The sequence below is a fragment of the Notolepis coatsorum genome (genome assembly GCF_963971535.1).
Source record: "Notolepis coatsorum genome assembly, chromosome: 9".
NCBI classification, from domain to species: domain Eukaryota; kingdom Metazoa; phylum Chordata; class Actinopteri; order Aulopiformes; family Paralepididae; genus Notolepis; species Notolepis coatsorum.
In genome coordinates this window covers 57,635,730-57,779,908 of record NC_140173.1, presented here as the reverse complement: position 1 = coordinate 57,779,908, position 144,179 = coordinate 57,635,730, and the positions used below count along the sequence as shown (strand labels likewise).

Here is a 144,179-nt window from a genome sequence, read left to right as displayed (position 1 = left end):
GCTGAATGAATGAACGTTGTGTCTGAATGTTTGCCGCTAGCTTGTGGCTAGGCTAACGCACCTCGCCGAAGGTGCAAAGCTGAGCTAGTGTCTTGGTGGCTTTCCCGGTTTGTCACGGTGAGATTCATGTGGGGAACTTTGGTGTGTGTGTGTGTGTTTTGATGAATGAGAACTGCTATCTTGTCCGTTGTGTGTGTGGGTTGCGCTGTGTCTGAGGAGCTCAGTGGCTCACGTTATGGAGGAGGAAGTAAACATTGCCATGCATTCTGGGAAATGCAGTCATTCTAGTTCTCCCTCCTTTCACCCACAATTAAAGGGGACATGACATGCTGGTTTGATAAAGTGTATAATGTAATGTATAATTATAAATAATATAAATATAATTATATATATAATATAATATATAAAATGAATAGTGTATGTATATTTGATAGTGGTATTGATATATTAATATGTATATTGATATTAATATTAATTAATTGATTGGTATTGATATTAATATATATTGTATATTAATATTATGATTAATGTGTATGCACTGCATTTGTTCTGTTTCACAGGTTTTTGACCTATGGTAAGCCTATGGTCAACTGTGGGAATTATAAAGGTTGTATTGTGGAGAAAACATCTCAACTAGTTTGTTTAAATAAACAAACTCTAATGACTAACCATTGAGTCATCCATTGTGTGGTGCCTGTCAGCCCTTTCGGAGGGATTCAAATAGAACATTCTTGAAAGATCCGAACAATCATCACGTCAGTCCCCACTCCCTAACACACTGACTCTGCTTGGGGTGATAAATGAATCAGCTGGGCCTCACAGCGCAAACGCCAGTGGCGTCGCGTGGGTAAAATAACAGGGGAAGCAAAAAAAAAATTATTAAAAAAAATATTATTAAATATTTGTATTAATATATATATATATATATATATATATATATATATATATATATATATATATATATATATATATATATATATATATATTTTTTTTTTTAAGTCAAGCAGTCACCATGTACACTACAGTATGGCTCGGCGGCCAGTCAAACTTTCTTTTTATTTATTTAACAGATTGCAGAATTGGTACAATACAGTACGGCTCAATACACACAATTGTATAAGGGGATGCAGACCAGAGAAAGACGTTTGTCTTGTTTACATCAGGGTCATTAATACTGCTGGAGCATTGGTTCATTTTTGGTCCGATTTTTCCTTGCACGATTTTGCGCGCCGCGTGGGAGCAAATTCGAGACACATATTCGGTTGCAAAAAGGTGTCCCACGGTCTCCTCTATGGCCGTGAATATTTTCACGCGGATCGGAATCACGGCGCGCCCGTGGGACACTTTCCGTTTTGGCGAGTTTATTCCACGCTTTCGGCTTTCCTTTTCTAAGCATTTTCGGGGCTACATGTGAATGAGTAAAAGTTGCGGGACGCCCAGATGTTTCCACGATAGAAAGCTCGCGTGGATCCCATAATAGGCTCACTTAATACAGCGTTTTTAAAATCACGCGACATTTTCAGGGTCGCGAGCCGACCTTTTCCCCTCGTTTTCGATGATGGAAGTGATTTAGGAAAAGCTTCGGCACGCCGAGAGATACCCGTGGATTTAATCTTGCGAGGATCGGGGCAATATTCGGCCCGTGGGAGCAGTCACGGGTTAATACAATTTTCAGAGTGCAGAGGGGATGCCAGACTAATTATTCTGCTCACAGCCCCGTTTTAAACTTTTAAGGTGTGGCAGTCAGCTCGAATCTGATTGGCTAGTATCGGTTTTGGACTCTACATACATGAATCACATGGTTGAGGCTGGAGAAAGACACCTACCCCCTGCCTCTCCTCTAGCTGCAGTGAGCATAGTGAGTCTGACAGTGTGTTAGAGAGAGTGAGAAGGAGAAGAGGGAGACATTTAAAAAAAAAAAAAATTATAACACAGATGCACAGATGAAAAAGAATGTAAACTATATTAAAAAAAAATTATATATATTTTTTTTTTTTCATATTTCATATTTGATATTAATTCATATTTTGATAGGGAGGCCTGGCTTCCGTTGGCTTCCATAAGGATTCGCCACTGGCAAACGCACCAGTCGCGCTCGAAGGCGGGCGCACGACTCGCGGGCTGGAATCGATCGTTTTCGCTTTGGTTGGATTCAGAGACGTGCGCCATGCGCATTTTCACAGAAATACACTCAATATCTGCATTATTACCACATATAGATGTTGTTCAACCAGCTAATGTGTCTGTATCTTTCCCAATACAAATAAACCATATTACTATACTTTTTCAGGAGTACAGTCACACTGATCATCATTCTAAAATGAATTCTAACATTCTAATTAATTATAAAATAACTGTACATGCAAAATGGACAATAGAACACTGGAACTGGAAATCTTAAAAAAAAAAAAATCTTCAAACGGGGACTGACTTCGCAATAGACTAGGCATTTAGCTCTGTTCCAATGTAAATGTGCCTTCCTCCGTGCACTTTCGCCCGCTCTGAAGTCGGCCTCGGTGTGCCAGGCCATGCACGCTGTTCTCGCACGGAACCCGCGGGTGCATGTGTGTGCGACTGGTGTGTTTGTTCTGTCAGTGGGCGACGTTTCTATCGCCCCAGAAGAGAGGGGGGAATGAACAGGAAGCACAATGATTTATATTTTATATATTACACGTTATTGTGCATTTTAAAACACAAACATACTTAAAATTAGGAATTATTTATTAAAATCTTTTTTTTAATATTTTTAGCAGTCGAAATCTACTATTAACACTTTGGATGCCACGCCTCCCCGTCTCAAAACATGGTTGAATGCCGCCACCCACTTCAATGATAGCGCTCTCATATTTGTGAACGCATAAACGATCTTAAATTATGTGTCTAATCTGGCCGTCGCTTATCAATGACTTGTTTGCAGTCAACATTGTCGAAACGGATTGTTTTTTTTTTTAATCGGTTCATTTCCATTTTATACCATTTTGAAAAACCCTCGTTTTCTTGAAAGTTTCAGGAAAATATAAAGATTCTGTGATAAACGCCCTTTACTGAAATATTCTAGAATACACAAAAAAACTTTCAAATTTTTCGGCCTATTTATGAATAGTTTTCAAATAAACGCTAGATTATCGATAGTATATGTGTACTTATGCACGCTAGAGAAGCGGGCTGAAAAATCGATTCTCTCATTTCCTGATCAGCACACACACACACGCTGATATCTCTGTGAAAAAAGGTCTGATTATCCTAAGACTGATCAAATAAATTCCTTACCTCAGATCAGATGTTCTCCAAAAATATTATTCCAATTCCTGATCGCCATTCCAAATATCGATCGCGTTTATCGATCCAGCGCTGGGTACTGGAAATATGTATTCCACGCTGTTTTGCGGCTCGGCAATGACTTGGATCCTCTCGGATGGCTTGCCGGAGAAGTAAAATGAGGAAACTGGATTCCCCCGCCCCCCCCCCCCCATGTGTTTCATTCAGTCTAATCCAATGAGGTGCAGTACAACAGGGAGAGACGATAGGGGCGGTATTTTCCCAATGGAGCTCAGAGAGTTTGCAGCACTAACGTGAGACTAGATTGATGAAATATGAATTCAAATCGCTAATAAAAAGAAAAACGCTATTTGTTGTCGCTGGCACTCAATGGTCGGCATGAACTAACGACATAAAGCGTCGTTGGCACTCAAAGTGTTAAAATCCAAAACCACTTTCCACCAGGGGGACCCTAGCGCCCTCTAGTGACCAGCCGCCACTACATGAATCGATTCATACCCACTAAAAGGTCCTGGTTAGAAGTTAGATTGTAGTAAAATGGGTATTTTGAGTGTGCAAAATTACAACATATTTAAATTTGAATGTATTCACACACACACACGATCATCAAAATTGTGTGCGTGTGCCAGGTCTCCCAAGAAGCTATTTAAAGCTTTTGGAGGGAGCCTGATCACAAATAACATATTAATGGCCTCCAAATATGGACAACATATAACATGCATAAGCTTACATAAATAAATAAATAAATAAATAAATAAATAAATAAATAAATAAATACAGACAATATTCCCAAGTTTTGTTACTATTTAGATATGATTTGAGCAATTTCTCTGTGATTTGTTGAAGGTTGAGGTGGATTTTGACTGTTTCAGACTCTCGTCGAGCTCGTTCCAGATCTGCGGGCCCCTGCACGCTATACTCAGGCTGGCACATTTGAGCTTTCTCCTCTTACCAAAGATAAGATGCTTATTCCTAGTGTTATGAATGTGCAGGGGACGGCAGACTGGGACAAGCTCAGGCAGTCTGTGATTCATGTTATACACAACTTGATACATCATTGAAGCATTTGTGGACATTAAAATCAGCAAGCCTCAGGAGACCAAAGCGATGGATAGAGGATTGATTGAAAACTTTAATTAACAGATTGCAGAATGGGTACAGTACAGCCCAATACACACAATTGTTAAGGGGATGCAGACCAGAGAAAGACGTTTCATCTTGTTTAGATCAGGGTCCCCCATTTTCAATTCATAATGAGTGTGACGTGTGGGCGTATTAAACCCGGACCATGACACAACTTGTAAGATTTTCTTTTGCAAACATTAGTTTCTTGAGATGGCTGGGGTAAGTGTTGCACCATATATGACATTACAGTAAATAATGTGGGGTTCAAACAAAGTTGTATAGAGAGCAGTGGCGAATCCTTATGGAAGCCAACGGAAGCCAGGCCTCCCTATTAAAATATGAATTAATATCAAATATGAAAAAAAATATATATATATATATTTTTTAATATAGTTTACATTCTTTTTCATCTGTGCATCTGTGTTGTAATTTTTTTTTTTTTTTTTTTTTAAACGTCTCCCTCTTCTCCTTCTCACTCCCTCTAACACACTGTGCTCACTGCAGCTATATTGATTGATTGATTGAATAGTTTATTGGTTTAGAATGGAAAATCCTGGATCACAATATGAAAACAGGTATACATTTTCTCCATTTACCAATAGGATTTCATAAAACACAATAAAGCCATAGGCTTGTTTCCATTGTGGTCCTTCATCATTGGTGTCAGTGGATTTATGTACTGGTGTGTGGACATGGGTGTTTGTAGTGTCTGTATGTCAGGATGTGTGGTATAAAAACAAAAAAATACATACAATAATATTCCATTTTATAGACAATAACAGAATAAAAAAGGAACACCACATATTAAAACCCTTTGTTCACTACTCCCAGCTTCTGCTACTTATGATCCACCTCTTTATAGCTAATTTAAAAGTGGAGAAGGGGCTTATGGTCTTCAACTCCATTGGTAGGCTATTCCATTGTACTGCTGCTGAATATAGGAATGCGTTTTGGCCTATTTTCCTATTGCATCTCACTGGGACGATGTCTGTAGGGCTCCCCCTGGTGGCGTGTCCGTGTACATCCCTTACCATGTTAAAATATCCACTGAGGTACTGAGGGACAGTATTCCTGAGTATCCTATGTGTTATGTTGAGTTTTATTTGAGACACCCTCTCCTCAACCCTGAGCCATTTGAGGCTGTTAAAATGTGTCTGTGTAAGGTGAGTCCTGAGATGGAGTTTTAAAATCATTCTAACTAATTTGTTCTGAGCTGTCTGTAGCCTACCTTTCAGTGCTACTGTGATGCCAGTGTACCAGGAGGAGCATGCATAGTCATAATGACATTGGATCAGTGCCCCTGCCAGGACTTCCATTGCTGACCTGTTAATATAGGTGGACACTCTACCGAGAGATTTTGTTCTCTGATTGATCTTTGTGACCACCTTTTGTGCCATGCTCACCCCTGATAAGGTGTTGTCCAAAATACATCCTAAGTATGTGACTTCCTCCTTTGCTGTTAACTCGATATCTCCTACCACTACCTTGAACCCAGGAGACCTCTTAAGTCGTATATGGCCGAGCCAAAAAGGATAGCTTCGGTTTTACCCAGGTGTAGGGATAACCTGTTTTCGACCAGCCAATGACTGATCTTGAGAAGCTCTAGACTGAGTGACCTCTCTACTTCTCTTTTGTCCTGATGGGAGACCATGAGTGCAGCATCGTCCGCAAATAAAAACAGTTTACAATCACATGCAGTTTTCATGTCATTGATATATAAAAGAAATAAAAGTGGTCCTAAAATACTTCCTTGCGGCACCCCGCACGTCTGTTGGAGTGAGGAGGATATGGTCCCATTCATTTCCACTACTTGTTTCCTGCCTCTCAGATAAGACTCCATCCACCTTAAGGATATACTGTTAAAACCCATAGCCTTCAGTTTATATAAAAGTATGTCGTGGTTAACAGTGTCGAAGGCTTTTTGTAAGTCTATTAAAACCATCCCACAGAATTGACCTTTGTCCACCTCTGTTCTAATTTGGTCTGTCAGATATAATAAACATGTGTATAGAGGAGAGGAGGCAGGGGGTAGGTCTCTTTCTCCAGCCTCAACCATGTGATTCATGTATCTAGAGTCCAAAACCGATCCTAGCCAATCAGATTCGAGCTGACTGCCACACCCTAAAAGTTTAAAACGGGGCTGTGAGAAGAATCCAGAGTGTGGCCTCCCCTCTGCACACCTCCCCTCTGCACTCTGAACATTGTATTAACCCGTGACTGCTCCCCCGGGCCGAATATTGCCCCGATCCTCGCGAGATTAAATCCACGGGTACCTCTCGGCGTGCAGAAGCTTTTCCTAAATCACTTCCATCATCGAAAACGAGGGGAAAAGGTCAGCTCGCGACCCTGAAAATGTTGCGTGATTTTAAAAACGCTGTATTAAGTGAGCCTATTATGGGATCCACGCGAGCTTTCTATCGTGGAAACATCTGGGCGTCCCGCAACTTTTACTCATTCACATGTAGCCCCGAAAATTCCTTAGAAAAGGAAAGCCGCAAGTGTGGAATAAACTCGCAGAAACGGAAAAGTGTCCCACGGGCGCGCCGTGATTCCGATCCGCGTGAAAATATTCACGGCCATAGAGGAGACCGTGGGACACCTTTTTGCAACCGAATATGTCTCGAATTTGCTCCCATTGGTAAATGACCAAGTATGGCTTTGTCAGTATTCCAATGTACAGTGTCCCCTACCCCCCCCACCTCCAATGTACAGCCCCCCCCCCCAATGTACAGTTTCCACGTCAAATGTATATACACTTTTTCTGGACACTTTTTGTATCACAAACAGTACTGTATTTGCAAATCTGGTATGTCATAAATGTATATATGTAGCAGTAGCTACTGTCTATCTGTATGTCGTGTGCGTCATATATGTTATGATGAATTGAAAATGGGGGACCCTGATGTAAACAAGACGAAAGTCTTTCTCTGGTCTGCATCCCCTTAACAATTGTATGTATTGAGCTGTACTGCACTGTACCCATTCTGCAATCTGTTAATAAACTTTTCAATCAATCAATCAATCAAGCTACTTGTTTCACCTGCTATCTGGTTGGTTGGGTCTAAATTCAACCAAAAAGATTCAATAGATATGATTGTGTCAATAAACAATCACACGGATAATGACTCAATTCTCCAAGATGGTTCCAATCCTTAGGCCAGCTCTGAAAATCTGGGTGGTGGAACAGAGCAAAAAAACGAAATCTCTTACCTTAACAAGTAGGCCTACTGACTAAATGCTATAGAGCAAGGCATCAAACCCCTTAACTGCTACAAGAGTGCAACACTGGTAAAAAAAAAAAAAAAAAAGTAAAACACTGGGCAGCTCCCACACATAATTAATGTTATTAACTTTCACAATAGAAGTGGAAAGTAACCATTTACCTTAATCATGTGCTGTACTTTAATGACTGCTGTAATTTCTAGCACAGTATTTGTACTTTACTCGAGTATTTCCATTTTGGGTGACATTTCAAAAGGAACTCTTTACTCACATTACACCTTTAATATCAAGAAATACCTTAATACTTTTACTTGTGTAGAATTGGGAGTTAAGGACTTTTTACTATTACAATAGTGCTATTCTAACATGTAACATGTCTCTACTACTATGCACTCAACACTGTAGCACTCAAGTTTCAACACTTTGATGAACATTGTTACTCAGCTGAAAGAGTTGTGCCCTTCCTGCCGACTTGTCATCCAGAACTTTTAAGTGGCTTTGGATAAAAGCGTCCAGCTAAATAACTAAATGTAATGTATTCAATCGGGGTATTTCTACTTTGACTCAAGTAAAGGTTTTGGGTGCTTCTTCCAGTTGGTTGCCGATAAGTAGTGACTTAAGTACCGATGGACGTTTTCTAGGAAACATGTTAAAGACGACACAAGACACCAAACATAAAATTCAAACATATTTATATCAACTCCAGCAAAAATACAAGTTCTTAACATAAAAGATGCATCATTCCTGGGATTAACACAAATAAAAGCATTGTTATTCTTTCCGATATACAAAATCAAAATCTATAAATAGCAACTGTAATGAATAAAACATGTTTCAAGTCAGATATTTGGTGGGTTGTTTAATTTAGGTCTATTGAATGCAATTGCCTACACGATGGGGTTCTTAAATAACAATAAAAAGTTTAAACATGATTTGCATTTACAAGTGATTACTTTTCTAAAGAGAAATAACCATAATAAAAATAACACTGTGCTAAAAAAACTAATATTTCCTTTGATCATACACTAACGGAGGGTACTATTGCAGAAGTACAGCAACTTCACACCATGAAAACATCTGCCAGACGGTAAGTAAAGAAGAAGAAAAAAGTTAATCTAACAAAAATAAACATTCATACATATTGGGATGTACTACCTCACTGAGAAGTTGACTCGCAAAGAAAAAAAAGAACAAGAGAACAACATTATTTCCTCAAATGAAGACTATATGTTATGTCTATATACTGAGACGAGATTAAGTGGGAGACAATGTGATTTCTGCACAGAACCAAATCGGGAAGAAATGCATCATCCAGTAATGCATCATTAATGCTGAAAGAGATACAGCGTATTCAACTAACTAATACTCGATCCTCGCCAAGGTGATCACCAAGCCACCCTTACAAAGTCAACCCGACACCTTTTCAGTATAGCTTAACGATAAGCACTGTAATGTGCATGCATAGTCTTGAACGGGTTTGAATCAACCGATCTGGAGTATTCTGAAAGCACAGACACATACTGTATATATATCACTGGAATTTAGCTGTAAGTAGTGAGTTGCAAAAGTGGATTTGCAATAGTTTTCACATTAACAAGACTATAAAAGCATGCAATCGCAGGGAAAATAGTCACAAGGAGAAGTCACAAATATAAGCGGATGACAATAGAGATGATGTCCAGGAGTTAACGGTAACATAAATCATTCTTAAAGCTGCCCAGATAAACATCTAAACAAAGTTAAACCTTGTGTTTTGTCATGATACAGAAAGGGGTAGTTGTCTTGGACCATCTACCACAGACCCAGGACTGCTTCAACATCTACCACAGACTCAGGACTGCTTCAACATCTACCACAGACCCAGGACTGCTTCAACATCTACCACAGACCCAGGACTGCTTCAACATCGACCACAGACCCAGGACTGCTTCAACATCTACCACAGACCCAGGACTGCTTCAACATCCACCACAGACCCAGGACTGCTTCAACGTCCACCACAGACTCAGGACTGCTTCAACATCTACCACAGACTCAGGACTGCTTCAACATCCACCACAGACTCAGGACTGCTTCAACATCCACCACAGACTCAGGACTGCTTCAACATCCACCACAGACTCAGGACTGCTTCAACATCCACCACAGACTCAGGACTGCTTCAACATCCACCACAGACCCAGCCAGGACTGCTTCAACATCTAACAAAGCTAGAAGAACAAGTAACTCAGCCGAATAGAGAAATGATCAGAAATCATAATGCATCAGTCTTTTGACATAGTATTCAAAATAAAAGGAACTACACTGTAAGCAAAGAAGCACATAATGAGTAAGCATGATGGGACATAACGCATGTTGACTGCCTCTCATCAACAAGGAAAATAAAAGAAATAAAACTGTGCAAAAGCAAGAGAACTGAGGCTTCACATTTAGCAACACATTTCTATTACTTTACACTTCATAAATAAGGCACCTGGTCACGACGGTCGACACGCTCACAATGCTCTGATTGCAAGACAGGCTGGAGACACAGATGACCTAATTATCAGTCAAAACATGCTTCTGGTTTCATGCACAGAGAGACGCAATATCTTCAGCACCGTGCACCACGTATGGGACGTGCAATTTGTCCAGAACATATTTACAAAACGAGAAGGGAAAATGTGGATGAAATGAAAGTCACTGTCATCTTAATAGCAAATACCATGGCCATCAAAGCTTCATGTATACCATGGCCATCAAAGCTTCATGTATACCAATTTGTGAAAAGGATTTTCAATGTGGCATCTATGTTATCTCCAGCCGTGCCATTGAGTGCTGAAACACAAAATCAAGAGGCAAACTGATCCACACCATGTGGGACCTTGTATGGAGTCCCTCAACGCATACAGCAAGCACTCCCGTCACTATTTGCATTTCAAATCTGAAGCTTGACAAAAGCACCCATCAATCTCAAATATCAACCTCTAAAACTCCCCCTTTTCCCCACCAGAACAATAGTATATTTTTCTAGTTTTGACAAGAATGCACAAAAATAGTAAAAAAGAAAAAGAAAAACAATAATAATAAAATAAACATTCTCTTAACTGTGGTCTCTGTCTACAAGTAAGCTTTATTTCGCATGAGACATCCTGGTGCGTTTAGCTGGGGTCGGTACAGGCTCCTGAGCTTTCTTTGACGCAGATTTTGGTGTCCCAGTCCGTGAAGGTGTTGGCACCTGAGCCTTTCTGGTGGCAGATTTTGGAGTCCCACTTCTTGTCGGCGTGGCCTCCCGAGCTCTCTTGGCAGTAGATTTAAGAGTCCCACTTTGCGTCACTGTAGGCTTTGAGGCCCTCTTTGGGGCAGAGTCCGGGCTCCCAGGCAGTGGCAACGTTGCCTCAATCTTCCTCTGGGACCTTGTCAGTACCTGATCAGCAGCAGGAGTCGTCGGGGTAATGTCCATGTTTTGCTGCAAAGTTTTGATGGCATTCTCTGCACCTTTATTTTCAGTAGCTCTACTCGGAGTGACTCTACTTTGCGACAGTTCCTTTGTTTGGGCTTTTGCACTCGCTCTCGGCAGTGTTGCTCTCGGCGGTGTTGCTCTCGGCGGTGTTGCTCTCGGTGGTGTTGCTCTCGGCGGAGTTGCTCTCGGCGGTGTTGCTCTCGGCGGTGTTGCTCTCGGCGGTGTTGCTCTCGGCGGTGTTGCTCTCGGCGGTGTTGCTCTCGGTGGTGTTGCTCTCGGGGGGATGGGCTTTTCCACCACAGTTTTCTCTGCTTCCAGCTGCTTTTTATTTGACGTCTGGACCAGGGTGTCTTTCGCCGTTTTGGGGGTCCCTGGTCTTTGAGAACTTCTCTGTAGTGATTCAGCATCTTTCTTGACCAGATCCCTTGCCGCTCTACTACTGGCCGCAGTATTTACAGTCTTCTCCTGAACGACAGGCTTTACTGGGATCTTTCTGCCAGGCGATGTTTTCCTTCTCTCGATTTTGGCAACAGACTCCTTCAATCTTTTACCAACAGGTAGAGGGGATTTCTGCCCCTTAACTGCTGATTTAAGGTTTGATTTTGAGGCAGACTTGGAGGCAGTCGCATTGGTGACTTTCAGGCTTTTCCTCGAGGCTTCTTTCAATCGGACTGAGGTTTGCTGAACCTGCATTTTCTCTCGGATGTTGGAGTACTTCCTCAGTATCCTGGCACTGGCTGGATTCTTGGATTTAGCTGACGCCTTCTGAGGTTCTGCCACTGGTGTCAGAACTTCGACAGAGGAACCGTGGGGCTTCGTGAAGATACGAGTAGCAGTAGGAAGTTCCTTACTCTCTTTCCCTTTGATGACACCGGCCTCTTGCTCCAGAACTTTAGCAATGAGCTTCTGACTCCGGGGGTTGCTCTTTACGGGCGAGGCGATGGCAAACTTCTTCAAGTGTTTCTTCAGGCGCTCTGCCTGTAGGCTGGGAAATACCCCCTGGGAGGTCCCTGGGACACCGGAGGAGCTGTGGAAGCACAGCTGTGTTTCTGATGGATGACGCGTGTTCACATTCTTGGTAATGACGAGGGATTTTGTTTCTGTTGACTCAAAGAACCAGCGACAAATACTGGAGAGGGCAAAGTTTTTCATGAAAAGCATCTGTGCTGGTGAGTATCTCTGGTGCTCCAGGGACTTTGGTTTTCGTGTTCTGCGTTTGCTCTTCCATATAGCTGCCTGTCTGTCTGTCTTGTTTTTGTATTTTGTTGCTGGCTGGCCCTCTTTATCCAACTGAACCCAACCTTTCTGCATCTTATCAAACTTTATGTTCAGGTTTGTGATTAGCTGTTGGTTCTCTTCTCCATTAAGAGCTTCTAAGAACTTGCTAGCAGTTTGCTTTCGGGGCTCATGTTTGGAAGAGGTGCTAGGAGTTGAACCGGGTGGCGACACAACGCTGGCAGACAAGGAAGACCTCGTTGGAGTCTTGATGATCTTTTCCGACCTCATTCTGACGGGTGATATCAGTTCCCTCGGTTTCTCAGCCATGTTAGGTGCACTGGTGGAAGGCGAAGCCAGACTCTGTGACCTCAAAGATAATATCTTGTTATCCGCTGGGCTTGTCTGACTATTAGACTGAGTAGGTAAGTCAGCCTTACTGCTCTCACTTCTCAATGGCATCCTGGCAGGTTTGTCTGAAGCAGAGGAGCTACTCGATTCTCCACCTGAGGCCTTGTCATCCAAGAGGGACCCCTCTGGCTTCTTCTGCAAAGTAAATTTATTGGCTTCTTCCTCCTTTTGGAGAAGCCGTTTACTTCTGAATGGAGGACTCTGTGGTTGCATGTCATCCTTTATAACACCTTGACTTTGTAATGGACTGGATACCTCGTTGCTAACTTGCTGTGTGTCATTCTTATCGACTTCCGTTGGAACCTTCGCAGACCTACCTCTCTTTTTGGCCTGCAATTTACTTTCCACCTCAGTTTTTTGTATGTCCCTGGGGGCCGTGTCTGCTAGCGGAGCTTTTACAGTGTTCGACTCCTCCGTACTCTGTGGGACCACACTCTGTTGGCATTGCTCAGGGGCTGTGGAAGGAAGTGAACTAATATTGGGAGAAGAAACGGGGAGGGGAGAAACGGAGTCAAGAGGGGGAGGACAAGAAATAGGGAGAGAAGGCAGACCCTCTACTGATGGACGAGAACGGGAGGTGGTAGGACGTTGCAAGACAGGGGAAGCAGCAGTGTCAGCAGGGGGAGGCGATACAGCGGTTCCCTCTTGCTTTAGTCTGGCTGATCCGAGGGGATATTTGGACGAATGGCTCTGGGGAGAATCAACTGTCTTTTCTAGAGGGGCAGGTAAAGTGTCTTGCATACCCTGAGCTGTTGTTTGTGGTTCAGTTTGTTTGGCTCTTGGTCCCGACTTTCTCTTACTTGGTCCTGACTTTCCCTTACTTGGTCCCGACTTTTTCTTACTTGGTTTTGCAAGTGACATTGAGGAAGGTTTAGATGCTGAGCTCGGTGTGCTCTCGGGATGAGGATCTTCCACTTGTGCAATCACAGGTGTATCCTCGATAGGTTTTACAGAGGATTCCTCCTCCGTTAAATGATTTGGCGAAGGACTATTTTCAACAGGTACATCAACATCTGTCTTTTTAGGCGTCTTCAGACTAGATTTCAAAGGTCTTTTCTTTAGTGGTGGGGGACTAGCAAATGATCTTCTACGTAAACTTCTGTCGGACTGCGATATTGGTCTGCCGTTAACATATCCCACGATCACGCTTTTTGTGTCTCTTAACCTCTTGGGCAGAGAAATGACCACACCCCGTTTTCTACGCCATGGGGGCAATTCCATCAAAAGTGCCTCAAGACTCTTTGTAGACACGTCGTATTCTTCTTCTTCGTCATCATTGTTATTCGTTCCCTCCGCAGGCTCCACTGACACCAGGTCACGCTTAACGGTCTCCACTGACACCAGGTCACTCTCAACAGTCTCCACCGTCACCAGGTCACGCTTAACGGTCTCCACCGACACCAGGTCACTCTTAACGGTCTCCACCGACACCAGGTCACTCTCAACAGTCTCCACCGACACCAGGTCACTCTTAACGGTCTCCACCGACACCAGGTCACTCTTAACGGTCTCCACCGACACCAGGTCACTCTCAACAGTCTCCACCATCACCAGGTCACGCTTAACGGTCTCCACCGACACCAGGTCACTCTTAACGGTCTCCACCGACACCAGGTCACTCTCAACAGTCTCCACCATGACCAGGTCACTCTTAACCATCTCCACCGACACCACGTCACTCTTAACAGGTTCAACTGTGTCGACTTCCTGTGCTGTCACAATGTCCTCTGCTGGAGCCTCGTCTGTGTTATTATTCTCCACTATTCCAGAGTCGTCAGGGAGTTTCTGTGTCTCTGGTTGAGGCTCCCCTGGTTGCCAATCTTCTATGCTCTCTGCTTCTTCCACATCGGCCTCCTTCTCTTCTGTGTTTACCTCAGCTGGAGCCAGAGTGTCAGCCTCCTGCGGTTGTTTAGACTGACTGCTCTTGACCTCCTCCTCTGACACATGCTGGGGATTGGTTTCCTCTGCTTTCTCATTATCCAACAGTTCCAGTCCCATCTCTGTCACCATTACTTGCTCATTGACTTTATTTAAAACCTCATCCATCTCGTGTCTCTCTTCCTCTGTTTCAAGTGGACCCTGGCTAACACTCTCCTCTGATAAACCCTTTTCTACTGTCCGACCATAATCAGTGGCTCCGTCTTCCACTACAGCCTCCTGTGACGAATCCCTTTCTATCGTCTGATCAGAATCAGTGGGCGATTCTTCCATTACATTGTCCTCTGACAAATCCCCTTCTCTTTTCTGCCCTGAATCAGTGGCCGATTCTTCCACTACACCCTCCTCTGATAAATCCCCTTCTTTTATCTGCCCTGAATCAGTCACCGATTCTTCCATTACATTCTCCTCTGACAAACCCCCTTCTTTTTTCTGCCCTGAATCAGTGGCCGATTCTTCCACTACACCCTCCTCTGATAAATCCCCTTCTTTTATCTGCCCTGAATCAGTGGCTGATTCTTCCACTACACCCTCCTCTGATAAATCCCCTTCTTTTATCTGCCCTGAATCAGTGGCTGATTCTTCCACTACACCCTCCTCTGATAAATCCCCTTCTTTTATCTGCCCTGAATCAGTCACCGATTCTTCCACTACACCCGCCTCTGATAAATCCCCTTCTTTTATCTGCCCTGAATCAGTCACCGATTCTTCCACTACACCCTCCTCTGATAAATCCCCTTCTTTTATCTGCCCTGAATCAGTCGCCGATTCTTCCACTACACCCTCCTCTGATAAATCCCCTTCTTTTATCCGCCCTGAATCAGTGGCTGATTCTTCCACTACACCCTCCTCTGATGAATCCCCTTCTTTTATCTGCCCTGAATCAGTGGCTGATTCTTCCACTACACCCTCCTCTGATGAATCCCTTTCTATCGTCTTACCAGAATCACCAGCGGTTTCTTCCACTACACCCTCCACTGATAAATCCCTTTCTACTGTCTCCCCAGAATCACTGGCTGTGTCTTGCCCTACATCAGTACTTGCACCTGTTTCTGTGTTCTCTGTAGGGGAGGTCAGGGGAGATGAAGGCGTGGACTGCTCCTTGCTCTGACTCTGATCTGTCTGACTGGTCTCAACTATAATGTCATGTTCACTGCCTGCTGCCTCCAACACATCCCCAGTTCCTGGCATCTCCCAGTCAGCCTGCTCTGAGGGAGTCTCCACACAGCCTGCAGCAAAGGGCATATCCACAAGTGGTACACCATCGTGCTTGGCAAGCATCTGCTTTGGGGTAACCAAGGTGATGAGCTCTGGCAATGGGTTAGGATGATAGTTTCCTCTCTCGTTGCGATCAGCTAAGGTGCGGACCGTTTTTAGCTCCCACATCTCCTCTACATACATATGCCCTCTGGTGCTTTTCCTGGCATTGCGCCGTGGGTGCATGTGACGCCGTTGTTCCCTCAGACACTCTGTAATTGGTTTGTCAATATAAACAATGTCACAATGGCCTAGATCGGGGTCTGTTACCACCCTACAAGCAGAATCCCTGGTTCGATGGTCAGAGGACCCCCTGATGGTCTTCCTGGCGGTCCGAGGTGAGTCTGGCGGAAAACCGCTGAAAGTCTTGTAAGCTGAAAACTGTTTTATTGTTGAGTCTTTGGTATGCCCGAGAATATCTCTCTGCCTGGCCTGATGTGCATGACTGTGTCTTTTTGCTGGGGAGCTGAGTCTAGCACTCTGAGACTCTGCTCTGTTAGATGAATCAGAAATACCATGCTTCTCCTCCAGAGAGCCAGGCTGAGGTATAAGAGCAGTGGTGAGCACGCATGACAGCTTCTTACCGTCTGCAAGGTTGCTGGTCTTCATTATTTTCATCTTAAGAGGGGCATGATCACTATGACGGTTCTTCTCTGCATCCACTGTGGGGGAGACCAAAGCCTTGGCGGCCCCTGAACCAGACGCACGGAGATCCAAAGGAGGGCCAGTGTTGGTGGATGTTTTCACTGTAACGGGCGTCTCGGGGGGGTTCTCCAGCTTCGCAAAGCTACCGGGGACGACGTGAGACATTTCATGTACCTCCAAATAGCCTTTGGGAGTGGATGAAATGGGAAACCATGCAGGGGTGTCCATGCTGGACGCTGCGCTGGAAGTCGTGGCTCCCTGGTTTACGAAGACAGGGTTTGAGACTTGTGATGTGCTGGAAGATATTGCCTTGACCTCGGTCTGGAGGAAGCCCAGTGCATCTACAATCTGCCTCTGGTGATGGGAACACAGTTTGGCCATGAACTGCTCCAGGGTGGAGGTGGACTGCAGGTCCTTTGCTTTTGCAGTACGCAGGTCCAGAGACTCACTGAGGAAAACAACAACATAGGATAGGTTTAATCACAATGTGCAGCAGCTCCAACAGTATCAAAACAGTTCAAAGTTGTTCTCAACATAGACCCCATTTACCTATTACCTTGCATCATACAGATCTATTCAGACCAAAATCTCACCCGTTGGGACTGTGGGTGAGCGAGTTTGCTTTTTCTGGGCATTCATATGTTGGCTGCAGTCCCAACTGCAATTCATCCAGGCTACAATCAAAACAATGTCCTCAAAAGCAGCCAAAAAGTCTTCAACTCTGAAAGGACTTGTTGTGCTTACACACGGCAACATTGCAGCCGGGAGAGACGCAGCCAACTCGAGCACTCGTAAAAACACCACTTGCTCCATCCTGGTTTGATAATACAAAATAACCAGAATGATCATTTAACCCTCCAGTCACCCTTGTCGCAATTCTCGTCAAATAGCCTTTTTTCACGTGTTTGTGGATAGCGTTGGCTATATTTTATGTATACCGTATGCCAGGAAAGTAAGTAGCTCAGTATCACATATTTGAGTCACATTACAATAATCCATGTTTTTTTCTTTAAAAAAATCACTATTACCGTAAGCACGTGGAATAAAAGTGTCACACCTTGCAACCTAATCGCAGAAATGAACAAGTTGACTCCCATGTTAAAACACACATTTTTAATACACAGCCTGTAGTTTAAAATGAGAAGGATGATAAAAGGATGGATGAGGCCTCCAAGAGGTAGTTTGTGCATTTCTTTTATATGGTTAGGGTTAGGGTAACCCTAACCCCCTAATTTTTTTTGTTAAAATCCCGAAAATGAATAAATATTCGATATGTATGGTGAGGACTGAAGTTAATGATATTCATGAAAAAAAATTGGAGCAATACATGAAACGGATATGTTTTACTGAGATCGCAGTTTTTGGCAAAGGGCTAAAGGTGTGATTATTTTAAAGGTTAACTCAAGGGTTAAACAAGAGCAGGTATGGACAGTGGTGCGTTATTGAAATCATCTGAGGTTGCACGCACCTAATGTCGCCGCGCGCGCTCCCGCGAATGCGCATTTAATGTCCCCTCGCTTGAGCAGACTAAAGACAGTGCCTAATTGCCTCTACGAATGGAATGTAACACATGTCATTCACAACAAGTTAGGTGTGAATGTATCTGAGAACGTATTTAAACACACCTGACGACCGGCGCTATTGATATGCAAATAGCGAGTACTTATCTGGGGTTGCACAGAGTGCAACCCCGTCCCATGAAGAACGCATGCCTGGGTATGGAGTCATTGAATAGAACAGGGGTGCAGTCGTGCACACACGCGGTTACACGGCATGTTATTAGTAGTCACTCAGGGCAGAAGTGCGCGCAATGATAAGTACCCGGCCGTTGTAGAAAGCTACCCGGCCGGCGGCCGGCACTTCTCACCTAGACTTTGCATAATAATAGGAACCTAAGAGAAGGTGGGGGGCTGCTTGATCTCCATTGTTATGCATAATAATCATCTGTTCTGTGCGCAACTGAGGGAACATGTATGCGCGCACGTGGCGTGTAACCAGTTCCCATATTACGACTGCACCACTGGAATAAAACCATATTCACACTGAATGACGACATCCTACAAGACTACATTGGCCTTGTTCCTAAATCCACGTGAAGTTTATCCAAAAGGACGAGACCGTTGATACAATTGAAACAGTCAAAATGAAAAAGACAAATCACAAATGACATTTTCACAGTATATTTATTAAAAGAATAAGTGATTTTGAAGTGATTCTTTCATCCAGTGAATTTGACCAATTACATTAGTTGATATATTCTTCTTCCCCAAAATGGTGCTTTTCCTTAGAGTACATCAAGTAAATTCTACACATGCACAAAGACAACTAAGCAATGGTGCCCCACGTTCAATGCAACAGTAACTCAAGATCATGTTAATCACTTTAAATCTGATAGTGAACACATTAGGGGGCAAACGTATATATTTTTTTCATTTTCATCAAGTCCTCAAATTCAAACTGTATTAAACAACTAGTGCAATACAAAAACAATTAGTGATCATTAAGTGCTCTACAACAAATAATTTTTTAGACAAAACAAGTTTAAAAAAAACAAAAACAAAAAAAAAGTAGCGTGGAACAACATACAAGTTACAAAATGTTTGCCAAAATGTCAATTTTACTAATTGTGAGGTTGTCTGTGTCCCTGCTGTCTTGAGGAAAATAAAAACTAAAATGATCTGTTGGGGTTATGTTTCTTTTGTATTTTTGGCTTAGGTTATGACAGTGAGGTAGGCCTATTTCTGGTATGAAATCAAATTACTTTGGGTATTCATGTTATGCCAAAAATACATGTGTTTGTATGTAATTCCAGAGGTATTTTTTCTTTTATTATGCAATGTTATCGTCACAAGGATGCGTAGCTTTTACTTTAACACACACATATATATATACACAAACATATATATATATATATATAAAATCAAATAATGACAGAACTGCTCCATTATATTAATATACAACTACAAAGCAAATAGTACATTACCAAATATCATGGTATTCATATCATATGTATCAGTATCATTAATAATTAAATATATGAGATTATTTCCAAACCTTAAGATGTGATGTGTGTATGTAGTAAAGCAGGTCAGTGACAACATTTATACCCGTTTGCTGATGTAGGCTAAGAGAATAAGTTTGAATGTGGTACAATTAGCAGTATTTAAATCAGTAGTAACATGGTATATTTATTTTTGTTTGAGGCACTGTGAACTGGAGAGAAAATTGCAGATTAAAAACCCCATCGGCTAACATCTTAGTTTTAACATCGACATTCATTGTGTATCAAAAGACAAAAATGAAAGTGGACACTGAAATGCTGTAATAAGATATTTTTGGGCTTCCAACACAATCAAAGAGGACTTGTGCAATAAAGCCTAAATATCTTCGATATAAATGTTTGTAATAGAAAAAGAAAAAAAGAAATAGATTAAAGATAATATTTGCTGCAACTATATAACCTGACCGATGTTTGCTATGTCCTGTAACTGAACGTCCCTGCCAGCTAGAGGTGTGTACGGAGGGATAGTACCTGTAACTGAACGTCCCTGCCAGCTAGAGGTGTGTACGGAGGGATAGTACCTGTAACTGAACGTCCCTGCCAGCTAGAGGTGTGTAGGGAGGGATAGTACCTGAATAATGACTGGCGTGTATTTAGTCCCTGAGGGTTTTGCTCTCCGTTTCACTTCAGTATTGTGTTCAAAATATGACAAAAGATAACAACTTTTTTTCTCAGCAGGTAGGAGATAATTGGTCTAACAAGCCGAAGCGTATGAAGAATTACAACAACTCCACGAGGGAGAAAGATTTTCACAGACACACAAACAAGGATGTGTCAATGCATCCACAGTCTTCACCTTACTGTACATAAGGAATAAAAATAATCTAGCAGATATCGGGAAAACCAAGGTGTGAATTATTTACATACATGTTCACACGTTCAGTGAGCCATTTGGATTCAAATGAGATTTAGGGTCTCACAGTTTGTCACATATTCTACTTGACATTACAGTACATACATTGCATACACTCCAGTGTTTTCAATAAAGTGTTCCATTAAACATGTTTCACCCTACAAATCAAGTTGTATTCACCCAATGACATATTTCTTCAGTCCATAATCTGGCAATCATGCAAAATACACCCATCTCATTCCTTTGTACATTTGTAAATATTAAAGTAAATTTCTTTTTTTATTCAATTCGGTTATTATTTATTTGTTTTAACCAACAAGCATACTCTTCAAATAGCCCTCTCAAGAGTGACACTATTTGCAAATGTGCAACTCCTCATATAATCAGGCTCTTTGCTCTGGTACATTATATAGGCTAGCCATAATAGACTTCATAAAGAAATCACCCTAACTATTATTCATTCACTTCAACCATGTAGTTAACTTATATACCGTATAAGCTATTTATATATATATATATATATGTGTGTGTGTGTGTCCTTTGAATCCCTACATATTTCAATGTGAATAACCTTTTTGTATGTTAGAGCTATTTACATTCATGGTTACTTTAGTCACACACAAAAAGAAAAGTTTGATTAATACAGCATGAGTCAAATAACTCATGTAAATGTAAAGCCAGATCAACTTCTTAACTTGGGAAATTAGCAAGCTATTGAAAATCTTGTATAAAATCTATTTAATTGATACAGAGTATGAAGGACTGAATTATCTCTCACGATCTCATTTGTGAGAATGGAAATAATTAACATCAAACTAAGAAATCATCAAATGTGGTTTTATCACATACACCGACTGTACCAACAACACTATAAAAAATGTACACCGCACCTTTAAAATATTCAAAAGTCAAGCAGGGTGCATGAAACTTTTAGGATATTTAAAATATTTACATATGGTAGAACCCACTGCTTGAATTTTGAGTAATTTCACGTCACTTTCACGGTCCTGTGTCAGCTTTATGAAAAGTCTGTATACATCACATATACTGCAGTAGCTGTGAGAACATAGGAATCATCGACTCCCCCCTAAGATAATGCAAGGACCGTCAATCTTCACTCCATGAAAGCTTTATCTCTTATCCAACAGACGCTATGTGTTTGTGCATGAGGAATTGCTACACACGATAGCTATGAAAAAAAACTACAGTAGCCACGGATATCGGTTCTTATCTAGATGAGGTAGTGAACCGGTCGATTTGCCACAATAAAAAAAGTTGAGAAGTTGTATCCGTTTAAAATGAAACTGCAGAAATGTTAAAACACGGTATGCCTGAACACGTGGACTATGCATACAGTATATTCTGCCTCATATTTATCATTTATCAATGAAAACATGGACCTTGCTTGAACTCAGCTCTAACTGAGAATGCAGACCATGACGTATGAGCAACACTGAATGATTGTCATGGCAACAAGAAGAAATGTACTTTTTTCTTTTTACTTGAACTAATTGCAGTTTTGTTTTTACAAACTAAACATACATATATTCAAAAATGTTGATCATTAGTTGACACACAGTTAATAATATGAGGTTTGGCATGTATTTTAAGTAATCTTTTTCCCTGTTGTTATTTTAATAAAGTCACACATTACATGAGCTAGCCTTGTCTGACAAATATTAGCTACTTTCAAATAATATCCTTGGTTAAAATGTAGGTTTGTTTCTTAATTTAGCTATATTAAGATTGAACAAAATTTGGATTGTATATACACTACACCTGTAGTGTAATGGATAACGGATGTCTTACAAAATAGAGAATTGATAAGTTTATCGTCAGAAAATAAATCTGTCCTATTTGTACAAATTCCAATAACATACATATGCATGTCCCTGATGTATGCATGTAAGTGTAGAACAAACTCAATTCAAGTGTTTACAATCCAGGGCCATTGTTTTTTTTTTCAACATCTCTTGAAATATCTGATGTAGTGGTGTATGGCTCAAGTATTGCCTCAATCTGTTTTAAGAACATCCAGTTCAATCCAATACCAAGGTATGACAAAGTTCAACATTGTAATCATCTAAAAGCAAGCAAGAGCTGAAAAATACAAAAAACCAGAGAAAAATGTACTATTTGCTAGAGCTGTAAAATAAGCTGAAACAAGGATCACAGGTGAATGATCCCACATTCTGGAATGTCCTGAGGTATAACTGTTGACAATGTAAGTGGCATACATAAAGTCAGTCATACTTTTAAGAGCCAGATGCATTACGCACGTGATTAACCCATTCCCATACTGCAGTACCTGGATTAATTTACTCCTTTGAGGCACAGTCGCTGTATTTGTATATACCGGTATATATTTTTAAGAGCCGTTTTCACAAATATCACAAAATACCTTGTAGTGTATAGGATTAAGAATAATACCCGACTTGTAAGTGTAAGGTTTGCTGGTGTACAATTAGGTTAACTGAGAACAGACTCTTCTGGGTCAACACAGCAGAGCAGATGCTGCAGTCTGACAGAAAAGGTTATCGTGACATTGGTTGGACGTACTGTGGTGCAATGACCCAACTGAACTCTTACGTTATGACTCATGTTATGACACCACTATTGAACTGCAGAGAATTATTCTTTCTTATATGCCATTTGGCAAACAAGATCCGAAACACGTTTACTGCTCTGTTAAGACTACTGCAATCCTAACCTAATGTGTTGGGAAATAAATAAAATAAAATAAAATCAATATCTTAAAAAAAATCACGAATTCCAGTGCTCGGGTGAAAATCAAAAAAAGTATTTTCAGAATGAGCATTTCCCCTTGTCCTTGGTGAAAGATTTTGATTTGATTTCTTGGGCATTCGTACGAAATAAATTACACATCAAACATTGAAAATACATGATAAAAAGCACAGAGAGCACAAGAGATGAATGCCTGGAAAACCCATTAAGCTGGTAAAGGCCTGCTTATTTCCAATGGGCTCCACAGAAAAGTTTACAATCAGAAACAGAGACTAGACTAGAACAGAAACAGCATCAAGACAGACAACTTTACATCAGCAGTTAAAACAATTTAGATAGAAATTTGTAAAAACATACTAAATATAGAGGTACTTAATTTGATGAAGGGATGGGTTTAGGTTATTGGAGATTGTAGTGGATTACCGTAATTGATTTAAATATATTGCATTCGGTCTTTGCACAATGTGGGTGAGTGATTAAAATCGTTTTAATTGTTAAAAACTTTAGAGGCTTAATATTTAATGCAAGTACTATTTTCTCTTTTGAGAGCAAGAGTAGAGGATATTTTTCAGATCAGTTTTAAAGCGATTTTGGTCTCTTTGATCCCAGATATGTTATTGTTAATAACTGTATTCCCTTCTCTGTTGATGAAGTTCACAGAGCAATTTTTTTAGCTGGACACCAAAAAACCTGCAGGTCCAGATAATCTGGAACCTGCTGCTGATTCTATTGTTAAACCCTTATCAAGCATTTTTAACCTAACTCTCACTAAAAAATATGTTCTCCCTCTTTTAAAGGGGGGGGGGGGGGGGGGGGGACCCTATATCACTAAAACAAGTACAGGCCTTTTCCCAACTTGACAGTCTTGTCAAAGGGCCTTGAAAGATTGGTAAATGATCAACTGAAGAAATTGCTGAGCACTAATAATATCCTTTCACTACACCAGATGGCTTCAGGAAGCAACACATTACCATCACAACATCCTTAAAAGGTTATTAACAAAAACAAAACTGTGCCGTTCTTTTCCTTTATCTTTCAAAAGGCCTTTGATACAGCCGGCCTCATTATCCTGAACCGACGGCTGGTTGGCTCAATATTGGTTTGTCTGAGCAGGCTGTTGGCTGGTTTGAAAATTACCTCTCTGAAAGGACACAATGTGTTAAGTTTGATGGTGTACATGTTGTGTTAGGGCAGGGTCCCCCAAGGTTCTATTTGGGGTCCACGTTTGATTACCATCTATGCAAACAACCTGGGCCAAAACGTTCCTAATGCGGTTACATTTGTATGCTAACGATCTGTCATTTACTGCTGTGGTGCCACTCTTGCTCAATTCCGTGAGTATTTGCAGTCTGCTTTTAGTATTGTAGTCAGGGTTGTTTGATCTTAAACGTGTGTTGAATGCTACAAAAACTAAATTGATGTTTTCTGATGCCAGGAAGACACTAGCTTCTCTTCATTGCAACCTTGCAGGGCAGCGAGATTGAATTAGTGTCAAAGTACAAGTATCTAGGTATTTTAATTGATGAATGTTTAACTTTTAAATTTCACATCGAAAGTAAAGAAACTGAAGCTCAAGCTAGGTTTTTATTTTAGAAACTAATCCTGCTTTTTGTTTGGACCTTCCCTTGCTCGACTATGGTGATCTGTTGTACATGCACGCCTCTGCATTGGCTGGATACAGTGTAACACAGTGCTTTATTTATTATTATTTAGAGGTTTATCACAGGCTGCAAAGCTCACTCACCATTGCAGCCTATGCCAGAGTGCAGTGGCCTTCACTGGCCTTCCAAAGACTCACTCATTGGCACATATTTATTTATAAGTCCATCCTTGGTCTGCGTCTCTTACCTTTGTACACAAAACTAGTAAGTATTGTTTATGTTCAAATTACTCTCTCACCGTCTGTCCCTGAGGTTCGCATTGAATTTGGCAAACAGGCCTTTATGTTCTCTTCCCCTGCAGCCTGGGACGCCTCACAGACAGATCTGCAGCTAGATGAGCTGATCCGGATTAGGACGTTCAAAAATGTTGTGAGGGAGGCAGATTCAATTGTAATTTGCATTTGCTTCCTTAGCTAGATTCAGTTGCCTCTCGTCTGTCTTTTTAGCCACATGATTCTGTGAGCCACTACTGTATGTTTAGCTACAGTATATGTGCTTTTAATGTTTGCGTTCATGTTGTTTGCAACACTGTATTGCTGCCATCCTGGTCAGAAAAATAGATCTTGTGATCTCAATGGGACTCACCTGGTTAAATAAAGGTTTAATGATAATAAAAAAAGAATGGCACTGAAGTGGAAGGTGAAAACTCCGAACCCCCTTCACAGGAGGGACAACATGTTTCTTTAGACATCCCAGAGGCAAGTCTACCTGAAGTTTGTAAATGACAATTCCTACATCAGACATATCTCAAATGTGCAAAGGGCTCGAACTGGCACTGAAATGCTACGGATACTGTTTAAGGTATGTTGTGAAAACACCTGATAATAGGGTATGTTTGTCAGCCAATATAAGACATTTTAAAATGTCTATAAAAAGGTAGTTGAGGACGTCATATTTCCCCCCTTAAATATGACAAGAGTGAGGCACTGATATATGTTAAAGAGATATTTCACTTTAGTAGAACTTTCAGCAGGCTTACATCTGTGTAAAGTCATGTAAAGACCGTCGTGTAAAGACCACTGCCGTCCCTGGCATCCGCCGTCAACACCACTGTTCCTCCCAGGTGTCAGGCTTCACATTCACTTCCATTCATTTTGGGGACAGAGTCTAAATATCATAATTCTGAAGTATAAACAAACTACTGCTATGCAAATTTCAATAAAACAGACAATTCTGAGTCAAAGTTACGTGTTTGCCGTTTGTGTTTACAGAGTATTGCCTTTGGAAAATAAAAGCAGATCCGGTCAGTTTGTTGTAGGTTTGTGAGTGTGCTGTGTATCTTTGCCTTGCATGGAATGTTTGGGCAGTGATTACCCATGATTATATGCTGGCTTGCTGGAATAAAGATTCTAAACATCCAGTTGTTGACAGCTGGTCAAACTACACCTAAAGTGAGAAATAGAGAAATGAGAAAAATCAAAACAAAAATAACAACACCTTTGACTATATTACACAGAATAATATTGCTGTATTGTTTGTTTATAATTCAAAAGTATGATATCATTTAGACATGGTCCTCAAAATGAATGTATATGTGAATGAGGAAGGACTGAGACAGCAGACGACAGCAAACGACAGGGACAGCAGTGGTCACTTACTTGTAGGTGACTTTAAAGTTTACATAGATGTAAGACTGCAGAGTTTTTGTTCTACTAAAGTGAAATATCCCTTTAAAGATTCAGTACAATGAAAATAGTGTTTTTCAATCTCATTGCATTTTTTAACAGAAGGTGTGTTGATGTAAAATTGCCCAAAATGTTAGAACTTGTTGTGAAGACGATGACTATCCCACTGGATATCAACATAATCAAACTATTTCAGATAACCAATATTCCTTGAAAACATTGCATAATCTACTCTGTTACCCTGATTGGCCAATCAGTCCGTGTCAGTAAATGCAAAGTGTAGTCCACAAACGAGTAATGGAACTAGTTTGCTACAATTTAGTTAATTTTAGTGGTTCAAATACATCCACAGCAACTGTGACAAACGTATGTATCACCTGCTAGCACGGGTTAGCCAATGTTAATCTCCCGTAGCAACCGATCAAACTGGTCCCATGAATTTGTTTACATTTGAAAGCTTGTATCACGACGCTAACTTGTAATTTCCTTACATTGAACAGAGGGCCACGCCCCCTCGACATACTGGCTGTGTTCAGAGGGTAGCGCTGAAACAGTTCTAACAAATCAAATGATTTTTACATCTGAAGCTGAACGAATTATACTTCCGACGTTAACATCGACAATAAGCCTTTTCTGACTGAACTGGTTCTTTAAGTATATTAAGAGAGTGAGGTATGTTTGTGTATATAGAACTCTATTATATTTGTTCAACCATTCCGATAGACATTTTCTTTTACTAACAAATAATGCACACCAACCTGTATTGGTCCAGAAGTGCGTTGAAGGCTACAAGTGAAAACTATCACTATCCCACTTGCGCAGCGACATTGAAATTACATTTTCTGAGCAGGAAAAATATTAACTCTGAGGTTTGGATTAAATACATAAAGAGGGAGGTGAGATTCTGGACAGGAGAATATGCTATTCCAAAAAAAGAAAAAAAGAAAACACATCAGATAAAGGTGCTGGAACATAATGTCCTTGCATCTATATTTTCTTCCATTTTAAATCTCAGGAGTGCATTTGCAAAACAGTGACAGGAAGAGCTTCTGTCATCCAGTGTCTGTGGATAAGAGTGTGACGGGAGGCGATTACAAATAGGGGACGCCGCCTACTGGAATGCCTAATATACAAAAAGGAGGATTGACAAAAGTCTTAACTTTTGCACCACCTCAATATTCACACGGCTGAACGTGTACAACTGCGCGAAGCGTGTCCGCTTACTGTCGCACAAGAGTGCAAGTGGCTTTAAAACAAAGCCGCTGGCAGAGGACAGTAAGGGGCGCCACTGTCACACAGCATCATTTCATGTAGTTTCCAATTGCAAATGTGACATTTTCAGAGCCGAGGAGGACTAGTCTTGTATTCAAATTCACATGACTGGAATATATTTCTTTTCATGGAGTATGTTAAAAGTCCTTATATCGAGGGGAAAATCTGGTGGCAAAAAGGAGTGCAGTGAGACACTTGTAGTGTTAAAGACAAGTAGCCACTTAATAGTAGACTATATAAATACATGTATTAATGACCTATGATTGACAGGTCAAATTAAATTAAGTTAATTATAAGTGCTTTTTATTTATTCATTATATATATATATAAATCAACTCTTCCTCTGCCACTGTCTGGCAAATGCAACATTACCTTTATCAGGTTTAAAAACACATCTTAAGTACTGCAGTTTTGATTCGATGTCATTTCTTTACTCATCTGGGGACGGGGAGAGGCCTCCGCTAAGCGGATCTCTCCCGTTCTCTAGGGGCACGCCCTCTTCCTTCACCAGCCCAGTGTGCTGGAAGTTGGGGCCTCCCTCTTTCCCCTCGGAGGACTCCGACGTGTCCTGTTCCTCCGCCCGGCTGATCAGTCTCAGTTTCTTCTTGGGGGGGTGCTTGAGGGTCCCCAGGCGCTCCTTCACCTTGTACTCCAGGGTGCTGTGTGGGATCCCGTAGATCGACTGGGCTTTAGACACGCTCATCTTCCCACCCATCACCATTACGATGGCCTCCTCCAGCAGATCCGTGTTGTATTGCCGGTAACGCCCTCTCTTCTTCCTCGGCTGTTTGGAAGCCAGGTCCCCCTCCGGGTCAAAGGCGCCATAGTTGCCTCCCGCGGTGTGGCGGTCCGCGTCGTAAGCCCAGTAATCCCTTTCGGCGCCGAGGCCGTCAGAGGCTCTGTCGCTCCTCTTGCGGCCGTGCTTGGGCAGAATGGAGCGGAGCTTCTTGGCCAGACTGCTCTCACAGAGCGAGCCGTTGTGACTGGAGTGCTCGGAGGACAGAGAGCTCAGGGAGACGTCTGTCCCCGCGGACACGGCCCGCACCTGGGGGATCTTGAGGTCAAACGTTGGGGAGTGGGATAGGGAGAGGCCCTGGTCTCTGCCGGCCTCCTGGACGGCTCCCCTCCCGCAGGTCAGGGACTTGGGGAAGAGGCCGGCGGCCTCCAGCAGCCGGGGCAGGTCTTTGAGGTGCTCGCTAGCCTCGCTGTTGGCCCTGAGTTTGAGGAGGGCCCCGAAATGAGTCTTGGAGTTCCAGGATGTAGATCCATTTCTGGAGAGGTCAGAGGCTCTGGAGCAGTGGTTCTGGCTGGGAGGTGACTCTGGGTCGCTCTCCGGGGCCAGACCAACCTCCTCTTTGATGTGCAGCGAGTATGAGAGAGGCTGTGAAGGCTTATAATGGGCGGAGTGGCCGACACTCTCCCGCCTCCTCCCATCCTGCAGGCTCCTCATAAGCAGCCCGATTTGTCCGTCCGCTCTCAAGGATCGCCTGATTGGATGGAAGGAAATTGGGTGTAAGCAGAGCTTGCACAGTGCTTTTCAGTCTTTTTTCTAAGGAAGGATGGGTTGGGGAGGGGAGGATGTTGGCCACTCCTTTATTAGATGACCTTGCTTGGGTAACATCACTTGTGTTTGTTTTTTAAATATGTGTGGTCGTGCGTTGTTGTTGTTGCGTGTGCGTGCGTGTGTGGCGTTTAAGAACAAAAAAAAAGGCGTTTTGGGGGGGGGATTTGTTTATTCGTTTGCTTCGATGATCTCGTTTACAAAATTTTGCATCAACATAAACAATAAGGAAGAAAAAGGGAGGGGGGGGGGGAATCAAGGGAAAATAAATTCAATCAAAAATAGAAGAAAATAGAAGAGAAATTAAAATCAGAAAGAGTGATGTGTTCCAAAGAGGCTCTAGGAGGCATAGCCAGAGAGAGAGAGGAGGAGGAGCTGTTTGTCGTTTGCAGTAAAGCAGCCGGGCAGCTAACAGCGGAGGGAGGAGCAGGGCACAGAGTGACTATGTGTTACCGAATGACTAATGCGAGTATAGCCCTCGGCCCTGTGTGAGTGACGTTACCACTGAACAAGCACAGCAATAAAAGAGTAAGCCAGCAGACATGGGGGGTTCGTTTCTTTAAATAAATTAAATAGGACACAAAAGTCATCCGTAATACTGACTTCAGGAAAATACCCTCCTGTTACGCAAGAAGACAATGTTAACTAGAAACCTGACCGGTTACTGTGGTATAAGAACTAATAATAATAAAATATGATTAAATATATATATATACACACATACACATACAAGCTGATTCTTATTTCCTCAATATGGTGGATGTTAGACTGACATTATGACTGGTGATCAAGTGAAGTACTAATGTACAAATGAGAGACATCTATTCTGGAGAGGTTGTAAATAAAAATGTTTTAATAATAAATAAATAAAAGAAATACCCTTCAAGAAGGCTGTTTATGTGGATTTGATACATGTTAATAGGATATTCTTTAAGCGAGGCCTGCCCTTCCACGTCTAAATGCCTTCCCCCGGTCTTACGAGGAGATGCGTTTTCAAATAAGACGCTCGCCACTTTGAAATGTCAAATCTTGAGATGTAGCTTAGCTCCAGATGTAAAAAATATTTCATCCAGCAATGGCCCATATAGACAGTATACAATTATAATCACAGGCAATTTTATTCTGCCGAGAATGAGCCTCACATCAGATCACTTCAGATCCCACAGCAGAGGGGTGGGGGGGGCTGGGGTAAAGAAACTGGCGCTTCATTCATCCAAATTAAAATTGAATTACAGGCATGTTCAATTTCAAACGCACTAACATCCAGGCTGGAGTGTAATCATATCAAAAGGCTTTGCCCCCAAGGAAAACAGAGGAAAATTATGATTTAAAATATAATGGGACTCTAATTTCTTTTTTTAGATAGCTGTTTGAATACAAATCAAATTAAAACAAACTAAATTTAAATTTAAATAAAAACAGCATACTATCTCATGATATTATCAATGTTCATACATAGTCTCTAATATTATCAATGTTCATACATAGTATCTATTTAATATTATCAATGTTCAGAGTATCTAATAATATTATCAATGTGCATGCATAGTTAATAATATTATCAATGTTCGTCCAGAGTATCTAATAATATTATCAATGTTCATCCAGAATATCTAATGGTATTATCAATGTTCATCCATAGTATCTAATGATATTATCAATGTTCATCCAGAGTGTCTAATAATATTATCAATGCTAATCCAGATTATCTAATAATATTATCAATGTTCATCCAGAGTAACTAATGATATTATCAATGTTCATCCATAGTATCTAATGATATTATTATTATCAATGTTCATCCAGAGTATCTAATGGTATTATCAATGTTCAGTCTAACTCAGGCAGCATTTCTTTTTGGAAAAGTATGGAATTATTTCTATTTTACAACCAGTAAAACGTGATCTATGGTTAAAGCAGACAGCATGAGGAATATGAATGTTAATGAAAGGTGTTGAATCTCTGTCATCAAACAGGCAATAGGCATACTATAAATAAGATTGCACTGACGAGAAGACCCGCTATACTTTCAATTTAGGAAATTAATATGCATCTTGTGAGAATATAGCTTTCATCACTTGCACTATTAAAAGTATTCCATCGTTGACACACTGCTCCGAGTCATTGGTGCGACTCCTATACTGCATCAGCATCTAGTTAAATAGCGACTATATGGAAATGATCTACTTCATGGGTGTAAATCGGTTTTCAATCATTATATATCATCAAATTATTACTAAATTTTACTTTTTATTCCATGATCAGACCGGACAATGGTATCACAGATGAGATCTCATTGGCCATATTCACACGCCGGCCATTTTGCTCTTCCCACCCAGGGTGGGAACAAGAGTGGAAAGGGATCCCAATCTGAGCATGAGAGCAAATTGGCCGCTGTATGAATATGGTCAATGGAGAAGCAAAAACGACGTAAAGCTTAAAGGGGGAATGCTGCCGTTTCATTAATTCCTGTGTGATTGCTGGACCTTGCGCCACTCTCTCCTAAAACTAAAAAGAGCCTTCAAATGTGTGATCAGCTGGGTCTAAAATCTGGGGCTACACCACAGGCACTGAAGAGGCACTGGATTTTGTGGAGCCATGTAAATGTATGTCGAGTTATCCCAACCCAACTACAGTTTATATTCCAGACTTTAAACCTCATTTGGGTGTAGGAACTCACAAACATTCTAAGAGCCTACAAAGTCAATCCCTCATTCATTGCCTAGGGAGCAGCCGCCGATTTTACAACCAGGTGACGATGTAACTTTGAGAATAATTCTGTCTAGTTTTAACTGCCCTGGTGCAGATAACGTGAATTTGGAAATATAAAAGTGGCATTCCCCTTTAAGGACAGAGACCAATGGGAGAGAGGGAGACGTCTTACCCTTTCAGTGGTGTTGTAGCAGGAGAAAGGTAAGGGCTGTGGGCTGGTAGGCTGCTGCTGTGGCGGGTCTTTTTGAGAGACAAGTCCAGCACTCCATCTGAAAGAGAGGGAAAGACGAGAGGACAAGGGCTCACGGGTTAAAACCATGCGTTTCAAATGACACTTTGGAATTTTTAATACCACTTAGTGCAAAGTTTTATACCAATTTCACGACCCTACTAGCAAAAAGAATAACACAGAGACACTGAACTGGCGGCTGCACTCGAACGCCAATTCTTGTGCGTTCCAAAATCTCCCGCTAGCCCCGCAAAAAACAACAACTTGAATACAAAAACATTTCATATATTAAGATTATTTAATCTCCCGACAGCTGCAAATTAAATAAAAAACGTTTAATACCTTTTAACTCTTTCTCTGCCAGCTATTATCCTCATCCTGTAGTAAATGCGCCACGCTTTATATACCGGTAGGCATTTTCACTGTGTGTCGCAGTGTTTGCAGGGCTATATCTATATTCTAGCTATGGAGACAATACTATGGCTCATTTGACAGTAACTATCCCTCGTTCAACATGTGAAAAAGAAAAAAAAAATCATGTATACGTTCGCGTGTTATCCCGTCGTGAATATTGTATAGTTTCAGAGTGATCCTGGCTAATTCCTGAAAACGGTGCTATGGAGCAATATATGAATTTTGCTAAATGCGTTCGCGTTGCTCGCCTGGACATGCTACTGTTTCCAAATCAAAGGTATATAATAGGTATTATGTTTAATCATGAATGCATCAAAGGGGGGGGGGGGGGGGGTAGTTTTTTTATGCTCTGATCGTCGTCAACGGCATTCGTTTTGAATACGTTGATCGACTGGATCGATATGAAATAATTGTAGGATCAAGGTGGAATTGACATCAGATAGTCCTTACCTTTGATCGGGGTTATTCCAAAAAGAATATTCCAATTGTCTGATCGCGATTTCCAGTATTGATGTCCATCGGGTCCGCAACATAATCTGGCACAACACATGCATCGAAAGGCCATGGACGTGTTCCAATGTGATCGTGTGAACCGCTAGACTTGCCTGGACACGTGAACACTTAAGGCAACCAAATAAATAAATAAATAAAATAAAATAAATTGCACTTCCGCGTTTCTCTGATTGGCCGAGCACGCGCATGCGCATGAGCCACGACGCGCTCCTCAGAGGCAGGAATACTAAGCTCCCCCTTAAGCTCCAGGAGAGAGGAGAGAGACTGAAAACCCGCAGTTCTTGCCCGACTGATGGGAGCCGAATCCTGGATCCGATTTGTCTGATGAATACCCGCAAAACATGGAGGTCCCGAATGCATGGAAGTATTGATTGCGCCGTAACGAATCATTAAAAAAAGATACCATTAACTGGAATATGTTGTGCCTTTACACATATGTTGGTTTATGTAATTGGTTTGTCATGACCAACAAATAAAAATAAACGCGATTTACCCGGTGGCTACAACAACACACAGTGATGCATGTAGTCACTGTGTGTTGTTGTAGCCACCGGGTAAATCACGATTTTTTTATTTATTATTTATTTTATTATTATTATGAAACTGCGGGTTTTCAGCCTCTCTCCTCTCTCCTGGAGCTTAAGGGGGAGCTTAGTATTCCTGCCTCTGAGGAGCGCGTCATGGCTCATGCGCGCGGCCAATCAGAGAAACGCGGAAGTGTAAGTTGGTTGCCTTAAGTGTTCACGTGTCCAGGCAAGTCTAGCGGTTCACACGATCACATTGGAACACGTCCATGGCCCCTCGATGCATGTGTTGTGCCAGATTATGTTGCGGACCCGATGGACATCAATACTGGAAATCGCGATCAGACAATTGGAATATTCTTTTTGGAATAACCGACCGACCAGTGGGGGGCACATGCGAGCAACGCCCAGGAAGGGGAGGGGGGAAATTGGCATAACGACTAAATTGGGATGGGAGAAAAACACAGAAAAACAGGAGGTTTGAACTTCACAGGAAGTCCTTCATACCAACAGCCATCAGACTGTATAACGCCTCAATGTGCCTCACTGAGCACAGAGTAACAGTATAAATTCTTGTATATCTTCCAGTACATTTTACTGTATATTACTTTATATTTTCTTAGAATGTATATACATATTTTAGAATGTATATCTTTGACTGTATTCTTATTTCCCTCTGGATCAATAAAGTACTTCTATTAGGGATACTGATGGTTAACCGAATAACCATTAACAGCCAATAAGAAATGTGGCCGGCTAATCCTATGGGTTTAACAGTTAACAAGCTTAATTATCCTATTTCACAATGTCGTTACTGAAGAAAGACATAACGCATATTGCTGCTGTGTGAACCTGTCCTTGTTGGAAATTAAGAGCTCCAATTATCTTTGTAAATTGCCAAATACCGTATTGTTCCCAATATAAGAAACCCTGAAAAAGGATATCTTATATTAATAATAATAATAATAATAATAATAATAATAATAATAATAATAATAATAATAATAATATCTTAAATTTATATAGCGCCTTTCAGGAGACCCAATGCGCTTAACAGCTACGGGAAGGGGACAGGGAACAACGTAACAACTAAATAATAATCAAAAGGAAAGAAAGAAAGAAAACAAAAGAAAAAAAGGGCAAATCAGTCATTTACAAATTTGGTGAAAAGGTGTGTTTTGAATTGGGATTTGAAGGAGTAGGAATGTAGCACTAGGGATGTTTGGAGGGAGTGAGTTCCAGAGGGTGGGTGCGGCAACATGTTGGTGGTGGGGATGGAGAGGAGACCGGAGTCAGAGGACCGCATTCACACTCTAGAGATTTGTCTAGCGATTCTAACATCCGAGCCCAGTAATGTTGGATGATATACTGGCTAATCGGTGGTTTCAAAATTCTAACTTCAAAAGATCATGGTGATCAATGAGGCAGTCCAATTGAAATATAACCTATGTTTCTATTTTTCCACTAAATTATATTAGAAATAGGACTACCAGCAGGCTACAGGCTACTGTCTTCTACCATCATGCACTCTTCCACTAATTCAACTTCCTTGCCTATATTACTACCTACTATACTAATATGTCTCTACTACTATGCACTCAATACTGCAGCACCCAAGTTTCTGCACTGTTTGATGAACATTGTTACTCAGCTGTAAGAGTTGTGCCCTTCCTGCTGACCTGTCGTACAGAACTTGTAAGTCACTTTGGATAAAAGTGTCAGCTAAATTACTAGATGTAAATGTAGTTTATTTGAATAGGTTTAGGGTTAGTTTTATTTAAATAACTCAAGATAAATTTGTTTAAGTGTATATAGGATATTTATTTATTTTTGTGTATATAGGATAAAGACTTATCCTATATACACAGGCAGATTTAATTTAAAATATGTAAATATATACCTTGTTTTATTCAATGCGTTAGTATTACTGGTAGCCGCCCTACATTCTAGTCAGGTTATATTTATTTTCTTTGTAAAAAAAAAACTAAAACAAGATTTGATCTTCAACTTCTTATAATCTTCTTATATTCAGGTCAATATGGTAAAAGAAAAGGTCTTCAATTCAGCTGTAACCATATCTAACATCACATCAAAGCCTCTTCATCCATCAAACTTTAATTAAAAAATTCCGTTTGCTGATTTGAATAAGTCTACACACGCACACACACACACACACACACACACCTCTCTCCCACATACAGGGACATCTGACATGTCCAATTCCACTGGAACAGAGCGCAAAATATTTATGAACAATTCAGATAACGGCAGATGATGGGGGGGGGGGGGGGGTAATGTAGGCTCATCGATCCTAGGCAGCATTATGCGAACGCAGCTCTGATCCACCTCAGTGGTGCTCAATCTGGGGGCTGCGGACCAAAATACATGACATAAGATGAATATGCACTGTGTGAAATACAGTTATTGGGGGCCAGCCATGTGATGATGTGACAGTGTTCCAACATGACTCTAGGATGGAAATACGTGACGACTGTGGGGTTTAGTTTTTGGTTGACTGGATCAGGTCTGGATCAACACTTGTTTTGTCACGTGGCTCCATTTTGCCGTTTGGCGCTTCCCAGCCCAATCGGTACCGGGCGGTGGGCCAGAACTCAGTGAGTTGCAACAACTACACTACTAGCAAATACCCAAAAGTGTCCAAAAGTCTGAACTATTCCTTTAATGTTGGTCAGAAAAGTTAGAATCCCCAGTGCTGTGTGGTATGGTACAGTGCTGAGTAGGGCTGCCGCGGTTACCGCATTATCGCGGTATCGCCATCATGTCACACCCACCGTACCGCGTCTAGCTGATTACCGCATCACCGCATGTTTTTAAAAACATGTTTATAATAATAATTATAGTTGTGTATAGCCGATTTTATTCACGCCATGTGTTCGAAAGTTTCCACTCGCAGTTACGCAGTTAACATTCCGATCGAACCCCAGAACTTGTTTTGCTGCTACGGAAAGTTTTCTCTTTGAATCTGCTAAAAACATGGATCTTGTAGCGAAACCCAATCGAAGGGCATTCGTATGCCATAAATGCTGCCGTTTTGATCCCTAAAGACGGAGTGGTCACGGTTAGCGAGGACAGGTAAGTTCTGGTTCTGTTCTGGAGCAGTAGATATGCCATATTGTGTGTGTGTGTATATGTGTGCTGAGCGCAGTTGCCCAAGTTAACGTTAACAAGTTGGCTACGTGCTGTGTAACAGGTTGGTAGAATAAGCTAAAATGTACTCCTGGGCTGTGTTATGGTATGTGTTGAAGGATAGCCAGCTACACATAACGTTAGGGATTAAACTGTTGGCTATCTAATGTAACGATAGGGCTGAGTGAGCAGTTTAACTCTTGAGTAAGCCCCATGTAATAACCGAATCCATCACTAGCTTTAGCTGGTGTTAATTCGCTGGCCACTGGGTTGAACAAACGATTCCATGATGTTATTATCCGTTATGCAGATAGATAGGACAGTCAATTAATTCCTAGTTGGTTATTGAACCAAGCGTTTGGTTAACGTTAGCTACCGCGAGTCGCGACCAGCTGTTTCAAGAACAGCCAGCTGTTTCAACCAATATTCCTGCTGCAAAGTCGTCCTCTTTAACACAATCGCGGCCACTGGGATTAGTCTAATTAATCTCAAGAGGACCGGGAAATGTAAACAGACATGGGGCTGTTTGTAGAGCTAAATCTATACTTTATAGTATTGCTATCTGTCCATTCTCATTGTCAATTGAGTCCATAAACCGTCCCTTCAAAATGGCTTAAAGAAGAAAAAAAATCATCAATACGTTCTCATTTTATAGCGCCGTGAATATAAGCCTTATACGGGATTTGGTCTAGTATATTTTCTGGAAGGCTAGATATAGGGCTAATAGCTGCTAACGTTATATCCAATGGCATTTCCGTTTTACAGATGCTACAGAAATAACTCAAACTGCATATGATCGGCACGATCCTCAAGCATGTATGCATGAAAGGGGGGGGGGCGGGGGCGGGGACGTTGTTTCTGATTATTGATTACCAATAACCGCGTTAGCCTCATAGGCCGAACGCCTGGTTGAGTATCATAATAATGCCCGATTGGGCTGCACTTTACGTGAAAAAGATCTTACCGTGGTCCGGTGGGATCCCCCCCGAGCATTTCCCCGTTATCGATCGCCATCTGGTAGATCGATATGTCCATTGGCTGATGATAAATCCACTTATTGCATGGTGAAATCTGCGATGCAAAACGTAATCCAAGGTACAGGCTACACATCCAGAATCCAGCTACTGGAAACTAAAAAAAAAGGTCCAAAAAAAGAATGCTCCCTTCAGCCACAGTGCACACTGCATTATCGCGATAGCGCCCCTAAGAGGATCTGGCCGGTATTGCACCTTCTCGAATTCAAAGAATAGGGTAAATCTGCAGTGCAGCTCAGCGACCTTGAATAAGTTATTAATATGGAATAAAAGCAATAACAACTTGCCGCGGATATATCCGTGCTTCTGTCCACAACGGGTGGAATCGAAACACGGAGATCTCCGTGCTTGGGCGGGATAGTGTTAATGACAACACTGGAATAAAGATAGACATTTAACGTTAGACTAGAGGCTATAAAGAATAGACTACTACAGAAATAAATGCATTCGGAAAGTTTATTTAGGAACCAATTATTTTAGCATTACATTTGCGGTTACCGCAGCGGTTTGAATGGCTTCGCTAATTTGTGCGGTAAGGAAAAAATCAATACCGTGGCAGCCCTAGTGCTGAGTGGTGTGGTACAGTGCTGTGTGGTACAGTGCTGTGTGGTACAGTGATGTGTGGTACAGTGCTGTGTGGTACAGTGATGTGTGGTACAGTGCTGTGTGGTACAGTGATGTGTGGTACAGTGCTGTGTGGTACAGTGCTGTGTGGTACAGTGATGTGTGGTACAGTGCTGTGTGGTACAGTGCTGTGTGGTACAGTGCTGAGTGGTACAGTGCTGTGTGGTACAGTGCTGAGTGGTACAGTGCTGAGTGGTACAGTGCTGAGTGGTACAGTGCTGTGTGGTACAGTGCTGAGTGGTACAGTGCTGAGTGGTGTGGTACAGTGCTGAGTGGTACAGTGCTGTGTGGTACAGTGCTGTGTGGTACAGTGCTGAGTGGTACAGTGCTGAGTGGTACAGTGCTGAGTGGTACAGTGCTGAGTGGTGTGGTACAGTGCTGTGTGGTACAGTGCTGTGTGGTACAGTGCTGAGTGGTACAGTGCTGAGTGGTACAGTGCTGAGTGGTATGGTACAGTGCTGTGTGGTACAGTGCTGTGTGGTACAGTGCTGAGTGGTACAGTGCTGAGTGGTACAGTGCTGAGTGGTACAGTGCTGTGTGGTACAGTGCTGAGTGGTACAGTGCTGAGTGGTACAGTGCTGAGTGGTATGGTACAGTGCTGTGTGGTACAGTGCTGAGTGGTATGGTACAGTGCTGAGTGGTACAGTGCTGAGTGGTATGGTACAGTGCTGTGTGGTACAGTGCTGAGTGGTACAGTGCTGAGTGGTATGGTACAGTGCTGTGTGGTACAGTGCTGTGTGGTACAGTGCTGAGTGGTACAGTGCTGTGTGGTACAGTGCTGAGTGCTATGTGGTACAGTGCTGTATGGTACAGTGCTGTGTGGTACAGTGATATGTGGTACAGTGCTGTGTGGTACAGTGCTGTGTGGTACAGTGCTGAGTGGTACAGTGCTGAGTGGTATGGTACAGTGCTGTGTGGTACAGTGCTGTGTGGTACAGTGCTGAGTGGTACAGTGCTGTGTGGTACAGTGCTGAGTGGTACAGTGCTGAGTGCTATGTGGTACAGTGCTGTATGGTACAGTGCTGTGTGGTACAGTGATATGTGGTACAGTGCTGTGTGGTACAGTGCTGTGTGGTACAGTGCTGAGTGGTACAGTGCTGAGTGGTGTGGTACAGTGCTGTGTGGTACAGTGCTGTGTGGTACAGTGCTGTGTGGTACAGTGCTGAGTGGTGTGGTACAGTGCTGTGTGGTACAGTGCTGTGTGGTACAGTGCTGTGTGGTACAGTGCTGAGTGGTGTGGTACAGTGCTGTGTGGTACAGTGCTGTGTGGTACAGTGCTGAGTGGTGTGGTACAGTGCTGTGTGGTACAGTGCTGAGTGGTGTGGTACAGTGCTGTGTGGTACAGTGCTGTGTGGTACAGTGCTGAGTGGTGTGGTACAATGCTGAGTGGTACAGTGCTGAGTGGTACAGTGCTGTGTGGTACAGTGCTGTGTGGTACAGTGCTGAGTGGTGTGGTACAGTGCTGTGTGGTACAGTGCTGTGTGGTACAGTGCTGAGTGGTGTGGTACAGTGCTGTGTGGTACAGTGCTGTGTGGTGTGGTACAGTGCTGTGTGGACACCTTGCTCAGTGGGCCCAGCCGGGGGCTTCTTGATGGTGAGGTCCAGCGGGGAGTCCTGGTCGGCCATGAGGAGCTTGCTGAGGACGGGGTTCTGGTTGTGTGCGGATGCAGCTACAGTGGCCCCAGGGCTGGTGGCGGGGGAGGGCGGGCGTGGCAGGCTTTGGTCGGAGGGGGACTGGGGGTCCGGGATGCTGTCCTGAGAGGAGCTGCTTTTTGAGGTATATTCGGCGGCAAACTGGCGGATCATTCTCTGCATGATCTCTCTGGCCACTAGAGGGATGTGGGGGTCTGAGAAGCTGGGGATGTCTGGGAACAAGCAGGACATCAGGAGAAACGGTTACGGCTCTGGTCACAATGGACGCCTTTTTGAACATGCCCCTTTTCTAGCGTTTTCTGTGGTTTTGTCACACGTCTCCTCCAAACTATGCACCTCGATTTTTGGAAGCAACACTTTTTCGGGGTGCTCTTGGTTGAAATGTTTTACTTTAGCCACGGAGTGCACATGGAGGAATTACAAATCTGAGGTATCTGAAGAGAAATCGACAGCTGTCGATGTTGAAAATGTAGCAATAGTTGCCAACGTTAGTTAGCGTTAGCTATCAACGCTAACAGTAGTAATATATGTAACTTATGTAACATTAGCTGAGGTAGCAACAGTAATCAGTAGTAATGTATGTAACTTATGTAACGTTAGCTGAGGTAGCAACAGTAATCAGTAGTAATGTAATGTAACTTATGTAACGTTAGCTGAGGTAGCAACAGTAATCAGAGGTATCGTTCGTTGTGCCCTGTGCACTTTAGATTCTCTTTGTACACCGCCTCGCGTTTGAGCGTAAGAAAAAGACGTCCAATCTGATCACAGCCTAGGCCTACTTGTGTTTTACCTGTTTAAAAAAACACAACTAACACATGGAATAATAACATAAAAGTCACACTTGACTCATGACCTACATTATTATTAAAGAGTAATAATAGTGTGAGAAAATTATGCATATGACCCTTATTTTGTCATGTCCATGAGTGGTAGAACTATACTCACCTTTTCTGTAGAGGACTGCATTGAGAAATTCTTCTGCTTGCTTCTCTAGTCTGTTGATTTTGATCTGGTCTTTAACCAGGAGAGGTTTTGGTGTATCGTTAAGTCCCCGGTTGCTTAAGCCAACCAAGTGCTCCTGAGACATGACAAAAGAAAACAAGTTTATTTTAATAATATAGTAACAGGGTATCTGCAGGTTACAAGTTCAATTCAAGACTTTTTAAGACACACTGAACTGGCAGCTGTACTTAAATTTGTGCGTGTTCCGTACAAACTCTTGCCAGACGCACCAAGCTCCCGGTAGCAAAAAAACAACGACTTGAATACAAAAACATTTCATATATTTAATATGATTTCATCTACCGACAGCCAGGGTGAACCCCCCCCCCAAACATTTAATACATGTGTAAATTACATTTTAAACGTAAAACGACGTGGCTTCAATATCAGACAAAGTAATTCAGTAGTTATGAACAGTGTCTATGAATAAGTTTGCCCAATTTCCATCCATTAGATCTCATATCTCTGCTGCTGATGATCAAGAGCCTCTCTGTTGGTCCTAAGTCATATAATATGCACTTTAAAACGTTGCGAGTTGAAATCAATCAAGGCCTGTGCCTTGTGTCTGTCCTAATGTCTCTACGTCCATCTACTACCATCCTGTCACTACTATAAAGTAACTACTGTGTCTGTTTTGAAGTTTACTCAATGTATCTATTACCAAGGCTTAGTCACAGGAAGTAAACAACTACTGGGGCTCACAAGGGACCAGAACGTCCACATCAACATCGTCAATGTCCACACCTTTTTTCTAAAGACCTGAATTCCATCCCCTAGTCCAGCGGTTCCAAAACTTTTTTGGCCATGCACCCCCTGTCACCTCCCGACCTAGCTGACGCACCCCCAATGGGTTTCTGTTAGAATTTTTTTTTGCTGGTCTCCGTGCACATATTTTATTTTTTATTTTATCTCTTCCCACGGCGACTATGTATAGGGAATTTCCTTATTTAATTAAAATGTTCATGACAACATGGATGCATGTACTCTGCCAGCATGTTTAATATCCATAATACTAAAGGTTTGACTAAGATTTGTATGAAATTTTATTGTTTATAAAAAAAACAAAAAAAAAAACACCATTAGTCTTTTCATGTCACGCACCACCTAGAGGGTGCTCGCGCACCACAGTTTGGGAACCACTGCCCTAGTCCATTGATCAATCTGCATGACATTTTCAAAACTCCCTCAAGCCCTATAACCATCACACTGTTATGTAGCATCTAAGAGCAGAAATTCCATTAAATGGTCTAAAAGATTGAAGATTGAAACAGCTAAAAACAGGAAGTCTTACCTTCACTTTGTCTCGTTTCAAGCAGCAGAACAGACAGTTTTCGTCAAAGGACCAATCAGACACCGCTTCAGGCTCACAATCTGTGGATCCATGGGAAAAAGAAACAGTTCATATAAACCTAAAACCTTCAGATGTCAGGAGGCTCTTCTGCATCTGTTCCACTAAGATCGTGGGGAATTATGCGGCTTTAACCTTCTATTGTGTTGTTGTGAAAGGGTTAACCCTTTGTCGTGTGGCAGTGAAAGGGTTAACCTTCTGTATTGTCGCAGTGAAAGGGTTAACCCTTTGGTAGTGTGGTAGTGAAAGGGTTAACATGCAAGTGGGCCACACTGCAGTGCATTATTTAGGCTTATATGTAACTACAACCTCTGCCGGGTGGAATGATGTGGTGATATGATGGAATACTGATAACATAGAGCAGAAGAACAGGGGGGGGGGTATTGAAACAGTTGACTGATATGCATCTTAAAACACAGCAGTAAAAAGGGAACATAAAATGGCATCATTTCAGATAATATCAGCTCCAGTGAACAAGCCTCTGCTATGGGCGGTTGCCATGGAAATCGAATTGCTTCCTATACATTTCTGTAGCCTAACCTTCAGCAAGGCTGAGGCCCTTTTTATAGATCTCCCAAGACTAGCCTGTAGCCCGTGTTACACAGTGTCTCACAGAAATCAGTATCAAATTACTGATTATATATATAATTAATTATATATTAATTAGATTAATCCTCAAACCAAGTTTTGACCCAAATGCCACATTTAGGTATCAGTATCAGTTAGGCCAATGTCTGAGTGAAAACATACCACTCATCTTATTTAGTTAGGGGTTTTGCCTCTGTAACAATCTCTCTGCAGTTATACTAGGCTAGTGGCTTCGAAGACACAGCTTGAAAAATAGACTAATATATTCCAATATACGTATATTTAAAAAGCAATTTAAAAACCTGTAATGCCCTGAATTTGCTTTCAGGCTTAATGCTGTATACTGTTCTGGCCCGGTCTAACTAACATCCCTCATGCCCACAGACAGCATCTGTCCACGTGTAGGTTAGCGCTCGCTATTTATTTATTTATTTCTTATTTAAAGCATGCGTGGCCCGTAACAAAAGGCTTTTTGCCTCTCAGCAAGTTTAGACTGAATAAGGACATTTAATTCATACGTGTCACAGCACATTTATCTTTTTAAAGAATGCTGGGAAGGCTCTTTTCTTCTTTTTTTTTTTTTGCCAAATGACCGGTATTGTCCAAGGCCCCACTTGGTCATAATATACAATGCCTTCTAGCAGAACATGTCATAAAAGAAAATCCAAATAATGCCCACTATTGTCTCATTAGCATCATCCCGTTCATGTGTTGTCAAAATGTCTGCAGAAACTGTAGACTTTTTATTCTGGCCGCCCGCCATCCAAAACACCAACTTCATACGAGGACAAAGCATCTTCTCTCCGCCGGGCCAGAGAGAATGTCTTGTGGAGTGAATGTCGAGCGGCACCAGATGGTACAATGGAGCAGCATTGTTTGGATGGGCAGATATGATATGCACTTGCACTACTAAAACTCTTACAGTTATCATTTTACACTCGTCCAAAAGCCTAACCGGGGGAGCCCGCTATGACTTAAGCTGAGCCTAAGCTCAAACCGCCCTTAAACCGAGCTTCGTTTGGTCGTGAACACCTCTTTAACCCTTTCACTACCGAAGGTTAACCCTTTCACGACCACACTACAGACGCTTAACAGTCTGTAGTGTGGTAGTGAAAGGTTAACCTTCGGTAGTGTGGTGGTTAGTGAAAGGGTTAAGAGAGAAAACGCCTTTACTTACCTTTAAATAATCTTAGGTCTTCTGCAAGCCCTGGACCAAACAGACCTTCTAGGATGCTCTCAAAACCTGAGGAATAAAAAATGTAAACACCATGAATAAGTAGGCCTAATGCGTGAACCACAGAAGCGGCCAACGGGATGCGGTTTGGGCCCGTCATTACATTCAGGCCCGGTTCTGAAACCAACAGGAAGGCAGACTGAAACCACACGACTGGCTGCAAAAGAAGCCAACTCAATTCCCACCCAAGGGCCCAAATTAATTTGCCATCCTCAAAAAAGATCAATTAGGGCCTACTCTACTGAACATCACTGACATTCTGTGTGATTATGCCCTATCCATACAAGCAGGCTCGTCTTCGCCGTTCCATTTCATCTCGACAGCCCCCCTCAGCAAATCTCCCCTCCTATTAAAAACACACACTATGAGCGTTCACCGCTGATTTTACTTCCAACAGTAAATACATACACTCCATCTCCCTGTTGCCAGGCAACTGAGGCAACTATAGAGTTGGGAGTACTTGCATGTTGCATCGCTAAAAAAAGAAAAAAAAGACAGAAACCACCAGTCTTGCTAGGTAGGTGAGGAGACGCCATCTCTCGCCAGCACTATAATGAGGCAGGTAATTGGCCGTTCTTGACCATAGCTGTAAAAACAGGTAAAGATTGAGAACAGCGGACGCTCCTCAGCTTCGCCCAAAAAGTGCCGGCCTTTGTAACAATCAGATGATCGCACCGACTGGCTACATGTTACAAAATGTTGAGGATCTATAGTGTGAATGTGCGTTATGCTTCATGTTTTGATTTGTGACTACCATAGTCTTAAATGGGAATGTGGGCGGTTTGAGCTACAGATGTGTATCAGTGATAATCAAACCGTAAAAAAAAGAGGCCTATTGGGATGTTCCATCCTAATGTGAAAAACTGTGATTTGATGTTCTGTGCCTATTTTATGTCTGCACCTTTTTGGAAATACTCATTTTATGCCATGCTCATTTTGTATGCCTGTATTTTTTGCTGCTGTGAAGCACTTTGAGCTACAATTCTTCTATGAAAGGTGCTATACAAAGTTTATTATTATAAGCTTTAAGTCGTCGCCGACAAGACGGCTGTAGCCTAGTGTTGTTAAAAATATAGATTTTTCTATACATATCTATTCTGAATATTTAAAAACAGTTTCAATACTAATTTCCCGCAATATCGATACTTTCTGCACTATCGATACCAGCTAGCGTTCTCTGCGCTGTCTTCTCTCCTACAGCAAGTTGTTGACACACGCACACATACGCTGCTGGGGCATTGCCCCTCCCCCCTCCCCTCACGGACCTGTCTTATCAACACAAATCCTCTCATTCACTCCAAGTGCAGAGCCTCGACAGCTCTTTCAACATCACTGAAGCATTAAACAAAATGGTCCAGTAAACGATTAACTTTAGTTTAATACATGAGGCGTTGTCTAACGTTATCTAGCTGGCTATCTACTGATAGCTCATTATATCAACTAGTGATGCACGATATATCGGCCGCCGATATAATATCGGCCGATATGGCCGTTTTTTTTACACATCGGTATCGGTCCGATATCAAGATAGGGCCGATATTTATATATAAAAAAATATTTTTTTTTTCTTTTTACATGTTTTGGCCTTAACACTTTAACTGCCGAAGGTTAAATTCATGATATACCATCCCTTGCCAGCTCTATTTGTCTATGGAGAAGTTCCCCTTCTTTGCAGGGCTATAACTTTTTTAATTCTATTGCTAGATTGCCATTATTAGAGCCCATTCAATGTCCTATATGTATTGTTCAGGGTGTATGAACGTTAAACTTTTTCATTCACATATTCATACTAGAATATGGTCTAAAGTATAGGGTTAGGGCGAGCGATCTATTATCGAGTGTTTCAAGATGGAGTCGCGGGAGCTATAGAGAGTGGCCGGACCACATTTGGATGAGTACTTCCGGTTCAAAGGGTGACTTCCTGTTGGGCGATCTGCCGATCGGCCACCAGATGGCGCTCTTGAACCGCTAGAGGGTTGAGAGGAGGCCAGCACTGTGTCTCAGGGCTGCGGAGGAAAAATATGATTTCGATCACAGATTTTTGAAAAATTGATATTAAAGACGAGTTAGGGCGTCCTCGGCAACTTGAGCATGGCTAGGAAAGACGCCTAAACACGTTTTCGGCACTTAAAGTGTTAAATAGTTTCATTTCTGAAAATAAGTTACAAAAGTAAAAAAAATTATGCGTTTTGGAAAATAGCTCTTTATTTGATTATCATAAAAAAGTGTTTTCTATACAGAGATATCGACATCGGTAAATATCGGTATCGGCCAGAACAGCAATATTAATATCGGTTATCGGTATCGGCCACAATTTTCACATCGGTGCATCACTAATATAAACGGCTGATAACATCATTGGCGTTCGTTGTTGCAGGCTTGCAGCTGTTGGCTAGCTATCGTTCTTCCGTTGGCTAACGTTAGCTACTAGCTAGCTAATAGTGGCTGGCTGGCTACCTTTTAATTCGCAATGGAGTGGCTAGCTAACTAACTTACAAATCGATGTGATTGGCAGAGACCGTATTTTGTACGGTTGGCTGGATTGGGGGTAGCCAGCTGGCTAGCTGGCAGTTTGTAGTGCAGTAGCTGGCTGGATAGCTGTTGTATTGTATTGTAGGTTAAGGGTAGCCAGCTAGCTGGCTGGCAGTTCGTAGTGCAGTACGTTGGCCAATATAGCTGTAACTGAACGCCAATGATGCTAGCCTTATGAGTTTCAGTTAATAGAAAAATACTTGACTATAATGGTCAGAAGTAAATTAACTTCGATGCTGTTATGATTAACACGCAGTACTATTAACTTTACATAATTTCTAGGATTAGATCATTTAGTTATTTTTAAATGTCTGATCTAAAAAAAAAAAACTGTATTATCTTTTCCCCCCTTCTTTTTCCGTTTTTTCTCCCCTCCCAATGTTAGTCGTTTCCCAATTCCCACCCCCTTCCTGGTCGTTGCGCACTCTACCCCCTACCGTCGGTCTGGGAGTGCGGCGACCGGAGACTATCACATGCTTCCTTTGACACATGTGTAGCCAGCACATGTGCACCTACATGTGCAGCGCGGACTCTCACTGGGAGTGTAACGTGTGGAAGGTCACACTACCTCTCCCAGATCCTTCCCTTGCAGGCGCCCCGACCGAACTGTAGGAGTTGCCGTTTACAACGACCAGGACCCACCCACGCCGGCTTCCCACCCGCTAACACTGCCAATTGTGTTAGTATGGGCGGTCGGCCAAGCCGGAGGCACCAGAGCCGGATTCGATCCCACTGGCTCTGTGGTGGTAGACAGACGCTTGGTTCGCTGCGCTACCCGGCCGCCCATAAACAAAGAGTTTTAAAAGTGTTATACTTATCTTCTCTTATAGTACCAGAGAGAAGCTGAGGAGAATCGACCAGCAACAAAAGCTAAATAATTTTTTTTTTTATTTATAATCTTTTTATTTTTACATTTCAAGATTTAAAATGTTTCCCTGTGGTATCGAAAATGGTTTCGAATATCAATACTTTTCAAGGTATCGTATCGAAGTTAGAAATTACAGTATGGTGACATCTCTACTGTAGCCTGGCGGTTCCAGCTGAAACACACAAGTGCATATAACACACGATGTCGTGCAAAGTCTGCTCACTGCCATAGGGTCAGCAGTGGAGCCTCCGAAACTACTCTGCACGTTTATCCAAGCGCAAAAGAGGTCAGAGCAAGAGGCAACATCCGTCTACTGAACCGCATCCTAAATCACAGCACCAGAGCTCGCCCTGCTCCAAAAACCAGACAAACCTCATTAGCCCAGCCATTTAGGCATGACAGAAAAAAGAAAAACAAGGCTACATTTTTTTTTTTATTAAAGCACATTTTGGACACAACTTTGTCAAGCTAGACTTATTTCAATAATATCTGTATTCGAGTTTGAAATGAAAACAAATTAATCAAAACACAAGCAAGAGAAGGTCCTGACCGCTCAACCTGTGACAGTTTGTCCGCTGCCATCATGTAAGATTAGCTAATAGGCTATTTATAACCACTAACGAAATCAGAGTTACAAAACTGCACTCGAGCCAAAAGAAATTACAAAACAAGTCCACCTTGATTACAGATCATACTTAGAGCACACTTACTTAAGTCTCCGTGATGAGAACAGCAGACAGTAATATCACCAGTCCTTGCCATTCACTCTCAACTCCCAGTGAATTCAATCAAATACTGTCATCTGTTTAAATGCCCTCTCTCTCTGTCTCTGTCTCTCTCTCTCTCTCTCTCTCTCTCTCTCTCTCCGAGCTTCCCTCCCTACTTCTCCAACCCACGTCCTCAAGAGTCAAACGTTAAGAGAAAAGGGGGGAGAGAGCTAAAAAAGAGAAGGAGGTGGTGGAATATAGCCTTGCCTATAGCCGGAGCGTTAGGCTGTTTCTGGGTTAGTGCACAGGACTTCAGCTGCAGCCATCCAATCCTATTTCTGAAATATTTCAGAGGCAGGGAGGAAAACTAGGTCATCCACTTTCATTTGACAGAGCGAGCGCCATCACATCAAGACTACTCTTCAGGAATTCAGTTTCGGGCATTTAAAAAAAAAAAAAAAAAAAAAAAAGGAAAAAAGGAAAAAAAAACACATCATAAGATTAGATAATGTAAGAGGACTGTTTTCCTGTGTGAGGAGTGTTACTGTAGTGGACTGCCTAATGAAAAGAGCCCTCTTTAAAACACAAGCCCCATTCAAGAGCCAACATTTTTTTTTTTTTTTTTTTTAGCCAGCTGCCCCAATTTAGGCTAAAACGACACTGGAGTTGAACAAAGTAGCCTACATGTGCTTTGCGTATGAAATATTGATAACCACTGTAGAGCTGCCATCACGCAAACTCTACAAAATAAATGAGCGAGCAGAACCTTTGAGCAGTGGGCGCGGCTGGTATGCCACAAAAAAAACACATCAAAGGGATCGCATCGCAGCTGTGTTACTGCGTTTCGTGTTGTGTGCGTGTGCCTCCCGTTACAGGTTTATGAATGAGAAGATAGTGGACACACTCCGCTTTATAAAAAGGGCGCTGTAAGCATTTTTGACCGCTAGACGGTACATTAGCCAATTAATTATGTTGGAAAGTGAATTAGGCCACAATTCAGATGCCACTTCATATGTCCTAACGTGACGGTAGGCAGATAGCCTGGAGATATGATATTACACACTGTGAGGTAAAGAGGTGTGGAATAAAGTGATAATGAGTGGGAAGAGATGGCCTAGTCGAGCCTAATAATTGAGACATTATTGGTCTAGGTGGGCTAATGGAAACGGCACGCTTTTACAGAGAAATGTATTAAAAATGTGCTGTAAGACGCAAGTGGTATTTCATTTGCTCATTTGCTCATCTGCTCTGCAGTGAACAGGAAATACATTTTCTGGTATCCCTTCCCACTTTATCCAATCAGGAGAGAAAACCCTAGATTAAAAAAAAACTTATTTCAAGAAATCTTACCAAGCCAAATTTACTTACTGCACTGGCAGATTATCATACTCGTTTTAATTTCTTATCTTTGTCAGACATTTTTGTAGTGGGAGTTCTCTTTCCTGATTGGATAAAGTAGGAAAGGCTACCAGGAAATGTATTTTGTAGGGATGCACGATAATTATCGGGCCGATATCAGCAATTATGACGTCATCCCGATAAACCTGATAACGTTAACACTTTGAATGCCATGAGGTGGCGCCAGAGGTAGCGCTTCAATGCCACCATTGGCGCCAATGTTACGCTTAATATCGCCTAATCTATGTTTTAAATTATGGCTATGTGTCTAATCTGCCCGTCGCTTATCAAAGAATCCTTTTCCAGTCAGTGCCGTCAAGGCAGATTGGTTTTTTATCGCTTCATTTCCGTTTGAGAGCATTTTGAAAAGCACCCGTTTTGAGGTAAAAAAACAGTTCATTCTAGACCATTCTATGATAATCGTCTTTTACTGGAATATTCCAGAACGTTGATATTCGTCGGCCTATTTATGAATCCTTTTCAAATAAATGCTAGATGATCAATATTATACGTGCACGCAAGCACATTCGAGCCGCGCACGGATAATCGCCGTGTTCATTTCCTCTTGGACTTTTACAGTGAAACCGAAAGAGCCCATTTCACAAAACAGCATATATCTTCATCAAAATTTGTCTGATTATCCTAACACTCATAACATAGATTCCTTACCTGACATCAGATGGTATCCAACTGGTATATTCCAATTCCTGATCACCATTCGAAAAAATCGATAAGTGTATGGATCCAACGTGTGTACAGTGCAGTACATGATTCCGCGGGGCTGAGAGGCTCCAGAATGAACTGTGGTAACCCCGGCTGCATCAGTGGACTGGAAAATGTGGAGTACAGGATTTTTTCCCCCATCCATTTTCATTGAGTCCATTCCAAAATCCCTTATGTCATCTGGGAGACGATAGGGGGCGCTTTTTTCCACATCTGATCGCCGGCGGCGCTCGGGTAGGCTCGCGTGATGCAATATGATTTCAGATCGCTTAAAAAAAAAAAAAAAAAAAAACGAGAAATCTCGTGAGTGGCTTTCAACATAACTATCGGAAACCCGAGATATCTCGTGTGTGGCAGTGAAAGTGTTAATAGCTCCGATAATATAATATATTTTTTGGTAAAAAAAAATGCGGTGTGGGTGAATTGGGATGAAGGGCGTTTGTTTTTACTGTAGGCTCCTCCCGTTTTGCCAGTACTGTGGTACGACTGATAGCGTGTGGTTTAGGAAGAGGCCGTTTTACACAAATCCAGCGCTCCCTTTCTTGGCTGTGACGTAGCCACGTAAGTTTCTGAAGCAGCGCGGATGTAAACAAAGATGGCGTCGGTAGTGTCGGAATAGTTTCAGAGGAAAAAAGTTTGCTTGCTATTTATAACAAATGCAATGCAGAAGTTCCACGAGGAGGGAAAAGGGCAACAACTTATAATACATCCAACCTAACAAGTCACCTGCAACATCACCACCGCTACGATGGTGTGTTATTGTGTTAAAAGCCTACGACGACGCGCAAGCAACTAAAGCTGCTGCAAATCTAGTAGGGGTGGACGGTATGGTCTAAAATTTATATCACGGTATAATTTGAAGCATAGACGGTAACGGTATATATCACGGTATCATCGTTTTTGATAAAAAAAAAAGTTTATTTTATATAATTTTTTTTTTTTTATAAAATATATATATTATATAATTAGACTTGTACTTGTATTATCTGCGAGACATCGCCACCACGCAACAAGCTCCACTGTCTGTGTGTACTCAGTCTAGTAGCCTCCAGCTAGGCCAGGATTCTCCGGAGCTGCACCTGGACCTATACTCGAGTAGCCTCGAGCAGAGCTACGGCCAGGATTCTCCGGCGCTGCACCTGGACCCTATTGTATTGGTACTATAACGTTAGCAAGCCCTCAGCTCGAATACGCATCGAATCAGTGTTATAAGACATTGATATCAGGAGCTATCTGTAGCTACTGCTAGCAGGATATATAACGTTAATACAACGCCTCAGTGAATTATTTAGTTCAATGGGACATTTCGTTTTGAACGGTGAACTAACTTAACGTGAGCTAACGGCTAACGGAGCTATCATACACGTCTACTCTCTACTAGACTTGATGGAGCGTTTGTTGATGTCAGGAGCTATCGGTAGCTGGCCGACTAGATACCGTTCGGTTAGACAATGCCTCATCATGTATTAAACTAAAAGTGAATAGTTGACTGGGTCATTTTGTAACGGTAGCTAAGCTAACGTTAGCTCAGGGAGACGTCCCGTCCCACTAGACTACTAGTAGACCCGTGTTTACATGCGTGCGGGAGGGGCTGGCACGCCCACTGCGCGAAGCCTCCTAAATAACTTTTTCCAGTTCGCACATATCTATTATCTATGACTAATTCTATCTATTTTTAGGGGCAAATGCGAGTGAAATAGTCGCGCTGTGGTTACATGACGTCATTGCTATTTTAGAGCTGCACTACCGGTTATACGGTATAGTCAAAATCCATACCGTAGAGCAAATTCATACCGTTTATACCGTATACCGTTTATACCGTCCACCCCTAAAATCTAGCCCCTTTCATGACTGTGATGCAACCCTTGGTTGAATACGCAGTCACTTATTGCTCCGTAGTAGCCAGGTTAATTTGCACCACCAAGCACTGCTTAAAAGCTAGCGGCTTGAGCCCTTGGGTCATTTCTGTCAAACTTCTTTAATTTAGCAAACGCCTCGTCAATAGGTACAAGCGCTGCGGGTTCCTTTGTAGCTGGCTTTGGATTCACAGCAGCTTTAGCTGCTCGCGCGTTGTCGTAGGCTTTTAACACACCATCGTAGCGGTGGTGATGTTGCAGGTGACTTGTTAGGTTGGATGTATTATAATTATAAGTTATTGACGGATTGTGAATTTTCTGATTCAAATTATATTTATTTGGAAAAATAAATATGGTCACTTTATCAGTCAAAACTGTTGTCTTGGCTTTGTTTTGTTCATAGTAGTAACGCTCATGTCATGATAAATCTGGTTAGGTCAAAACTACAGGAATATACATTTAAAAAAGAATTGTATAATATAAATATCGGTTATCGGTATCGGGCTTGAGGAGCATAAAGTTATCAGTATCGGGGTCAAAAAATCAATATCGTGCACCCCTAGTATTTTGTGTTTACTGCAGAGCAGAGGGAGACCCATGTTACTGACCAGATACTCATATCAGTGATAGAGTCTAGAGCTATTATTTTAACAAGGGAAAATACCACTTACAGCACATTTAAGCACAATGATTAAAAGAGAATGTCAAGACATGAAGATATTAGGCTAGCTAGTGTTAAGCACATCCTGAAATGGTCATATAAAAAAGTTGTTTATGTCATTTGGTGGAAGCTTTTATCCAAAGTGCCTGACAGCACCACTAGTTTTTCAGATTCAGTTTCAGACAACTTTATTGATCCCGCGTGGGGCAATTCATATTTGTAGCTTCACGAGTAACAAAAACAAAACAAAACATCTCAATGACAGCACGGCAACAACAACATTCCATGCAATACACAATCCAGTAAAAGTAAAAACAGACAACTAAGTGTAAAAGGCTACTTAAAATGACTACTGTCTGTGTTTAAAAGTCTGATAGCCGAGGGTACAAAAGATTTGGCGTAACGGTTGGTCCTACTTGGTGGAACGTCATAACGGCGGCCAGAAGGCAACAGTGAAAACCGCTGAGACAGAGTGTGGAGAGGTTGATTTGTGATGCTCGTCCCCTTCTTGACCACCTGGTCCGTCCAGAGAGAACATAGGTCTCTCTGTTTTACTCCAATTATTTTGGAGCACACTTTCACAATATACTGAAGGCTGTTCCTATCTTTAATAGATAGGCCAAGTTAAGAGGCTTTCAATAAAATAACTATAAAAAGTGCTCAGGATCTTCACACTAACATTAAAGGAGTTCAGCTTTCTCAGCAGGTAGATCCTCTGCTAAAAAAATTTAACAATGGACTCTGTATTTAAGTTGAACTTCAGTTTACAATCAAACACAGTTCCCAGGTATTTGTAAGATTCAACAATCTGGACGTCCTCGTCATGAATTACACTAGCTACACTGGCTTGATGATCGGAGTTGTGTCTGAAGTCAATTATCATGTCCTTAGTCTTAGAGACATTGAGGTCCAAGTAATTCTCATCACACCATTTCACAAAGTCGTGAAGTACATGTCCATGATCAGTCTCGGAGCGCTGCAGTAGGGATACAAGGACAGTGTCATCTGAAAACATAACCAGATGCCTAGTGCATTTTAGAATGGGTGGCCCTGCTGGTAGACCTAGCAGGCAGTGTTAGCACCATGCTCTACCCATTGAGCTATACAGCGCCACTAAATAGAGACATTGTTTAGTGTGAATAGCCTGTCAATGAGACTGACCATCAGAATGGCCTGTCAATTATCAGACTGACCATCAGAATGTCCTGTCAATTATCAGACTGTAAGGCTGTCCCGCGTGAATATTTTAGGCAACCAACTTGTGTTTAGCGTTTCTCTGATTGGCCACTACGCCCATGTGACCGCGGCAGCGCGAGAGAGCTGCAGCACGGAAATAGGCTGTCTATTGCCATTCTCTAAGACAAACTCTAACCTTAACCAGCTCCGAAACAGCGCCTAAACTTAACCCTTCTAACCTTAACCAACTCCGAAACAATGCCTAACCTTAACCCTAACCTTAACCAACTCCGAAACAATGCCTAAACTTAACCTTAACCTTAACCAACTCCGAAAGAATATTGCCATTCTCTAAGACAAACTCTAACCATAACCAGCTCCGAAACAGCGCCTAAACTTAACCCTTCTAACCTTAACCAACTCCGAAACAATGCCTAACCTTAACCCTAACCTTAACCAACTCCGAAACAATGCCTAAACTTAACCTTAACCAACTCCGAAAGAATATTGCCATTCTCTAAGACAAACTCTAACCTTAACCAGCTCCGAAACAGCGCCTAAACTTAACCCTTCTAACCTTAACCAACTCCGAAACAATGCCTAACCTTAACCCTAACCTTAACCAACTCCGAAACAATGCCTAACCTTAACCCTAACCTTAACCAACTCCGAAACAATGCTTAAAGTTAACATGCCTAAACTTAACCGGCGAAAGAATGCATGTTAAAAAAAATAAAAGAATTGAAGGGAATCGAACTTGTCACCAACGGACCGCAGGATCCACAGCAAGGCGGCGCTACCAGTTGAGCTAGTTGTCGATGTTAAAAGAGGGGGGATTACTGCTACATAATGCTGCCGCAACAGAGCTCCGCGGCAGAAGAGCGGAGCGGAAGTTGGTTGCCTTTAATATTTAGGCGTCCCGAACCCAGTTTTTGGGATTCAAACCTTTTTTAAACGTTCGGGCTCAGCCCTATCAGACTGACAATTAGAATGGACACTGGTTCCTGGTTTCTCAACACAGTAAGCCAAACACCTACTCGTCAGCCAAAGGGAAATCCTCCCTGGCCAAGAGACATCTAAGACAAGTAAAGGCTGGAGAACAATTCCTGTCATGGTCTTTCTTGAGACCATGTCTGAAATGTTTTTGTCTCAGAATTGTAGATGATTTGTCCTGGTCTTGGCGTCATCTTAAATAGAGTCTCATTTTCCACCTAGACCACAACACCAATTAGGCTATTCTTAATAACTTAAGGGAGGGGGGGGTACAACATGCAGATTTCTCCTATTGTTCTTCTCTGTAATGTATTAGGCTACATTCTGCTGAAGATCGTTGCTATGGGTCGTCATGTCATCCGTCACAGTGCCTTTGGCCTTGGCTCTCAGACTTACCCAGACCTGGGCTCCCGCTTTTCAGTCTTCAGGTCAGGGCTGCTCTGCTACGCTTACCGTCCCTTTGACCTCCTCCACCCACAGAGAGACCTCTCGGTTCAAACCCCACTCCCACCCAGGGTAGAACATCTAGAGGGCAGGGGTCGACGGCCTTTTGGACCGTAGGAGCCATTTTTACAGATAAAGAAACACGTGAGAACCTGCTATAGCTGCAACCACATACGCACATGCATCCACACGTCGTGTGCATTCACAGACACACACACACACACACTTCAGCCTCCTAGGGAAACCTGTGGCCACCAGACGGTGGAGACACTTTTGTGGACCAACTGAGCGAGCGAGCTATGGAGCTGCTGTTTGCAGCCTAACATTTCTACCTTGAGAACTGCAATTTATAAAAATGGTACTCGTTCATGTAAAGGTGCACTGGGTGGGTGGTGCGGCTGGGCAGTGTAGCACTCGCCTACCACCGCAGAAACCCGGGTTCAATTCCGGGCGGGAAGGAATTGGCGGTATCTCCGGCTTGGCATTACCGGTGTATGCTTTAAAAAAAATGTATAGAAAGAAAACCCATTTTTAGTTAGTTTTCACATGTCTGCTTACAAATCTAACTGAAAGAGACACATTTAACGGTCTGTTATGCAGCTTGTTTTGCAGCAGAAGGCCGGTAAAAACTATTTAAGATGAAAATGATGATCGACAAAGGATTATTTTATCCATTAATTCAGGCTGCATTTACGAGAGAGAGAGAGAGCGAGAGAGCAGGGGAGGCAGGTCAAAGGTCCACATGCGGCTCTGAAATCACAGGTTGCCAAACACTGATCTGCCGTGTCCACCAGCGTCCTCCTGGTCCGAGAGAGAGATTCTGGCTTACTGGGCTTCAGAGCCTTCTGCTACACCTGCATCCACTGCACTATGTCATTAGACTGACTGAGTAAAGACTAAATCCCTAGATAACCGAGCAAGTCGAGACAGAAGAGGTGGAAGAGTTCCGTTGTATGATACGGATGGAGGAAAACATTAAGAGGTCGTCATGGTTTCACTCGGTGCATGACGCAGTTGCCAATGCAATTCATTTATGTGCCAGTCTTGTGATCACAAGTGTAAATTAATAATAACCAACAAGCAAACACAAACTGATAAATGATTAGCGTGAAGGGTGCAGAAGTGGCCAAAAGCCGGTTACCTAAATAAAGTATAAATAAAAAAACGGTTCCCGACCGCAAATCCCTCACCACGCGGCCTACTTCAGCACTTTCTAGTCAGAGTGTGGCTCCTGCGGAGCCTGCGTTTGGCTCACCGTGAGTAGCAGCAACCCTACCCAATCTGTCTTAGCCTTTTCCTGACCTACATCCCCCGACCAATCAGGGCCCGCAAAGAGCGGAGAGATTTGGTGAGACACCCTCGTCCTTCCCGGCGGCACTTAAGAGAAATCCCCTTTTTCCGGGGGCTAGTGCGCTTCGGCCGCAGATCTAGGATCAGCTTAACCTCTCCTAAATCCTAACCTTAACCCACGCCCGCTGCATGTCCGCTGAGAATTCGACATAATGCATTTAAGCCCCCTCGCCTGCTTAGATGCTACCAACACTGGGCTGCAGCAGGTATTTGGATGATAAGCCACTGGGTATTCTACCTGGGGCTGTTAAATTATGGTAGAAATCATAAATCACGATTATTTTTATTGATATTGAAATCGCGATTGTTAAACACCATTACTCATCGATTTGAGAATATCGTATGACGACGACAGAATTAGTTTTAACTTTCTTTTCGACCAAAGGCTGCCTTTCTGTCATCTTCTACAAGTTACCAAAGACGTTTCAAAATAACTGGGAGTCCTCCCTCTCAACACGATCAGAAACTTCTGTTTGGGCTTGGAGGGGGGAGAGGACGAGTGGAGCGCACCGCCGGCAAAGGAAGTGTGCACTGCAGCCTGAGTCAAAATGAGAGCAACGCGACATAATAATCAGTTTTATCTAAATTATCTTGTTTTCATGATCGTGGGAAAACAACATTGTGATTTATTTGAAATTGTACGTTTTTGGACTGGCCTACCATTATGAATCATTTAGATTTTGTCCTATATCTGTCAGGCAAACCAAATGGCAGGCTACTTTTCTTTTTAATATTAATATTGAGGTGAAGTTGGGGGGGGGGGGGGGGGCATTCTTCTCTTGATAATGCGATTATGACAAACATAATAATTGCTCTTATTTTGCTTGATATTGTGATGATCACCATTATCAATCACGATGAATGGAATTTAAAACCAGCCAACGTTAACGTATATATATATTTTTTTTTTAACACTTTCAGAGCCGGCCGTGTTTTCCTTTTTACCCCCTTGAATGCCCATCATCCACTTCAATGTTAGCGTTAATATCGCCTAATCTATGTTTTAAATTATGGCTGTGTCTAATCTGCCCGTCGCTTATCAATGACTCATTTTCCAGTCAACATTGTCGAAGCGGATTGTTTTTTTATCGGTTAATTTCCGTTTTATAGCATCTTGAAAAGCCCTCGTTTTCAAGGTAAATAAAAATATTCCATTATAAACGGAATATTCTAGAATACACAAAAAACGTTAAAATTTTTCGGCCTATTTATGAATTGTTTTCAAATAAATCAGCTAGATTATCGATAGTATATGTGTACGTATGCACGCTATATAGGCGATCTGATATATTTCCTGATCGCTCGCACAGCCAAACAGCCATATCACATATAGGGGAAAAGCTTATATCTCCGTGAAAACAGGTCTGATTATCCTAAGACTGCTAAAATAGATTCCTTACCTGAGATCAGATGGTATCCAAAAAGATTATTGCAATTCCTGATCGCCATTCCAAAAATCGATCCTTTTATTGATCCAATGCTACATACAGGGCACGAAATTAACTTTTTGACTCACCGGCCAGTGGCGGGTAGATGGGAAAATTCTACCCGCCAAGCATATTTCTTACCGGCCAAAAAAAAATCGCATTTTTGTGTCACATATATACATTTTTTTCAGTACATCATACTGATACATCATAACCCTAACCCAAGTAGATAACTAAGCTATTACGTTGAAGAATAGACACTTAAAGAGGCCAGAGTTAAATTTGTACTCTCTCTCTCTCTCTCTCTCTGAAGTGACTTCTCGCTATCTGCAAACAGCTCCACTGTCTGTGTGTATACTTAGTAGCCTCCAGATGCAGCCAGGATTCTCCGGCGCTGCAGCTGGACCCTATTGGTATACTGTGCTTTGGTCAAATCACATTCAGCATGCCCTCAGCTCGAATACGCATCGAATCAATGTTATAAAACATTGATATCAGGAGCTATCTGTAGCTACTGCTAGCCGGCTAGATAACGTTAAGACAACGCCTCAGTGAACTATTTAGTTTACTGGGACATATAGAGCTAACGTGAGCTAACGTTGCCTACCGAGCGAACGGAGGTATCATGCACTCGACTATTGCTGGAGCATTTGTTGATATCAGCAGCTATCAGTAGCTAGCCAGCTAGATACCGTTAGACAATGCCTCATGTATTAAACTAAAAGTGAATAGTTGACTGGGTCATTGTTTAAACAGTAACGTTAGCTCACGGAGGTCCGCACTAGACTAGAGCAGCCTGCCCGAGGCAATAGGATTAGGAGCCTCTGTGTAGATGAGCGCAGAAGCACGGACTGGGGCGGATATGACTCGTTGCCGCGGGTTTTTTCAAAATAAGAGTATCATATGAACCGAACGTTGCTAACTGCCGGAGCCATCGATATTATGACTGGAGCTGCGCTTGGGGGCGGAAATGAGACCCGCACAGGATTTTCAAAATAAGAGTATCGATATGAACTACACGCCAGGTGGCGGGCAGACCTCCTAAGGCGCTCCCATAGTCGAGCAGACTGTACACAGAGCAGACTCCACGGAGGTCCGCGCGGCTCTTTGAGCTTTCATAGTCGAGCAGATCTCAGCGGACGTCCGCGGTCTATTTCCTACATTTCTCGCACCAGTTTTACTACATTTCCCACAATTCTGTCTGTTCTACTGTACTGGCAGATCAGAGGGAACATTATCAGCGGGAGAGAGAGAGAGGGAGAGGGAGAGAGAGAGAGAGAGACAGAGAGAGAGAGAGAGCGCGCTTCACGGGCTCATCTCTCTCCTCGCGCCACCAATCGCTCGCGCAGTGTCACATTTAATGCAGTTCGATGTCAACCAAAACGCAGAGCAGTGTTTTGTGTGACACCAAGTCAGCGGCGCGGATGTCCGCGCGTCAGGAAATAGGAGCTTCGCACCTGTGGGTCTGCTGTCCGCTGAGATCAAAGCTCAAATAGCCGCGCGGACCTCCGCGGAGTCTGCTCTGTGTACAGTCTACTCGACTATGGGAGCACCTTTAGTGTCACTCGCCAAACCGAAAATCAGCCCTCCAATTTCGTGCCCTGGCTACATACTGTAAACACATATTCCACGCTGTTCTGATGCTCCACAATGAATCCGATCGGCTCGGGGTACATGCGTGAGAAGTAAAATGTGGATTCCGGATTATTATTTTTTTTTTCATCCATTTTCATTGAGTCCATTCCAAAAGGGTGCATTACCACCTGGGAGACGATAGGGCGCGCTTTTTTCACATCTGAGCTCCTGATGGGGCTGGTTTCCCAACGGTAGACTCGGTTGATGAAATATGAATCGAGATCGCTAATAAAAAAATTAAACGATATTTGGCGTCGTGGGCATTCAGGGGGCGGGCTGATAACACGTGTTATGTTGTCCGTGGCATCCAAAGTGTTAAGGGACATTTCGTGTGGTAAACATATACACACATGCAGGCCAGATTCCTGAGCCTATTCATTAAAGTGTTCTGGGCTACTTGGAGGACTGCGGTGGCTTCTATTCGTTTGTCATAGCAGAATGCTAACTTCTAAGCTGAGAATCTGTTAGACTCAATCTGTGGTTCCGTTTCACATGATGTGGTTCAACCAAGGCAAATTACCATCCTAGCTTTAAACCCCTCTCTGGCTTTAAACCCCCCTCAGCTGTTCCTCCAGTTTGGTGCCTAAATCTGTCACTCATTAGAAATGTGTGACATATGGACTGCATTGAAGTAAGTCTACTTGACACTTGGCCATGTGCACTTTGCACTGCGTTTGCCTGCGTTTCACATCATGTGTCAGATGCCCACAGCATTGCTGTTATGACGTCATTGTGCATTTTCTTTTGCATCTTAAAGGTTGCCTCATTGAGGACATTTAAAAGGACCCATATTGTGAAAAACAACATTTTCTGTGAATGTGCTGCACATCCATTTGAGTCTGATGGGCCTACTAACACACAAACTGAAATAACACAGCACAGTCCGTATTCAGAAACTGTGCCTTTAAAACAAGCCATAAGGACTTCCATCTTTATGTGATGTCACACCAAAAAACCTGATTGCAATGCATGGTCCTTGACTCGTGTGTGCATACAAGAACTTGCTCGTAAACTCTCTTTTCTATCTAAAGTTGAACCTAAAATTTGTTTTGCAGTAAGTATGATATGAAATGATGGATCTTGACTCTTGAGTCATGAACTTTACGATTGTTCACGTTAGGGCTGGGCGATCAAACGATAACGATAATTATCGCGATATATTTTAATAATCGGGAAGAAATATCGAAATCTTTTTTTTATTTATTTTTTTGACCTGCAACAGGGCAGTTTTAAAACCAGAGACAGTGGACATACTTGTCTTTCTTGCCTGTAACTTAAAGTAATGGCTTTGCTTGTCCAAATGACAATACTGACCAAATTGAGATACATTTTTCTCTTGTCCATTTATTTTGTTTGCTTTCTAATTTAAAATACAGTTTGAAACCATCTGTACACAGTAGGCTATGTGTACTAGCAGAGCTAGTCTTCAGTCACGAGTCATGGTGCACATGTGCGGTGGTTTGTCCACCAAAAAAGCGCCAAAATATAGAAAAGAAACGAGCAGAGCCAGAACTATTCAACTCCCCCGGAGCCACAGCCAGCAGAGAAGCCGGTTTACTTTCGTTTTCAAACCAGCTGCAGCCTGAGAACTGGAGTGTGAGGGCCTGTAACACTAAAGATGGCGGTAACGACAAAGAATTGCTGCAAAATAAACAGACATCTGTTGTTTAAAAATATATATATATATATATTTAATACTTATTACAATATTGATAATTAGCGATCGAGTGATATGATATCGCTATCGTTATCGTGATATAATTTTTGGCCACATCGCCCAGCCCTAGTTCACGTGCAGTTCTGGAGTGCGGCGTCGGGGAGTGGGAGCAGCTCATTTGCATTTACAAAAGGTACAGACCCAGAAACAGCCTGTCGAGAAGAGGACCAAAACAAGAGGTGTATAGAGGCTGCTAGAATACATAATCTGAGTGGTATTTTCAGCAGAAACACTTCAAAAGACATGTTTTGGGACCTCCGAGACCTATATTAACTTGATGAAAATAAATAATATGGGACCTTTAAGATATCTAATCTAAAATCAAGCTGCAGCGTGAGTGATTTGGAATGTGGTTTGTGGAAACTCATATTGCAATGCTGAGGGCAAGAAGCAAGCTTTGGAAAGGCAGGGAAATCACCCAAGATGTGATGTGAAAGCTACCATTAGGTCAGAGGTTAATGCTGGTTTCAAGCCGTGATCTGTGTAACTAAATGTTGTAATGTTAATTAGTGCTTGATGCATTCTATGACCTTGCTTTTAGTCAAATGAAGGCCTAAATAGCCAACTTAGATAGCAGGGGGCCCTGAGCTGATTTTTGGTAAAGTGTAGAGATGGGCATGAGTAATGTTTCCCCAGATCGAGTACTCGCATGAATTACTCGAGTAGTACTAGAGTAAATGTCCGCGGAGCTAATGATGCTAATGATGGAGCATCGCCGTCGTTTGTGTGATAGTAAAGGGCTAACCTTCTGTATTGTCACAGTGAAAGGGTTAACCGGCTGTCGTGTGGCAGTGAAAGGGTTCAAGTCAGTCAACAGTCGGTTACCATTTGTGATAATTACATTACCTCTACTTTGTCTGCAGCAGGTCTCTCCGCTCATGAAACAGCCGAATGTCCATATAGAATACTAGTCTATGAACGCTGCGCAAAGTGGGCGACATGTTGTTGGCACAATTTGGAAATGCACAAACATGAACCGCTGTTCTCATCTTTTAGATAACGCTAAGCTATGTACCACTGCTGCTAAAAAGATTTGCACTAAGTTCTCTTTTACCTCCTATATTTATTTTAATCATACATTAATTTTTGTAGCCAGTATATACAGTATATAGTCCTGTATAGTGCGTGCGCCGTGTACTGTACATCGTGTCCCATATGTTACTTTATGTTTATATTAGATCTTTTTTATATACACCGTGGGAAGGGGGAAACGCCATTTAATTTCTCTGTATGTCTTGCACATTATGAGAAGCAACAATAAAGCTCACTTTGACGTTGACTTTTGACTAGCTGTGTGCAACAAAACTTTCGTGGCCCGTTTCTTGTTTATAAAACATACCGTGGTCGAGCCAATCAGCAATACCAACTGAGTCACGTGACTAAGTCACCTCGGACCTGCGCCAAATTAAGTACAACAGGGCTCTATGGAGAAACCATGACACTCCCCTGACTAAAAGTTGTTTCAAAGAAAACGGCTGGATGTCATTTAGCCAAAATCAGCATGGCTGTGAGTGGGAGTCTTTCACCTTTTACACGTCTAGCTTTGGCATGGATTGATTGTTTAGATCGCTAGCATGGCTAACAAATGCAAATATATTGTAGTCCGCCCCGTTGCTCTGACCAGGATTACGTTCCTTTTTGCCGCCTAGAAGCGTGCGCACACCGAGTCTGACGCGGACGAGAAACAGGTCTATAGAGGCTGGATATATAGCTTCCCGCAACAATTCACGCCTTGTGAGATTTCAGAGCAAGATTTCTGTTTCAGTGTCAAAAAAGAATGGTAACCAATTAAAATAATTATTTAAAAAACTAAACAATAAAAAGAAATTAAAAGAATAGAGCACCCTCAAAAACCACTGCAGTTCAGTTGAAACGGCGAGTACTTCAAGTCATCTTCAAGCCATCAAGTGTTTCATCTTCATGGTGCTCCTGTTGCACCGTGTCCTCTCCTCATCATTTAGCCTACTGTTGACAAACCTGTCTTTTTCTTTTTTATTACAAGAGGCACGTGGCTCTCAATCCATTCGTAACAAAGCAATCCATTTTAAAATAACCAATAAACAGACACTACATCTTACAGAATATCCCTTACAGCTATTGCAAGAGGTTCCTCTCAAATGTAAACAGAAAATCACCTGTGGTAGTTAAATGTACCGGTCCGGCACCACTCCAATCAGAGGGTTAAGCATCCGCCCACTAGGCTGATTCAAAGTAGACATAGACTTTTATCCTTCTGCTGATGGCGAGCCCATCCTCCCCGCTCCAAATCCCTGTAGACTGCAGAGAAAAATCCACACTCTACAGAAAACACACTAGTGGGTATGAGGGACTTGAGGGTGGAACGTGTGTGCATGCGTGTTCCCCAATACCAATCCATTTCTTCTCTGTGCATTCAGTAGAAAGCTCTCCGGCTGCAAGCTAGCCTAGCTTAGCACAAAATGAATGGAAGCAGATACGGACAAGCTAGCCTGGCTGTCGGCTAGCTAAGCTAGTGGTCCATATCTGCTTCCATTCATTTGTGCTAAGCTAGGCTAGTCTGCAGCCGTAAAGCTTTCTACTGAACGCACAGAGAGGAAATTGGTATCCATCTTCTTGTCCGACTCTGGAGAGGACGGTGAAGCCCTAATGTTGGCATGTTCCTTTAATTCCATGGTCCAGGCATCACCAACAAGCTGTTGCAAATTATCCTAGGCTGCATCGTTTCATCATAAGGCTGCAGTGTTCCATTGGTCCTCTCTCTCTCTCCCTCTCTCTCATGCTGCCCTACTGTAGAGCTGCATCCAACCCATGTTCAACTCCTCCCCCCACTGACACACCACTACTGTACATCTCACAGGGGGAAGAGACCGCAAGCTTTCAGAGCTGCTGCTTCTCTTAGGCTAAAGCAGCGCATAACCAAAATATTAACCCAGTTACATCTGGTTATGAATATGACAATATGCCGTGGCCTCTTGAGGAGCAGGGTGTGTGTAATCAGTCAGTCAATTGAATCAAAGTTCTTTCACCCTTTATGGGAAGGATTTTTTCAGATTTTTTAAATCATATGTTATGATACAACCGTGCAGTTACAAAGAGGTCATTGACATGGCTGAGCAAGGCTCAACGCAAGTGAGGGATGAGGGTAGAGGCTGAGCACAAGGCTCAACGCAAGTGAGGGATGAGGGTAGAGGCTGAGCACAAGGCTCAACGCAGGTGAAGGATGAGGGTAGGGAGAACGATTAATCGTTTTTTTAATCGTAATCGCGATTTGAAATGATGCAATTAGCAAACCGCAAAGCCTGCGATTTGGGAGACGTTATATGGCGAGTCTGATTCAAAGTTTTTTCTTGCGTGACTGTCAGTCATGCTCACCAATCAGAAGTGCTGTGCTCTACGTGGACCAGCCATTGCTCACCAATCTGAATTAGCCCAAGGTAGCTAGTATATATATATTCACCCATGTGTGAAGATGTTACAGTAGCTTCCTACTAGCTAGCAACAACTTTCATGGTGCGGATGAATGGCTTCAACAGAGCCAGAAGAAACGTTGGACAATTTAGTTCAGAAGTAAAGTAGTGGTTGTATGGAAGTATTTCGGGTTCAAGACGACAGATGTGCCACAAAAGCAGGTATTGTACACAAGTTTGTCGTGGAGCAGTTGCTACCTCGCGAGGCAACACCACAAACCTGTACCAGCACTTGGAAAAGCACCACAGGCAGCTAGCTATATTACGAGTGCACGGCCAGAAACAAGTTAAATGAAAGTCCTCAAGCCCAGTCTAACGTTAAGCAAACGAGCATCGTTTGCGGCTGTTCCCGTTACGTCATGTGAAAAGGGCTCACGAAGGCACCGTGAGATAACTAATGCCATAACGCACTACCTCGCTATTAAGGACATGCCATACCATTGGCGTCTATTAACACTGTGAGCAACGAAGGGTTTTAAAAAAAATCATTTGAACGCTGGATAAAAGATATGCGATTCCCTCCCGCTGCCCGCACGTACTTTAGTCAGGTGGCCATCCCAGAACTGTATGCTGCGGAATGTCGGAAAAACATTTAGATGGAGTTGAAAAATGACGAGTACTATGCAAGAACAACCGATCTGTGGTCGAGCAGGACGACCGAGCCGTGTCTCCGTCTCACCTGCATAAATAACCACTTTGAGTTGAAGAGTAACTGCAAACGGTCTACTTTCCTGTTGACCACACGGGAGAGAATATTGCCCATGGACTAAGAGAGTCCTTGTCCAACTGGGGTCTGAATGAAGAGGATCAGACGTGCATCACCACTGATAATGGATAAAATGTTGTCAAAGCTGTGGCACTGAATCAATGGACAAGGCTTCAGTGCTTTGGACACATCTTGCGATAGGCAAGTGTCGGGAAGTCCCCCTTACTCTCTCTCCCCCCTCCCAATTCTCTCTCTACCCACCTCTCAGTTTCATCATTATTGTTATTACATTTCACTAGCCTCATAGCATAATATTTAGCCTAAGTCATATTTGAAAATTTTCTGGAAGCACATAAGTATTTTTTATTGATATTGTAACAGTAAGTTCAACCAGATGTGTGAACAAGTTTGCAAAAAGGCACAACAGCGATTGCATAACAAATAAAAGTGACTTAGGCAGAATATGCCATGACTTAGCCATTTTTTCCTCTTACATACATTTATAAATACAAACATAACATAACCAAAGTTGTTTTACTTTCCTAAACATAACCCAGGGTGTGTCTAACCTTAACCAAGTTGTTTTAAATGTCTAACCGTAACCAGTTTCTTTTTGTGTGTGTGTGTGTTTGATACAGCGGTTATGATTATGGCGTTTGTTTATTATAAAGTCTATGTTTAGGGTGTGTTTGTTATGAAGCTGTTGTGTTCAGGGTGTGTTTGTTATGAAGCCGTTATGTTCAGGGTGTGTTTGTTATGAAGCTGTTATGTTCAGGGTGTGTTTGTTATGAAGCTGTTATGTTCAGGGTGTGTTTGTTATGAAGCTGTTATGTTCAGGGTGTGTTTGTTATGAAGCTGTTATGTTCAGGGTGTGTTTGTTATGAAGCTGTTGTGTTCAGGGTGTGTTTGTTATGAAGCTGTTATGTTCAGGGTGTGTTTGTTATGAAGCTGTTGTGTTCAGGGTGTGTTTGTTATGAAGCCGTTATGTTCAGGGTGTGTTTGTTATGAAGCTGTTATGTTCAGGGTGTGTTTGTTATGAAGCTGTTGTGTTCAGGGTGTGTTTGTTATGAAGCTGTTATGTTCAGGGTGTGTTTGTTATAAAGCTGTTATGTTTAGGGTGTGTTTGTTATGAAGCTGTTGTGTTCAGGGTGTGTTTGTTATGAAGCCGTTATGTTCAGGGTGTGTTTGTTATGAAGCTGTTATGTTCAGGGTGTGTTTGTTATGAAGCTGTTATGTTCAGGGTGTGTTTGTTATGAAGCTGTTATGTTCAGGGTGTGTTTGTTATGAAGCCGTTATGTTCAGGGTGCGTTTGTTATAAAGCTGTTATGTTTAGGGTGTGTTTGTTATGAAGCTGTTATGTTCAGGGTGTGTTTGTTATGAAGCAGTTATTGTTCAGGGTGTGTTTGTTATGAAGCTGTTATGTTCAGGGTGTGTTTGTTATGAAGCCGTTATGTTCAGGGTGTGTTTGTTATGAAGCTGTTATGTTCAGAGTGTGTTTGTTATGAAGCTGTTATATTTAACAGGCTTTAACAGCCGTTTCTTCTTCAAACTGTTGCCTGGTGTCTATGTCACTTCTCTTATTTCTAGTCAAAACTAATCTCTTTACACTTAAAATAAAAAGCAAGTATTCATTTGAAAATTAGCTTGAAACAAGTGAAATATAACTAAAAACAAGCAATGTCTTATTTGAGGTGTAAAGCGATTTGTTTTGGGGCGCCAGGGTGGCGCACCAGGTAACGCACTGTGGTGCAACGCGGCCGTCCCGGGTTCGACTCCCGGACCCGGCGACCTTTGCCGCATGTCTTCCCCCATATCTCCTCCCGTTCTTCCTCTCTGCCGGACTTGTCCAATAAAGCCAATAAAAAAATCTACCAAAAAATAAAAAAGGAGATTCGTTTTGACTAGAAATTAGACAAATATTGTATTGGCTGCTTTAAAAAATAAATAAAAAAAATCTCAAATTAAATCGCAATATCTGTCAGAATAATAGCAATTAGATTATTTCCCTGAGCAAGGCTCAACGCAGGTGAAGGATGAGGGTAGAGGCTGAAGGATGAGGGTAGGGGAAAAGGTATAGGAAAAGGACTGAAGCTATGCTGTAACGTTGTTCAGCCACTTCAAAAAGCACCTATAATGCGATTCAAAAAAAGAAATTGGAAACATAGGTTGGAAAGCAGTGTTTGAAAAAAGAAATGTGGCTGCTACACGGAATACATCACAAGCAAAATAGCCGCATCAGACTGTATGGTGAGGAATGGGATGACAGCTTTGAGCAACATCTTGGGTGGGGGGGGGGGGGGGGCACACTGCATGAATACTTAACATGATATGATGAAAACTGACATTCAAATGGTGTAATGCCGCACAAGGCAAACCTCAGAATAATACAACCCTTGGCGACCGCCATGGGCATATGTGAACATAGTAACATACAAAACATGTAGGCCTAAGTGTGTATGAACTACACACACGCATATACTGTACACACACAAGCCTAGCCCACTGAAGTAAAGGAGTGCCAACCTAAAAAACTCAACTGAGCTGCCTGTCTGCCCGTGTCTGTATACTAAATACAATGGTTAGTCAATTAATAGTTTGGTTTGGTCTTAGTCGACGATTTTGCTAATTGTTTTCTCATGCTATTTCCTGAAGAATGATAAGCACAGCTCTGGTAAGTGCTAGATTGAGGTCCTTCTGCATTATCGCACGTGGAAAAACCAAAATGTTACATATTCGTTGTTTGAAATCAACTAATCGATTAGACGAAAAATCCTATGCCTATTAGTCAACTAAGAACTAAGTCTTTAGTCGACGAAGCGGCCCTTATACAATGTTTGGTGAGATTGTAAAAGAAGAAACAGCCCACTTAATTTCACCAATGAAGCCAAACGGAGCAGCCGTTAAAACATTTTAAACAGGACAATCCGCTCATTGTCGATAAGCTATCATTTGCATCTCATTTGTTTGAGATATAGGCCTGAATCCACAAACACACCCGCACCTCGCCCACGTGTCGAGCATTTGCATGAATAACTGGAATTCCTGGCTTAATAAATGTTAGCCTAGCCTGTTCCGAGCTATTTGAAATACCAAATTTCTCCCCAAATCAGGACAGAGAACACATGTTTCCAGCCACGGAGCCCAGTTTGCATACGGGGGCTAGCGGGGACCATGGACAAGCACACAAGACAGACGTGCAGACAATAGTTTGTGCTGTTCTATAAGACAATTGCTCTCCTCTCTGCCCTGTGGCCCTTACTGCTCACATTAAATACACAAGGACAAAATGTCCATTTCAGTTCCAGCAGGGAGGTGGTGGCGTGCAGCACTCTCCACCAAAAAGCCTAACAAAAGTGTGCCCTTGTTGTCATGGACAGAATCTGCCATTCTGCAGTAGAATCATGGTGGCTGTTGTCATGTACGCTGCTGCTCCACAGGCTTATAGTGAACAAAGGACATTTGTCGGTCATAGGATGAGAAACTGACTGACTGACTGACTGGTCCAGGGGGCAGTGACCAGCCGAAGCCTCTTCCTCCTAGTTTTAGTGAATGAGCAGCTACCAAGCGGTGTAGCCTAGCACAGGGGTTCTCAACCTTTCTAATGCCAAGGCACCCCTGTGTTCAATAAAATATTCCAGGGCACCCCTACATACGATAAAGACTTTTCCGGTCCTGTCTTTTTTGCTACAATGATGACAAAAGTGCTTGCTTTCAAAATAATGTTTATTTAAGAAACCGGGAAACACATTTGTGTGTATATGCAGGCTATATAATGCATTATTAACAGGTGTTTCAGGTCTAAATGGCTTAGTACTGTTGACATTACACTGCTTGTAGTAGTAAATCAAATAGCATATTTCTTTAAATAAAATTACAGAAAATTATCACTAAAGTGCTATCTGTTGCAGCTGCACACTTTTCCATAAAAATTGCATATTTGGATAAGTGTGACCATTTCTCAAAAACAGAAAATCATGTATTTTTTTTTAAATACAGAAAAGGATCACTAAAATGCTATCTGTTGCAGCTGCACTGTTCTCCATAAAAATAGCTTCTTTCGGATAAGTTTGACCATTTCTCAAAAACAGAAAATCATGTATTTTTTTTAAATACAGAAAAGGATCACCAAGTTACCATTTCTCAAAAAATATTAATAAATACAGAAAATAAGCACTCGTTGAACTCAGTGGACATTTCTAGCTCAATGCGAGGTCTGCTGCTGCTGGCTAATAATACGGTCAATACGCGGGAGATCTTTGACAAGGCAACACGCATGTCATCCTCAATTGCACCTCATCCCATTTCTGCCTTGCACTATATAGTATTGTATATTAGTACACTGCATAGTATTGTATATTATATGGTAACTCAGTTACGTCTATTCTGCATCGAACATTGTACATATGTCTATACTGAACACTGTGACCTAATTTTTTTACTTCTAATTTACATGCTATACTATGTTATTTTATTTCATACTTATCTTGTCTTGCACAGTCTCTGGAGCGTAACAGTAAGAAGCATTTTGTATAAAAGTATTCTGTAATTCTGTATGACAACTATTAAAGAAACTTGAAACTTGAACAAGGCTCAACTTGGCCCTACATTTTGTTTTCAGAGCTGTCATGGATGAAAAGCCAGCTTCACACAGATATGTGGTGCTGAATGGTATCAACACCTTAACTGCTGCATCATAATATACTTGGTACTCAGCACCACTAGGGTTGGGCACCGAAAACCGGTTCTAATTAGGAACCGTTCCTAACTTCCGGTTCCGGAAGTAACATATCTGCATTTTGATTAAAAAAAAAATAATTACTTTGTTAATTAATACCCTAGTTACAGTACAGAAACCAAATTAAACTGTATCAAGTCAACTGAAAGTGAATAGTATGAAAAAAATTAAAAAAAAAAAAAAAAAAAATCTCCTGCGAAATAAGCTGTGACCTGCACCTCAAAGAATCGGAATCGAGAATCGTTCAGAACAGGAATCGATATGGAGAATCGGAACCGGAATCGTTCAAATCCAAACGATGCCCAACCCTAAGCACCACACTCTGAAACGAGCTCTACAGGTGGTATCAGATGAGATTTCAATTAGTTCTTCCAAGAGTTTGGATGGAGATGTGTCAGGAAGCTTCGTCTCAATGTTGTCTGTAAAGTTTTTTTTTATCCAGAGTAACTTGGTGATCCTTTTCTGTGTTTTATTAAATAATGATTTTGAGAAATGGTCAAACTTATCCAAATATGGTATTTTCATGGGAAACAGTGCAGCTGCAACAGATAGCACTTTAGTGATAATTTTCTGTAATCCAAAAAGAATAAAAAAAAAGGCCAGAAATTAACTTTTTGACTCACCGGCCAACTTTTGTGTCACATGTATATATATAAAAGAAATCAGTAAATTTCAAGTAGATAGGGTATTATGTTGAAGAATACACTTAAATAAGAGGCCAGAGTAAAATTTTAAGCAAATTATTTTAATATATTCATTGATGATTGATTAATCAATACATGTCAATTCAATCTTAAGCTTAAATTGTAACCTACTGTTAAAACATCATCATACTCCTCACTCTACCCTCTTTGCAGGATTTAACGGAACATAATAAAATGTGAAGGTTTTATAAACCCAACTTAAACCTCCTCAATCATGTCCTCATCAGAGTCCACAATCTCATTGATTTACTACCGATGACAAACATGTTGTTTCCGTTTTTCTTTTTGACTTTGACTGTGAGAATATAATAATCACACACAAAGGGATAATGGCTTATTTAAGCATTACATCACGCGCAGGAGTGGTTTGTGAACAATAAACCATGCCTAGGGGTGGCCGTTAGGCCCAAGGCGCAGCCGAGGGTCGTTAGAACCCCCTAGGCATGGTTTATTGTTCACAAATCACGACTGCAAGTGGTGTAATGCTTTTATACAACTGCCATATTCATCCAACATTATTGCTATACAATAAACACACATTAATCAAAGATTTATTGAAAAAACCATCCGCCAGAAAAAGTTGTTCCCACAACTACAAAAAAGACAAGTTGCCTCCATGTGGAAGCAGCTTGAAGTGCATCCAACCAACTAACACATCCAACTGTGTATTATTGGAATGATTGAGAGAAGTTGCCTCATGTGGAAGCAGCTTGAAGTGAATCCAACCAACTAACACATCCAACTGTGTATTATTGGAATGATTGATTGAACATTTTATTACCAGATGCAGAATGGGTACAATACAGTATGGCTCAATACACACAATTGTTAAGGGGATGCAGACCTACTTTCTATAGAACTTCATTCTTAGATGCTTCTATAGAAAGTAGGTAAAACAAATTAAAAAGTTTTCTTTGCCCTATAGGAAAAAAAAGTTTTCGCCCTATTTTTTTATTTATTTTTTTAAACCTACTGTAGAGGGCCTAAACTTAACCAGTTGGAAACCAAGCGTAAAGTAATAAAATTAGCAATCAATCAATCAATCAATCAACTCAATAGGCCATGCTCACTTAGAACAGCGCAGCACCCAGCTCTCTCTCAGTCTGACTATCCCCCGCGTAACGTTGCAGACAGGAGTGTGTGTGTGTGTGTGTGTGTGCGTGTGTGTGTGTGTGCTTGGGGTGGGTGGAGACTGAGCCAGCGTCGGACAGTGTGAGAGTGAGGGCTGCAGAAAAAGAAATTGAAAATTAATCAATCAATCAATCCGTGATTTTTCTTTTGTTACAGAATGATTCAAGACCCATCAATTACATCATCCAACATTGTTTAAAGGACTAAGCCATTCGCTGTGACAGAATCGCTTGATATCTAGTCGTTTAGTCGTTATCAACATATCCATTTGTTAAATTATTGTCCGGCATCTTGTGATCCGGCGGAGTGATGTGATATAAAAGAAATCAGTAAATTTCAAGTAGATAGGGTATTATGTTGAAGAATACACTTAAATAAGAGGCCAGAGTAAAATTTTAAGCAAATTATTTTAATATATTCATTGATGATTGATTAATCAATACATGTCAATTCAATCTTAAGCTTAAATTGTAACCTACTGTTAAAACATCATCATACTCCTCACTCTACCCTCTTTGCAGGATTTAACGGAACATAATAAAATGTGAAGGTTTTATAAACCCAACTTAAACCTCCTCAATCATGTCCTCATCAGAGTCCACAATCTCATTGATTTACTACCGATGACAAACATGTTGTTTCCGTTTTTCTTTTTGACTTTGACTGTGAGAATATAATAATCACACACAAAGGGATAATGGCTTATTTAAGCATTACATCACGCGCAGGAGTGGTTTGTGAACAATAAACCATGCCTAGGGGTGGCCGTTAGGCCCAAGGCGCAGCCGAGGGTCGTTAGAACCCCCTAGGCATGGTTTATTGTTCACAAATCACGACTGCAAGTGGTGTAATGCTTTTATACAACTGCCATATTCATCCAACATTATTGCTATACAATAAACACACATTAATCAAAGATTTATTGAAAAAACCATCCGCCAGAAAAAGTTGTTCCCACAACTACAAAAAAGACAAGTTGCCTCCATGTGGAAGCAGCTTGAAGTGCATCCAACCAACTAACACATCCAACTGTGTATTATTGGAATGATTGAGAGAAGTTGCCTCATGTGGAAGCAGCTTGAAGTGAATCCAACCAACTAACACATCCAACTGTGTATTATTGGAATGATTGATTGAACATTTTATTACCAGATGCAGAATGGGTACAATACAGTATGGCTCAATACACACAATTGTTAAGGGGATGCAGACCTACTTTCTATAGAACTTCATTCTTAGATGCTTCTATAGAAAGTAGGTAAAACAAATTAAAAAGTTTTCTTTGCCCTATAGGAAAAAAAAGTTTTCGCCCTATTTTTTTATTTATTTTTTTAAACCTACTGTAGAGGGCCTAAACTTAACCAGTTGGAAACCAAGCGTAAAGTAATAAAATTAGCAATCAATCAATCAATCAATCAACTCAATAGGCCATGCTCACTTAGAACAGCGCAGCACCCAGCTCTCTCTCAGTCTGACTATCCCCCGCGTAACGTTGCAGACAGGAGTGTGTGTGTGTGTGTGTGTGTGCGTGTGTGTGTGTGTGCTTGGGGTGGGTGGAGACTGAGCCAGCGTCGGACAGTGTGAGAGTGAGGGCTGCAGAAAAAGAAATTGAAAATTAATCAATCAATCAATCCGTGATTTTTCTTTTGTTACAGAATGATTCAAGACCCATCAATTACATCATCCAACATTGTTTAAAGGACTAAGCCATTCGCTGTGACAGAATCGCTTGATATCTAGTCGTTTAGTCGTTATCAACATATCCATTTGTTAAATTATTGTCCGGCATCTTGTGATCCGGCGGAGTGATGTGATGTGATTCGGTTGTGGGCGGGTCCTGGGCCAGCAGCGTGGAATTGTGAAGAATAAACACGTGTAAAATGACTGTTTCAGCCAATCAGAATCGAGAAATTTGCATGCCGTTGTATAAAGCAGACTTAATGATTTTAGAATTTTCAGATAATGAAATGAAATGTTTATCAACTATCCAGTTAGTATTTATTTTATAGTGTAACGTTTGGCTTTAAATCATATTGAATGTAGAGAGAGAGAGAGAGAGAGAGAGAGAGAGCCCCCCCCCGTCTGAGTTGCCGTAGTTGATGATGTCACAAACACACACACTAGTAGTGTTGTCACGATACTGGAATTTCGACTTCGATACGATACCTTGAAAAGTATCGATATTCGATACCATTTTTGATACAAAAAATAAAAATAAAAAAATATATATATGTATATATATATATATATATATATATTTTTTTTTTTAACAAATTTTGCTTTTGTTGCTGGTTGATTCTCCTCAGCTTCTCTCTGGTACTATAAGATAAGATAAATATAACACTTTTAAAACCCTTTGTTTATCTTTAGATCAGACATTTAAAAATAACTAAATTATCTAATCTAAATCAAACCCCTGTTAAAAACAAAAACCTGTTTAACCTAGCCATCTATAAAACATCATGCTAAAACTGTGAAACAAACTCCCCTAAATAAATAAATACATAGCAAATATGACTCAGTTATGCAATAGTGCTGCTGCTTTTTATTTGGTTAAAACTACAACAATTTTCATGACGGCGGGCGAGAGAGAGAGAGAGAGAGAGAGAAAGAGAGAGAGAGAGAGAGAGAGCGAGATTAGGAGGGAATGCGTGTGAGAGAGAGGGAGAGAGATAAAGAGAGAGAGAGAGATTTTAGAGAGAGCATTTATTAACGTTACATTTTCAACAAGATTGCTGCTAATTAAACACGTCATGGAAACGGGGTAACGTTATGTCGATGCTACTAGTAGATCGACAGTTAACATTACATAAGGTTTTAGCGCGACGTGGGAATTCCAGAATGGCGAGGATGCAAAGCATGTTAGACCATTGATTGGACTCGTCGCAGAGTTTACATTACACATAGAAACTGCGCGACTCGCGAGAGAAGTTGTCACACAGGCTTCAAACGCAGGGCGGAAGAGCTAGTTTGCTTCTGTACGATTCAGGTTCAGTACTCACTAGTAGAGCTGCCGCGATTACCGCATTACCGCGGTATCGCTGTTACATCACGCCCACCGCAGAGTTAGGCTGAATACCGCATCACCGCTGTTTTTTATAATAATAATAAAGTACCCTGCTCTCGTTGGGCTTGCGGCTCTGCAGATATACCCTACTCCTCTGTCGAGGTTCCAAGCGACCCTATTGGGTACCAAAAAAGTCACGTGAAACACTGTAGACCACTGATTGGTCAGAAGAGAGACGCGTCACACGTTGGAGCATCCTGCAGTGTGTTACCATCAATCGGCAAGCGCATATTCGTTTTTACGTCCTGAATGTCAGCCATTGATCAGAGCTCACAACACGGCTAATACGTTAGCTCCCCGCCGGAGTGGATTACCATCGCTCCTCAGGAGTACTAAACGAGGCATATTGGGTCTCATTCCCGAAAATTTTCCAAAGATATATTCTGGAAGACTTATCTTGGAACCACTGAGACATAATCTATGACAAGTACACTCTGAGTCCTGAACGTGCTGGAGATATGTCTTAAGTGGCTGAAACGGTCGCAGAAATTATATGATCTGATATCTGCTTGGAGAATGGCATTCTGTCGTAAACTGCAAAGCGCGTTCCCGTTCAGCTCATTTGCATACAAAACACTGCCTCCATAGTTCCTTATAAGGCAATTGGCGACGCAGCTGTGTGAAATGGAATGGCGGAAGTGCTTTGCGAGCCGCGTGATTACAAAACCTAGCGTCAGTCAGTGCCAATCAGAGAGAGTCTCCGAGAAATGCGGCTAGGTTTCGTAATCACGCTTGCGCCCATCAAAACTAGATTAGATTAATGTATTGGCATCATATACAGCTTGCGGTACACACCTGCCGCAGCGCGCGCACACACAGACACACACACGCGCGTGCAGTACTGTATATGAATGAATGACATAATATATATAGCCTACGGCGGGCGTAATGAATGAACGCAGTAGGCTTATTATTCCATAAGCCTATAGGCTGAATGAATGAATGAAAACTTTATTTAACAGATTGCAGAATGGGTACAATACAGTACGGCTCAATACACACAATTGTTAAGGGGATGCAGACCTGAGAAAGACGTTTGTCTTGTTTCCATCAGGGTCCCCCATTTTCAATTCATATAGACATTTATGACATACACAACACATGACATTATGGCATAGGGACATATAGGCTACTGTTCATTCGTAGGCGCACACAAGACTTGTTATGGAATATTAATGCAGTCTATTTCCACCGATTAGCTTTAGTTCTTATTTATTTATCCACTGTCATTTCAGTGTTGGTGTATAGGCTATAGTGCAGGGCTGTACGCTAAGCTTTTTCACTAGGGGCACACTTGCCCCTAAATGAGAAATTTAGGGGCAAAGAATATTTTTTAGGGGCAAATTTTTTAATAACTATTTTACCATTATAGTAGGGCTGGGCGATATGGCCTCTAAATGATATTGCGATATTTTTTGGCCATATCACGATACACAATATATATCGCAATATTTTGACATTTCCTAAAGCACTTAAAAATGCTTGATGTAACCCTTTGATGCATACAGTCACGCCAATATGATGATTATAATAAGTCCCTGCAACATATGTTTGCATTATTAAACCATGAAGATGCTTTAAAAAAATATTTAATGAAAATGTACTAAGAGTAGTCTACTGACACACTAATAAAAAAAATTATTTACATCTAAGACTATTTATATAAAAACTCTTGGGTGCCCTTTTTTTGCACAGTACTGTGTTTTCTATCCACTTTATATATATATATATATACTACTGTGAGAAAATAATAATTACACACAAAGGGATAGTGGCTTATAGCAGACTTAATGATTTTAGAATATTTCAGATAATGAAATTAAATGTTTATCATCAACTATCCAGTTAGTATTTATACTGTCTGTAACGTTTGGCTACTTTAAATCATTGAATGTAGAGAGAGAGAGAGAGAGAGAGAGAGGGGGCGAGAACGCACAAGAGAGCCAGCCCCCCCCCCCCCCCCCGGGTTTTGTTCTAGGTTCGCGTTTTGATCGTCTAAGCTGCCGTAGGTGATGACGTCACACTCGAATGTAAACAGGAAGAGTCTAACACGGAGATGGAAAGTCACAGTGGATGATATACAGAAACGAATAACTAATAAATATGAAGTTATGTTTAAACTTCTGTTGTCAAGCGTTGTCACTTGTCAATATAACCCACCCCCTTTCCTCACTTTTCCACCGTCCCTGCTTCACTCGGGACCACCAGCTAACGTTAGCCTATAGCTCCGCCGTCCCTGCTTCACTCGGGACCACCAGCTAACGTTAGCCCATTGCTCGTGTCAATTAAATTGCATGTTATTAAATGTCCGCGCTGGTCTGTCTAATGAAATTACAACCGCAACATTATGTCGCCTGTACAGCCCTGGTTGTAGGCTAATGTTAGTGTAGTGAAATGCGAATGAAGGGGTGAAATCACTATTCGCAAGCTTGCGAGTAGATATAATTTTTCATTCGCACCGGCCAAATTAGGGGGCAATTTGCGACGATCTCGTCGCAGCGTACAGGCCGCCTGTACGTTAATGCCAAGCAAGCAGTGCAAAAATGCTTCCGCATTCGTCACCGCACGCTAGTGCGGTAAAGCGCCCTTCTTTTCAGACAAATGCTACCGTGCGTGCACCGGCGGCGGCGTGCTCGCTCAGGTGCGTGCGTGCGCCGGCGTGCTCGCGCGAGGTGCCCGCGCATGCGACACGAGCGGAGCTCAATATATATAAGTCACCGCCCCTTATTCAGTATCTAGCAAATAGCTCAATTGGCAAGGACACATGGCTGTGGATCCTATGGCTTGTTTGCTGGCGAGTTCGAATCCCATCGAAAATATTTTTTAACGTGATTTTTTTTTAACGTGTATTCTTTCGCCGATTAAGGTTAGGCATTGTTTCGGAGTTGGTTAAGGTTAGAACGGTTAAGTTTAGGCGCTGTTAAGGAGCTGGTTAAGGTTAGAGTTTGTCAAAGAGAATGGCAATATAATTTCTATGGTTAAGGTTAGGTTAAGGTTAAGGTTAGGCATTGTTTCGGAGTTGGTTAAGGTTAGAACGGTTAAGTTTAGGCGTTGTTAAGGAGCTGGTTAAGGTTAGAGTTTGTCAAAGAGAATGGCAATAGACAGCCTATTTCCGCGAAAATGAAAGGCGCATTACTGCATGCCACTACGGTAAATTTTTGCACTGCTTGCTTGGCATAAAGCTACACGCGTACAGGCCTGTAGTGTATTTCAATATAAGTTTAATTGATTAATGATATATTCGAAGGAATGCAGGTTTATAGCTATATCAACCCCCTCCAATGTACAGTAAATTACCAAGTATGGTTTTGTCAATATTCCAATGTACAGTTTTGCTTGTACAGTGTAAGTCTATCCCCCACCCATCCCTACCCAACCTCCTCCAACAGTTTCTACGTCAAATGTACTCTCTTTTCTGGACTCTTTTTGTATCACAAACAGTACTGTATTTGCAAATCTGGTATGTCATAAATGTATAGATGTAGCAGTACTGTCTATCTGTGTCATGTGTGTCATATATGTTATGATGAATTGAAAATGGGGGACCCTGATGTAAACAAGATGAAATTCTTTCTCTGGTCTGCATCCCCTTATGTAATTGAGCTGTACTGTACTGTACCCATTCTGCAATCTGTTAATAAAGTTTTCAATCAATCAATCAATCAAACAAAGGTCTGTCCCATTGTATACCAATCAATGGGATACATTGCATGTTGACCTGCATTCTTTCAAATGTATATAATTAATCATTAAAACAGATGTGTAACAAATAAGAAATAAAAAATTCCACAGAAGGCATTAAATTATTATTATTTTCAATCATTTCACAATAATTGCATAATTGTGTTTGAATATCTGAGTAATTATTTGTCCTAAATAGCTGATTCAGATATGGTTAATCCAGCTGCCCTGTGATCAGATGAATCCATATTATTTATTTTTCCGACATCAAATTCGTAATTTCTTATCGTACAAATATTGTCATATTTATTTTAATTATGATTAAGTAATTAATTCCAAGGAGGCCTGTAGCGTTGACGTGAAGGAATCACTATGAGAACACAGTCTGTCAAGTTATAATAACATTTTAAATTAGTCAATCAATCATGAGATTTGATCGTGGGCTGAGAGCATATTTAAGAGTGCTCCTCAGCACTCTTAGATCTGCTCTCAAATAAGATCTCAGGAAAATTTGAAGACTCCCACTCCCAGCCCTAATATGTCTTAAATAGGCCGAAATCTGGCTAAGACGAAATATTTTGTCGTAACTTCGTTCGAGAATGAGACCCAATGATTTTACTGCAACAAATGTTATAATAAAAGCCCTTCGTTCTATACACTTGTCTGATTGAAAACTTTATTAACAGACCGCAGAATGGGCACAACTCGGCACGCTCTGAGCAAAGAAAGGAACTGAGATATGAATTGAGTAATGCTTGCCTTGCTATGGTCCGGTAAATACGCTGATGTTATTGAACGTGTAACTATATAACGTTAATGCCACAAAACGAATGCCTTTGTTAATCATAAGTAGTAACTTTATAATAATAATAATAAGAAGAAGAAAGGGTCGGGGGGGTAACCGCCGGGCGCTACCACCCCTGCCCGCGACACCAAGTGAACCTCTCTATCGCTCTATCAGCTTAGCTTAGTTAGCTCACGCTAACGCAACGTTAATTTTGGTATTTAACGCGACGTGGGCATAAAGGAATGGCGAGGATGGAAAGCATGTTAGATGCATTTGACCCCACAAAAACAGGCACTTATTTCTGGCAAAATAGGCGGACTCTGAAACAATGCTGTCTAACGTCTACACACGCCGAGCTGCGCTGAGCTACTGTTGTTGTTGCAGCCGGGCGGATATGCTCACGAGGGGATTTTCAAAATAAGAGTATCGCAATATGAATCTATCTTTTTACGTTGCATTGATCCTACTTGATAATTGATAATAGATCGATATATCGATCTGGATCGATGTATCGTCCCACCCCTAGTACTCACCAGGTCTCGGATCTCTGACATTAAAGCGGGTGGACCCGCGATAGACCCAACAATTTCAACCCCCGAAATTGTTCCCAGTCGCAAATTTCAATGCAGTAACACTTGTTTTTAGTTTTACACCCTTCTTTGTCAATGCGATATTCATATTGAGGATTGCGTAAAACTCGCATGACTCTACGTCCAGTACTATGCGAAACCCTATGCTTTCCAAACGCAAAGGAACGCGTTAATAAATAATAATAAAAACAACAGTGACCAACAGGCACGGCCCAAGATCAAGACCTTCTCGGCGCCGAGACGAAGCCAAGAACAGATCACCCAGCTCATAACTACGACCATCACAAAGGACATGCTCATGCTCCCCTTCAGCTTTATAGCGGTAGACTACTCCCTGTGTTAATGGCAGTAGTGGACATCTAAATGCCATCCCAAGTTCTCTGTAGCTTTTCGGTCCGGGTACAACTTTTTGGACCCGTTTCAGCTGGGATACAGCTTTGCATGCCATGCGGTCAGCAGCAAAGTAGACTAGTCTATCAGTCCTCCGAGTAGAGCCAATTGTCGGAATTCGCTACTTTTATGGTATTGAATTTCTTCAATACTATAGAGCAGGGGTCAGCAACCTTTACTATCAAAAGAGCCACTTTTCCCCTGTCCCACAAAATCAAATGCTCAGGGAGCCGCACAACCTATTTACCCTTAAAATGAAGATAACAGTGTATAACGTTTTATATATCCCCAAGCATACCCCACATTTAGCATAAAACACCTGACAATTGCATACCCAAAGTAATTTGCGATTTATTATACTTTATACTTATAGCACACAGTTTGTTGCATTAATGGGATTATAAAGCAACAAAAAGAAAAAATTTGACTTTTTATTGCTGTTTTTACCTGTTATAACAAAGGAAAACCTCAAACTCTTATGAAGAGGAGAAAAAATACTGGCTGTGTAGACCTATTTTTAAATAAAACACAGAAGAGGAGACAAAACACTGGTGTCTGTAGACCGACTTTGAAATAAAACCCTGAACTATTCAGGTATATTTGAGTCCTTCCCTTATTTGTGGAAAATCTATAAAATAAAAATGTTCGTTGTTCGCAAATATATCTTTTTTTTGTTTGGGCCAGGGAGCCGCAGCTGATTGGCTAAAGAGCCGCATGCTGCCTCGGAGCCGCAGGTTGCCAACCCCTGCTATAGAGTATCGGAAAACGCTGTGGTATCAGAATATGGTGTACCAAATGTTGATACCCAAGTAGTTAATCGCGTCAATGAGCATGTTTGTTCCAAGATACAAAACATTTCTTCCATTCAATCCAAAATCATCCAGAATGTAACAAAGCCTCCGATTGGCTCACACAGCACACAAGAGCAACACGCATAACTCAGTGAAGTAAGGTATTTGAGGTATTTTAAGTATTGTTTTGGCATCTGTATCGAATCCCAGGTATGGGTATTGGCACTGGTATCGAACATTTTCAAACAATATCCAGCCCTACCTCAGAGTGAATGGTATTCATCACGATACAACGAGTCCTAAATTCTACAGAGAATAGTACAGTAGACTGTAGAGTAGACCATTAGCTCTGGGTAGGGATGGGTACCGAATTCGGTACTTTTGAGGTACCGAACCGAAACACCTCGGTACTACCGAGTATCGAATCTAGTGAGAAACCGAAAAAAAAATAAAAAAAATACATTTTTTTTTTATGTCAACGTTCACACGCACAATATATGCTTACCTAGGATTTGACTTGATTCAACAACAAAGCAGTCGGAGCAATGACAAGCCGAAAACTGTCGAAATTGTAGTTATTTGAAGTTTGGATTTTTTCTTTTTACGACTGAGGTAGGTAAATTAAATTTCTTGAGACTAAAGTACCGAAAAAAGGTACCGTTGGGTACCGGTATCGATTCACAGGTACCGGTTCAAATGTGAAAGGTACCCATCCCTAGCTCTGGGTCACTGGGTAAAAATGACTGAGATTTCCGACATGTTACACATGGCTCTGGAATGGAAAAGTGTCTTTATACCTGTATCACTGTACATATTAATACTACAACTCTGTACATACATCCGATTAGCACTATTACTCAGTACTAATTGATATATTTTATACCCAGTTTAATCACCTGTACATTGTATATTACTATTGCACTTTACTGTTACATTTACACTCTGGTTGGATGCCAAACTTATTTTCGTTTGTACTGTACTTGTGCTGCATAATGACAATACATTTGAATCCAATATTGGATTTTTAGTACATTTAGCTGATGCTTTTATCCAAAGCGACTTACAAGTTCTGTACATCAAGTCAGCAGGAAGGATACAACTCTGGCAGCTAAGGGTCAGTAACATTGTTCGTCAAACAGTGTCCAACTTGTGTGCTATACTTGCGTCACGTGCATATTAGCATAGTAGGTAATAATATAGGCAAGGTAGATTCCTTAGTAGCAGAGTGCATACTAGTAAAAGACAGTACAAAAGGTTAGTATTTTCTTTAGTATCGCCGCAATTGGGCTGTCCACAATATAGATACCCTGTTTTAACCCGATATTGGACCGATATCCAATAGTACCCATTTGTACATCTTAAAACATGAAATGAAGAATTAATTACTCAGTTTTAACCCTTTCACTGCCACACTACCAAACGGTTAACCCTTTCACTGCGACAATACAGAGGGTTAACCCTTTCACTGAAAGGGTTAACACAAATGCTCCCAGTTGTTGGAAACATTCTCAAGTACCCTTTACGCCATAGATAGCCTGGAGGGTCTCAGCTATGTCAGGTCTACATGCTCCCATTCCAGAGTCAGTGGATGATGATGTCTCTGGGTCAGTGGTTAGCTAGGTTTTCTATGACACGAGTGACCCACATTTTTCAAAACAATGATTTTCTTGCAGCCCAATATTAATTTTGCAGGTCACTATGTCGAGTGATCTAACTAGGCTACACTTTTTTTTTTTTTTTTTAAGTTAAGTAGCCTATATAGCTAGTGTTTAATCCAGCCCACTTTACATTGCAGGGCACCTTCCAAAAAGCATTGGCAACATATATATTTTTGTAAACAACAAATGTCTGCAAAATAATTTGGGGTGTCATAATAATCTACCTAATATAGCCCAAGAAAAACACAGCCATAAAGTAGCATCTCCCTTTACAATTAGGCTACCGGTATGTTAGAATACATTTCACAAGATAACTGTGCACACTCTCTCCCTCACTCTATATATCTCTCTCATATTCACAACACACACACACACAGTGGATTCGGGTCACGCTTGAAAACAAGACTAAGTACTATGGAACAGCTCACCCACTGACTCAAGCACTTATATATATACACTCTCTTTTTGTATCACAAACAGTACTGTATTTGCAAATCTGGTATGTCATAAATGTATAGATGTAGCAGTACTGTCTATCTGTATGTCATGTATGTCATATATGTCAATATGAATTGAAAATGGGGGACCCTGATGTAAACAAGACGAAAGTCTCTCTCTGGTCTGCATCCCCTTAAAACAATTGTATGTATTGAGCACAGTCTCTGGAGCGTAACAGTAAGAAGCATTTTGTATGAAAGTATTCTGTACTTCTGTATGACAACTATTAAAGAACTTGAACTTGAGCTGTACTGTACCCATTCTGCAATCTGTTAATAAAGTTTTCAATCAATCAATAGTAGGTCAATAGCAAACCATATCCAACATGCAATAGGCCTAGGAATGAAGAGCGCTTGAGGAGGGGTGGAGGGGTAGATAGAAACTACACAGGCTAACAGACACAACTTCAGCAGAGTTTGCAGTTTCCCTGCTCAGTGCTCAGGGGTCTCTTGTCTTGGCTTCACCCTGACTTCCTCATTGCAGCAATGCGCGCCCACGCGACGATGATTTCAGTAAAGAAGAAGAAGAAGAAGAAAAAAAAAAGCTAACGTTGACCGAGTGCCTCCGCGTCGCCCTCCCCCATCCCAAATAGAGTAGGGTATATCTGCAGAGCCGCATGTCCAACGTCTGGGCGGGGCTTCGGGGGCTTGTACAAGTCTACAACGTCGGGCTTGCGGCTCTGCAGATATCCCCCCTATTGCCCAAATACAGTATCATCACACGGGAGCGCGCGCGGGCTCCGCAATGGTTGACACTCCCTTTAAAATAAACACACACAGCAAGTGCCCTTTAAACCAACGACGCTTTTTCTTTTTTAAACAACAAATGTAAGATTCCAGTTCAAAACCACACAACCGAGGAAAATAAGCATAACCCCCCTCCCGGCCCAGTGTACACATTTGTCATAATAAACTGCAAACAACATTGACTTAGTTAGTTATAGCGCCCGTTGGCCGCCGTGGAGAGGAAACAGTTGAGGACAAAAAGTCGCTGCCTGGTGGAGAGAGAGATAGCTGCTTATTACACCTCGCAATACCACGACGCGTTCGAAGCCGTACGTTTCTTTTTTTTTAAGCGTGCATTTGAGCGGTATCCTTACCTACACAGTGAATGAGTTTGTGTCGCCACGAGTCAAGTTCCTGCCGAAAGCCGCGCCTCTCGATCGTGCATTGCTGCCGTTTACACAGACTCGCCATTTTCTAACCAGAGTCCTCCTCCCGGGGCGCGCGCTCCTCACCGTCCGCCGGAGAGAGAGAGGAAGCTCAGTCTGCTGCTGTTAGACAACAGGGGATATCTGCAGAGCCGCAAGCCCAACGTCAACGTCCCGAAGCCCCGCCCAGACGTTGGGCTTGTGGCTCTGCAGATATACCCTACTCCTCCGCTATGATGAACGCGGCGCGTTCGCCTCGCGGCCGAGCAGGGTAGTACGTTTATATTAAATAATAATAACATAAGCACTCCTCAACAACCTAGAATTATTCAAGAATCAAGAATCAAGGCACGCTAGAATTATTATTATTATTATTATTATTATTATTATTATTATTATTATTATTATTATTATTATTATTATTATTATTATTATTATTATTATTATTATTATTATACGTAATGGAGGTAGGGGGATTGTATGCCTACACATTTGACTACTGTATATTTTGGACTATACTATTTAGAATGTATATCTTTGACTGTGTATTCTTATTTTTGACTACCTAAATGTATTGTGATGAACGATCTGTGGTGCTGAATATATATATATATATATATATATAACAAAAACACAATCTAAGGCATTTTGCTCAGGTGATAGGCTGAATGAATGAATGAAAACTTTATTTAACAGATTGTAGAATGGGTACAATACGGTACGGCTCAATACACACAATTGTTAAGGGGATGCAGACCAGAGAAAGACTTTCGTCTTGTTTACATCAGGGTCCCCCATTTTCAATTCATATTGAGTCTATATAATTCAACCAGAGAGCTAATATAATTCAATCAGACGATCTTGTCCTAGTAGGCCGAGGAGGATGAACACAGGCCAGGTCTATGCCTTTACTTAAACTAACTTTTATTTTATTTTTGTATCACAAACAGTACTGTATTTGCAAATCTGGTATGTCATAAATGTATAGATGTAGCAGTACTGTCTATCTGTATGTCGTGCGTCATAAATGTTATGATGAATTGAAAATGGGGGACCCTGATGTAAACAAGACGAAAGTCTTTCTCTGGTCTGCATCCCCTTAACAATTGTGTGTATTGAGCTGTACTGTATTGTACCCATTCTGCAATCTGTTAATAAAGTTTTCAATCAATCAATCATTCAAAAAGGGCTAAAGAAAAAAATAAACCAAAACATTCCCTTACTGCCCTTTAAAGAAAAATGTCCGCCACATAATTCCCTATATGCTATAATAATAACACACCAGGCCAATCAGAATAAGTTTTATAAATGAGAGGCACCGACAGCCTGGGTCCTGGCGCGCTGCGGTGCGGTGCGCTCCTCCGAGCAGAGAGCGTCTCGGGGAGGACGCCGATGTGTCTGAATAACGGTCTCTTTTCATTCCCTGCTCGTAGGTGGATTCCATGCTCCGGAGACTACGAACGTATAGAGCGCAGGTAAATAGGGCCATTGCCTGTATTTGGCTGACATTTGATAAGAGCCGTGTTCTTCTAGCCTATTGTAGGATACAGTCGCCTATACATGACAACAAGCGATATCCCTAAATGTAATCTACAGACCTAAGCGATAGCACAAGAATCAGGCATATATGTAGGTTAGATATTTACGTTCGGGGTGGTGTGTCAGTATTATAATTTGGCTAATTAATAATTTACCACCATCCCGTGGTATAGCAGCGTGTGTAGAATTACATTTGAGTGGCATTCTGTTACACGCAGATCATACTACTATAAGAGACCAGGCCTGCTATGTTTAAAGGCACAATCTAATAGCCTAATCGTTATTTGATAATTGGCATCATCTTCCACTGGTCTTTTGTCTCCAGATCCTCCTCTTTCCACAAGTAAATCGTTATTCCTTATGTCCATAGGCTACTAGTAAGCATAAACACATTCACACTCCGTAGGATAATTGACAAGAGGGTATATGTTGGTAAGATACTTAATGATAATAACATACACTAAAGGGACCAAATACTCCAATGTGTGGTTACAATTTGAAAGCCCAGATCTATGACATTGCCCAGGCTGTTTTCTGCAGGGGGGATATCTTCACCGTTTTGGATCCGTCCGCTCACTTGAGTGTGAATGCCTCCTAAACAAACATTATGCAGTAAGTCGGCCATGTCCATTCATCAGTGGAGCAGCATAGGAAATGCCTTGATGGCGTCTGGGTTCATGGGGATGGTTTAGCTGTTTACATAATGTAATTTGAACTGTCCAAGAACAAAGGACGCGTGATAGTTGTTTTTTTGGGGGCAGATTTACCCCTCTATATGTTTCTGTAATAGTCTGTGTGTGTGTGTGTGGTGTGTGTGTGTGTGTGTGTGTGTGTGTGTGTGTGTGTGTGTGTGTGTGTGTGTGTGTGTGTGTGTGTGCGTGTGCGTGTGCGCATGCATGTGCGCATGCGTGTGTGTGCATGTGTGTGTGTGCGTGTGCGTGTGTGTGTGGGGTGAACGCAGGGGAAGACATGACTCTGACAAGAGGATCTTTCTCCTATGCCAGCGGGGAGGAGTACCATGGAGAGTGGAAAGAAGGCAAGACTGAATGCCCACTTCTACACTTTCATGCTGAACCATCATACATCTCTTAAGACCAAGTCCAAGTACAGTATCTCTGTATGTCTCTCTAAAGCCTGTTAGTCAGTGATTAGGGATAATCAGGGTTAACTGGTGGGTATGGGAGAGTCTGCATTTATATACGGTTTAGACTTGAGATTTTAGATAGCTATAGCTAGTTTACATATTCTTGCGAGTGACGGTGATCAAGGAACCAACACAAACCAAACTAAAAAGATATTCTTTTATTGATCCCCTTGGGGAAATTCAGCACAATCGACACTAAAACTGCATAGACCACTATGTAATGATAATTGCAGGCTGTGTGGTAGGGTTTCCCTAAAGCAATAAATCACTTTAGTTGAATGGTTTTATTATCTACCTAGCATACCTCTAGCCGAGTTCACAAACGGTCAACCACCGACATTCTACCCCAGGTGTAGGGAACTCGCTAGGTGTGGAATTTAGGAACAGCTAAGCCCAACACATTAGATCTGTGAATGTACACACAAGCCTCATGTCCTGCTTCCGTGGGTCTGCCTTTAGGAATAATTGAATAACAAAAAACACTGTATTTTAATAGAAATATCAATGCAGTGAGCAAAGAAATAAAAAAAAAAACATGTCTCCATTGATGGCAACAGATTTATCTGATCTGTTAAGGCCTTGGAGCTTTTTAAATCCGCGTCATAACAGCTGAGCCTGAGATCACATGCTTCCCTTTTCTGATCACCTTTGACCTCTGTGGCTCTGTGACGTCACTCGTTTAGTTTCATAGTAAAACCTAAAGGTCCATACTAATACTACTGTAGGATATTTTGCTCTGTTATAAAGATCATACTTTCACCTGCAGTTATTACTTCCCAATGACATTATGAAAATATCTCAATGAATCTCAAGGTCAGTTAATGTCAAAGGTTGACTGTTCATGAAATATCACTTTTAAAAAGCATAATGCAGATATATACTGGTAATACAATGTTTGTATTGCTTTGACACATATATATATACACACACACAGAGACAGTGGTGCCATTGACTGACATAAAGACTCAAAATAAAATTCTGTGTTGCCATACCAACTGAGTTGTAAGGAATTTGTCTTGACACGCTCAAGCTATTACGCCAAATCCTAATTAGCTAGCATTGGCAACCCGTGACCCCAACACAGCCAGATCTACCTGCTGGGGCTCTTGTCAAATCTTAAGGATTAGACTTTAGACTCTTTTAGGAAATCTCAGCGGAGCTGCTGGCGAGAAAATAAATAAATCGCAACACATGCGGACACCGTGAGAGACGATGCCCTACTCCGATACATTTGAATTGGCATCCAATATTGTTTGTTTGATTGACTGATTGATTATTAATCAGGATCAGTGACTGCAAAGGAGAATTGACGAGCTGTGTCTTTGCTCTTGTAGTCTCATGGGCAGGTCATGGCAAATGTCCTAAAACCCCATTTCAGCTGGTGTGATTTTTGCGACATGTTAAGTCACTTGAAAGGGCATTGTAGAAAGGAAGCAGTTCCCTTATCCAATGAATTAGTATTCTCCACAACGTTAAGATAAGATATTCCTTTATTGATCAACCTTGGGGAAGTTCGGGCACCCTAGCAGCGTGGGGGCGGGGAGATACAGGTATGGGCAGGGTAATAGAAAGACATAAATAGATTAGATCTGAATATAAAATATATTTCTAGTAATTGGAAAAAACAATGTACTGGTGGTGCATGTAGTTCAGGGTCATGTAGTCTGGTAGGGTTCAACTTCAGTGGTGGACCACAGGCTGCAAGAGCGGGAACATGCATGAATACATACATACATACATGCATACATTCCTCACATGCTTTCACAGCCTGAGATCCCAAAGAAGAAATCCCTGGTAAAAAAAAAACCTGCTGGATTAGACTGCTGTAATTCCCACCAGGAGGCAGATGGGATTCCTAATTCAGTAAACCTTTAGCTGACAGAGGGGGAAGGATACTTTAAATCCAGGCACATACTGACTCATGTGACATATGTCGCGGCTTTACAGTATCAAGAGAATATGAGACCCGCCGTCATGTGGCTTGATGTGATGGAGCGTTCCGATCCTGCAGTGTGTGATGTGATCACATAAGAGGTTGCAAGGTCAGATGGAGCGTGATGATACCTCTTCTTTTCCAAAATTATGTTTTTGGTAGATTTTTATTTGTTTGTACTACCGGGCAGTCTGGTAGAGGGAGAGAGAGAGAAAGAACGGGAGACAGAGCGGGGGGGAGACATTCGGCAAAGGACGCCGGGTCCGGGAATCGAACCCGGGTCGGCCGCTTCGCGACACAGTGCGTTACATGGGTCGCCACTTGGGTGCCTGTGATGACACCTCTTATAGTGACTTACTCTACACGGCACAACCGGATACATACTCGCTAGCTACTGCCAGCCTGTTGGATTAGATTCAAATTTATTGTCATCATACAGCACAAGTACTGTACAACAGAAATAAGTGTGGCATCCAACCAGAGTTGCATAAACAGTAAAGTGCAATAGTAATAGAGTATATAATGTACAGGTGATTAAACTGGGTATGAAGTATACATTAGTACTACCGAGTACTAGTGCTAATCAGATGTAGGTACAGAGTTGTAGTATTAATATGTACAGTGATACAGGTATAAAGACACTATGGTAGTAAGCCATACTGGCCAGCAACGTGACTAGTAAGGGATTTGTACAGATATATAGTACAGATATGTTAGAAGGATTATATGCAGGTATGTACAGACAGATGTGTATATATATATATATATATATATATATATATATATATATATATATATATATATATACACGGTAAGAATAAATGTATATACAGCATTATTGTAGTATGCTATCATCATACAGAGATCATACAGAGTTATATGGGTTATATGCAGGTGTATGTATGTATCCATGGTTAGCATAACGGTGTTATCAGTTCTTTATTTTCTTTCCGATTTAGGGCTAAAGAGAAAAATCAACCGAAACATTCCTTTACTGCCCTTTAAAGAAAAATGTTATAACAACCTATGCTATAACACACCAGGCCAATCAGTTTAAATGAGAGGCACCAAAAGTCGCACGGTTGTCTTGGTGCGCTGCTGTGATGGCCCGGGGGGGGGGGGGGGGGGGGCGGCAGACAGAGGATGGGTTAAGATGACGCCATGACAGGTCAGCGAATGGGCAAGATGGCTGTTTTGTACGAGTACACCAACAAACTACAAATATGTGGTCTGGCTGACAATGTCGCCGTTGACTCGGGAGGAAATGTCAAACCCCACTCCGCTGTGTGGGAAAGCACATCGAGAACCGCTCACGGACAAAGGCGAAGATGACATTTAGGACGGACACAAATGCCCGTTACCCCCATGAGTGTTTTTTGGTGTCTTCTTTTCCTGCAAGTCCCAGCCGTGATAACATGGAGCTGTTATGTGCTTTCCTCAGGTCGGAGGCACGGTGTCGGCCAGCTCAAGTTCCAAGATGGCACCTGCTACACGGGCCAGTTTGAGAATGGACTCTTCCATGGTTCTGGTGTACTGCTTTTTACAGACGGATCAAGGTGTGCGTGTGTGGGTTGTGGGTTTGTGGAGGGGTGGGTGGGTAGGAAGGTGTACCTAGCTTTTTCAGCACCACGTCTGCATCAGATAGGGTTCAGGGGGGGCGACAGTGGCTCAGGAGGTAGAGCGGTCGTCTGGTAATCAGAACCTTCCGGGTTCGATTCCGACTCCTCCTGGCAGCGTGTCTTTGTTTGTTTATTTATTTATTACCCAGGGACAGTGCACATTAATGAACATCTTCAGTTTCCACATCAATGTAAATGTGCCAGAATAAGCTAATGAGCTAGTTTCCATCTGTAGTCCCTGCCTACCATGCATGTCTTTATGGTGTGGGAGGGAACCGGAGTACCCAGAGGAAACCCACAAGAACACAGGGAGAACATGCAAACTCCACACAGAAAGGCCCCCCTACTTAACCCCTAACTGTTCCCAATAAGCAGGTTGGCACCTTGCATGGTCGCCTCCGCTGTCGGTGTGTGAGTGAATGGGTGAATGTGAGGAACAAAATTGTAAAGCACTTTGGATAAAAGCACTATATATAAATGCAGTCCATTTATTTGAGCCCCCCGGCAGAGAATGACAGGGAGAGCTGAAATTCCCCATCTGGGAGTGGATAGACCCCCCCCCCCCCCCCCCGCTGTCATCAGTGGCTCAAAGGTTTCGGAGAGAGGTCGATCATTCACTTTAGGAAAAAAATAAAGTCGTAAAGCTTTGGACAAAAACACTAGATAAATGCAGTCCATTTACCATCAGGCCCACGTTGTCTTTGTCCCCCCGCTTCAGGTACGAGGGAGAATTCGCGCAGGGGAAGTTCCAAGGCACCGGAATCTTCGGTCGATTCGACGGCATGAAGTTCGAAGGAGAGTTCAAAAGTGGACGCGTGGAGGGATATGGTCAGTCTGTCCCGCCGTAGCGACCCATCAGACTCCATGTCTCTTTGTCTCTCTAGTGGTTGATGATCTCGTCACGCTGTGTCCCGTCTCTCTGCACCCCCAGGGCTGCTGACGTTCCCCGACGGGTCCCACGGAGTACCGCGGAACGAGGGCTTGTTTGAGAACCACAAGCTGCAGAAGAGGGAGAAGTGCCCCGGTGTGGTGCAGAGGGCGCAGGCCTCAGCCTGCAGCGCCCGCAGCCTGGCGCTATGACCTCGGTTCCCCCCTGCAGCGCCCGCAGCCTGGCGCTATGACCTCGGTTCCCCCCTGCAGCGCCCGCAGCCTGGCGCTATGACCTCGCAGGCTGGCGCTATGACCTCGGTTCCCCCCTGCAGCGCCCGCAGGCTGGCGCTATGACCTCGGTTCCCCCTGCAGTGCCCGCAGGCTGGCGCTATGACCTCGGTTCCCCCTGCAGCGCCCGCAGGCTGGCGCTATGACTTCGGTTCCCCCTGCAGCGCCCGCAGGCTGGCGCTATGACCTCGGTTCCCCCTGCAGCGCCCGCAGGCTGGCGCTATGACCTCGGTTCCCCCTGCAGCGCCCGCAGGCTGGCGCTATGACCTCGGTTCCCCCTGCAGCGCCCGCAGCCTGGCGCTATGACCTCGGTTCCTCCCTGCAGCGCCCGCAGCCTGGTGCTATGACCTCGGTTCCCCCTGCAGCGCCCGCAGCCTGGCGCTATGACCTCGGTTCCCCCTGCAGCGCCCGCAGCCTGGCGCTATGTCCTCGGTTCCTCCCTGCAGCGCCCGCAGCCTGGCGCTATGACCTCGGTTCCTCCCTGCAGCGCCCGCAGCCTGGCGCTATGACCTCGGTTCCCCCCTGCAGCGCCCGCAGCCTGGCGCTATGACCTCGGTTCCTCCCTGCAGCGCCCGCAGCCTGGCGCTATGACCTCGGTTCCTCCCTGCAGCGCCCGCAGCCTGGCGCTATGACCTCGGTTCCTCCCTGCAGCGCCCGCAGCCTGGCGCTATGACCTCGCAGCCTGGCGTTATGACCTCGGTTCCCCCTGCAGCGCCCGCAGCCTGGCGCTATGACCTCGGTTCCCCCCTACAGCGCCCGCAGCCTGGCGCTATGACCTCGGTTCCCCCCTACAGCGCCCGCAGCCTGGCGCTATGACCTCGGTTCCTCCCTGCAGCGCCCGCAGCCTGGCGCTATGACCTCGGTTCCCCCCTGCAGCGCCCGCAGCCTGGCGCTATGACCTCGGTTCCTCCCTGCAGCGCCCGCAGCCTGGCGCTATGACCTCGGTTCCCCCCTGCAGCGCCCGCAGCCTGGCGCTATGACCTCGGTTCCCCCCTGCAGCGCCCGCAGCCTGGCGCTATGACCTCGGTTCCCCCCTGCAGCGCCCGCAGCCTGGCGCTATGACCTCGGTTCCTCCCTGCAGCGCCCGCAGCCTGGCGCTATGACTCGCAGCCTGGCGCTATGATCTCGCAGCCTGGCGCTATGATCTCGCAGCCTGGTGCTATGATCTCGCAGCCTGGTGCTATGACCTCGCAGCCTGGCGCTATGACCTCGCAGCCTGGCGCTATGACCTCGGTTCCCCCCTGGAGACAAAAGGGCGTAGATGTCGCTCGGTCCGGGACGTATTGCGGACGGTGGCGGGAGGCTCCCGATTTGTACCCTTTTGTAGCGGTTCTCGCGGAGCTACTGAGGAGTAGGGCTGTCTTAAATACTTTGAAGCTTCGAAGCTTCGTTCGATGGGCATGGATTCGAATGGGAAAATAAAATTCGAATAATCAAAATCAACTCTGCCTCTCTTTGTTAACTACAACAAGCAATGCTGTTTGTTATTTAAGATGAGGTCGGACTCGGCACTGACAGATTTGTGTTCAATGTGCTGCTTTTATAAAGCCTCAAATGACGGCTTACAATATTTCATGAAAGCAAAGTGTTTCGTTTGTCTTAAGATTTAAAAAGGTTTAAACTTTACAGCACTAACAAAGTTGAACAAAGTGCTGTACAAGTCCCACAACATACATTTTTTTTAAGAAATTTAATCTCGAAGCTTCGAATTCAAATCGAATCTCGCCCCCGAAGCTTCGAATGCCAAAAAAAGATTCGAAGGTCAGCCCTACTGAGGAGGTTCTGTGGTTGTAGAGCGACCTTTTTCACCTTCTGGTAGGGATACGAGGTAGCACGGAGATCCGATCTGCTGTTGAGGGACGATGAGTGTCGGAAGATCAGCAGTGGTCAACTATTCGCAGTACCAGCCGAGTTTCCCAGGACGCTCGGCTCTGGTGAAAACAAATAGAGTTGCGGTGACCGGTCGACCGAGTTGCTCCGTTAGGGTTTCAACCTCTTTCAGCAGGGCCTCAGGGATGAGCAAAAAGTACCCCACCTCCATCTCTTCTCTCTCTCTCTCTCTCTCTCTCTCTCTCTCTCTCTCTCTCTCTCTCTCTCTCTCTCTCTCTCTCTCTCTCTCTCTCTCTCTCTCTCTCTCTCTCTCTCTCTCTCTCTCTCTCTCTCTCTCTCTCTCTCTCTCTCTCACAAACACTCTGCATCTTCCTCTCTCTGACTCGGAAGGCACCACACACACACTCGCCGTTCAACTACACAATATGACTGCTTTCAAATGCACAATTCCATGAACCTCGCCCGTGTAAATGCAGAAAGCATGTACGCGGAAAATGCCGCTATTAGGGTGTTTGTCTTTCATCCCGCGTGTCCTCCTCGCAAACCGCGGTATGGGTGTATTGTTCGTGCAGATAATTAGCCCTCTCTCATCTTACTGGCACTGTGGGAGACCTCTTGTTCCCGCGCAGCGGCGGTCTCTCACTCTCTCTCTCCCAATTTTAGCAGAGCAGATGTGGTGTTCGAATAAGTGTGTGTGTGTGTGGGTTGAAGACAATTATGTCGCTAATTAGAAAAACTCACCTCTGACAGAAAACACCACTGCTATTAGCGGCTCCGTCACAGCAGCGCGATGAAATCATCATCATTATTATCGGATTCATGCCATTTTAAATATGTAAAAGTATTTTTTATTATGTTTTTGGAAGACCAGTTTTCACGTTTTGCCTTAAAAAAGAAAATATCTGATGTTTTTTTTTAAGACTGCTTTAAAAGAGAGCCTGTTTCATTTGAGGAGACTCCAAATCAATAGAAGCTCATCATTTTCCCCTGCCCCCCCCCCCCCCCCCCTCCTCCAGTTTGCCCTGAGGGGGAGTAGCTGGAGTGAGGAAACAGGACTGTCATCCTAATGAGGTCCGTTTGAAGACTTGTCTTTACACTGAGAGAGAGACACACTGCCTCAGAGGTCCGTTTGAAGACACAAATCATTTTGGGGAGAGGACGGTCCACTTCTCTGGATAATTCTTCTGGACGATTAGGTCACAAATTAACAAAAAGGAAGAGACTAACTGGACACTTCTTGGGGCGGGGGTAAGGGGGGGATGTTTTAGTGACATGTAGATCATCTTTCTAGAATGAATGGGTTAATCCCATAGACATGGCTACAGTATTTAATCCCAAATTGTTTGTTTGGCTTTATGTGAAGTGTATGTATCTGCTAACGACTTGGTCAACATTTATGGACCTGGTAGTTTTGCTTGAGATGTTCATTATGGTGTAAGGTTTGTTTATGATAGAGGGGTTGGGTATTGTAAGATGTTCAGAATTTGAATGGCTGATCATCGTGGCTATTATGTACCAAAATTAGGGATGCTCGATATTGGCTTTTTTACCGATACTCTTGGATACTCCAACTCTTAATTTCCGATACCGATATCAACCGATATCAACCGATACCGATATATGCAGGGTTTCCCCCCCCAAAAAACTGAATAATTTCAGGTAACTAATAATTTCACTGGATATATATATAACAAATATTGTTATTGTTTTTTTTTTTTTAAACCGATACCGATATTTTCCGATATCACATTTTACTGCCGATATCGGCCGATAATATCGGTCGGCCGATAATATCGGACATCCCTAACCAAAATGAATGAATTGTACTTGAATAGTTAAAGGCCTTACAGAATCTTTTATCGTATACAGGGTTTGTCTAGGGTTGTCTCTACAGAGCCTCAACCAAAGACAATGAAATGACTTCGTCGTAAGGGAGCATTGGGTTTCTGTGATCAGTCTGTTCTCTGTTGTTAAAAGTCGTCTTTCCCTACAGCCGAACAGCTCGATGGGAGACAAGGGTTTCTAGGGTAGATACAAACCACACACAGAAACTGATTATATTATACGTATTTCTTCTGCAAAACACTGACAAAAAAAAACTTCCTGTTTTCCATCCTCGTTCATTGCCTCTGTACTCCCCCATTCACTGCCTTTCAGTGTCATAGAAAGATAGTGTTCCATAGAAACGTCTTGGAGATTCTGTCAATATTGTGGGCTGTGCTGTTGCTTCAAACCCCCCCCCCCCCCCTTGATACTGTAGTCCGCTGCAATGTACAATCAGAAAAATTAACGAGGATATTACAAATTGGAAAGTAGACCACCTGTACATGTTTCAAGCCACCACGATCCACAGTCATCGTTGATGATGATCAGAAATTAAATGCTCCCAAGTATACTTGATGTTTGCTGTGAAGTATGTGAGAACACGATTAATATTTCACAAAATGTATTGGGAATTGTGATTTCCACTCTCGTCAGTGAGTCTGTTTCGGTCCTTCTTTGTCGCATACACATCTGCTTGGGAGGAATGAAATGTAACATACAGTTAAAAAAAATAAAAAAAAATAATCAATTTCCTGCTGGGCGCTGCTCACGGTGGCTTACTGCAAGGAATCTCAAACAGTGCTTTCGAGGCGTGCCTGTCTGGACTTTCACCTGCCTGGAAAATATCATTACCATGGTAACCGTTTTCTTCCCCCTGCTTAAACAATGGAATGTTGGTTTGAGTGCTCTTAGAGAAGATTGCGTCTACGACTCATTCTCCCGATATAGATCTGATTGTACATCACGTTGGACGGCGAGGGTCTCTACGTGTTTTAATAATGTTTAATAATGTGACATGTGGGGGAGAGAAGAGCAGCTCTCTCGATTTGTTTCCACAGCTCATGGTTTTATCAAGGGCAGGGATTTCTGTTCTTGACTAACGAAATACAAATTCACAAGACCCTTGTGTGAACTCCTCATTATTTCATGTGCAATTACACAACTCGTGTTGAAATCATCCTGACCAAGAGACTGTATTTTGATGATTGCACCGACAATACAGGCCTACTACACCATGCTGGACACACATTAGTGTTTAGTTTATCAGGATCCCCAATTAGCTACAGCATTGCAATAACTATTCCTCCTGGGGTCCACAGAATAACTTACATTGTGACCGTGTGACATAATACTTACATCATAACATAACACGTAAACAGGACAAAGGACTAGTAGTACACATACACACTGTACAGTACTGTCTATCTGTATGTCATGTATGTAACATATATATATACATGTTATGATGAATTGAAAATGGGGGACCCTGATGTAAACAAGATGAAAGTCTTTCTCTGGTCTGCATCCCCTTAACAATTGTGTGTATTGAGCTGTACTGTACTGTACCCATTCTGCAATCTGTTAATAAAGTTTTCAATCAATCAATCAATCAACACAGACATAATATGTACATAACATTACAAGTAAACAGGACAAAGGACTAGTACACATACAGACATAATAGTTACATCATAACATGTAACATTACAAGTAAACATCAGACTAGGACTACTGTACAGTGTGTACACTACACACACAAGACAAGCTCCAATATACAATAATCAAACTATGTGAAATAGCTAAGCATACTTAACTGTACACAGCTATATACCCACACATTTTTTTCATACACGCCTAATTGAACAGCTAACTAAATTGATGTTGGTAACATAATAATGTGTGTACTGTTACACAGAGAAGCTGTAACAGCCTCATTTCTTCGGAGCCACAAACACTATTATGAGGCTGGCGTGAGAAACCGTTTTTTGCTCTCGCAGGAGACAGTTTTGCCTGTTTTGTGGATGAACAGGTTGTTCTGGTTTGGTTTGGTTCACTTCCACACAGAAACACAAGTGCCTCCTGTTCACCCCTCCCCCACCACTCAGCTCCTCCATCTCTGCACAGCAGTGATAATGCTGGCTTCCTTTCACACTGTTCTGGACTGTCATGAAAGCAAAAAGAAGAACTGAACCCATACAACATGTATGAATCCAACCAATTGGAAAGAGAGGGAGACTAGCTTTAGCGTTGAAATGCTTTCCTTTTGTGAAATGGTCTGTGTGGATATAATGGGGTTGACTTGATATATCTATTTGTTTGGGGGTTGATATATGCCATTAAACGGGAGATGGTATCGATTATAGAGCCTGCACAAAATGGTGTTTGGGCTGTGTTTCACTTGTGCGTTTAAGTGGGAGCAGGAAGGAGAGGGACAGTGATGTCAGCCTTCACTCCGTGAACACTCGTTCGAGGATCAAGTGGGAGAAATTGTATGTGATCATATACAGAACATGTCATTCTCGTCATATTTATGGCATGCAGCATCTGTGCATAGCTGTCCAGCACATCCACCCTGGTACATAAGGCACACCTTCCGACAAAACGAAAAAGATGTTTTTCATTTCATGGGCTCTTAAAAAAAGATATGAACCTTGTGCCGCATGCATGTCTGTTGACACATCTGTCTGCCTTTTTATTGGTAGCAGTGGGGTTGGTTGACATTTGATCAGTTAATTTATATAAAACACTCAGGCAGAGAAACATGAACACATAAAGTGCATGTTTAACATTCACATCATGAGGAATAATTAATAGACCACATGCACAATAATTACCCTGACATCAAAAAGTCTTTGTTTCTCTCCCCCCACTGGACAAAAAGGATCCACACGCATCAGATGACATTGTAAACATTCCACACACACATACATACATAAACTGCCACCATGTGCAGTTCGTGTTTTTTCCTAAAGTGAATGACCGACCTCTCTCCGAAACCTTTGAGCCACTGACGACAGGGAGTCTTGCACTCCCAGATGGGGCATTTCTCTGCCGGAGGGCTCAAATAAATGGACTGCATTTATATATAGTGCTTTTATCCAAAGTGCATTACAATTTTGTTCCTCACATTCACCCACCCATTCAAACACAGATGATTGATTGATTGATTGAAAAGTTTATTAACAGATTGCAGAATGGGTACAGTACAGTACATCTCAATACATACAATTGTTAAGGGGATGCAGACCAGAGAAAGACTTTCGTCTTGTTTCCACCAGGGTCCCCCATTTTCAATTCATCATAACATATATGACATACATGACATACAGATAGACAGTACTGCTACATCTATACATTTATGACATATGGCAGAGGCAACCATGCAAGGTGCCAACCTGCTCATCATGAGCAATTAGGGGTTGTGTGCTCAAGTGTCTTGCTCAAGGACACTTCGACACACTGCCCGGGAGGAGCGGGAATTGAACCAGGAACCTTCCGATAAACAGACGACCTCTCTACCCCCTGAGCCTGGGTCTCAAATACAAGGCTACTGTGTATTGTGGCTTCATCCTCCGACCCTATGAAATCATGTCAGCAATTGACCTATCTCAAACCTCGCCCTCTTTTCCTCAAACCTCCAATCACAACTGTTGCTTTCCACTGACAAACTTGAGATAGGTTGTATGTTCATTGTACGTTCAAATGACGAGCAAAACGTCTTGTACATTAGTAGCAAATATGACTACCACTGTAGTATCAGTTTATATAATCTCAACTGGTGACCATTTGTTAGGATGCTCTTCAGAGGAAGAGTTCAGCCAGACTCATACCCCCCCCGACACTCCGCCTTGGCCAGTCCTTGGCCGTGGGCATGGACTGCTGCCAGCAGCTGGAGAACTAATGGCTGCAGAACCCAAGAACTATTAGGAATGTCCAATCCAATCCAACTTTATTTATATAGCACGTTTAAAAACAACAACGTTGACCAAAGTGCTTCACAATCAATCAATAATATAGTAAAAAAAAACTAAAAACACAATGCACACACTACTACAAACAAATTACGGCAGCAGACTGTAATTTTTTTAAATGCTAGGGAGAACAAGATGGGTTTTAAGATGGGTTTAAAACATTGGGGCTAGCCTACTGTGGGGGGGGGGGGGCAACTCGTTCCAGAGTTTGGGGGCTTTAACTGCAAACGCGCGGTCCCCGCTGTTCTTTAGCGGATTTGGGGACAACAAGGAGGGACTGGTCAGCAGACCTCAGAGACTGTAATGGGGTGTAGGGGTGCAGGATCCGGTATGGGGCAAGACCATTTGTTGTCAAGCCTGCATGGACTGTAACGCATGGCGTGTATACTGCACGTTGTGTATACTGTTTACTTTTACTTATAGTATATATTCAGATTCAAATTTTCAATTGCCTATATTTATTGTAATGTATAATATAACCGAAAGGGCATACAGACCCTCATCTGCACCTTTGTTTACACTGTTTATTTTTCTCATATTTCTATATTCAGATCTAATGGTATTGCCTATATTTATGTCTTTCTACTATTACCCTGCCCATGCCTGTACCGCCCCTCCCCCATGCTGCTATGATGCCCAAATTCCCCCAAGGGGATCAATAAAGGAATATCTTATCTTAGATTAAAAAAAAAAAAGGTCTTAAGGATAAATTCCACATTACAGTTTTTTCTCTCCTTATCTAAAAAGCTAAAGCCAGTAGGTCTGAAGGTTTCAAACAGCATGTGTTCAACTCTGGGAATTTTGACATGTTCTTTTTTTTTCAGGCTAAGCAGATCATTGCAAATCAGTTGCACCCAGACTGACATGTTCCGATGTCAGAGTTCAGACTAATCTCAGAGCTTTAACCATGTCCTAGAAAGGCAGATTTTGTGAGTGCACATACAGTACATGTACATCGCTACATGCTATAAAACGATGCACACACTCAACAGGATTTGCACAGACCTACCCATTCCCTAGTGAACATATGCCACTAACACCCTTTTAAGCCGTGAGCCACATCTAACTCTTGACGATAGGTTACACTCAGATCTAAGCTTTAAAGGTGCTGTAGGTGGTATTTATTTTTGTTAATACAAGTGGTCTACATGTTAAAATAACATTCCGACAGCCGTCACTGATATAGAGATGTTTAGTCAGTAACATGGGTCTCCCAGTCCCTCCGCTCTGCAGTATGACTTGATTACTGTAATGCACTCTTTACTGGCCAGTGTTAGCTACTCTGCAGCTATGCTACTAACTAGAACCAAGAGGAGAGACCACATCAGGCCAGTGTTAGCTACTCTGCACACTCAAACTGGGATTGGGGTTAATTAATATTTATTAAATAATTATTAGTAACTTATACATAATAAAAAATACTATGTGCCGTATGCAATAAAATTGGGCTGAATTCAACGAATTTGAACAATTTATTAATTGCATTTTACACAATTTTAGTTGAATAAAATTAGCTGTGATACATTGAGTCGAATTTAATTATATTTTATCAGCAATGTCAGAGATGCAGAAAATTTATAGATTTTACTCATTAGGTGTTCTGCCTCCCAGGCAGTGTATATAGTTTTGATTTGCTTTGGCACCACCTGTTGGTCGAACTTGGTATATACAGGAAGTGGGACCTCATGGTAAAACAGGAAGTGGTATCTCACAGATAAACAGGAAGTGGGACCTGCAGCTTCACCAGGAAGAGAGTTTTCATTAGGAACAACATGCTGTTCTTATCTATAGTAATCCTTTGATTTGCCCCATCGTAAGCATTGTCTGTAAGTAATCCTTTATTGTTTGCAATGTTATCTTTCAGTTTTGAAGTATATTGTCGTAGATGGGTCGCTGTTATGTTCGTATTCTATTACCTATGATACATGCTAATGGCAGATATAGTAGATGTGCATAATACTTGGAATGTTTAGTGCAACATGTCTACATATAATCATTAGTACACTTACTGTATATCTATACTTTTTACGTGCACTAGTAGTAACACTATGCACTTCATTCTGTTTCAGTTTTACTCCATCCTATCCTAGCAACAAGAACTGCATTAAACAAGGAACAAGGAAGTTAAGTTTGACTCGTGTTGCTTATTGGGGAGTTTGGCTGGCCGTCTACCTTTGATTGGGAACATCATCGGGAGGACAGCACAGTAAAAAGACAAGCGACCAGCTGGTGCAACGTCGATCCCTTCGACAGATCAGAATAGCATTATGGAACCCGCCAAAGAGAACGACACAACCTCTCAAGCCAGCGCAAGCAGCGACCGCTCATCTACAGCTTCAGCCAGCACAGCAACAAGGGCCCGTGTAAGGGCAGAGGCAGCGCGCGTACGTGCATCATTTGCAGAGAAAGAGACTAAACTAAAACAGGAGCTGGCCGAGAGAGATGCCCAGGCGGCTCTGGAGAACACTAGACTGGCTCTGGAGAAGGCTAGACTGGACGCTGAATTGGGAGCTTTGACTCTCCAAAGAGAGGCAGCCGTCGCCATAGCACAGGCAGAGGTATTGGAGGCAGCCGAACAGCAGGGTAGAACACCGCCCAGCAGAGGCAGGAGGACGCTCTCACGGAGCGACATTGCCGACCGGACAAGTGCCTATGTAAACCAACAGAAAGAGTTACATAAAACTTCGCATCGCGATGTCCCCGCCCCCTTGTCTATTCGACTCGATGGCAGTCTAATCCAATGGGGAACCGCATACGAGGATTCGCGACCTAACTCCCCTACCCAGGAGCCTGTCATGCTGCCCGGAGAGCACGTCACACCGTTCTACACGACCCCCTCCAAAACACGTCGTCATGCCGACGAGACCTATCGGGACGAATTTAAGCCACGTATCCAAAATATGAACCCTTCAGCTCGACCCTATACTCCTCATTACCACACCCCACCAGCTAACCCCGCCGAAACCCCTGAGATAACAGACTTTGTTAAATACTTAGCACGTCGGGAGCTAGTGACAACGGGACTCAACCAGTTCGACGACCAACCCGAGAGTTTTCGTCATTCCTCAACGCCATCAGAGGTCTCAACCTATCAGCCAGTGAAGAATTGGACCTCTTGACCAAGTGGCTAGGCAAGGAATCATCCCACCACGTCAGGAGAATGCGTCAGATACACGTCAACGATCCCGAAGCAGCACTGAGGAAGGCATGGGATAGACTAAGCAGGCGTTACGCCTCACCCGAGGTAATTGAAAATACTCTTTTCAAGAAACTGGATGCGTTTCCTAGGATCTCCAGTAAAGACTATATCAAACTCATGGAGCTTGGAGACCTCCTTATGGAGTTCCAGTCTGCAAAGGAGGATGGATACCTACCCGGGTTGGCCTTCCTGGACACCGCTCGCGGCATCAACCCTATAGTAGAGAAACTCCCATACATCCTACAGGAGAAATGGATATCCCAAGGCTCCAGGTTCAAAGACGAAAACGACGGCCTCTTTCCCCCATTCTCCTACTTCACTAGATTTATTTGCTATGAAGCACGCATCAGGAACGACCCAAGCTTTGCTCTCCCCAGCAACAGTCCTCTTGTGAGAGATAGGCCAGTCTATCAGACAGGGAGAACCCCAGTGTCAGTCCACAAGACAGACGTCTCCCCAGACACCGAACAGGACACAAACATATTTCCAAGGCAACCCAAGAATCCAGGAAAGAACTGCCCTATCCATCACGCACCACACCCATTAAGTAGGTGCCGTAGTTTTAGAGAAAAACCACTCAACGAGAGAAGGGCCTTCCTCCGTGAAAATGGGATGTGTTACAGGTGTTGCGCATCATACTCCCATTTAGCCAGGGACTGTAAAGTCTCCACGAAATGCGACGAGTGTGAGAGTGACCGTCATATCGCAGCTATGCATCCTGGCCCAACATCGCAAGCAGTTCCAACGCCGGCACCAGAGGATAACGAGGAGGAAGAAGATCTTATCGTCACCTCACACTGCACCGAGGTGTGCGGCGAAAGGCAGCCAGCAATGTCCTGCTCTAAAATATGTCTGGTTCAAGTCTTTCCCCAGGGGCAGCGTCACAAGGCAGTCAAGATGTACGCCGTACTCGACGACCAGAGTAACCGCTCATTAGCAAGGCCAGAATTCTTCGAGCTATTTAATGTCAAGAGCTACCCCTCCCCCTACTCACTAAGAACATGTTCTGGGGTCGTCAACACGTCTGGAAGAAAGGCAGAGGGCTTCCAAATCGAGCCGGTGGACGGAGGAACAACCCTCACGTTACCACCACTGATCGAGTGCAATCAAATCCTCACCAACAGGTCAGAAATACCGACCCCAAAGGCAGCTCGCTTCCATCCCCATCTGAAGTCCGTCGCAGGTCACCTCCCGGAGCTCGACCCCAACGCTCAAATCCTTCTTTTGCTAGGAAGAGACATCATACGAGTACATAAGGTGAGACAGCAGATCAACGGCCCTCACAACGCCCCCTTTGCTCAGAGACTGGATTTGGGATGGGTCGTGGTCGGGGAAGTGTGCCTTGGGAGCACACACAAGCCTAGTGTGAGCACCTTCAGGACCCACGTGCTAGAAAATGGACGCCCTTCCTACTTCACACCCTGCAACAACTTCATGGATCTGAAAGAGAGAATGTGGCATGGCGGGGAGCAACAGAACGGCCTCATCAACACACACGGATCCAACTCGGAGAGAGTTACAGCGGATAACTTGGGACGCAGTGTGTTCCAAACAACCGAAAACGACAACAAGCTCGCCTTATCCATAGAAGACACTGTCTTCTTAAATATCATGGACTCAGAGGTGCATAGGGACGAGAGGAACAGCTGGGTTGCTCCACTACCCTTCAAGACGCCACGAAGACGACTTCCAAACAACCGTAAGCAGGCACTCAATCGCCTTACCTCGCTGTGTCGAACCCTCAATAGGAAACCGGTGATGAAACAACAGTTCACAGCCTTTATGGAGAAGATCTTTGAGGACGACCACGCCGAGCCAGCCCCCCCTCTGACGAAAGACGAGGAGTGTTGGTACCTGCCATCATTTGGCGTCTACCACCCTAAAAAACCTGACCAAATCAGGGTAGTGTTCGATTCCAGCGCGCAGGAAGGCGGCGTCTCCCTCAATAATGTGCTGTTGACAGGCCCCAATTTCAACAACAGCCTGTTGGGAGTTCTTATCCGTTTCCGAAAGGAGCAAGTGGCTATCATGGCGGACATCCAAAAAATGTTCCACTGCTTTCTCGTCAGAGAGGACCACCGCAACTTCCTGAGGTTCTTATGGTTCAGAGATAACGACTTGACAAAGGACATCATCGAGTACCGGATGAAGGTTCATGTCTTCGGCAATGGTCCTTCTCCCTCTATCGCCGTCTATGGGCTTAGGCGGGCCGCCAAAGAGGGCGAACGCGAATACGGTACAGACACACGTCAATTTATAGAAAGACACTTCTATGTCGACGATGGGCTCGTGTCCCTGCCAAACGATACGGAGGCTATCAGTCTTCTCCAAAGAACCCAAGCATCTCTCGCCGAGTCACACCTCCGCCTCCACAAGATAGTTTCCAACAGCCCAGCCGTAATGAAGGCGTTCCCACCAGAGGACCGTGCTCAAGGCATAAAGGATATGGACCTCAACGGAGACACCACCCTTATCCAGCGGAGTCTAGGGTTGTGCTGGAAGATAGCTAGCGACGCATTCACCTTTGGAGTGTCAGAGGATGACAAACCATTCACACGGCGCGGGGTCCTGTCCACCGTAAACAGCGTCTTTGATCCACTGGGTCTGGTTTCTCCGGTCACCATACAAGGAAGGGCTATACTACGGGAACTCACCAGGGACACTTCTGATTGGGATGCCCCACTCCCAGAGAAGAAACGGAGTGAATGGGTAACCTGGCGAGACTCACTCCAGGAGTTGAAGCAGTTGCAGATTCCACGCACTTATACACCAGAGTCCCTCTCCAAGGCAAGACACATTGAACTGTGCATGTTTTCCGACGCCTCCACCAAAGCTATTGGTGCGGTGGCTTACCTCAGGACCATTGACAAAGATGGAAATGGCAACGTTGGCTTTGTCCTAGGGAAAGCCAAGCTAGCTCCCCAGTCTGAGCCTACCATCCCTAGGCTCGAACTTTGCGCTGCAGTCCTAGCAGTAGAAACGGCAGAGCTCATCCTCGAAGAGATCGACCTCAAGATGGATGCAGTGAAGTTCTACTGCGACAGCAAGGTAGTCCTTGGATACATACATAACGAGGTAAAGCGCTTCTATGTGTATGTGCACAATAGAGTCCAGCGGATACGTCAGTCAACCAAACCAGAGCAGTGGCTGTACGTACCAACAGAGCATAATCCAGCCGATCATGCATCCAGGGCCGTCCCGGCATCCCACCTTGACAAAACAACATGGTTCAGTGGACCGGCCTTCCTTCATAGACCATACAAAGACCTGCAAGAGAAACCACAGTCCTTCGAACTCATCAGTCCCGAACTCGACGGCGAAGTACGGCCGGAAGTCTCAAGCTTCCACACCCAAGTTCAAAGGCGTAATCTAAACACAGATCGGTTCGAACGCTTCTCTACATGGGACTCATTATTGAGAGCGGTTGCCTTCCTCATCCATATAGCTCGATCTCACAAGCCTAACGACTATGCCAAAGGATGTAGAGGGTGGCATCGGTGCAAACAACCCCACACGCCCAACGAGCTTTCGCAAGCTATGGACATCATTATTAACACAGTCCAAAAGGAAGCTTTCCCAGTGGAATTCTCTGCTCTCACTGATGGCGAAACCCTGCACAGGAGTAGCCCACTCTTCAAACTCAATCCCGTGCTTGTAGGAGGTCTCATGAGAATTGGAGGCAGACTCCAACATGCACATTTGGAATATGCCGAGAGGAAACCCCTGGTTCTACCCAAACACAACCACGTCTCTACTCTGCTAGTATGCCACCACCACGAGCAGGTGAAACATCAAGGCCGTCATTTCACTGAAGGGGCCGTCAGATCTTCCGGCTTGTGGATCATCGGATGCAAAAGGCTCGTCAGCTCAGTTGTACACAAATGTATCACCTGTCGGAAGCTACGTGGCAAGATGGAGGTGCAAATCATGGCAGATTTGCCACCTGAACGTCTCAGCACATCTCCCCCATTCACCTACGTGGGATTGGATGTCTTCGGGCCTTGGAAGGTCACCGCAAGGCGCACAAGAGGTGGGCACGCCGAGAGCAAGCGCTGGGCAATATTGTTCACCTGCATGAGCACTAGAGCAGTGCATATCGAGGTAATCGAGTCCATGGACACCTCCAGTTGCATCAATGCTCTGAGACGCTTCTTTGCAATCCGCGGACCTGCAAGGCAACTGAGATCAGATTGCGGTACGAACTTCGTCGGCGCCAGCAATGAGCTTTGACTCACCACGCAGCAACAAAGTCCAGGTATCCAGAAATACCTAAGCGAGCGAGGCTGCTCCTGGGAGTTCAATCCACCTCACTCGTCACACATGGGAGGCTCCTGGGAACGAATGATTGGAGTAGCTCGCCGGATACTTGACTCCATGCTGCTACAAGAACATACTCGACTCTCCCACGAAGTCCTATGTACACTCATGTCCGAAGTCTCTGCCATCATCAACGCCAGACCCCTCGTCCCAGTTTCTACCGACCCAGACGCTCCCTTCATCTTGACGCCCGCAACGCTGCTTACACAAAAGGTTGGCGCTCCCCTTCCACCCGGAGATTTATCAGACAAGGACCTCCACCGAAGCCAATGGAGACAGGTGCAAGCCCTTGCCAACACGTTCTGGAACCGTTGGCGACATGAGTACCTCCCAACACTGCAGGGTCGACGCAAGTGGGCCGAAGATCACCGCAACTTACAGGAAGGCGACGTCGTGTTGTTGAAAGACAGTCAAGCTGCAAGGAACGAGTGGCCTATGGCACTGGTAACTTCCACCTTCCCAAGTCAGGACGGAAAGGTGCGTAAGGTCGAAGTAAAGACCACAGCTCAAGGAAGTCCAAAGACATTCCTGAGACCCGTTTCAGAAATCGTGCTTCTTTTGCCTAAAGAGGACTGAAGTTAAGTTAATGTGTACTATAGCGTACACTTTTAATGCGGGGAGTGTTCTGCCTCCCAGGCAGTGTATATAGTTTTGATTTGCTTTGGCACCACCTGTTGGTCGAACTTGGTATATACAGGAAGTGGGACCTCATGGTAAAACAGGAAGTGGTATCTCACAGATAAACAGGAAGTGGGACCTGCAGCTTCACCAGGAAGAGAGTTTTCATTAGGAACAACATGCTGTTCTTATCTATAGTAATCCTTTGATTTGCCCCATCGTAAGCATTGTCTGTAAGTAATCCTTTATTGTTTGCAATGTTATCTTTCAGTTTTGAAGTATATTGTCGTAGATGGGTCGCTGTTATGTTCGTATTCTATTACCTATGATACATGCTAATGGCAGATATAGTAGATGTGCATAATACTTGGAATGTTTAGTACAACATGTCTACATATAATCATTAGTACACTTACTGTATATCTATACTTTTTACGTGCACTAGTAGTAACACTATGCACTTCATTCTGTTTCAGTTTTACTCCATCCTATCCTAGCAACAAGAACTGCATTAAACAAGGAACAAGGAAGTTAAGTTTGACTCGTGTTGCTTATTGGGGAGTTTGGCTGGCCGTCTACCTTTGATTGGGAACATCATCGGGAGGACAGCACATTAGGAGGTCTTTGGTTTTAATCACCTGGCACTTTCGCCCAACTAATGGGACTTTATTTTGACACCATGCGTGAATGATGCGGCCAATCACATGCAAGGATCATGCTATTGCCATTATATCCAAAGACAGCGAGTGTGGCACTGGTACATGCACACGGACCCAGGTGAGTAATAATTACGAGTACATTTAATCTGTTTCCTGTTCTCAAGTTAATGCAGTACCACTATGTTTTTATTCATGTAACATGCTGCTAAAAGTAGCCTATTAAGTTTTACATTTCAGGAGAAAATGTTTTTCCGACTGTTGTAGGAGAGTGCATGCAATTCCGACTCCCCCTTCACTATCTTATCTTGGTTCGCTAATGCATCTACATGGCTTGCATGCTTGCTAGCTAGCCTATACTAGCCAACCAGTTCTTGCTAAAAAGACGCTCGCCTGACATCGTCATGTAACTCGAGAACCGAGGCACGGAATTGGTAGAGTGAGGTTGCATTAGAACGGCAAAAAATAGATCTTTTGAACAGTATTTATATGTTGGGCGAAAAATGCAACCAGAGCCTCTAGACGCTCGCAAAGTGCCGCGACTTGTGTGTGTTCAGTGCACGGGCCCGACACGGTAACCCACCTGTTAAGATTAAAACGTGGCAACAGCCAGGCACCATGCTGTCGGCTCGCATGCTAGCTAGCTAGCCTATACTAGCCAACCAGTTCTTGCTAAAAAGACGCTTGCCTGACATCGTCATGTAACTCAAGAACCGAGCCACGGAATTGGTAGAGTGAGGTTGCATTAGAACGGCAAAAAATAGATCTTTCAAACAGTATTTATATGTTGGGCGAAAAATGCAACCAGAGCTTCTAGACGCTCGCAAAGTGCCGCGACTTGTGTGTGTGTTCAGTGCACGGGCCCAACACGGTAACCCACCTGTTAAGATTAAAACGTGGCAACAGCCAGACACCATGCTGTCGGCTTGCATGCTAGCTAGCCTATATTAGCCAACCAGTTCTTGCTAACTAGCTATCGTGCTAGCTAAGCTGTAACGTTATCAGCCACAACACGGTGTAATTTCCCTATTTTCTTTTTGTGAACATGCAAATATTTCTTGTAGAAGTGGCACAATCTTTCATTTACTTGGGTATGTAAATTAATTACTTTTTAATTTAGTTTTAATTAATTCCTTATTTTAGGCTTGGACTATGAGGTGGAACTGTAAGATCTGCAAATCATTGTCTACTACAAGGAGGAATCTACTGAAGCATTACAGACTACAACACGCAACATTCGGTAGTGCACAACCCCAGCCATGTCTACATGATGGTTGTCCTTGCACATTCAAAACTAGAGGTGGGCATAGATTAATTTTTTTTAATCTAGATTAATCTATCTGCAATCCTGGATTTAATCTAGATTAATCTAGATTAAAATGGCTAAAAAAAAAAAAAAAAAAACCTGCCGAAGGCATTCAAAATATGTGTGTTCTATCCAAATAATGACCAGAAGTAAGTCCTTACTTTTTCTTTCCTCCTTATGTTTCTCAGGCCAGGTGGCCCATTACACCATGAGCCCATCTCCCGTTTCCTAAATGCATTACAGACTGTTTGAAAAAGCTGTTTTGCTATGATAATTGGTAATGAAATATCAAAATAATGTTCAATAAGATGTACTTGTGTTTAATAAGTTGTTTTATTCAGAAGTTAACACAAATAAATAATATTACCAGTACAGTACAGTATCTAGCACACTCTCAGGAGCAAAACAGAAAGAATCATTTCAAACTTGAACTATGTGACATGGCTTGAATCAACTGCTCCAGTGGAGTTGCTCAGTGGCCAATGGTGTCAACTGTGGTTGTACTGGGCAGCTCCCAGGTGTGAATGGAACTGTGTGAATGTTAAGCAGGCCGTTCGTGAAAAAGAGCATCTGTGCTCAGCGAACCTACCCTGGGTAAATAAAGGTAAATTTTTATTTTTTTTATTTAAATTTAATTTTTTTTAGATTAATGCGTTAATTATATTATCGCGCGATACTAGTATAGCGTTAACGCAGCACGTTAACGCAGCACGTTAACGGCCCAGCTCTATTCAAAACACAGGGTGCCTTTGCTTCGCACACATTTATCCAGATACCATGCAGCAGGAGAAAGTTCAAGGCCAGGAATTATTCATTTTAAGTGTTTAGTTTGCAGTCGCCATTATCCTACAGTGAAGGACTACTTTCAGCATATTGGAAGGCATCTGAAGAGGCACGAAACTGTCTTTTGTGTATTTAAAGGTTGTGACTTTTGCACAAATATATACAATACATTTCTCAAACACAAAAACAGAAGCCATATAGGCTATTCTTTGAGTGATTTTAAGCAAGACGTGTTTGCGAGTCACCATAATCAGACTGTTGACCATTCTGATGTAGGCCAGTGATGGTGAGGAGGATGGATTTTGTGTTTTTATTTATTTCATGGTTATAGTTTTTAGAAATGTACTTGTACCATTTGAGGCTTCAATGTTCCTTTTTGTCTTTCAGCTCCAGGATGAGTTTCAAAGAATCACAATGGTGCACCTTGAATCACAGTTCATGTCCAAGCTGGATGAATACACTCCCAAGCTGTTGGCCCTCTTCCAGTCCAAGGGTGGCGCCGTGGGGATGAGGTTGAAGGCTATCCTACTTGAGGTATTCTTCAATGACTTTTCTGTTTGCTAATATTTTCAGGGATGTTGTGGTCAAACTGCTGGAATATCATTGCTTATATGAAATATACATCAGGTATTGTTCGCTTGTCATTCTCTCTACAACAAAGAGTATGAAATAGTTGCAGACCTTTTAAATACACAGTTGACGGCTGGTTAATGTGGGGCACCTGGTTGGAAAATAGTTTTCAAATTGTATTTGGTTAATTTCTGTTTATTTTGAGATGGACTCTTATTTGACCAGCTTATTGAGAACTCCACTGGTTTGGATTCATAACCAATTGCAAAGTTTTGGTGCTCGGCAGTTCTAATAATAATTACTGGACCATGGAAGGTAATTACACACAACACACGTGTGTGCGTGAGGCGACAAAACACAAACTCATTTCATAATTATGTACTCTGAAAATATGTGAATGTCCCCGAGTTTGGTGACTAGTATGGGGGCTTATGGTGTTAAAAGCTGAACTAGTCAATGAACAGTAAGGAAGTAGGTAAAGGCGTCCATAGGCCCACAGTTGATGCAGTTGCTCACATCCTCCACACTGCAATATACTGAAGAATAATGATTATTTGTGTCATTTCAGGCTCCGAGCATCAACATCACCAGAGATGTTGCCATTCGGGGCTTGGTGATGTACCTTGGGGAATCTACAGATCAGCTCTTAAAGGAGTATGATGTAAGTTGAAGCACATGTTAAAAGAGAGAAAAGGGTTGGGGGCAACTTTAAGCCTAAGGATGTTTTGTGAATACGGCCATTGGTTTTCTTGTCCAAAGGTTGGAAGGAAGGAATTTGGGAGATGTTCAATTATAGGACCTTCTCCTATAGCTGTACAGTCTAAAGTGTCTTGCCCTTTCAGGATGCTGATGGAGGGTCCCGACGACATCGGTATCGTCATAGAGGGCGTGAAAGTTCTGACTGCTCTGGGTAATTTCCCATGGGCTTGCTCCATGCTAGTTGGGTTGGCATATGCAGTGAATCTTGCCTATCCCAAGGAACTAAGGTACACAGAATTAAAGGCCTTTACATTTTTCTAACCTACCTTGAGTGAACCTGTATTATTTATGCCATTTTCTTTGGTTTTCTTCCTCTCTTCTCAGATTTGTCCAAATAGCCATACTTATTTGAGAGCGGAGAGGCTTCATGGTTTTGAATATTGGCACAGAACAGTTTGTTTATAATGTGCACCTTGTGTACACTTTACCTTGCGGGGTGAGGCAAGGTCAAGTGTTGGGGCATTTACAATGTTGTGAGACTGTTGTCCATTTCATTTTAAGCACCTGACATTGGTTTTCTTCCTCTCTTTGGTCTCAGGTACACATTCGAAGTCTTCCAGAAACTCTTCCTGGAGCTGGATTGGACAAGGCTGTCTCCAAAAGTTACCAACCTCAAGAATAAGCTACTGGCTTAAGAAAGGCGACCCTTGCAGAGTGAAAAAGAAAAGTCACTGTCAAAAATAACATTGTTTCCTTCAAGTTTTGGTTAAATGTGAGTTTCAGTGATCCGGTTACTGTAAGTAGTTGTTTCATCTCAGATTTGTCCAAATAGCCATACTTATTTGAGCGGAGAGGCTTCATGGTTTTGAATATTGGCACATAACAGTTTGTTTATAATGTGCACCTTGTGTACACTTTACCTTGTGGGGTGAGGCAAGGTCAAGTGTTGGGGCATTTACAATGTTGTGAGACTGTTGTCCATTTCATTTTAAGCACCTGACATTGGTTTTCTTCCTCTCTTTGGTCTCAGGTACACATTCGAAGTCTTCCAGAAACTCTTCCTGGAGCTGGATTGGACAAGGCTGTCTCCAAAAGTGACCAACCTCAAGAATAAGCTACTGGCTTAAGAAAGGTGACCCTTGCAGAGTGAAAGGGAAAAGTCACTGTCAAAAATAACATTGTTTCCTTCAAGTTTTGGTTAAATGTGAGTTTCAGTGATCCGGTCCGAATGCACGTTCGTTGGAGGGAAGGATGGATGACCTGAGAGCGAGGGTCCGCTTCCAACGGGAGATGAGAGACGTTAACATCATGTGTTTCACGGAAACATGGCTCAAGCCAGCGACTCCGGATAATAGCATCTCTCCCTCCGACTCCTTCACCGTCCTACGAGCGGATCGCACGGCAGCCTCCGGCAAGAGCGTCGGCGGTGGGGTCTGTCTCCTCACGAACAATGTCTGGGTTAACCCCAAAGAGGTGCATGTTCTCTCAAGCTCATGCTCCCCAGACATGGAACATCTTTCAATTCTGTGCCGTCCGTTCCACCTCCCCTGTGAGTTTACCGCGGTTATCATGACCGCCGTATATATCCCTCCACAAGCGAACACTGGCAAAGCGCTGGTGGAGCTACACGACCACCTCAATAAACATCAAATCAAACATCCAGACGCGGCGACGATCGTAGCTGGTGATTTCAACCAGGCGAATTTGAAAAAAGTTCCTTTTTTCAACACATCGCCTGCTCCACAAGAGGAGGAAACACACTCGACCACTGTTACACCCCGTTCAGAGCCGGCTACAAGGCTGTAGCGGCTCCACCATTGACGGGTGCTACAAGCTCATCCGATCATGACTCCATCTTGTTATTTCCTGCTTACAAACAAAGATCACGTGACGCCGTCGTGTCACGTGAGACAAAAAAATGGACCGACCAATCAGAGGCCACGCTTCAGGACGCGCTCGCAGACACGGATTGGAATATGTTTCAAGGAAGCGCCAGTGACGTCAGCGGGTTCGCGGACACCGTTGTGAGCTTCATAACAACAATCGCTGACAGTATTGTCCCCATGAAAAAGGTGCAGGTTTTCCCAAATCAGAAACCGTGGGTGGACAGTACTATCAGAGCAGCTCTGAACTCTCGCACCACTGCTTACAACCTGGGCAGAGAGTCAGGAAACATGGAGGAGTACAAGGCTTCAGTTTATACTCTGCGCAAGGCTGTAAAACTTGCAAAACGGACATATGCTGATAAACTGGAGACACAAATGGCACAAAACGACACAAGAGGCTTATGGCGGGGACTGAGGACAATAACTGACTACAAAGTCAGCGCCCCCTCAATGGGGAGCGACGACGCCTCTCTCGCGGACAAACTCAACTCTTTCTACACTCGGTTTGGTGTAGACGGTGGCGCCGCTGGCTCAACGGCTAGTGACGTCACTGGCGCGCCGGCTGTTGTGGAGGGGGGGGGGGGCAACCGCGGGGGGGCGGGGACGCTCTCTCGTTGTCGGAACACAGTGTGAGAAGAGCATTTATGCAGGTGAACACCAGGAAAGCGGCTGGCCCAGATGGTATAACAGGACGCATACTTAAGTCCTGTGCCAACCAGCTAGCCCCTGTGTTCACTGCCATATTTAATCAATCCCTGGCGGAGTCAGTGGTCCCTGCCTGCTTCAAGATGTCTACCATCATCCCTGTACCGAAGAAACCCTCCCCAACATGTCTCAATGACTACAGACCGGTGGCACTCACCTCTGTGGTCATGAAATGTTTCGAGAGGCTGGTCAAGGATCACATTTGTGCCTCCCTCCCCAGTGATATGGACCCTATGCAATTTGCATACAGGACAAACAGGTCCACTGACGACGCGGTCTCCCAGGTACTGCACAGCACCCTCTCTCACCTTGACCGCCAGAAGGGGGGCTATGTGAGACTGTTGTTCATTGACTACAGCTCAGCGTTCAATACCATAGTCCCCACCAGACTGGTGGACAAGCTGATCGAGCTGGGTCTGAGCTCCGCTCTGAGCGCCTGGGTACTGGACTTTCTGAGTGAAAGACCCCAGGCGGTCAGGGTGGGGGGTCAGACCTCCAACACCATCACCCTGAGCATCGGGTCCCCCCAGGGCTGTGTTCTGAGCCCCCTGCTGTACTCACTCTACACACACGATTGTGTGGCCAAGTTCAGCTCCAACTCCATAGTGAAGTTTGCAGACGACACGGTGGTGGTGGGGCTGATCTCGGACAACGACGAGAAGGCCTACCGGGAGGAGGTTGAGGTACTGGAACGCTGGTGCCAGGACAACAGCCTGCTCCTGAACATTGGTAAAAGCAAGGAGCTGATCGTGGATTATAGTAGAGGACAGCAGGAGACACACACACCACTGAGGATAAACGGGGCTACCGTGGACAGGGTGAGCAGCTTTAAGTACCTGGGGGTCCACATCTCAGAGGATCTGACATGGTCAACACACATAGACACAGTCATAAAAAAGGCGAAGCAGCGCCTCTACCACCTGAGACAGTTAAGGAAGTTCAGAGTATCTGGGAAGATACTCCAGTCCTTCTACTCCGGAGCTGTAGAGAGCATCTTGACTGGAAACATCACTGCCTGGTATGGAAACAGCACGGCGCAGGACAAGAAGGCCCTACAGAGAGTGGTGCGCTCAGCCGAGCGTACCACGGGTATTGCACTACCTCCCCTGCAGGTTCTATACAACAAGAGGTGCAAATCCAGAGCCTGCAGAATAATGAAAGACCCTCACCACCCCAATAACAGCCTGTTCCAGCTGCTGAGGTCAGGCAGACGCCTGCGAACCCCAGCTACTAGGACAGAGAGGCTTCGGCTCAGCTTCTTCCCCCAGGCCATCAGAGCCTTGAACACTGAACACTGAGTGCCACAGAACACTGAACTTTCCACACACAAGCACACATGAGCACACACAAATCAAATCAAATTTATTTATAAGGCCCGACAACACACGTTAATGTCCCCATGGGCCGTACAGGTCTTCTTTAAACAAGTCAAGAAGAAAACATAACAATAAGTCAAGAACAGAACAAGAACACCATAAGGTCCAAAAATGTTTAGATGAATGCAAATAAATGAAAGAATGAAAGAATGCAAGCACTCCCAGACATACCCCACACGAAGGTAAGGAAAAACTCACTAAAACCTAACAATAGGGAAAAAAGCTCCACAGGCAGTGTGGAGGAGAGAAACCTTAGAAGGGCCATTCAAGGGGGGATCTCCCTTCTTAGATGTTGGTGATAGTAGTGTTGCAGACGGACAGTTGGTAAGCATGCACTCATGTGTGTAGTGAAACACAGATGAGTGCATGCAATAGCAACTGAACATTTTGAAAAATTAAAGATAGAGCTAATAGCGATAGCAACTGAACATTTTGAAAGATTAAAGATAGAGCTGATAGCGGATCTATTTGAGGCACAGGGGCGGCGCAAAGAGGGTCACGTCCTCCCCGTCTTAGTCACGGGACATTCAACACTCCGGTCATTGCTCAGGGACAGCCGGAGACAGGGAGATAGGGGGCGACGCACGACATGCACACACGACATGCACGCTGTACACGCTCGCACACTAGCAGCCACTTTAACATGAGCAAGCACACACTCATGCTGCACACGCCCACACTTATGGCCACAAAGGAAAGGTCACTTTAAAAATAGTATAGCAACAGTAACAGTGTATTGCACTACCAAAGGACCTAGCATGTCCTCCATGCTCTGTAAATAACTATGTACAAATACCGAGATGCCCCACTATGTTACCTGTTTATTGCACAATGTTGTTTTATTGGATTCTATTATATGTTGTACTACTGTATTGCACATCGTTGTGGGCAAGACCACCCGCATTTCATTGTATACTTGTATGCCGTGACAAATAAAACTCTTGACTTGACTTGTAGTTGTTTCATCTCAGATTTGTCCAAATAGCCATACTTATTTGAGCGGAGAGGCTTCATGGTTTTGAATATTGGCACAGAACAGTTTGTTTATAATGTGCACCTTGTGTACACTTTACCTTGTGGGGTGAGGCAAGGTCAAGTGTTGGGGCATTTACAATGTTGTGAGACTGTTGTCCATTTCATTTTAAGCACCTGACATTGGTTTTCTTCCTCTCTTTTGTCTCAGGTACACATTCGAAGTCTTCCAGAAACTCTTCCTGGAGCTGGATTGGACAAGGCTGTCTCCAAAAGTGACCAACCTCAAGAATATGGCTTAAGAAAGGTCAAGTGTTGGGGTGGGGGTGAGGGGAGGCAAGGTCAAGTGGGGGGTGTGGGGTTATGTTGTGCTTAATTTTTATGTTTAAACTTGCAATAAAATGTTTTGATTTTGCATAAATACATGTTTACCTGGTATTCTTTTTAATATGCATGGTAATCTGTTGACCCAATTCAAGTAAACCAAGCAAGAAGACATGATATTGGGTATAGAAATGAAGAAATTATGGGAACAGTGACATTCAGTGTTATTGAAGTCCTATAATGCCAATTAAAACACATTTGCATTATTCATTAGAGCAGGTAAATAAGAATTGCCATGTGTTGTAAATAATGTGTATACACAGTAAATTTCGCAGAGTAAATTTTACTCAAACTGACTCAGTTTGAGTAAAATGTACTCGGGTTGAGTAAAATAAATTTACTGTGTAGTGTTTACTTAAAAAAACAAGTTAACTAAGGGAAACTTCATATAATTGAATAGATTTACTTAAAAAAATGAAGGCAACAAAGGGACACATCATATAATTGAATAGATTTTAATCACATAAGTTTGATTAAAATTTATTGAATAAGTGAACTAAATTTAAACCAAAAACTTAAGTGCATGTTATTAATAATAACAGTTAAAATGTGTTGGATTTAGTAATAACATGCCAAATCATGAGTTAATATAGCCCAATTATTTTTTGCAAGTACAACTCAATTTCACAAGGGAAATTGATTTAAATTTACTTAAAATGTTGGGCTATATTAACTCATGATTTGGCATGTTATTACTAAATCCAACACATTTTAACTGTTATTATTATTAACATGCACTTAAGTTTTTGGTTTAAATTTAGTTCACTTATTCAATCAATTTTAATCAAATTTATGTGATTAAAATCTATTCAATTATATGACGTGTCCCTTTGTTGCCTTAATTTTTTTAAGTAAACACTAGTCACATTATTTACAGTGCAGCTAGGCTACTAACTAGAACCTGTCACTAAACCACGCCCCAAAATAGAATTTGTCCAATCATATCACAGCAAAAATCCTCGCTACAGAAACCTCTGTCAACTAGGTTTGTGGGCTGTATCAAACCAGACGGCTGTGATCGAAACCACTGTGAAGAGTTCAGTTTATATGTTATTATCTACCTAATATCTGATGGTGAAACGCTGTGCGTGGGGTATCTGTAATTTGGACACCAGGTACCCTGAGAGACTGGATGGAGGAGTATATTTCATACCTTTTCCGAAGCCCAAAAGACAACTCGACAAATGCAAGCGATGGATTCTGCTGTGTCGTCGACCACATACACAACTGAATGTGAAGACCATTACCAAGGACACTTATGTTTGCTCAAAGGTAAGGTCAATTCATAAAGACATAATATTTGACGGCATGTATTAGAAACGTAGACCAAACTATTAGTTTGCTAACATTTTACTTTGACTGCCAACTAGCTAGCGTATATCCGGGCTCTCGCATCTGCTCCGAAAAGACACAGACCCTACCTCTCGAATGACAACCGTGTTAGCTTTCTGCATCATAACGTTAGCCTTATGTATCATAACATAAGCTTTCTGCATCATAACGTTAGCTTTCTGCATCATAATGTTAGCCTTATGTATCATAACATAAGCTTTCTGCATCATAACGATAGCTTTCTGCATCATAACGTTAGCTTTCTGCATCATAACGTTAGCCTTATGTATCATAACATAAGCTTTCTGCATCATAACGTTAGCTTTCTGCATCATAACGTTAGCTTTCTGTATCATAACGTTAGCTTATACTCTGGACTGGATTGATAGCAGGGGATCATCCCTATGTTCCCTGGGTCCTATGTTCCCCGGGTTCTATGTTCCCCTCTTTGATTGATTAATAGATTGAAAATTTTATTAATTTTTATTATTTTATTAATTATTAATGTCCGCCTTGTTTCGAACGGTTAAGCTGTTAGGCCCTCTTTCGAACTGGTTAAGGTTAGAGTTTGGAATCAGGGCTGGTGGTCTAAAATGTTCAATCAATCAATCAATCAATCAAAGCGGGGAACATAGAACCCGGGGAACATAGAACCCGGGGAACATAGGACCCGAGGAACATAGGACCCGGGGAACATAGGACCCGGGGAACATAGGACCCGGGGAACATAGACATGCTCCCGATAGCAGGGCTAGTAAATAAGTCCTGGACTTTTCGTTTTATCCCTGACAAGGCAAATACAAATGTTGATCTGTCAAAGTTGTTATGTTTGTTGTCAATAAAATCCACTTTGAGCTGCATTTTATGTATGAAAGATGCTCCATAAATGAACTATTATTATTATCTGTCTATGCTTAGCTAATACTCAGCTTTTAGTGTTTTTTCACAGAATGAGGTGTGCTGGAGATGTTATTGCCCTCACAGAGACGACACAGGTCAACCCAAGACAGGACATGAGTGACAATGAAAGAGGTCTGATTTATGTTTTTGGACTAAAGTAAGCATCGTGGAATGTGTGCAGCTTTACAATCATGCCATTGATGAACTGAATAATATCCCTCTCTCCTCATTCACATCTCCCCCTCATCCCTCTCACCTTATTCACCTCTCCCCCTCATCCCTCTCCCCTTATCCATCACCCCTCTCTCCTTATCCATCACCCCTCTCTCCTCCCCTCTTACTCCAGATGAGGAGTGCCGGCCTGTGGCTCCCCCAATGGAAGGTGGACATTACTAGAAAGCTAAACAGAATGCTTAAAAAGGAATGTTAGAGGTTCTAGAAGGTTCTACTATGAAATCATCACCAACGTTCCAGAATGATCAGGCAGCACTAAGGTTCTAGAATGTACTGCCATGACATCATCACACACGTTCCAGAATGTTCGGGCGGCACTAATTTTCTAGAATGTTCCTAACAATAGGTCCGTGGGTGAATTATGTACCATTACAATAACTACAGTACTGTATTAAGTTTCAAAAGTAAAAGTACAGTACAGTATATTCTATAGGGTGTTCTTGTATTTCAGTGCATTCAACCCTCGATATATTGACCTGAAGGTTGTTAAAGTGGTCCAGTTATGCTGCTCTGTGTCCCTCAGATTGCTGGTTTAAAATGTTGAAGTACTTAATCTTCATCAACAGTTGCTGATATTGCAAATGTCAACAGACCAGGCTATTAATCCATAATGGAGGTACTAGAAGAGCGGTTACAGGGTAACCAAAATCAACATGTTTCTCCTTCCAAGGGTCATCAATAATCACAGCAAATGTTGTGACTATGACTAACGGGTCAGGAGATTGACAATGTGCATCCAGCGATAACATTTTAATTCGATTTGTGAACTATGGGTCTGGGGTTGGGACAAAATCAATTTTAAGCCTTGTCACAGCATTTATTTGGCTACAAGAATATAATGTTAAATTACCATAGATGTATCACAACAACACATGATATTGTTCGCTATTCCAGTTTATATCGTACATCCATTTGTGTAACTGTAAATCCATGTATATTTATTGTATATATTAAAAATAGTGGCTATTTATGTACACTTTAGTTGTGGGTTTTCTTTTCTAATCAGAGTGATCTATCTTGAGAATGTGTTGTATATGCATTTATTTATATTTATATTAAATATAACTTATACTTAGTGTTATAAGAAAAGCTATGTCCTGTAACCATATACTGTGATTTACAGGAATTTTGGTAAATGGTAAATGGCTGTTATCCAAATCGCTTTACAATTTGTTTCTCACATCTTACCCATTCACTCACACATTCACACACCGACGGTGGAGGCAACCATGCAAGGTGCCAACCTGCTCATCAGTGTCTTGCTCAAGGACACTTCGACACGCTGCCCGGGAGGAGCGAGAATCAAACCGGGAACCTCCGGATTACCAGACGACTGCTCTACTCCCAAGCCACTGTCGCCCCCTATTAGGTCTATTTTATTATTAGGTATTTTTACTTTGGTCTCTATCACTATACATTTATAGTTAGTGTAATCAATCATTTGACCTGATGTACACTAGAATGTGCAGCATACCATTCTCTGACGTCTCACCCCTTTATGGAGGATTGTTGGCAAGTGACAGCTCTCACTTTTTTCCTCATTCTAGTGATTAGTGAGTAGTGACACAACTGTCGGGTCTAGCTCGTATACTGCGTTGGACCACTAGCCTTAAACTAAATGTATCAGCAATAGTAGTAATCATGGATTATCGTCATAGTTCTTGTAATCTTCAATCAAGTCAACTGTAAGTAATGCTTGAGACGTTATCTATAGCTAATGCTTGCATCACCATGGAGGTCTAAGGTAAATGTGTATCTCATGAACGTACTTTTCCACTGCATATTGTAACCCTCTGTCTGCTTCTAGATGAAATATTTGTGTTATCTTTAAAAAACAGGTCTATTACCTGCTGTGGTAAATCTCCCGCGGCCTAGCCCCTTTCGTGACTGTGAAGCAAGGCTTGCATCACAGTCAGGAAAGGGGCTGCCTGCGGCCATCGTCAACAAGAGTCATTCACGGTCGTCTTTGTTTGTCCGAGGTTTCAAAGGGGGCGTGGTTTAGCAACAGGTCTATTAAGAGGAGAGACCACATCAGTCCAGTGTTAGCTACTCTGCAGCTAGGCTACTAACTAGAACCAAGAGGAGAGAGCACATCAGTCCAGTGTTAGCTACTCTGCAGCTATAGGCTACTAACTAGAACCAAGAGGAGAGACCACATCAGTCCAGTGTTAGCTACTCTGCAGCACGGCTACTAACTAGAACCAAGAGGAGAGAGCACATCAGTCCAGTGTTAGCTACTCTGCAGCTAGGCTACTAACTAGAACCAAGAAGAGAGACCACATCAGTCCAGTGTTAGCTACTCTGCAGCTAGGCTACTAACTAGAACCAAGAGGAGAGAGCACATCAGTCCAGTGTTAGCTACTTAACGATAGCTTTCTGCATCATAACGTTAGCTTTCTGCATCATAACGTTAGCCTTATGTATCATAACATAAGCTTTCTGCATCATAACGTTAGCTTTCTGCATCATAACGTTAGCTTTCTGTATCATAACGTTAGCTTATACTCTGGACTGGATTGATAGCAGGGGATCATCCCTATGTTCCCTGGGTCCTATGTTCCCCGGGTTCTATGTTCCCCTCTTTGATTGATTAATAGATTGAACATTTTATAAATTTTTATTATTTTATTAATTATTAATGTCCGCCTTGTTTCGAACGGTTAAGCTGTTAGGCCCTCTTTCGAACTGGTTAAGGTTAGAGTTTGGAATCAGGGCTGGTGGTCTAAAATGTTCAATCAATCAATCAATCAATCAAAGCGGGGAACATAGAACCCGGGGAACATAGAACCCGGAGAACATAGGACCCGGGGAACATAGGACCCGGGGAACATAGACATGCTCCCGATAGCAGGGCTAGTAAATAAGACTTTTCGTTTTATCCCTGACAAGGCAAATACAAATGTTGATCTGTCAAAGTTGTTATGTTTGTTGTCAATAAAATCCACTTTGAGCTGCATTTTATGTATGAAAGATGCTCCATAAATGAACTATTATTATTATCTGTCTATGCTTAGCTAATACTCAGCTTTTAGTGTTTTTTCACAGAATGAGGTGTGCTGGAGATGTTATTGCCCTCACAGAGACGACACAGGTCAACCCAAGACAGGACATGAGTGACAATGAAAGAGGTCTGATTTATGTTTTTGGACTAAAGTAAGCATCGTGGAATGTGTGCAGCTTTACAATCATGCCATTGATGAACTGAATAATATCCCTCTCTCCTCATTCACATCTCCCCCTCATCCCTCTCACCTTATTCACCTCTCCCCCTCATCCCTCTCCCCTTATCCATCACCCCTCTCTCCTTATCCATCACCCCTCTCTCCTCCCCTCTTACTCCAGATGAGGAGTGCCGGCCTGTGGCTCCCCCAATGGAAGGTGGACATTACTAGAAAGCTAAACAGAATGCTTAAAAAGGAATGTTAGAGGTTCTAGAAGGTTCTACTATGAAATCATCACCAACGTTCAGGCCCGGACTGGCCATCGGGAGCACCGGGAGTTTTCCCGGTGGCCTGGCCTGCACAGATAAAAAAAAAAAAAAAAAAAAAAACATTTTTTTTATTATTATTATTATTATTTTATTTTTTGCCAGGCGATTGTTTCTAGTTGTGGCGGCGGCGCGGCGCGATAGTTAGATAACCTAGATGGGTGGGGAACAACCAGGATTTCACTGTCTGCCACAGAGTTGGAGAACTATCTGACTCTCTCTCACGGGCCGGCGGATCACACACACACACACAATGGAGCCGTGCTGCCGCTTGTGATTGGTGGAGGCGGGACCAGGCGATACAACTGATTGACAGCGGAGGCGGCGAATGGAATGGCAGACGGCACTCAGATGCAGAATAACAGCCAGGCAATGAGCCAGGTAGTGAGGGACTCGGGAGAGATACAGTAGAGCGAAAGTCAATTAACGTTGATGTCAAGATGGACAGTGGAAGAAAGAGAAAGGGTGGAGGAGAGAGGGATAAAACAAAGAAAAAGAAAGGCCCTTACAGGAGTTCAAGTTTCAAGTTTCTTTAATAGTTGTCATACAGAAGTACAGAATACTTTCATACAAAATGCTTCTTACTGTTACGCTCCAGAGACTGTGCTAGACAAGATAGTATCAAATAACATAGTATAGCATGTAATTTAGAAGAAGAAAATGAGGTCACAGTGTTCGGTATAGACATATGTACAATGTTCTGAGTTACCATATAATATACAATACTATGCAGTGTACTAATGTACAGTACTATATAGTGCAAAGCAGAAATGGGATGAGGTACAATTTAGGTACAATTTACAGTAAGGTGTACGAGTTGTAGTGCAATCCTTCATCAATAAATATAAAGTGTGGGGAGTGGGTGCTACAGTGTGTTTGTTTAAAGTGGGTGTGTGCTATAAAGTGTGTGGAGTGGGTGCTACAGTGTGTTTGTTTAAAGTGAGTGTGTGCGTGTGGATGTGTGTGCTATGTGCGTTTGGTGGTTGTTGTTGTGTAGTGTTCATTGTTCGTTTAGCAGCCTGATGGCCTGGGGATAGAAGCTTCTTCTGAGTCTTTCTGTGCTCGCCTTGAGACTCCGGTATCGCTTGCCTGACCGCAGCAGTTCAAAGAGGCAGTTGTTCGGGTGACTGGAGTCTTTAATGATTATCTTAGCCTTGCCCTTGCAACGCTTGTTGTAAATGTTCTGGAGGGTGGGGAGCCCCCCTCCAATTGTGCGTTCGGCTGAACGTGTCACTCTTTGTAGTCTGCTTCGGTCTTGTGCAGTGCTATTCCCAAACCAGGAGGTGATGTTGCCGGTCAAGATGCTCTCTATTGTACATGAGTAGAAGTTCTTAAGGATCTTCTGACTGACTTGGAACTTCCTTAGGCGCCTGAGGAAGTAGAGGCGTTGTCGTGCCTTCTTCACAACACTGTCAATGTGTGTGGTCCATGTCAAGTCCTCGGATATGTAGGATCTGAGGTACTTAAAGCTGTTGACTCTCTCAACCGGTGCCCCGTCGATGCTGAGGGGGCTGTAGTCCTTGACCCCCGACCTCCTGAAGTCCACAATCATCTCCTTTGTTTTGCTGACGTTCAGGGAGAGGCTGTTTTCCTGGCACCATCCCGCCAGGACCTTGACCTCTTCCAGGTAGGCCCTCTCGTCGTTGGCAGAGATCAGGCCCACCACCACTGTGTCGTCAGCAAATTTGATGATTGTATTGCTACTCCGCTGAGCCACACAGTCGTGTGTGTACAGGGAGTAGAAGAGGGGACTCAGAACACAGCCCTGGGGGGCCCCTATGTTGAGGGTGATGGATGAGGAGGTGCAGTTGCCTGCTCTCACCACCTGGGGTCTGCCAGTCAGGAAGTCCAAGACCCACTGGCAGAGGTCATAGTTCAAGCCCAGGTCCCTGAGCTTGGCTATGAGTATGGAGGGGACTATGGTATTGAATGCCGAGCTGTAGTCGATGAATAGCATTCTCACATAGTTCCCCTGCCTCTTGTCCAGGTGTGATGCTGCTGTGTGCAGCACATGGGCTATGGCGTCCTCCGTGGACCTGTTGGGGCGGTATGCAAATTGCAGGGGGTCCATGTTGATGGGGAGGGAGGAGCAGATGTAGCCCTTTACTAGCTTCTCAAAGCACTTCATGGCTATGGAGGTGAGAGCTACAGGGCGGTAGTCGTTGAGGCAAGCAGGCTTGGATTTTTTGGGTACAGGGATAATAGTGGACTTCTTCAGGCAGGTGGGGATGACAGCCTGTTCTAAGGACAGGTTAAATATGTCAGTGAATACTGGGGCCAGTTGGTCGGCACAGACTTTTAGGACGCGGCCGGGGATGCCGTCCGGACCTGCTGCCTTCCTGATATTCACTTTTTTAAAGGTCCGCCTCACCTGAGAGTGGTTAACTGTATTATAATAGTAAATAGAAAATATGTTGTGCTCTTGCTTTTTTCTTTTTGAATGTGGAGAGAGTAGCATTGCTAGTGCCACAACAGTTTTATTTGAGGTCCATAACAGTACATTGTACTAAGCAATTGTTGGCTCATTAGTTTGTGATTCACATGCACTAAAATTCACCAGAATGCAGGAAATTATGTCTTTGTAACAAAAAATGTCCTGGTGGGGGACCCCCAGACCCCCCGCTTAAAAAGTGGCCTGACTGGGGCTATATTTCGCGCTATATCTCCCGGTATGAATTATTTCCCCAGTCCGGCCCTGCCAACGTTCCAGAATGATCAGAAGCACTAAGGTTCTAGAATGTACTGCCATGACATCATCACACACGTTCCAGAATGTTCGGGCGGCACTAATTTTCTAGAATGTTCCTAACAATAGGTCCGTGGGTGAATTATGTACCATTACAATAACTACAGTACTGTATTAAGTTTCAAAAGTAAAAGTACAGTACAGTATATTCTATAGGGTGTTCTTGTATTTCAGTGCATTCAACCCTCGATATATTGACCTGAAGGTTGTTAAAGTGGTCCAGTTATGCTGCTCTGTGTCCCTCAGATTGCTGGTTTAAAATGTTGAAGTACTTAATCTTCATCAACAGTTGCTGATATTGCAAATGTCAACAGACCAGGCTATTAATCCATAATGGAGGTACTAGAAGAGCGGTTACAGGGTAACCAAAATCAACATGTTTCTCCTTCCAAGGGTCATCAATAATCACAGCAAATGTTGTGACTATGACTAACGGGTCAGGAGATTGACAATGTGCATCCAGCGATAACATTTTAATTCGATTTGTGAACTATGGGTCTGGGGTTGGGACAAAATCAATTTTAAGCCTTGTCACAGCATTTATTTGGCTACAAGAATATAATGTTAAATTACCATAGATGTATCACAACAACACATGATATTGTTCGCTATTCCAGTTTATATCGTACATCCATTTGTGTAACTGTAAATCCATGTATATTTATTGTATATATTAAAAATAGTGGCTATTTATGTACACTTTAGTTGTGGGTTTTCTTTTCTAATCAGAGTGATCTATCTTGAGAATGTGTTGTATATGCATTTATTTATATTTATATTAAATATAACTTATACTTAGTGTTATAAGAAAAGCTATGTCCTGTAACCATATACTGTGATTTACAGGAATTTTGGTAAATGGTAAATGGCTGTTATCCAAATCGCTTTACAATTTGTTTCTCACATCTTACCCATTCACTCACACATTCACACACCGACGGTGGAGGCAACCATGCAAGGTGCCAACCTGCTCATCAGTGTCTTGCTCAAGGACACTTCGACACGCTGCCCGGGAGGAGCGAGAATCAAACCGGGAACCTCCGGATTACCAGACGACTGCTCTACTCCCAAGCCACTGTCGCCCCCTATTAGGTCTATTTTATTATTAGGTATTTTTACTTTGGTCTCTATCACTATACATTTATAGTTAGTGTAATCAATCATTTGACCTGATGTACACTAGAATGTGCAGCATACCATTCTCTGACGTCTCACCCCTTTATGGAGGATTGTTGGCAAGTGACAGCTCTCACTTTTTTCCTCATTCTAGTGATTAGTGAGTAGTGACACAACTGTCGGGTCTAGCTCGTATACTGCGTTGGACCACTAGCCTTAAACTAAATGTATCAGCAATAGTAGTAATCATGGATTATCGTCATAGTTCTTGTAATCTTCAATCAAGTCAACTGTAAGTAATGCTTGAGACGTTATCTATAGCTAATGCTTGTGTAGCAGGGTGGATTATCCCTGCTTCGTGGGAACTGTGGGGTGCGGTCAATAGGTAGCGAGACACAGTAGCACCCTGGCCAGCTGCACCTCCGTCTTTGGGGTCCGGAGCGTCAACTGGAGGCTGGCAGTGGGGGTGAATGAGGCCCAGGGTTTACAAACCTGGTCTGGTACTCTGGTCTTCCTCCCTCTCTCTGGAGCAGTCAGCAGTACTCCCCAACACACCCTCACCCTCCACAGTTGCCCCTTTTTCCCTCCCACACCTACTGACCGGATGGTAGAGAAATAACTGGGTTCCCCCTGCAAGCAGTACCCTCCCTTAGTGACACCAGAACCCTTACAATGGAAATGGAAAAGGTAGAATAGCAAGGGGTTACGATTACATATATTACCCGTAGCAAAGGGTTAGGGTTAGGGTTAGAAATAATGAAAGACACACACACAAGACTCCCATCTACATCCTTTACTGTTATTTAAAGACTGGTCATCTACAAATATTTAATAGCAATGGGTCAAACGGAAGGTAGTTCTACTATTACTCAAGTTGTAATTCAATACCTTGCAAACACTTATATTGTACACCCACACAGTATAGACTCAGGTATTGCAGACCCAAAGTTAATAGACCCAGATATTGTAGACTTCAATATACTCGACTCCTTACCCACGTCTGGGCTAGTACCAATAATAATACCTCTTCTTAGGCTTTACCTATATGGCAGCGTTACGTTTACCCCCAAGAGGGGAAGGGTTAAATAGATGGGAAAGTAATATTACACACACATTGTATCACGCTCAAAGAAAAGGAAATAAAACCAAAAGTGTGGGCCCACAATTACCAAAACAAAAGCCCTATGCTAATGCCGGCATGTAATGTTTATGGGGTACCCCTATGCACTGTGGTTAGCAAACACCAGCTTCGCCCGTAGGCTGCGACACACTGTGTAATGTACGATAGGATCCTGGGCGCCGAAGCCCTAATGTTTACTCTACCAAAATGGCCGCCTCGCCACTCCACTGTTGTCCGTGAGGCAAGATGGCGTCGAACGCTCTCGCGAGGATGTCCGCAGGCGGAGCTGTAGCATAGAGGCAGCGCTGGCAGAGCTGGTGTTGGCGATGATGACCTCTGCTGGTGGTGAAGAACTCTCCGTGTCCTGCAGGCAGCCTGGAGCAGGTGTGCTGCAGCTCTCCGGTGCAAACAGCTGTTGACGCCCGGGCAGACTGCTTGGAGGTCCCGCACGTCTCGGGCACGCAGGCTATACGGTCACTGTAACTAAGTATAACACGAGCAATGCTACTGTGATCCTTAGCCGCCCGCTACCTATACCGCTCACTGTAACTAGGTATAACTCGACTGTTAGTGCGTGACTCTGCACTTATTGTTCATATCATAACACTGGTACTGCTAGGATATCGTATCCACTAGCCAGTACTTCCTATCACCTGTTGTCCTCTCCCGGGGCACTCCGGCATAAAGTCAGCAACGGGGCTATCCAGAGCCCCCCCGTTAGACGTGACTTCTCGTTGTCAAGTTCACTGCCGAAGAGATCGACTTCCGCTGGCCTCCTCCCTTTATCATCTCTCAGCTCCCTCCGCCACTCTCTGCCTGCTACTGCCCCCTGCTGGTCCCGCCTGCCAGTCACAAGGGGGACGCACTGTAGAATATTATGAATCAATACTGTAATTCATAATCCGTGTTCCAATGTTCTTTGGACGGGGACGTTTGTGTCATTGCTCGTGTGAATCAATGACACTAGTTAGAATATCTTTGTGTACAAAAAGGGATATAAACACAGTCAGCAGTTCTGAATAATATACCATATTTTCCAGACTGCTACATTTCCCCCCACTTTGAACTTGCTAAGTCCTCTGCAAGTTAACAACAAAACCCCGCATGTATGACAACGGTCCTGAGACCAACAGTTTCACACATCGGTCGACCATTACACATTATGCCAACAGTTTTACACATCGGTTGACAATTACACATTATGCCAACAGTTTTACACACTCCCTCAGGAGTTGGACACACTGTTCCGCGAACACACTCCTGAGCACGTAATCCTGGCGATACCGAGCGGGTAGCCGACCTCTGGTGCTCCTCTGGGGCCGAGCGGCCTCCACTCTGGGGGGTTCCACCTCCCCCGCCTCCGACTCCGTGTCGGATTCCTCAGTGTCCGTCGGCGGGTCATGGACCACGGCCTCACCCTCCGGGGCCACCGATGGACCGCCCGCGGCCTCCTCTTCGACTCCGTCTCCGCCGCCTTCCCCCTCCTCTCCTGAAGGGGTCGACTCCACCTCTGACTCGGCGCTTACGGCCTCCTCAGGGGCTTCCCGCAGGGGACCGGGGTGGTTACACGCCCTAGGATGCGGTTCCCGCCGGTGCCCGAAAGCACCTCCGATGTCTGATTCGGACGAGCTCCGCGGTGCCACCGGGATCTGTCGAGGGGCCCTCCCCCGCACTTCCGGGTCAGAAGCCGGGAAGGGACAGGTCTTGAGCTGGTCTCGATGCACGGTCCTTTCTGGACCCCCTGCTTCAGGCCTGACCGTGAACACGGGCGTCCCTTCGTGGCTCTGCTTAACCACCACATATGACGTAGGCTCCCACTTGTCTTGTATCTTATTACGGCCCCGGATTCGGTGGTCGCGTATCAGGACCCGGTCTCCGGCCCGCAGGAGTGCACCTCTGCTCTTCCTGTCGTAAATTCTCTTGCGTCGATGGGACGCCTGCTTCGCCGTGGCCTCAGCGGCCTCCGTGGCGGCCTTTAGTCGCTCATGGTGACTCTGCACCCACTCGTCTAGGTCCGCCGCTCCCTCCTCAATGACGTCTCTGCCCCCCAGGACATCTCGGGGCATCCTAGCGTCCCTCCCGAAGAGCAGGTAGAAGGGAGAGTATCCAGTGGAGGAGTGCTCGTGGCAGTTGTACGTAAGTACCAACTCGGGTAGGTGCTCCTTCCAGTCCCGCTTCTTCTCTGCGGGCAGACTACGCAGCATGTCGTGCATTGTCCGATTAAACCTCTCGCACTGCCCATTCCCCTGGGGATGGTAGGGCGTGGTGCGGCTCTTCGAAATCCCATACAGTCGGCAGAGCTCCTTGATGACGCTCGACTCGAAATTTCGCCCTTGATCAGCATGGAGTCGGGCAGGGCAACCGTAGTACACGAACCAATACTTGATGATGGCAGCGGCGGTGGTCTTCGCAGTCTGGTCTTTGGTCTGTACGGCAATAGTGAATCTGGTGAACATATCGGTCAGCACCAGTACGTTCTCATAGCCACCCACCGACCTCTCCAACACGGTGAAGTCCATGGCCAGGACCTCCATGGGTGCCGTCACATTAGTGCAGGTCATCTGTGCCTGGGCTTTAGGGAACACGTCGCGGGCTAATGCACATCGCTTGCATTGCTTCACCCATTGCTTCACCTCTTCTGCCATTCCGATCCAGTAGTAACCTCGCCTCATCAGGACCACCGTCCCTTGTCCCCCGTAGTGTCCCGCGTCTTCGTGCTGGGTCTCGTAGATCCTCCTTCGCAGGGCTGTGGGCACCACCAGCTGGAGAACCTCCTCTCCATCCCGGGGATCGCTTACGCGCCGAAACAGCACTTGCTGATGCAGACGGAATCGTTCCCACTGCCCGTATAACTTGCGGAGTTTCGGGTCTCCTTCCTTCAGCTGTACTTTAGTGGGGGGGACCCCCTGTGCCACCGCCCGCCACACCGGACCCAACTCGGGATCGTCCGCCTGGAGCTGTCGCATTTCCGCCCAGTCATATCCGCTGTTCCCCTTCTGTGCCGCTATCCGTCGTGCCCGCACTTCCTCCGCTGGGACCATGACGTAGCCCTCGCGGGCGACTGGGGCGGGGACGGACAATGGAACGGCCCGTTCCTGGAGACCCTGACGGGTGTGGGTGCCAGCCGCGGCTATCATTAGGAAGTCTTTCTCAGTGTCTTCCACTTCAGGTTCTGATCGCATCGGCATGCGAGACAGAGTGTCTGCGTTCTGGTTGAGTCGACCAGGTTTGTAGTGCACCACGAAGTCATACTCCGCAAGCTGAGCGTTCCACCGCTGCTCCACTGCTCCCAGGTTGGCCGTGCCGAGGTGTCTCAACGGGTTGTGGTCGGTGATCACGGTGAACTGGGCGTACATCAGGAGGTCTCTGAACTTCTCGGTGACCGCCCACTTCAGGGCGAGGAGTTCCAGCTTGAACGCACTATAATTTTGGTCATTCCTTTCGGACCCACGCAGGCCTCGGCTCGCAAAGGCGATGACTCGCTCCACGCCCTCCTGTTCCTGACTGAGTACCGCTCCCAGTCCCAAGTAACTCCCGTCGGTGGTCACTATGAAGGGGAGCTGGAGGTCGGGGTAGGCCAGCACCGGGGGTGTCAAGAGGCACTGCCGCAGATGATCGAAGGCCGTCTGACACTGCGGCGTCCACTTGAAGGCCTCGGGCCGGCCCTTGGCGAACCCCTTTTTTTCTTTCCCCATCAGGGCGTGCAGTGGCTGGGCCACCTGGGCGAAGTGGGGCACGAACCGCCGATAATAGGACAGGAACCCGATCACCTGCCTCACTTCCTTCGCTGAGCGTGGCGCCGGCCAGTCCTCCAACGCCTTCACTTTGTCGGTGTCGACCTGTATGCCGGCCGCGGAGACGACGTGTCCCAGGAACTTGACTTCGGTCTTCAGAAGGAAGCACTTCCGGGGCTTGAGTTTGAGTCCATGCTCCCGAAGCCGTCCAAACACCAGGTCCAGCTTCTGACAGTGGCTCTCGAAGTCGCTGGCGAACACCAAGACGTCGTCTAGGTAGACGAGTAGGACGTCGAAGGCCAGGTCCCCCAGCACGGCGGTCATCAACCGCTGGAACGTCGCTGGTGCGTTACACAGTCCGAAGGGCATACGAGTCCACTGGTAGAGGCCGAAGGGCGTCGTGACAGCCGTCTTCTCTTGGTCTTCCTCTTTCACCGCCACCTGGAAGTAGCCGGCGGTGAGATCGAGCGAGGAGAAGATCTTGGCCTGCCCCAAGGCGTCTAGGGACTCCTCGATACGAGGTAGGGGGTAGGCATCCCGGTGTGTCACGTTATTTAGGCGGCGGTAATCGCAGCAGAACCGCACGGAGCCGTCTTTCTTTATGACGATCACGGCTGGTGACGCCCACGGACTGCAGCTCTCTACCAGGACACCCAGGTTCACCAGATCTTGCACGTGTCTCTTTACTTCTTGGAACACGTGGGGCGGTATTCGGCGGTGCCGTTGCTTGACCGGGTGTGCGTCACCAGTGGGAACGTAGTGTGTGACCGTGGTTGTGTAACCATAGTCCCCGTCGTCAACGGAGAACACCGCCTTGTGTTTCTCCAATACTTGATTCAGCCGACTCACTTGGGCCGGTGTGAGATCCTGCAGGTTCGCCTGTACGTCCACGGCGAGCCCGCGGGTCTTCCCGTCCGGCTCCGCCTCTGGCGGGCGGTCCCGAGTCTGAATCGCCGTCACTCGGACGCCTCCTTCCACTTCCTCCACGGTCACTCTCTCCTTAGGCCGTACCTGACGGGGGCAGTGGATCTCTGCCAACCTGGCCCGGGGTCGGAGCACCATCTCGACGTTGGTCGGGTTCAACACCCGCACAGGCACTCTCCCCTGTCGGGCGTATGCCACCACGTTCGCCACCAATAGTCCGGGAGGCAGGTTGGCCCTCGGCGTGTGCTCTATCATCACGGGACGCCGCATCCCCGCTGTCGTCTCACAACGGCCTGGGACGACCACTTCGCTGTGCGGGGGAATGACCACTGGTTCCCTGCCGGCCACTTTGACGTACCCCATCCTTCCCGGGGCGATACACTCTCGGGCTTCCTGGGCCATGGCGGCGACCACACGGCGGATGGCGATGCTCCCCGCGTCGACACGTCTTCGGCTCGCCGGCCGCATCCCCTTGATCCCCTTGAACAGGCCATCTACCCCGCCAAGCACGTTCATGCCCAGAAGTCCCGGGATAGCGTCTCCTGTGGCCACTCGGCCTGGATCGTCTTTTAGTATGAATATGCATTTCCCCGGAAATGTCATATCCAGGCACTTCACTTCGGCGTAGAGACACCCCACCACTGGGATCTCCAACCCGTTGGCGGCGAAGAGAGTGATCCAGTTGGAGGGGGTCAACCGCGACCGCGGGAAGTGTCTGCGGAAGTGGCTTTCGGTCATGGTGGTGACTTCGGCGCCGGTGTCGAAGAGGCAGCAGGTCTCGACCCCGTCAATCTGGACGTCTAAGGTGAGACATTCCCCCATGTCTTGCGTCTTAGTGCCCCCTGCGGCCGAGTCGGCGACTCCGGTTACGACGCCGTTGACTGCCCTTCGGGATCCGGGTCGGTCCCCTGACGAGCCCGGAACTTCGGGGGTGGGGGCAGGGGCTGGGTGGGGCTCGCTGGCGTGGCGGGGGCAATCCCTGCTGATGTGGCCCGGCTGATTGCAGGCATAGCAAATCAACCTGCCCTCTTCGTCCCGGCGGGGCAGTTCCCGCTTAGCGGCGGGCGCGTCGTCTCTGCGTCGCCGTCCGGGGCCGCCTCTCTGGGTCGCGTCCCGCGTCTGTTGGACGGCCTGGAAGAGTTGCTCCTGACGTGCGTCCAGCCGCTCTTGCCCTGCGAAGAGCCGCTTAAAAGCTCCCTGTATTGCGTCTCCGCTCATCGGGGCCTCTCGTCCTTCTGCGGCTGCGGCGTGGACCAGGGCCTGGGCGCCACCCCTATTGGGGGGCAGGACCATCTCCTCCTCCGACCAGTCTATCGCCGCCATCATCAATTCGAGAAACGTCTGCTCTCCGTTCTCTTTTATGGACTTCTTCATCTCCCGTCGCAGCATCCCATCCTTCAGGCCTACCACAAACTGCTCCTGCAGCCGGGCGGCAGGATCCGCGACTCGTTGGGGTTCCCGGCCCTGTATGCGACGCATCTGTTCCTGTAGATCATACGCAAACTCCCTCACGGTCTCGCCATCTCCTTGTCGGCGATCGAGGAACTCTCTCAGGCGTTCACTGACCGAGGTCTTGTCTCCGTACGTCTCCTGCAGCACCTGGAACACGCCGTCCGGCTCCGGGGCGGTCCCTTCTAGCACGAAGCGCACTGTCCGTTTAGCCGCGCCCTTTAGATGCTGCTGTACGAACTCCGCCTGTTCGTCACCGGGCACTCTGCTGCTCCGAAAATGCACCTTCATGTCTCGGATCCAGTCGTCCACCAGCGGCTCTCCTCTCTCTTTCCCCCCTCCAAATTCGCTGCACTTCCGCTCTCGTTGGACGTACACCACCGGGAGGGGCGCTGGAGGAAGCTGTTGGATCATGGCTTGGGCCAAGGCAAGCGACTCTCGGTGCCTGGCCTGCTCCAGTTGTTCGTGTTGGTGGTCTAGGGCTTCCGCCTGGCCTTGGAGTTGACCCTTTAGGAACTCCACTTCGGCGGTCAAGGTCAGCACCGTCTCGGCTTCCCTCCCTTCCTCTTTGAGCGGGGGCGGCGAGTCCCCTCCTTGCTTCACCTGGGACGGCCCGGCTTTGGCCCCCAGCTTCAGGGGGTCGTCGTCCGACATTTCAGGTCTCTGGGTCATCACTTACAAGGGAGTGGAGTAGGATGTTGATCCTGTTCGTGACGCCAAATGTAGCAGGGTGGATTATCCCTGCTTCGTGGGAACTGTGGGGTGCGGTCAATAGGTAGCGAGACACAGTAGCACCCTGGCCAGCTGCACCTCCGTCTTTGGGGTCCGGAGCGTCAACTGGAGGCTGGCAGTGGGGGTGAATGAGGCCCAGGGTTTACAAACCTGGTCTGGTACTCTGGTTTTCCTCCCTCTCTCTGGAGCAGTCAGCAGTACTCCCCAACACACCCTCACCCTCCACAGTTGCCCCTTTTTCCCTCCCACACCTACTGACCGGATGGTAGAGAAATAACTGGGTTCCCCCCGCAAGCAGTACCCTCCCTTAGTGACACCAGAACCCTTACAATGGAAATGGAAAAGGTAGAATAGCAAGGGGTTACGATTACATATATTACCCGTAGCAAAGGGTTAGGGTTAGGGTTAGAAATAATGAAAGACACACACACAAGACTCCCATCTACATCCTTTACTGTTATTTAAAGACTGGTCATCTACAAATATTTAATAGCAATGGGTCAAACGGAAGGTAGTTCTACTATTACTCAAGTTGTAATTCAATACCTTGCAAACACTTATATTGTACACCCACACAGTATAGACTCAGGTATTGCAGACCCAAAGTTAATAGACCCAGATATTGTAGACTTCAATATACTCGACTCCTTACCCACGTCTGGGCTAGTACCAATAATAATACCTCTTCTTAGGCTTTACCTATATGGCAGCGTTACGTTTACCCCCAAGAGGGGAAGGGTTAAATAGATGGGAAAGTAATATTACACACACATTGTATCACGCTCAAAGAAAAGGAAATAAAACCAAAAGTGTGGGCCCACAATTACCAAAACAAAAGCCCTATGCTAATGCCGGCATGTAATGTTTATGGGGTACCCCTATGCACTGTGGTTAGCAAACACCAGCTTCGCCCGTAGGCTGCGACACACTGTGTAATGTACGATAGGATCCTGGGCGCCGAAGCCCTAATGTTTACTCTACCAAAATGGCCGCCTCGCCACTCCACTGTTGTCCGTGAGGCAAGATGGCGTCGAACGCTCTCGCGAGGATGTCCGCAGGCGGAGCTGTAGCAGAGAGGCAGCGCTGGCAGAGCTGGTGTTGGCGATGACGACCTCTGCTGGTGGTGAAGAACTCCCCGTGTCCTGCAGGCAGCCTGGAGCAGGTGTGCTGCAGCTCTCCGGTGCAAACAGCTGTTGACGCCCGGGCAGACTGCTTGGAGGTCCCGCACGTCTCGGGCACGCAGGCTATACCGTCACTGTAACTAAGTATAACACGAGCAATGCTACTGTGATCCTTAGCCGCCCGCTACCTATACCGCTCACTGTAACTAGGTATAACTCGACTGTTAGTGCGTGACTCTGCACTTATTGTTCATATCATAACACTGGTACTGCTAGGATATCGTATCCACGAGCCAGTACTTCCTATCACCTGTTGTCCTCTCCCGGGGCACTCCGGCATAAAGTCAGCAACGGGGCTATCCAGAGCCCCCCCGTTAGACGTGACTTCTCGTTGTCAAGTTCACTGCCGAAGAGATCGACTTCCGCTGGCCTCCTCCCTTTATCATCTCTCAGCTCCCTCCGCCACTCTCTGCCTGCTACTGCCCCCTGCTGGTCCCGCCTGCCAGTCACAAGGGGGACGCACTGTAGAATATTATGAATCAATACTGTAATTCATAATCCGTGTTCCAATGTTCTTTGGACGGGGACGTTTGTGTCATTGCTCGTGTGAATCAATGACACTAGTTAGAATGTCTTTGTGTACAAAAAGGGATATAAACACAGTCAGCAGTTCTGAATAATATACCATATTTTCCAGACTGCTACACTTGCATCACCATGGAGGTCTAAGGTAAATGTGTATCTCATGAACGTACTTTTCCACTGCATATTGTAACCCTCTCTGTCTGCTTCTAGATGAAATATTTGTGTTATCTTTAAAAAACAGGTCTATTACCTGCTGTGGTAAATCTCCCGCAGCCTAGCCCCTTTCGTGACTGTGAAGCAAGGCTTGCATCACAGTCAGGAAAGGGGCTGCCTGCGGCCATCGTCAACGAGAGTCATTCACGGTCGTCTTTGTTTGTCCGAGGTTTCAAAGGGGGCGTGGTTTAGCGACAGGTCTATTAAGAGGAGAGACCACATCAGTCCAGTGTTAGCTACTCTGCAGCTAGGCTACTAACTAGAACCAAGAGGAGAGAGCACATCAGTCCAGTGTTAGCTACTCTGCAGCTAGGCTACTAACTAGAACCAAGAGGAGAGACCACATCAGTCCAGTGTTAGCTACTCTGCAGCACGGCTACTAACTAGAACCAAGAGGAGAGAGCACATCAGTCCAGTGTTAGCTACTCTGCAGCTAGGCTACTAACTAGAACCAAGAAGAGAGACCACATCAGTCCAGTGTTAGCTACTCTGCAGCTAGGCTACTAACTAGAACCAAGAGGAGAGAGCACATCAGTCCAGTGTTAGCTACTCTGCAGCTAGGCTACTAACTAGAACCAAGAGGAGAGACCACATCAGTCCAGTGTTAGCTACTCTGCAGCTAGGCTACTAACTAGAACCAAGAGGAGAGACCACATCAGTCCAGTGTTAGCTACTCTGCAGCACGGCTACTAACTAGAACCAAGAGGAGAGAGCACATCAGTCCAGTGTTAGCTACTCTGCAGCTAGGCTACTAACTATAACCAAGAGGAGAGAGCACATCAGTCCAGTGTTAGCTACTCTGCAGCTAGGCTACTAACTAGAACCAAGAGGAGAGACCACATCAGTCCAGTGTTAGCTACTCTGCAGCACGGCTACTAACTAGAACCAAGAGGAGAGAGCACATCAGTCCAGTGTTAGCTACTCTGCAGCTAGGCTACTAACTAGAACCAAGAAGAGAGACCACATCAGTCCAGTGTTAGCTACTCTGCAGCTAGGCTACTAACTAGAACCAAGAGGAGAGATCACATTAGTGCATTGTTAGCTACTCTGCAGCTAGGCTACTAACTAGAACCAAGAAGAGAGACCACATCAGTCCAGTGTTAGCTACTCTGCAGCTAGGCTACTAACTAGAACCAAGAGGAGAGAGCACATCAGTCCAGTGTTAGCTACTCTGCAGCTAGGCTACTAACTAGAACCAAGAGGAGAGAGCACATCAGTCCAGTGTTAGCTACTCTGCAGCTAGGCTACTAACTAGAACCAAGAGGAGAGACCACATCAGTCCAGTGTTAGCTACTCTGCAGCACGGCTACTAACTAGAACCAAGAGGAGAGAGCACATCAGTCCAGTGTTAGCTACTCTGCAGCTAGGCTACTAACTAGAACCAAGAGGAGAGACCACATCAGTCCAGTGTTAGCCACTCTGCAGCACGGCTACTAACTAGAACCAAGAGGAGAGAGCACATCAGTCCAGTGTTAGCCACTCTGCAGCTAGGCTACTAACTAGAACCAAGAGGAGAGACCACATCAGTCCAGTGTTAGCTACTCTGCAGCTAGGCTACTAACTAGAACCAAGGGGAGAGACCACATCAGTCCAGTGTTAGCCACTCTGCAGCTAGGCTACTAACTAGAACCAAGAGGAGAGACCACATCAGTCCAGTGTTAGCTACTCTGCAGCTAGGCTACTAACTAGAACCAAGGGGAGCATGTCTATGTTCCCCGGGTATATGTTCCCCGGGTTCCACATCAGTCCAGTGTTAGCTACTCTGCTAACTAGAACCAAGAGGAGAGACCACATCAGTCCAGTGTTAGCTACTCTGCAGCTAGGCTACTAACTAGAACCAAGAGGAGAGACCACATCAGTCCAGTGTTAGCTACTCTGCAGCTAGGCTACTAACTAGAACCAAGAGGCGAGAGCACATCAGTTCTGTGTTAGCTACTCTGCAGCTAGGCTACTGATTCGATTTTGATTTGATATTTTTTATTTTCGTGTCTTACATACAGATGTATGCCCAGCCCATATGGGCTTACAAGACACATAACAATAAGTATATAATAATATACTTTACCAATTACTTAACAAATGACATATAGACCAAGATGGCCATAAGAAAATACAAGAAAATACAATAAAACGTAATATAACACAAGCTGTACTCAATGTAAATAAACAGAAAAACAAGATGAATTCAAATACAATTATATAGGATACAGTGTGTTTTGTCTCAAGTGCCATGTCTTCTCCAAAAATCCTGCAAAACCGAAGATGTCCTCCACAAAAAAAAAAACTCAACATACAACTCTCAGACTGCCAAAACAAATCTGGGTTTACAATTTGAATTTTCTCAAATGGGCACACAGAGACCTCCGTCTTCTCTTTAAGTTCAACACCACATAAGTTTCAGTAAAATACTCATTTTTAATTGCAACATATTTTCTAAGTTTAGGTTTTTTCCAAATCTCCACCTTCCACTTATCCTGATGGATTGTTGATAATTTTGTTTTAATTATGTGAACCTTACACTGCAGATTGTTCATAAAAATCATACTCAAGTCAGTAGAAGAAAAAATCATGGACATCTCTCTTGACCAGGGATGACCGTGTGCTCTGTCCCAATTAAAAATCTTTTTTGTCACCCTGCCATTTGGCAGCTGGACCAGGCGGTTCCATAACCTAACCATTTCACCTTTTTGCTTGACCAAGCAAGAGTCCCACCCCATGTCCCCTTCTATAGCCCCTTTTGGTGTGTATTTATGGATTCCAAAAAAGTTTCTTATGGCCCGGTTCTGGATCGCATTACATTCAGGTGCATCATCAAAACCCCATACTCCAGCAGCATAAAATAAAACAGAACCCACCATTGAATCAAATAATTGTCTAAATGTTGAAAACCCAAGGTCAGTGCACACTTTCATTTTACTCAACACACCCCCTAGCGCCCTTCCTGCTGACTCAGACATTATTTTCCTTCCTTCTATGAAGCTCATGTAGGCTACTCATTAAAGGTGAAACCAAGATATTTATAAGAATGTGTGTAAATCAGGGGTGTTGGTCCAAATTGAAACTTATGGCTACTCTGCTGTTCGTGTTTTTTCCTGAAGTGCATAATCTGTGTTTTTTCACTGTTAATCGCAAGTCTCCATTTCATGCACCAAGAACTCATAATATTCAACATGTTTTGTAAATTTGCTTCATTTTCTGCAAACAGAACAATATCATTAGCGTACAATAAAATACTTAGGATTATATTATCTATTGGAATACCAAGATTGGCTTGCTTGATTTCTTGCGCCAGGTCATTAACATAAAGGGCGAATAAAGTAGGAGAAAGCACATCTCCCTGTTTTACACCGAATGGGGTGGGGAACCAGCCGGTCCTAACATCATTCAGCTGCAGACAGGCAGATGGGGCCTTATACAGGCTTTTGATAGCCTTATAAAATAGACCATCAATACCAGAACAGATTAATTTATAGTCCAAAAGCTCTCTATTAATCCAGTCAAAGGCTTTTTTAAAGTCAACAAAACAAACAAATGTATTCTTGCCCTCGTCCAATCTGGCTCTCACCACCGATGATAAAACAAAAACATGATCAATACAAGCTCTCTTAGCCCTAAACCCATTCTGCTCATCCACCAACATTTCATTATATTCTAAGTATTTATTTAATCTATTATTAAGAACACTTGAGTATAATTTATAAACTGTACTGATCAAACTAATACCTCTGTAATTTAGTGGGACTCTAGGGTCAGCTTTTGCAGATTTGGGGATGGGCTTAATAATGGACTTGTTCCATATCGAGGGGATGGTGCCTGTGTTAAAACAAGTTTGATATAAACAGTGTAATACATTCAGCAGATAGTGAGTTTTAAGGACCTCGTTAGACAACTCCTCAATACCCATAGCTTTCTTCAGTTTCGCTCTGTCCACTACACTCTGTACCTCGTCTAACGTAATGTCACTATTTAATAATTCACAACCTGTAGGGCTATTCATCCCAAGTTCGGCCTCACATTTTAACTTACATATTTCTGTCAGGAAACCATCATCAAATAAAGGGTGACTACTACAAGCATACAGACTACTATAGTCGGTTTCCCACTTTTTCAGAATCTGCTCAGTTTCAAAACATGATTCACCGTTATCCAATACAATCTCCATTGGGACTGTCTGGTTTTTTTTGGGGCCTAGTTTATTTATTTCTTTCCAGAATTGCTGGGGATTACTGACCTGTAGTTGTTCTATATGGAGAGCTTGTCCTCTCTTGAAACGTCGTTTGAAAAATCTGAGTTTCTTATCAAATTTGGTTTGACAAGCTTTAAATTCATTCAGTAAGTCTCTTCTCACACTCTGTTCCTTGCATTTTAGAAAAGATTTTTCGGCTGCCCTTGAATTAAGCCATAGCCCATTTAATTCATTATTCCAATAAGGTTGTTTGGTCTTAAAATACTTTTTGGGCGAACCGCCTTTCTTTATAGCACAGTGTCGACCAATTTCTTTATGCAGAAAACTACATAAGTTATTGTAACAGAGATCAATATTCTCCTGGTTTTTCGGACCGTTATTCAAGAGCTCCATGACATCTAGTAGAGCCCCCCGGCAAATCTCAGAGGAAAGAAAATTAGCTGGCAGGTGTCTATTACATGGTTTGATTTGCTGCGGGGGTTCAACCATGCTCTGGATATTAACTGAGTCACCGGCCCGAAAGTGTAGACATAGTACTGAATGGTCAGGTAATCTACTATGGATATCAATAAGATTTGCACCTTCAGAGCCAACAAGTTCAGATGGTGTATAAACACTAAATTCAATGCATGATTTCAAGTCAACGTGAGGAGTTACAATGTAGTCCACAACAGCTTTCCCCTTTATAGAAATTGAAGTGAAATTATCTTTGTCAGAGTTTAATCTCCCATTTACTACACAGCATTTAGAGTCTTTTAAAAATTCAATGAAGGATTGTCCATGTTTATTTACAGTCAGATCTAAAGCGGATCTAGGCGGGATGTCATCTGTGTCACTCTGCAGCTAGGCTACTAACTAGAACCAAGAGGAGAGACCACATCAATCCAGTGTTAGCTACTCTGCAGCTAGGCTACTAACTAGAACCAAGAAGAGAGACCACATCAGTCCAGTGTTAGCTACTCTGCAGCTAGGCTACTAACTAGAACCAAGAGGAGAGATCACATCAGTCCAGTGTTAGCTACTCTGCAGCTAGGCTACTAACTAGAGCCAAGAAGAGAGACCACATCAGTCCAGTGTTAGCTACTCTGCAGCTAGGCTACTAACTAGAACCAAGAGGAGAGAGCACATCAGTCCAGTGTTAGCTACTCTGCAGCTAGGCTACTAACTAGAACCAAGAGGAGAGACCACATCAGTCCAGTGTTAGCTACTCTGCAGCTAGGCTACTAACTAGAACCAAGAGGAGAGACCACATCAGTCCAGTGTTAGCTACTCTGCAGCACGGCTACTAACTAGAACCAAGAGGAGAGAGCACATCAGTCCAGTGTTAGCTACTCTGCAGCTAGGCTACTAACTAGAACCAAGAAGAGAGACCACATCAGTCCAGTGTTAGCTACTCTGCAGCTAGGCTACTAACTCCCTATGTTCCCCGGGTCCTATGTTCCCCGGGTTCTATGTTCCCCGCTTTGATTGATTAATAGATTGAAAATTTTATTAATTTTGATTATTTTATTAATTATTAATGTCCGCCTTGTTTCGAACGGTTAAGCTTAGGCCCTCTTTCGAACTGGTTAAGGTTAGAGTTTGGAATCAGGGCTGGTGGTCTAAAATTTTCAATCAATCAATCAATCAAAGTGGGGAACATAGAACCCGGGGAACATAGGACCCGGGGAACATAGACATGCTCCCCTAACTAGAACCAAGAGGAGAGAGCACATCAGTCCAGTATTAGCTACTCTGCAGCTAGGCTACTAACTAGAACCAAGAGGAGAGACCACATCAGTCCAGTGTTTACTACTCTGCAGCTAGGCTACTAACTAGAACCAAGAGGAGAGAGCACATTTGTGCATTGTTAGCTACTCTGCAGCTAGGCTACTAACTAGAACCAAGAGGAGAGACCACACCAGTCCAGTGTTAGCTACTCTGCAGCTAGGCTACTAACTAGAACCAAGAGGAGAGAGCACATTAGTGCATAATAGTGCATTGTTAGCTACTCTGCAGCTAGGTTACTAACTAGAACCAAGAGGAGAGACCACACCAGTCCAGTGTTAGCTACTCTGCAGCTAGGCTACTAACTAGAACCAAGAGGAGAGAGCACATTAGTGCATTGTTAGCTACTCTGCAGCTAGGCTACTAACTAGAACCAAGAGGAGAGAGCACATTAGTGCATTGTTAGCTACTCTGCACTGGCTTCCGGTAACATTTAGAATTGATTTTAAGGTCCTCGTCCTTATATTATACAAAGCCCTAAATGGAACAGGAAGCAAGCTTCATTGTCAACCATGTGCCCCCAAAAACATTACGATCATCTACTTCTGGTTTATTGAAGGTTCCCAGCAACAGCCCAAAGAAAAGAAATTGAGGATGTAGTCTTTGCTAAAAAATTTGAGCTATTTTATTGTTGTTTATGCTGCTATTTAAAAATCCTTTCATTCATTCAATCTTAGAACCGTGTATTGTTTATTCTTATTTATTGTGCCTGTATGTATGAATCAACACGATAAAAACAAGATCAAATAAGATAAAAACAGGAAACAAGAAACAGGAAAAACAGACTAAAAGCATTTACAAAATGACTATTTTGGTTATTAATCAAAGTTTTGAATTGTCCGAAGGTTGTATCAAACTTTAAAGTGCATTGAAGCGCGTTCCAAGAGCA

At 43.7% G+C, this 144,179-nt stretch overlaps 3 protein-coding genes across 3 annotated transcripts; 1 reads left to right on the top strand and 2 right to left on the bottom strand.

Moving 5' to 3' along the window:
• Positions 1–8,364: 8,364 nt before the first annotated feature.
• On the bottom strand, positions 8,365–15,164 carry LOC311234485 (uncharacterized protein). The gene has a single exon (XM_084321694.1). The coding sequence runs from the start codon at positions 15,029–15,031 to the stop codon at positions 10,739–10,741; it is 4,293 nt and encodes a 1,430-aa protein (XP_084177820.1). The 5' UTR covers positions 15,032–15,164; the 3' UTR covers positions 8,365–10,738.
• A 13,017-nt stretch (positions 15,165–28,181) lies between these two features.
• LOC311234630 (ligand-dependent corepressor-like) lies at positions 28,182–85,203 on the bottom strand (the record flags this gene model as incomplete). The annotated part of the gene is made up of 7 exons (XM_084321877.1): positions 85,105–85,203; positions 44,278–44,343; positions 42,456–42,535; positions 41,108–41,240; positions 40,069–40,374; positions 32,197–32,293; positions 28,182–29,238 (listed from the first exon to the last, which is right to left on the bottom strand). Exons 1-7 carry the CDS (start codon positions 85,199–85,201, stop codon positions 28,182–28,184), a joined length of 1,836 nt encoding a protein of 611 aa, XP_084178003.1. The 5' UTR covers positions 85,202–85,203.
• Positions 85,204–87,663: 2,460 nt separating this feature from the next.
• On the top strand, positions 87,664–92,470 carry morn4 (MORN repeat containing 4; the record flags this gene model as incomplete). The annotated part of the gene is made up of 4 exons (XM_084321012.1): positions 87,664–87,730; positions 91,213–91,327; positions 92,109–92,218; positions 92,322–92,470. 4 exons carry the CDS (start codon positions 87,664–87,666, stop codon positions 92,468–92,470), a joined length of 441 nt encoding a protein of 146 aa, XP_084177138.1.
• Between the last annotated feature and the right edge of the window lie 51,709 nt (positions 92,471–144,179).

Excerpts from the sequence above, each read along its gene's own strand:
- LOC311234485 (XM_084321694.1), bottom strand. The coding sequence starts at position 15,031 with ATGGAAGAATCGGTGACTGATTCAGGGCAGATAAAAGAAGGGGATTTA.